General features: G+C 35.8%; 11 protein-coding genes and 1 pseudogene across 14 annotated transcripts; 8 read left to right on the plus strand and 4 right to left on the minus strand.

Moving 5' to 3' along the window:
• The first annotated feature begins 35,359 nt into the window (after positions 1 to 35,359).
• On the plus strand, positions 35,360 to 38,447 carry LOC141671411 (receptor-like protein 6). The gene has a single exon (XM_074477648.1). The coding sequence runs from the start codon at positions 35,423 to 35,425 to the stop codon at positions 38,309 to 38,311; it is 2,889 nt and encodes a 962-aa protein (XP_074333749.1). The 5' UTR covers positions 35,360 to 35,422; the 3' UTR covers positions 38,312 to 38,447.
• A 5,966-nt stretch (positions 38,448 to 44,413) lies between these two features.
• Positions 44,414 to 46,812, plus strand: LOC141671417 (aquaporin PIP1-3). The gene is made up of 4 exons (XM_074477659.1): positions 44,414 to 44,849; positions 45,556 to 45,854; positions 46,274 to 46,414; positions 46,528 to 46,812. The coding sequence occupies exons 1-4, from the start codon at positions 44,522 to 44,524 to the stop codon at positions 46,621 to 46,623; spliced, it is 864 nt and encodes a 287-aa protein (XP_074333760.1). The 5' UTR covers positions 44,414 to 44,521; the 3' UTR covers positions 46,624 to 46,812.
• Positions 46,813 to 49,823: 3,011 nt separating this feature from the next.
• On the plus strand, positions 49,824 to 54,552 carry LOC141671415 (short-chain dehydrogenase TIC 32, chloroplastic-like). Its single transcript, XM_074477657.1, has 8 exons — positions 49,824 to 50,141; positions 51,378 to 51,609; positions 51,756 to 51,835; positions 52,422 to 52,575; positions 52,696 to 52,774; positions 53,518 to 53,602; positions 53,999 to 54,045; positions 54,146 to 54,552. Exons 1-8 carry the CDS (start codon positions 50,036 to 50,038, stop codon positions 54,308 to 54,310), a joined length of 948 nt encoding a protein of 315 aa, XP_074333758.1. The 5' UTR covers positions 49,824 to 50,035; the 3' UTR covers positions 54,311 to 54,552.
• Positions 54,553 to 56,877: 2,325 nt separating this feature from the next.
• On the plus strand, positions 56,878 to 59,720 carry LOC141671416 (short-chain dehydrogenase TIC 32, chloroplastic-like). The gene is made up of 6 exons (XM_074477658.1): positions 56,878 to 57,069; positions 57,857 to 58,088; positions 58,369 to 58,602; positions 58,729 to 58,807; positions 59,084 to 59,168; positions 59,262 to 59,720. The coding sequence occupies exons 1-6, from the start codon at positions 56,964 to 56,966 to the stop codon at positions 59,468 to 59,470; spliced, it is 945 nt and encodes a 314-aa protein (XP_074333759.1). The 5' UTR covers positions 56,878 to 56,963; the 3' UTR covers positions 59,471 to 59,720.
• Positions 59,721 to 61,097: 1,377 nt separating this feature from the next.
• Positions 61,098 to 67,061, plus strand: LOC141671412 (uncharacterized). 4 transcript variants are annotated; one of them, XM_074477650.1, is made up of 4 exons: positions 61,098 to 63,975; positions 65,570 to 65,659; positions 65,793 to 65,888; positions 66,326 to 67,061. In XM_074477650.1, the coding sequence occupies exon 1, from the start codon at positions 61,303 to 61,305 to the stop codon at positions 63,871 to 63,873; it is 2,571 nt and encodes an 856-aa protein (XP_074333751.1). In that variant the 5' UTR covers positions 61,098 to 61,302; the 3' UTR covers positions 63,874 to 63,975; positions 65,570 to 65,659; positions 65,793 to 65,888; positions 66,326 to 67,061. The 4 variants fall into 4 exon arrangements, with proteins under 4 accessions (XP_074333751.1, XP_074333750.1, XP_074333752.1 ...); XM_074477649.1 differs by having other exon boundaries at positions 65,586 to 65,659; XM_074477651.1 differs by lacking the exon at positions 65,570 to 65,659.
• Positions 67,062 to 70,429: 3,368 nt separating this feature from the next.
• LOC141671320 (cytochrome P450 86A22-like) lies at positions 70,430 to 72,594 on the plus strand. The gene has a single exon (XM_074477508.1). It carries the CDS (start codon positions 70,669 to 70,671, stop codon positions 72,304 to 72,306), a length of 1,638 nt encoding a protein of 545 aa, XP_074333609.1. The 5' UTR covers positions 70,430 to 70,668; the 3' UTR covers positions 72,307 to 72,594.
• A 3,619-nt stretch (positions 72,595 to 76,213) lies between these two features.
• Positions 76,214 to 76,573, minus strand: LOC141673125 (secreted RxLR effector protein 161-like). Its single transcript, XM_074479859.1, has one exon. It carries the CDS (start codon positions 76,571 to 76,573, stop codon positions 76,214 to 76,216), a length of 360 nt encoding a protein of 119 aa, XP_074335960.1.
• Positions 76,574 to 82,210: 5,637 nt separating this feature from the next.
• On the plus strand, positions 82,211 to 83,185 carry LOC141673126 (secreted RxLR effector protein 161-like). Its single transcript, XM_074479860.1, has 2 exons — positions 82,211 to 82,274; positions 82,851 to 83,185. The coding sequence occupies exons 1-2, from the start codon at positions 82,211 to 82,213 to the stop codon at positions 83,183 to 83,185; spliced, it is 399 nt and encodes a 132-aa protein (XP_074335961.1).
• A 3,364-nt stretch (positions 83,186 to 86,549) lies between these two features.
• Positions 86,550 to 88,451, minus strand: LOC141673127 (BTB/POZ domain-containing protein At5g41330-like; annotated as a pseudogene).
• Positions 88,452 to 130,755: 42,304 nt separating this feature from the next.
• On the plus strand, positions 130,756 to 132,482 carry LOC141672812 (cytochrome P450 86A22-like). Its single transcript, XM_074479490.1, has one exon. The coding sequence runs from the start codon at positions 130,826 to 130,828 to the stop codon at positions 132,461 to 132,463; it is 1,638 nt and encodes a 545-aa protein (XP_074335591.1). The 5' UTR covers positions 130,756 to 130,825; the 3' UTR covers positions 132,464 to 132,482.
• Positions 132,483 to 136,491: 4,009 nt separating this feature from the next.
• Positions 136,492 to 138,233, minus strand: LOC141673048 (BTB/POZ domain-containing protein At5g41330-like). Its single transcript, XM_074479777.1, has one exon. It carries the CDS (start codon positions 138,054 to 138,056, stop codon positions 136,653 to 136,655), a length of 1,404 nt encoding a protein of 467 aa, XP_074335878.1. The 5' UTR covers positions 138,057 to 138,233; the 3' UTR covers positions 136,492 to 136,652.
• Positions 138,234 to 139,675: 1,442 nt separating this feature from the next.
• On the minus strand, positions 139,676 to 140,410 carry LOC141673128 (uncharacterized). The gene has a single exon (XM_074479861.1). The coding sequence runs from the start codon at positions 140,408 to 140,410 to the stop codon at positions 139,676 to 139,678; it is 735 nt and encodes a 244-aa protein (XP_074335962.1).
• Positions 140,411 to 144,179: the final 3,769 nt, after the last annotated feature.

Consider the following 144,179-nt stretch of genomic DNA (forward strand, 5'->3'; position numbering starts at 1 on the left):
CCGGTGGATATTGCTCATCCGTCGAGTAGATATATAGCTCATCCGTCGAGTAGATATTGCTCATCCATCGAGTAGATATTGCTCATCCATCGAGTAGATATTGCTTATCCGTCGGGTACTCTCTGGAGTTCTCGAATGACTTCTCTATAACATTAAATCTGTGACTTGTAGAGATCTTGACTTAGAATATTTTTCTCCAAACAGATTTATTCAACTCCAAGCTTCTTCAAAATTCTTCTGAGGCATGATCTTCTAGATCTTCTTCCAGATAGAATCCTTAGGCTTGATACTGTTTTAGGAAAAAGACTCAAGTCTGCTCCTTTGCATTTTTACAGACTTTAAGTGTTATAAGTACAAAATACAGATTAAGATAACAATACAACTTACTTAGGGTTGACAAATTGTCTTAGACTTGTTAAAGTACAGGCATGTCTTTTACAACAAAAATGCTATGTAGGCATGTTTACAAAACAACTTCCAGTATATATCTTATACAATCAGCTGGAAAAAAGTAATATATTAATTAATGCCAAGGGAAAATAAGTGAAGTTTCAGATATGGTAATGTACCTTTGATAACAGCAAGTCCAAAATGGTCTTTCCATACTGGGAAATGACAGACTTGCATTCCTGGATAATAACTCCTGAAGCTCCAATTACATGATTAATCTGAGTAATCATAGTCTGCAATGTGTACCAGATACACGGAATTTGTAAATTATTAGGTAGAAAATTAATATGGGATGCTATATCGTTTACAATAATTGACCATTGAAGGAGAAGACCAAACACACAAAATTTATAAATTTGGCTTTAAAGGCAGCAATCATATCCTGATACCTAGAAGTAATACACCTCACAATGATATGAAAACAAACAAATGAGCAAAAGGTCCAAGCAAACGGAGTGTTATATAGATATATGGAAATTTTGTACTGTAAAAGAAAAGATATAAGGGATGATGACATTCATATCAGATGACATAGAAGAACATATCAGCTTCTTCAGAGTCGTTTTTAGATGTCTGGTACATGATACTAATACCGGTTGAGATCCCACCAACATCAGACAATATAATAGCCTATTCTAAAGCTCGATTCTGACTAGCAGCAATGAGCTCAGCCACAACTCAAATAAATTATTTTCAGCAACAATATCGGAAAGCTTCTATAGATTCAAGCAACTAGAATACAACTAGAATACACTTTTTCTTATACTAATTGTTACCTATATTATAAATAATAGAACTACTATTGCTGATAATAGTAACAAAAAGTCTTAATAACTGAAGTTAGAAATGAATAAAAACTTCCATCTTTTAACCATCTTGTTCTTCCGTCTCTTCTCCACTTATAGAGTAATTCATTTACCAAGACACAACTTGTATTTTCTGAAGATACCGAAAAGTCCCCTCCGCTTCCCTTGGTCTTTCTGTTGTCCTCGCTGCTTCTTGTGGGTAGCTACCCACCATAGAATAACAAGCCCCCACCACATAATAACACGACTGCAACCACCTACAAATGAGCAAATAAAACATCCCGAGTTTAAAAAACCAAGAAATCACACACAACACACCAACAAAATCAACTTCAAGAATATTTCAAACTAAAACTGACATGAAAAGAAAGTGAATTACAATTTGCAGAACTTGTGGCATCTGAACATATACTGAACTAAGGTTATCGAGTTCGGTAGAAAAAGTGAGCCTATAACTCTAGTCCAACTTAAAATATCCTTTTTCTTGCAATAATAAATTATAACATGTCACAAGATATACATTTGTTTAATTCAATAAAACCAAACATAACAAAATTAAAAAAGTACCAAATTCGAAAATATCACCTCATTATGAAGAACATACACATAAAAATGAAGCCCGAAAATCCAAAGCACCTTCAACAAGCCTTAAAATACAAGCCCTAATTTGAAGAACACCTAAAGTTAGAGAGATTAAACCCAACCAAGCCACAAGACCAAGAAAAAATATACGAAATTCTTGAAGTTTGGGGGATTATATGTGAGTAATCGTACTCTAATAGAAGTTTATGAAAAACCCTAACTGAAGAATCGAAGCCTCGATCCCCAGTTCGATTGAGCCGTAATTGGAAATATGAATCTTTAATTACGTACTAGAGACTCAAAGTGGGGGTGACAGACGAAATAGATTAGCTTGAGAGAAGGTGGTGAGAGAAACTAAGAGTGACTGATTAACTTGAGAGAGGTAGTGAGAGAAATTGAGAGTGAGTACAAATGGAGAGAGAGAGAGAGAGTCAAGTGTATTTCAAACTTATACGGAAAATTTGGGCGGTTGTTTGCCCAAATTTTTACCCGCTTGAGCCCAATATTTGGGCGGTCCTAAGAGTTCAATAATATATATATATTAGTATTTAAAAAGTAAATTTTGTAAAATTATTTTAGATAAAATTATTTACCTATATATATATTATTACTTCTATAATTTGTTACTTTAAATTTTTTTAATATTTTTTACATTTTGAAACTTCGATATCAATGCTCAAAATAAATTGAGGGGAATTTATACTACTTTTAATTTTTATTATTTTTTAAAATTCCTAATTCAAAATTTCAAAATTTCAAAATTACTATTTTAAAATTTCAGAATTTAATTATGTATAAAATTCATGTATAATATTTATTCAATTTGTAAATAACCTTAAATTCTTGTAATATTAATTTAAATAAATATTTATTCTCAAAAATAATATTATATTTATATTTTAATACTCTAGGCTAACACATTTACAAAAATGTTACAAACTGTAACACTTTCAAACTAATGCAACACCGGATTTTTGGCTAATAACACAAAAAACTCAATGTCACACTAGGTCATTATTAGAATAGCTAAGGTAACATAATGGGGTAATATTTTCTTGGAGGGGGTTGCGATAGGTCATATTTGGTGTAGTGAATACACATTTCAAATATTCGAATATCAAGGTATCACTATGGATTGAGCCTCTACTATTCATAGTGAATACATGAAGATAATATACACATAAATTTACATTCTCAAATATCTTACTCAACACTACATTTTACTAGCCTAGTGTCCTAATTCTTCTTAAGCATATCAAAGCCAAGGCCAAATTTTTTGAAGTAGATAAACTTCATGCTCAAATAGGTAGTTCTTTTACTCTCGCACCTGCATACGCGATTTTTCAAAAAAACTAATAAGAAGATTGACTTCAACTTCCTCAACTTGCAGGTCTGAACACATAACTGGGAATGATGTTTTTGTTATTTATGAAGAACTAACAATGAGATTTACAGAAGGGGGGTTGAATGTAAATCTCAAAACTTTTTCAAGTTTTGAGCAATTTTAAGACTAAGTGAATACAATACAAATGTGTGTGAATTGCTTTAAGCTGATGCAGACATATGTAAATTCAATAACACAAATGTAAATAACACAAAGACCTTAAAAACTTTTCTGGTGGATTTGTTGTTCCACCAGAGATGGTAATTCGAAAAATCTGTGATTCAAAGAATTGATCACAGCTGCGTCCTAGTACAAACTAGATGATTTTCTCTCAAGATTTTTCTAAACAGCTCTGGAAAATTCACTTCTAATTACTAGATGCAACTTGGTTTATATACCACCAAGTTTTACAAGTGAAGACAAAGATAAAGTATAATAATAAAATAAGTTCTCCACTTGTTTCTACTCCATTTCTATCCAGTACATTATTGGAATATCCGTTGACTATTTCCCTTTTGTACCAGAGTAGAACGGCTGTTTTTCTGTTGTCCTCCAAAGAGGCTACCGCATTCCAGTTGTCTCTGTCAACCCATGTGCCTCTGTCTGCTTTGTTAACTGTCACTATCAACTGCTATAGAACTGAGCATCCGTTGAAGCTTTCATTCGTTGATGGCTTTATCCGTTGATGCTTTAGCAGTTAAAGCTCTATCCGTTGATGCACTCATTCGTTGAAGGATGTTATCCGTTCAAGCTTTAGAGACATCCGTTGAAGCTTTGTTTCTCATCCGTTGAAGGCCTTTAAATTATCAGTTGATACCACTTCACTTATACAAAATTACAAGGCATGAAATATTTACAATTGGCCTTCCTATTTGCATATCCTCTAGTAGTCAACATGACTTATAATTTCCCACAACTTCTAAGAATTATATCTCAAATATAGAGACTGAAATGTGCTACAAAACTAGACTTATTTCTAAGTAAAGCTACACCATCAACGGATAGCCAAAGTGGTCTTATCCGTTGAGACTACACACACTAGATTTCTACTTAAGTGTTTTATATAAACATATCATCAAACTAATGTACATATATTCCTAACAATCTCCCCCTATTTATGTCTATAAGAATTGTAGGCATAAATTCAGGGTTAACTTGATGATAACAAAACACTTAACAAATATATGAGTTGAAACTAAGTAGAAATTCAAAAGTGCTGCAAAAGTGTATGTACTAGGATGGAATTGAAGATTTACAGTATTTCCAAGGGTGCTCCTCTAGCCTGAGCAGATCATCTTCTTTTATGTTCCCTTGTTTTCTTTCCTTGCCCCCTGTCATTTTCCTCAACTTGAAGTTGGAGTTGTCTGTAGAATTCAGCTTCATCTTCATCACTGATATCCAACTTAGATTGCATGTCCTTGAGAGTTTCATTGCTGGCAATCTTAAGCTGGTCGTCAAGTCTGAAAAATCTTCTGACTCCTTTATCATCTCTGAACTCCATTAACCAATGAGGTGATTTATGAATTGTAATTCCATGCTCTGGGATGAATAATGTTCTAGGCAGTGCATTTGGCTCCCTCCAAGTTTTCATTATGTTGGCAATCTTGTTGAGAACCTCAGTCTTGGCAATTCTGGTAAAACCAGTGTCCCTTTTTATGGCTGAGTGAACTCTAATTAAGGTAGAATAGCCCTCATTTAGAATCCTATGAAGTGGCCAAGTTCTTTCATTTCTTGTGCCTTTATATTTGAACACTAGCCTTTCTGGTAGATGTCTGTAAGCATCTATCCCCCTTACTTCCTTCAGTTCATCCAGGTAGAGTTCAATATCTGTGCATTCTTTTATCTCACAGATGTGAACATAATCATCCTTAGAGGTTGGTGGCTTGGGCTTAGGTTTGTGTTTCTGAGTGAATTTCATAAAGGTTAGGGGAGGTGTAGATTTGGATTTCCTTTTCTGTTTCTTTGGTGATGGAGGAGTAGTTAGGAAGGTAGGCAATTTGATGGTGTCCCAATCAATAGGTTCCTCTTTAGGGATGACTGGTTTACCATGGATATTTATACTTGGATTAGCAATAAAAGGTTCAGGAATGGAAGGTAGTGGTTTAGATATTGATTTGGTTTCTTCAGTGTTATCTTCACTCCTTCTTTGTGCCTTGGCCTTTCTTCTGTTCCCCTTCTGCCATTCCTTTCTTTCCTCCATACTTTCACCAAATAGATCCCAAAGACCTCATCTAAGTTTGCAATCTTGTCTTCACTCCTGTCTTCAATCCCTTTCTTCTCTTCAATTTGACTTGACTTTAGCTATTTTTCAAGCTTTGTTTGTGCTCTTTTGTCAGCCTTTAGTTTTTCAGCTTCTTCCTTCATCCTCCTGGCTTCTTCCCTCTTGGCTATTGAGAATTTGGGATGTCCTTGTATCACACAGATACTCTTTCCCTCTCTAAAGATAATAGCCATGTTCATTCTTTCAACTACATCCATGGTCTCCTTGTGCTTTATGATATTACCACCCAAAACTTTGTCTTCATCAGGCTTTGGAAGAGGAAAGTTCACTTCTTTCAACTGAGCAAGGTTTAGAGGGTTCTTTGTAGAGTCCTTGTTGGATCTGGTGTTGGGCTTGAGTACCATAGATTTTAGATTCTTGGAAGAAGTTTCTCCAACCTTATTCCTCCTTTCTGGCTTGTGCTCCATAATGATTGGTTCAACATTTGTGCTATGTTTCACAGATAGTGATTTATCATTTGTAGAACCAAACACCTGTTGCACCCTTTCATCAATTCTCCTCCATTGCTCTTTCACTTGAATTTCAGCTGATGCTAGCTGGATTAGGTCAATTCCATCAAGCTTTCCTTTGATTTGAATTGTTGGAGAAGTAGTGATGGCAGGAACTAGCACTTTGGATATTTGAACTTTTGTTGATGGCTCTCCTTCCCCTTCCCTTTTATTCTCCCCCTTTTTGTTATCATCAAGGAGAGGGGTCAAGCCTCGTGCTTTTTCTAGTTGCAGTAGTAGACTTGTTTGAGACTGTTGATTGTGAAGTATGGTGACCACAGAGTTTTCAATGATTTGAACTCTGTCTTCCAACTTGGCCAGCTTCTTTTCAGCATCAGATTATCTTCTCAATCTCAGCAACAAGTCCTGCATTGTACCATAGGGCATGACTGAATCCAACTTCTCAGAATTGTAGGATTTCAAGTCAGCAATATCCTTTTTGAGTTCATCCACACTCAGATTGTGCCTTAATTACTGCAACTTCATGAGATGCAGTGAGTCTAGGTGAGCTTGAAGAATATCCTTGGTAACAGCATGTGAGATTTTCTGAATGGCCTGTTGGATAGAACTGATTTGTTTGACTAAGGTTATATTGAATTTTCCTAGTGTAGACTCCTTTGTCAAGGCCCATTCAGGTAAATTTGGAATTGAACTGAGGTCATCTCCCCCTAAGTTCATGCTTCCATCAAATGAAACAGAGTCATCATCATTGGAATTTACTCCAAAGTCCTCAGATGGCTCACCAGTTGTAGAAGGCATTCTATTAACAGCAGATTTATCCCTTTGAAGAGATGTTGTGGTATGTACTAGATTTAGTGTCTTTTCTGCCTCCTCATTGCCCTGAGCAGCCAACAACTGATAGGCTGACACAGGATGAGTAAAAGTGTCAGCATCCGAGGAAATGTTATCAATTACAGCTTTGTAATGTTGCTGAAATTGTCTTTCCTTTTCAGCATCATCCACAAGCATTGACTCACTAGCAATGGCTGGATCCACCCTTATATCTTCTGTACCTGCCTTTCTCTCAATTTCTCTCTTTTCTTGCATCAGGGGCTCCCCCTGGCTCACACTCCTCACACCCTTACCTTCACCCTCTTAGGTGGTACTCCTCTCACTTTCTTTTGCCATGCTGGAATAAATAGCATGCATGTTTGAGCTCTCAATCTCTCCTTTTGCCTGGGAGAAACCCAGCCTCTCACTCAAATTTTCACTCCCTTCCCTCAATCCTAGAAGTGTTTGTACAGTAACCATGTCTTCTACACTTGGTATTAAGTCAGTTGTTTGTGTAGAGACTATCAACGGATGAGTATATCTGTTGAAGTGGAAACTAATGGTATCAACAGATAACTGTTGTTAAGCTTATCCGTTGAAGAACAACCACTTGTCAACGGATGAGTGATATCCGTTGAAAAAGGAAAAGAAGTAGAAATTGAAAGTGACATAATTGTTGAATCTGTGTGGATTGATTTTAAATTTGCTGTCACAGATTTTTCAACCATGTCTGAAAGAATTTGCGGATGATCCAACAAATCATCTAAAAGATGATGATCACCTGTATTTGAGTGGGGCTCCTCCCTGAGTTGTAAAGAGGGATAATCAGGAATTGATGGGAATAACATGTCCACATCCAGAGATGGTGATGAAGTATTTGGTGATTGATGTGTGTCAATTGTGAGAGAATGGGGTTGTGACTCCACATTTGTTGGAGCCACATCAAGCTGAGTTTGAGAAGGCATGGATACATTTGGGTGTATTTGTGCAGTGTGTGCACCATGTGTCGAAATTTGGGTTTTGGCCCTCTTTCTTCTAGTAAAAGCTTTTATAGGTGAGTGTGTGGCTTCAGTATCCCTCCCTCTTTTGTTCTGTGTTCCTGGTTGGGAACTATTTTCAATAGTTACATCCTTTTGGGAGGATGCAACTAGGGATGAGCTTGAAACCTTTTCAACCACCACAGTTTTTTGAGAAACTGTGGCTTGGCTAATTTAGGTACCACTCACCTCCTACCTTATCCTGGGGGTTTTCTTGATGTTCACCCCTCCCCTCACCACTCACACCCTGTTCACTCCCCTCAGGGTTTATGGTAGTTGTTACAACTGTTATCTTTTGAGAAACAACAAAGGTGGTTTTCTTTGTCTTTGATTTTGAAACTTTAGGTTTGGTGACCTTGGTAGGAATCTGTTGGGGCATTGACACAGATTCTATGGCCACACTTGAAGGCAAAGAAATAGTGGGGTTGGAAGTAGTAGGAGTTGAAGAAGTATTTACCTCACTTACCTGAGGTGCATTCATGATTGGTAAATATACCAATGACACACTAATGTTAAGATCTATCCTCAATAGATCTGCAAGGACCCTCTTTTCTTGTGCCCAACACTTGAGTTTACTATTCTCATTAGTTATGACCAAACCTTCAGTAACATGGTTAGCCAATAACATAAAGAATCTAGCATAATAGATGTTGTTAGGTCTATTAGCCTTGTTACCTAATCTAGTACCTAATTCTAGCATCACATAATTGCTAAAATTAAAGTACCTATCAGAAACTAGCATATAGAGCATATTAACAAGAGATGAAGTTATGGCATCAAAATTACTAATTTTCCCAGAGAAAACCTTGATAAAGGCATCACCAAGAAAACTCCATTCTTTCCTAAGGCCTTTTCTTTTAATACTGCCTAGACAAGCAGAGTTAAGTGAATAGCCTATGAAATCTAACATGTTAGATACATCATTATCAGTGTATGGTGTCATGGCATTGTTCTCAGGTAATTTGAAACACGATTGTAAATCATCACAGTTAACAGAGTGATCCTTACCTTTGAGAGAGAAGGAGATGGTCATATCAGTTGAATTGAACTCAGCAGTAGTCCAAATCTCCTCAACTACTTCACAGTAAATCGTTGGGGCTTCCAGCATTGCATAGCTAAGTTTGCAGTTTTTTATGAAATCCATCATTTTGTGATAATCTGAGTGGGCTTCATTCTTTTCCACCAAAGCTATGAAATTTTTCTTCTCATAGATGAACCCAGATTGGGACATTATCTTTACCACTGGTGCCATTGTTGTGAGTAGAGGTTGCAGAGAATAGTTTGAGGGTTTTGCAGAGAGAAAATAGTAAAAGCTTTTGAAGATTCAAGAAAGCGTAAAGTAAAAATAAGAAATCAAAAGGGTTTTTATACTTTCTCAAATTAAAAAGCATAAAAAAATGATTAAACAATATATATAAGTAAATTACAGCCGTTTAAGAATAAACTGTAAGTATTCTAAAAATTGCCTTTAATACAAATACATACAACTGTATATATATAAGTATCAACGTTTAAGAAAATAGAATCAACGGCTGTGATTCACTTAAATTGACTGATGTGACATCTCAACGGATAAGGTAAACTGTCATCCGTTGAAAAGCAACATAGTTTTATCCGTTGACGGATAAAAATTCCAGAAATGAATTTGTCTTCCAACGGATAGTGGACATCCGTTGATAGAACAATTTTGACTTTCAACGGATAGGGAGTATCCGTTGATGGAATAATCTTTACTAAAAAGTCAACTTTGTTCTTGCAACAATTTCATTTCAGGCTTCAACTTAAATTGCAATAGTCAAGAATTTTAGGAGAAGTTAAGCATACCTAGCTCACTTACCAACCTTGTGAATGTTGATTCATCAAGTGGCTTGATAAAAATGTCTGCAATTTGTTGTTCACTTGGAACAAAATATAGTTCCACTGTACCATTCATGACATGCTCCCTTATGAAGTGGTACTTGATATCAATGTGCTTGGTCCTTGAGTGCTGTACTGGATTCTCTGTTATGGCTATGGCACTCGTGTTGTCACAAAAGATAGGAATTATATCAACATGAAGTCCATAATCAAGGAGTTGATTCCTCATCCATAACATTTGAGAGCAGCAACTTCCTGCAGCAATATATTCAGCCTCAGCTGTGGAAGTAGAGACTGAATTTTGTTTCTTGCTAAACCATGATACAAGCTTGTTTCCTAGGAATTGGCAGGTGCCTGTTGTACTTTTCCTGTCTATCTTACAACCTGCATAGTCTGTATCTGAATAACCAATTAGATCAAAGCCAGACTCTCTAGGGTACCAAATGCCTAAATCAGGTGTACCCTTGAGATATCTGAAAATTCTATTAATAGCAATTAAATGAGACTTCCTTGGATCAGCTTGAAATCTAGCACAAAGACATGTAGCAAACATTATATCTGGCCTACTAGCAGTTAAATATAAAAGTGAGTATACCATGCCTCTATAACTTGTAATATCAACAGACCTTTCAGTCTTATTTAATTCAAGCTTTGTGGCAGTGGCCATGAGAGTTTTTGCAGGTGAACATTCCATTAAGTCAAACTTCTTTAAAAGATCATAAATGTATTTAGTTTGACTAATAAAAATTCCACCACTAATTTGTTTAACTTGTAAACCAAGAAAATAGGTTAGTTCTCCCATCATGCTCATTTCATATCTACTTTGCATCAGTTTAGCAAACTTTTTACAAAGTTTATCATCTGTAGAACCAAATATTATATCATCTACATAAATTTGAACAAGTATACTAGAGCCATTAACATTCCTAAAGAAGAGAGTTTTATCAACAGTACCTCTAGTGAAGTGATTCTCCAAAAGGAATTTTGACAAAGTTTCATACCAGGCTCTAGGTGCTTGTTTCAGTCCATAGAGTGCTTTCAACAAATAGTACACATAGTCTGAAAATTTTGGATCTTCAAACCCTGGAGGTTGGCTTACATAAACTTCTTCCTCCAATTCTCCATTCAGAAATGCACTCTTGACATCCATTTGATAGACTTTGAAATTGGCATGGGCTGCATAGGCTAGAAATATTCTGATGGCTTCAAGTCTTGCAACAGGAGAAAATGTCTCATCAAAATCTATTCCCTCTTGTTGAGAGTAGCCCTTGGCAACCAATCTAGCTTTATTCCTTATGATAATGCCATTTTCATCCATCTTGTTTCTGAATACCCATTTTGTGTCAATAGAATTCTTGTTCTTTGGTTTGGGTACCAGCTTCCAAACTTTGTTTCTCTCAAATTGGTTTAGCTCTTTCTGCATGGCTAATACCCAATCTGGATCCAATAAGGCTTCTTCCACTCTCTAAGGCTCCTCCTGTGATAGAAAACTACTATATAGACATTTATCTTGAGTAGTTCTTCTAGTTTGCACTTTAGATGTTGCATCACCAATGATCAGTTCAAAGGGATGACTCTAGGTCCATTTCCTTTGAGTTGGAAGATTTGCTCTAGATGAGGTGGCCTCATTATTGTCATGATGTGAGATAGAGTGTTGATTGGTTGAAACTCCCCCTGAGTTATTGGTCCTTTGCAGGGAACTTGGAGTTCTATCAACTGATGATGTAATTCGATTGTCCGTTGATGAACTATGATCAACGGATGCTTCATTATGTACTTCAACGGATGATGCATTATGTCTTTCAACGGATACTGCATTGCCTCTATCAACGGATGCTGAATTCTGATTTTCAACGGATGCAGTATTTTGTGCATTATCCAATGGCAGGTTTTGAATCCTTTTTGAAGTGTCATCTCCACCATTCTCATCTTCACTATCATCACAATATATCTCAATGTTGTCAAATTTGAGTCCTTCATGGTGTCCCTCATCTGTTAGTCCGTCAATCTTTTTATCATCAAACACAACATGCACATATTCCATAACAATATTGGTTCTTAGATTGTAGACCCTATAAGATTTTCCAGCTGAATAACCAACAAATATCCCTTCATCAGCCTTTGCATCAAACTTCCCTTTGTGGCCAGGTTGATTCCTTAGTATAAAACATTTACATCCAAAGACATGAAGAAAGTTTAAAGTTGGTTTTCTTCTCTTGAACAACTGATAAGGAGTCATGCCTTTAGCTTGATTGATCAAAGAGATATTCTGAGTGTAGCAAGCACAATTAACAACTTCAGCCCATAAATATGTTGGTAGCTTTGATTCTTCAAGCATTGTTCTAGCAGCTTCAATCAAAGATCTGTTCTTTCTTTCAACTACCCCATTTTGCTGGGGTGTTCTTGGAGCTGAGAACTCATGCATGATTCCATTTTCTTCGCAGAACAACCTCATAATAGAATTCTTGAACTCAGTTCCATTGTCACTCCTAATATTCCTAACCTTCAAGTCAGGGTAATTGTTGACTTGCTTAAAGTGATTGATAATGATTTCACTTGCTTCATCCTTTGAGCCAAGAAAATAAGTCCATGAAAACTTGGAGAAATCATCTACAATCACTAAACAATATCTTTTCCTTGCAACTGACAATACATTGACTGGTCCAAACAAATCCATATGTAGTAGCTGTAGTGGTTCATCAATTGTTGTTTCAAGCTTCTTTTTGAATGATGTTTTCCTTTGTTTACCTTTCTGACAAGCATCACACAGACCATCCTTTGAAAATTCAACTAGAGGGATTCCTCTAACTGAGTCCTTCTTGACTAGATCATTCATTGTCTTGAAATTCAAATGGGATAGCTTCTTGTGCCATAGCCAACTTTCCTCTTGACTTGTTTTGCTGAAAAGACAAGTGATGGATTCTGCATCTGTAGAATTGAAGTCAGCCAAGTACACATTTCCTTTTCTAACTCCAGTTAGAACCACTTTGTTATCTTTCTTGCTGGTGACAACACAGGCTTCAGAATTGAAGGAAACAGTATTCCCTCTGTCACATAGTTTACTGATGCTCAATAAATTGTGTTTGAGACCATCAACTAATGTAACTTCATCAATGATGACATTTCCTGTTGAAATCAAGCCATATCCCATAGTAGACCCTTTGTTGTCATCTCCAAAGGTTATGCTAGGGCCAGCTCTCTCCTTAAACTCTGTGAGCAGGGTGAAATCTCCTGTCATGTGTCTTGAACAGCCACTGTCCAAGTACCATATATTCCTTCTATTTCCCTGCACACAACAAAATCAATCAAGTTGATTTTGGTACCCAAGTTTCCTTGGGTCCATTCTTGTTAGCCTTTTTCCTAGACTTTATTCCTCCTGCATCTTTTGACTTAGGTAACTTTGGGTCAACCTTGGTCTCAGATGTAGTTGGTTGAAGTGTAGGGTTAGTCATATAATCATTTAGCACATTTGGAATATGATAAGGCATGGATTGTGCAAACATGTTATTCCACATAGGCATATTGTATGGCATTTGAGGCATACTAAATGCAGAAAAATAGGGATTGTTAACATATGGCATGTTTGCAAAATGTGCATAAGGATTCTGTTGAGACATAACAGGCATAGCATGCAGAGGTGACATAGACATGTTAGGCATGGAAGGAGTTAAAGGCATGGGAGCATTCTTAACAGATTGGCAGTTATCAGATAGATGATTAACACTTTTACAATGCACACAACTTTTTCTAGGAGCATACTTATCAGGTGTGTAATTGTTATGTTTGTTAATTCCTACCTTCCCATTCCTATTAGATTTTCTTTTAGTTTCCTTTTTATCCTCAACCACCTTAAGCCTATTCTTCAACTGTTCTAAAGTCATGTGCCCTATGTTCACCTTACTGGCATCTTTGGATGTGCTAGCTTCTCCTTTGACAAAGTTCTTGGAAGTTGAACCAAACTTCTTGTTGAGATTCTTCAGATTTTCTCTTTTAGAAACATCTGCCTGTTTTAATTGATGAGCCTTCAACGGATGCTCTTTTTCTTCCTTCAACGGATAACTTTCATCATCCGTTGATTCCACATCCGTTGATAATCCATCAATTAAATCTATTTTCTTTTTGTTTTTCTCCCAGGCATTCTCACAGAAAGATTCAATTCCTTGAACTTTGGCAATTTGAGCGCTAACATCCCTAGATGTTTTCCAGGATTTAATCACCTTTTGCTCTCTCTCTAATTGTTTAGAAAGTATCTCTACTTTCTTAACAGATTCAGCTAGTTCATTTTCAACAGAAAAACAATGCAGCTTAGTTTTCTCTAGGTCAATCAACTTATTTTCTAGCACAGCATTTTTATCACTTAAAAACAGATTGTTCTCTTTAATCCTACTATTTTCCTTAGCAAGAGATTTAAGAGACACACACAAATGATACAATTCAGTAGACATGTCATTGAAAGCATCATTGCATTCATCTTTAGTAAGCTGTGAAACATCAGTAGTGATTACATGGTTGCTAGATGAACTAACTTCATTTTCTTCAGAATCAGCCATGAGAGCCAAGTTGACATATTCCACATCTTCATCCTCTTCAGCTCCATCAGTTGCCCAGTCTTTTTCCTGAGCGATGAAAGCCCTTTCCTTTTGCTTAAGCAGTTCAAAATATTTCTTCTTGTAATCCACTTGCTCAAATTTCTTCTTTTCAGAAGTTGGCTTTCTGCACTCACTTGCAAAGTGTCCACTTATGCCACAGTTATAACATTTGAATTTGAACTTGTCAACCATGTTCTTGTATGGTTTAGTGGCTCTGGTATTTTTCCTGAATTTCATCTTTGCAAATCTCCTGGACAGGAATGCAAGATGCTCATCAATTCCATCAGAGTCATCTTGACTGGAGTTGTCCTCAATGTCAATAGCTACTTCCTTTCCCTTGTTAGATTCTGGCTTGCTTACACCAACCTTGAAGCTTGATGTTAATCTCACTTTCTCTTGTCTGCATTCCTCTTTTTCATTTTTAGCTACCAAAGCAACTGAACCTCCTTTCTTTCTCCCCTTCTCCAACACCTCATCCTGTTCCAACTCAAGTTCATAGGTCTTCAAAATTCCATATAATCTTTCAAGAGTGAAGTCCTTATAATCTTGAGAATTTCTCAAGGAAACAGTCATGGGTTTCCATTCCTTTGGCAAGGATCTTAAAAATTTAAGATTTGAATCCTTCACCTAGTACACTCTACCATACTGCTTCAGTCCATTCAACAGCTTTTGGAATCTATTGAATGTGTCATTTAAGGATTCATTTTCTTCAAAATGAAAATACTCATACTGTTGAATGAGAAGCTGCATCTTGTTCTCTCTTACTTGTTCTGTACCTTCACACAGTAGTTGAACTGTGTCCCAAACCTCTTTGGCAGTTGTACAATTGATCGCATTATCAAACATGTCTTTGTCCAGGCCATTAAACAAAATTTTCATGGCCTTCTTGTCCTTGTGGACTTCTTCTGTGTCTTCCATTGTCCATTATGCTCTAGGTTTTGGAATGGATTGGCCAACAGCAACTGTGGCTGTAGCAATTGTGGCTACCTTGTGGGGAATGTGAGGACCATTCTCTATGCAGTTGACATAACCTTCATCTTGAGAGAGAAGATGAAGGTGCATTTTCACCTTCCAGTGGTGATAACTGTCTTTGTTAAGAATTGGGATCTTTACACCAATATCCTTCTTGCTCATCTTTGTTAGCTTCCAAGATCTTTAAACTCTTTGTTTGTCAAGAGCTTGCTCTGATACCAATTGTTATTTATGAAGAACTAACAATGAGATTTACAGAAGGGGGGTTGAATGTAAATCTCAAAACTTTTTCAAGTTTTGAGCAGTTTTAAGACTAAGTGAATACAATACAAATGTGTGTGAATTGCTTTAAGCTGATGCAGACATATGTAAATTCAATAACATAAATGTAAATAACACAAAGACCTTAAAAACTTTTCTGGTGGATTTGTTGTTCCACCATAGATGGTATTTCGAAAAATCTGTGATTCAAAGAATTGATCACAGCTGTGTCCTAGTACAAACTAGATGATTTTCTCTCAAGATTTTTCTAAACAGCTCTGGAAAATTCACTTCTAATTACTAGCTTGTTAGGAATATATATGCATTAGTTTGACGATATGTTAAACAAAACACTTAAGTAGAAGTCTAGTGTTTGTAGCCTCAACGGATAAGACCACTTTGGCTATCCGTTGATGGTGTAGCTTTACTTAGAAATAAGTCTAGTTTTGTAGCACATTTCAGTCTCTGTATTTGAGATATAATTCTTAGAAGTTGTGGGAAATTATAAGTCATGTTGACTACTAGAGGATATGCAAATAGGAAGGCCAATTGTAAATATTTCATGCCTTGTAATTTTGTATAAATGAAGTGGTATCAACTGATAACTTAAAGGCCTTCAACGGATGAGAAACAAAGCTTCAACGGATGTCTCTAAAGCTTCAACGGATAATATCCTTCAACGGATGAGTACATCAACGGATAGAGCTTCAACTGCTAAAACATCAACGGATAAAGCTATCAACGGATGAAAACTTCAACGGATGTTCTGTTCAATAGTAGTTGATAGTGACAGTTAACAAAGAAGACAGAGGCACATGGGTTGACAGAGACAACTGGAATGCGGTAGCCTATTTGAGGAACATCAGATAAAGCAGCCGTTCTACTCTGGTATAGAAGGGTAATAGTCAACAGATATTCCAATAATGTACTGGATTGAAATAGAGTAGAAACAAGTGGAGAACTTATTTTATTATTGTACTTTATCTTTGTCTACACTTGTAATACTTGGTGAAATATAAACCAAGTTGAAGTTAGTAACTAGAAGTGAATTTTTCCAGAGCTGTTTAGAAAAACCTTGAGAGAAAAATCATCTGGTTTGTACTAGGACGCAGCTGTGATCAATTCTTTGAATCACAGATTTTCTGAAATACCATCTCTGGTGGAACAACAAATCCACCAGAAAAGTTTTTAAGGTCTTTGTGTTATTTACATTTGTGTTTCTGAATTTACATATGTCTGCACCTGCTTAAAGCAATTCACACACATTTGTATTGCATTCACTTAAACCTTGAAACTGCTCAAAACTCCAAAAAGTTTTGAGATTTACATTCAACCCCCTTCTGTAAATCTCATTGTTAGTTCTTCACAAATAACAATTGGTATCAGAGCAAGCTCTTGACACACAAAGAGTTTAAAGATCTTGGAAGCTAACAAAGATGAGTAAGAAGGACATTGGTATAAAGATTCCAATCCTGGAAAGAGATAACTATCATCACTGGAAAGTGAAGATGCATCTACATCTTCTATCTCAAGATGAAAGCTACATCAACTGCATTGAAAATGGCCCTCACATCCCTCACAATGTGGCCACAGCTGCTACTGCAACGGTTGTTGTTGGACAGTCTATTCCTAAGCCAAAAGCAGAATGGACTGTTGAAGATATTGAAGAGGTTCACAAGGACAAGAAAGCCATGAACATTCTGTTTAATGGCCTAGATCAAGATATGTTTGACAATGTCATTAACAGCCAAACTGCTAAGGAAATCTGGGATACTGTGCAACTTATCTGTGAAGGTACTGAGCAAGTTAGAGAAAACAAAATGCAGCTTCTCATTCAACAGTATGAATATTTCCATTTTGAAGAAGGAGAATCATTAAATGATACCTTCAACAGATTTCAGAAACTTTTGAATGGATTGAAGTTGTATGGCAGAGTATACCAAGTCAAGGACTCCAATCTAAAATTTTTGAGGTCTCTACCAAAGGAATGGAAGCCCATGACTGTTTCTCTAAGAAATTCTCAAGATTATAAGGACTTCACACTTGAAAGATTATATGGAATTTTGAAGACCTATGAACTTGAGATGGAGCAAGATGAGCTGTTGGAAAAGGGAAAGAGAAAAGGAGGATCAGTTGCACTTGTAGCAGACAATGAGAAGACTGAAACCAGGAATGAAGAAAAGACAATGCCAAGTCTCAAAATTGGCACAAGCAAATCAGAATCAAGCAAGGGAAAGGAGCAAGTAGCTGAGGTTGAAGACAATTCCAGTCAAGAGGACTCTGATGATGTTGATGAACATCTGGATTTTCTGTCCAGGAGGTTTGCAAAGATGAAATTTAAGAAAAATGCAAAATTCACTAAGTCAAACAAGAACATGGTGGACAAATCTAAGTTCAAATGTTATAACTGTGGCATAAGTGGACACTTTGCAAGTGAGTGCAGAAAGCCAACTTCTGAAAAGAAGAAATTTGAGCAAGTAGATTACAAAAAGAAATATTTTGATTTGCTCAAACAAAAGGAAAGAGCTTTTCTGACTCAAGATTATTGGGCAGCAGATGGAGCCAATGAAGATGATGATATGGAATATGTCAACCTAGCCTTGATGGCTAATTCTGATGAAAATGAAACTAGTTCATCAAGCAACCAGGTAATTACTACTGACCTCTCTCAACTTTCTAATATTGAATGCAATGAAGCCATAAATGATATGTCCAATGAATTATATCATTTGCGTGTTTCCCTTAAATCACTAGCCAAAGAGAACACAAGAATCAAAGAGAATAATTTGTTGTTAAGTGATAGGAATGTTGTGTTAGATGGTAAGGTAATTGAGCTTGAAAAGATTAAAGTCAAATGCCTTATTGTTGAGAGTGAACTAGAGGAATCTGTTAAGAAAATAGAGATACTTTCTAAGCAATTAGAGAGAGAGCAAGAGGTGATTAAAGCCTGGAAAACATCTAGGGATGTTAGTGCTCAAATTGTCAAAGTTCAAGGAATTGAATCATTCTGTGAGAATGCCTGGGAGAAAAACAAGAAGAAAATAGAATTAATTGATGGATTATCAACGGATGTGGAATCAACGGATGATGAAAGTTATCCGTTGAAGGTAGAAAAGGAGCATCCGTTGAAGGCTCATCAATTAAAACAGGCAGATGTTTCTAAAAGAGAAAATCTGAAGAATCTCAACAAGAAGTTTGGTTCAACTTCCAAGAACTTTGTCAAAGGAGAAGCCAGCACATCCAAAGATGCCAGTAAGGTGAATATAGGGCACATGACCTTAGAACAGTTGAAGAATAGGCTTAAGTTGGTTGAGGATAAAAAGGATACTAAAAGGAAATCTAATAGAAATGGGAAGGTAGGGATTAACAAACATAACAATTACACACCTGATAAATATGCTCCTAGAAAAAGTTGTGTGCATTGTAATAGTGTTAATCATCTATCTGCTAATTGCAAATCTGTTAAGAATGCTCCCATGCATTTACCCCCTGCCATGCCTAACATGTCTGTGTCACCTCTGCACGCTATGCCTGTTATGTCTCAACAGAATCCTTATGCACATTTTGCAAACATGCCATATGTTAACAATCCCTATTTTTCTGCATTTAGTATGCCTCAAATGACATACAATATGCCTATGTGGAATAACATGTTTGCACAATCCATGCCTTATCATATTCCACAGAGTTTAAGGAGAGAGCTGGCCCTAGCATAACCTTTGGAGATGACAGCAAAGGGTTCCCTATGGGATATGGCTTGATTTCAACAGGGAATGCCATTATTGATGAAGTTGCATTAGTTGATGGTCTCAAACACAATTTACTGAGCATCAGTCAACTATGTGACAGAGGGAATACTGTTTCCTTTAGTTCTGAAGCCTGTGTTGTCACCAGCAAGAAAGACAATAAAGTGGTTCTAACTGGAGTTAGAAAAGGAAATGTGTACTTGGCTGACTTCAACTCTACAGATGCAAAATCCATCACTTGCCTTTTCAGCAAAGCATGTCAAGAGGAAAGTTGGCTATGGCACAAGAAGCTATCCCATTTGAATTTCAAGACAATGAATGATCTAGTAAAAAAGGACTTAGTTAGAGGAATCCCTCTAGTTGAATTTTCAAATGATGGTCTGTGTGATGCTTGTCAGAAAGGTAAACAAAGGAAAACATCATTCAAAAAGAAGCTTGAAACAACAATTGATGAACCACTACAGCTACTACATCATTCAATGTATAGTAGTCTTCTATCTCAGGAGGAGTCTAAGAGAGTGGAAAAAACTTTATTGGATCCAGATTGGGTATTAGCTATGCAGGAAGAGCTAAACCAATTTGAGAGAAACAAAGTTTGGAAGCTGGTACCCAAACCAAAGAACAAGAGTTCTATTGACACAAAATGGGTATTTAGAAATAAGATGGATGAAAATGGCATTGTCATAAGGAACAAAGCTAGATTGGTTGCCAAGGGCTAATCTCAACAAGAGGGAATAAATTTTGATGAGACATATGCTCCTGTTGCAAGACTTGAAGCCATCAGAATTTTTCTAGCCTATGCAGCCCATGCCAATTTCAAAGTCTATCAAATGGATGTCAAGAGTGCATTTCTGAATGGGGAATTGAAGGAAGAAGTTTATGTAAGCCAACCTCCAGGGTTTGATGATCCTAATTTTCCAGACTATGTGTACTATCTGTTGAAAGCACTCTATGGACTGAAGCAAGCACCTAGAGCCTGGTATGAAACCTTGTCAAAATTCCTTTTTGGAGAATCACTTCACTAGAGGTACTGTTGATAAAACTCTTTTCTTTAGGAATGTTAATGGCTCTAGTATACTTGTTCAAATTTATGTAGATGATATAATATTTGGCTCTACAGATGATAAACTTTGTAAAAAGGTTGCTAAGCTAATGCAAAGTAAATATGAAATGAGCATGATGGGAGAACTAACTTATTTTCTTGGTTTACAAGTTAAACAAGTTAATGATGGAATTTTCATTAGTCAAACTAAATACATTTATGATCTTTTAAAGAAGTTTGACTTAATGGAATGTTCATCTGCAAAAACTCCCATGGCCACTGCCACCAAACTTGAATTAAACAAGGCTGAAAAGTCTGTGGACATTACAAGTTATAGAGGCATGGTTGGTTCACTTTTATATTTAACTGCTAGTAGGCCAAATATAATGTTTGCTACATGTCTTTGTCCTAGATTTCAAGCTGATCCTAGGGAGTCTCACTTAATTGCTATCAAGAGAATTTTCAGATATCTCAAGGGTACACCAAATTTAGGTATTTGGTACCCTAGAGAATCTGGCTTTGATCTAATTGGTTATTCAGATGCAGACTATGCAGGTTACAAAATAGACAGGAAAAGTACAACAGGCACCTGCCAATTCCTGGGAAACAAGCTTGTATCATGGTTTAGCAAGAAACAAAATTCAGTCTTTACTTCCACAGTTGAGGCTGAATACATTGCTGCTGGAAGTTGCTGTTCTCAAGTGTTATGGATGAGGAATCAACTCCTTGATTATGGACTTCATGTTGATAGAATTCCTATCTTTTGTGACAACACAAGTGCCATAGCCATAACAGAGAATCCAGTGCAGCACTCAAGGACCAAGCACATTGATATCAAGTACCACTTCATTAGGGAGCATGTCATGAATGGTACAGTAGAACTACATTTTGTTCCAAGTTAACAAAAATTGCAGACATCTTTACCAAGCCACTTGATGAATCAACATTCACAAGGTTGGTAAGTGAGCTAAGTATGCTTAATTTCTCTTAAAATTCTTGTCTGTATTGTAATTTGTATTGGAGCCTGAAATGAAATTGTTGCAAGAACAAAGTTGACTTTTAGCACAGATTATTCCATCAACGGATGTTCCCTATCCGTTGAAAGTCAAAATTGTTCTATCAACGGATGTCCATTATCCGTTGAAAGACAAATACATTTCTGGATATTTTATCCGTCAACGGATAAATTGTGTTACTTTTCAACGGATGACAGTTTACTTTATCCGTTGAGATGTCACATCAGTCGATTCAAGTGGTTCTCAGCCGTTGATTCTATTCTCTTAACCGTTGATACTTATACATACAGCTGTATGTATTTGTATTAAAGGTAGTTTTTAGAATACTTACAGTTTATTCTTAAACGGATGTAATCTACTAATATATTTATTGTTTAATCTTTTTATTTATGCTTTTTAATTTGAGAAAGTATATAAGCCCTTTTGATTTTTCATTTTTACTTTACGCTTTCTTGAATTTTCAAAATCTTTTACCATTTTCTCTTTGCAAAACCCTCAATCTATTCTCTGCAACTTCTACTCACATCAATGGCACCAGTAGTAAAGATTATGTCCCAATCTGGGTTCATCTATGAGAAGAACAATTTCATAGCTTTGGTGGAAAAGAATGAAGCCCACTCAGATTACCACAAAATGATGGACTTCATCAAAAACTGCAAACTTAGCTATGCAATGCTGGAAGCCCCAACGATTTACTGTGAAGTAGTTGAGGAGATTTGGACAACTGCTGAGTTCAACTCCATAGATATGACCATCTCCTTCACTCTCAAAGGTAAAATCACTGTGTTAACTGTGATGATTTACAATCATGTTTTAAATTACCTGAGAACAATGCCATGACACCACACACTGATAATGATGTATCTAGTATGTTAGATTCCATAGGCTATTCACTCAGCTCTGCTAGTCTAGGCAGTATTAAAAGAAAAGGCCTTAGGAAAGAATGGAGTTTTCTTGGTGATGCCTTTATCAAGGTTTTCTCTGGGAAAATTAGTAATTTTGATGCCATAACTTCATCTCATGTTAATATGCTCTATATGCTTGTTTCTGATAGGTACTTTAATTTTAGCAATTATGTTATGCTAGAATTGGGTACTAGATTAGGTAACAAAGCTAATAGACCTAATAACATATATTATGCTAGATTCTTTATGTTGTTGGCTAACCATGTTGCTGAAGGTTTGGTCATAACCAATGAGAATAGTAAACTCAAGTGCTGGGCACAAGAGAAAAGAGTTCTTGCAGATCTATTGAGAATGGATCTTAACAGCAGTGTGCCATTGGTATATTTACCAATCATGAATGCACATCAGGTAAGTGAGGTAACTGCTTCTTCAACTCCTACTTCTTCCAACCCCACTATTTCTTTGCCTTCTAGTGTGGCCATGGAATCTGTGTCAATGCCCCAACAGATTCCTACCAAGGTCACCAAAACTAAAATCTCAAAATCAAGGACAAAGAAAACCACCTCTGTTATTTCTCAAAAGACAACAGTTGTAACAACTACCATTAACCCTGAGGGGAGTGAACAGGGTGTGAGTGGTGAGGGGAAGGGTGAACATCAAGAAAACCCCCAGGATAAGGAAGGAGAGGTGAGTGGTACCAAAGCTAGCCAAGCCACAGTTTCTCAAAAAACTGTGGTGGTTGAAAAGGTTTCAAGCACATCCCTAGTTGCATCCTCCCAAAAGGATGTAACTATTGAAAATAGTTCCCAACCAGGAACACAGAATAAAAGAGGGAGGGACATTGAAGCCACACACTCACCTACAAAAGCTTTTACTAGAAGAAAGAGGGCTAGAACCCAACTTTCTACACAGGGTGCACACACTGCACATATACACCCATCTGTATCTATGCCTTCTCAAACTCAGCTTGATGTGGCTCCAATAAATGTGGAGTCACAACCCCATTCTCTAATAATTGACACACATCAATCACCAAATTCTCCATCACCCTCTCTGGATGTGGACATGTTATTCACATCAATTCCTGATTCTCCCTCTTTACAACTCAGGGAGGAGCCCCACTCAAATACAGGTGATCATCATCTTTTAGATGATTTGTTGGATCACCCGCAAATTCTTCCAGATGTAGTTGAAGATTCTGTGTCACCTAAATTAAGATCAATCCACACAGATTCAACAATTATGTCACTTTCAATTTCTGCTTCTTTTCCTTCTTCAACTGATATCACTCATCCGTTGACAAGTGGTTGTTCTTCAACGGATAAGCTTAACAGCAGTTATCCGTTGATACCATCAGTTTCGCCTTCAACGGCTATTCCTCATCCGTTGATGGTCTCTACACACACAACTGAAACAATTCCAAGTGTAGAAGACATGATTACTGTACAATCACTTTTAGGATTGAGGGAAGGGAGTGAAAATTTGAGTGAGAGGTTGGGTTGCTCCCAGGCAAAAGGAGAGCTTGAGAGTACATATATGCATGCTAATTCTTCCAGCATGGCAAAAGTAAGTGAGAGGAGTACCACCTTAATAGGTGAAGGTGAGGGTGTGAGGAGTGTGAGCCAAGGGGAGCCCCTGATGCAAGAAAATAGAGAAAATGAGAGAAAGGCAGGTACAGAAGATATAAGGAAGGATCCAGCCATTGCTAGTGAGTCAATGATTGTGGATGATGCAGAAAAGGAAAGACAATTTCAGCAATATTACAAAGTTGTGATTGATAACATTTTCTTGGATGCTGACACTTTTACTCATCCTGTGTCAGCCTATCAGTTGTTGGCTGCTTAGGGCAATGAGGAGGCAGAAAAGACACTACATCTAGTACATACAACAGAATCTCTTCAAAGGGATAAAGCTGATGTCAACAAGATGCCTTCTACAGCTGGTGAGCCATCTGAGGAATTTGGAGTAAATTCTAATGATGATGACTCTGTTTCTTTTAATGAAAGCATGAACTTAGGGGGAGATGAAGGCCCTAGTTCTATTCCACACTTACCAGAATGGGCATTGACAAAGGAGTCCACACCAGGACAATTTAATGTCTCCTTAGTCAAACAAGTCATATTTATCCAAGAGGCCATTCAGAAAATCACACATGCTGGTACCAAGGTTATTCTTCAAGCCCACTTGGATTCTCTCCATCTCATGAAGCTCCAACAACTCAGACAGAATCTAAGTGTGGATGAACTAAAGCAGGACATAGCTGACATGAAGTCCTATAACTCTGAGAAGTTGGACTCAATCATGCCCTTTGGTACCATGCAGGAATTGGTGCTGAGACTGAGAAAAGAATCAGATGCTGATAGGAGGATGACCAAATTGGAAGAAAAAGTTCAAGTTATTGAGACCTCCTTGGCCACCATTCTTCAAAATCAACAGTCTCAGACTAATCTTCTCATGCAACTGGCTAAAGCACAAGGCTTAAACCCTTCCCTTGATGATAACAAAAAGGGGGAGAATAAAAGGGAAGGTGAGGGGGAGCCATCTACAAAATTTCAAATATCCAAAGTGCTAGTTCCTGCCATCACTACTTCTTCAACAATTCAAATCAAAGGAAAGCTTGATGGAATTGACCTAATCCAGCTAGCAACAGCTGAAATTCAAGTGAAAGAGCAATGGAGGAGAATTGATGAAAGGGTGCAACAGGTGTTTGGTTCTAAAAATGATCAATCACTATCTGTGAAACATAGCACAAAAGTTGAACCAATCATTATGGAGCACAAGCCAGAAAGGAGGAATAAGGTTGGAGAAACTTCTTCCAAGAATCTAAAACCTATGGTACTCAAGCCCAACACTAGATCCAACAAGGACTCTACAAAGAACCCTTTAAACTTTGCTCAGTTGAAAGAAGTGGACTTTCCTCTTCCAAAGCCTGATGAAGACAAAGTTTTGGGTGGTAATATCATAAAGCACAAGGAGACCAAGGATGTAGTTGAAAGAATGAACATGGCTATTATCTTTAGAGAGGGAAAGAGTATCTGTGTGATGCAAGGACATCCCAAATTCCCAATAGCCAAGAGGGAAGAAGCCAGGAGGATGAAGGAAGAAGCTGAAAAACTAAAGGCTGACAAAAGAGCACAAACAAAGCTTGAAAAATAGCTAAAGTCAAGTCAAATTGAAGAGAAGAAAGGGATTGAAGACATGAGTGAAGACAAGATTATAAACATAGATGAGGTCTTTGGGAGTCTATTTGGTGAAAGTATGGAGGAAAGAAAGGAATGGCAAAAAGGGAAAAGAAAGAAGACCAAGGCACAAAGGAAGGATGAAGGTAACACTGAGACAACTCAATCAATATCCAAACCACTACACCTTTTATTGCTGATCCCAGTATAAATATCCATGGTGAACCAATCATCCCTAAAGAGGAACCTATTGATTGGGACACCATCAAATTGCCTACCTTCTTAACCACTCCTCCACCACCAAAGAAACAGAAAAGAAAATCCAAATCTACATCTCCCCTAACCTCTATGAAATTCACTCAGAAACACAAACCTAAGCCCAAGCCACCAATCTCTAAGGATGATTATGTTCACATCTGTGACATAAAAGAATGCTCAGATATTGAACTCTACCTGGATGAGCTGGAGGATGTAAGGGGAATAGATGCTTACAAACACCTACCAGAAAGGCTAGTGTTCAGGTATAAAGGCAACAGAAATGAAAGGACTTGGCCACTTCATAGAATTCTGAATGAGGGCTACTCTACCTTGATTGGAGTTCACTCAGTCATAAAAAGGGACACTGGTTTTACCAGAATTGCCAAGACTGAGGTTCTCAACAAGATTGCCAGCATAATGAAAACTTGGAGGGAGCCAAATGCACTGCCTAGAACATTATTCATCCCAGAGCATGGAATTACAATTCATAAATCACCTCATTGGATGATGGAGTTCAGAGATGATAAATGAGTCAAAAGATTTTTCATACTTGAAGACCAACTCAAGATCGCCAGCGATGAAACTCTCAAGGACATGCAATCTAAGTTGGATATCAGTGATGAAGATGAAGCTGAATTTTACAGACAACTCCAACTCCAAGTTGAGGAAAATGACAGAGGGCTAGGAAAAAAAACAAGGGAACAAAGGAAAAGAAGATGATTTGCTCAGGCTAGAGGAGCACCCTTGGAAATACTGTAAATCTTCAATTCCATCCTAGTACATACACTTTTGCAGCACTTTTGAATTTCTACTTAGTTTCAACTCATATATTTGTTAAGTGTTTTGTTATCATCAAGTTAACCCTGAATTTATGCCTACAATTCTTATAGACATAAATAGGGGGAGATTGTTAGGAATATATGTGCATTAGTTTGATGATATGTTAAACAAAACACTTAAGTAGAAGTCTAGTGTTTGTAGCCTCAACGGATAAGACCACTTTGGCTATCAGTTGATGGTGTAGCTTTACTTAGAAATAAGTCTAGTTTTGTAGCACATTTCAGTCTCTGTATTTGAGATATAATTCTTAGAAGTTGTGGGAAATTATAAGTCATGTTGACTACTAGAGGATATGCAAATAGGAAGGCCAATTGTAAATATTTCATGCCTTGTAATTTTGTATAAATGAAGTGGTATCAACTGATAACTTAAAGGCCTTCAACGGATGAGAAACAAAGCTTCAACGGATGTCTCTAAAGCTTCAACGGATGAGTACATCAACGGATAGAGCTTCAACTGCTAAAACATCAACGGATAAAGCTATCAACGGATGAAAGCTTCAACGGATGTTCTGTTCAATAGCAGTTGATAGTGACAGTTAACAAAGCAGACAGAGGCACATGGGTTGACAGAGACAACTGAAATGCGGTAGCCTATTTGAGGAACATCAGAAAAAGCAGTCGTTCTACTCTGGTACAGAAGGGTAATAGTCAACAGATATTCCAATAATGTACTGGATAGAAATTGAGTAGAAACAAGTGGAGAACTTATTTAATTATTGTACTTTATCTTTGTCTACACTTGTAATACTTGGTGAAATATAAACCAAGTTGAAGCTAGTAACTAGAAGTGAATTTTTCCAGAGCTGTTTAGAAAAACCTTGAGAGAAAAATCATCTAGTTTGTACTAGGACGCAGCTGTGATCAATTCTTTGAATCACAGATTTTCTGAAATACCATCTCTGGTGGAACAACAAATCCACCAGAAAAGTTGTTAAGGTCTTTGTGTTATTTACATTTGTGTTTCTGAATTTACATATGTCTGCACCTGCTTAAAGCAATTCACACACATTTGTATTGCATTCACTTAAACCTTGAAACTGCTCAAAACTCCAAAAAGTTTTGAGATTTACATTCAACCCCCCTTCTGTAAATCTCATTGTTAGTTCTTCACAAATAACATAGCTACAACTTGGTTTATATACCACTAAGTTTTACAAGTGAAGACAAAGATAAAGTACAATAATAAAATAAGTTATCCACTTGTTTCTACTCCATTTCTATCGAGTAAATTATTGGAATATCCGTTGACTATTTCCCTTTTGTACCAGAGTAGAACGGCTGTTTTTTCTGTTGTCCTCCAAAGAGGCTACCGCATTTCAGTTGTCTCTGTCAACCCATGTGCCTCTGTCTGCTTTGTTAACTGTCACTATCAACTGCTATGGAACTGAGCATCCGTTGAAGCTTTCATCCGTTGATGGCTTTATCCGTTGATGCTTTAGCAGTTGAAGCTCTATCCGTTGATGCACTCATCCGTTGAAGGATGTTATCCGTTCAAGCTTTAGAGACATCCGTTGAAGCTTTGTTTCTCATCCGTTGAAGGCCTTTAAATTATCAGTTGATACCACTTCACTTATACAAAATTACAAGGCATGAAATATTTACAATTGGCCTTCCTATTTGCATATCCTCTAGTAGTCAACATGACTTATAATTTCCCACAACTTCTAAGAATTATATCTCAAATATAAAGACTGAAATGTGCTACAAAACTAGACTTATTTTTAAGTAAAGCTACACCATCAATGGATAGCCAAAGTGGTCTTATCCGTTGAGGCTACACACACTAGATTTTTACTTAAGTGTTTTGTATAAACATATCATCAAACTAATGTACATATATTCCTAACAGTTTTAAAGTGTTCCAATCTCTAGATGTTAAGTTTTTCACATTGAATTCAGCACCTAATGTAATATTCTTAGGTGAGAATTGGGTTTCTCAACATGAAAGACTTTTAAATGGACTTAAACCCCATCCCTATAGCCGACTAGTGCACAAAATTTCTACTCAATCCTTTGGTTAGATGATCGGCTAAATTATGTTAAGTTCTTATAAACTCCACTGATATAACACCGTGCATGATAAGCTCACGAATTATACTATGTCTAAGACCTATGTGTCTAGATGTGCCTTAAAACACGTGTCTATAAGCATTAGACAAGGCAGATATACTATCACACCTGATTGATATGGGTGATCTAGGTTTTGGCCACAATGGAATTTCATAAATCAGATTTCTTAGCCATCCAGCTTCTTTACCAGCAGCTGATAATGCCACAAATTCGGATTTCATTGTTGAGTTTCTAATACAACTCTATTTCTTTGATGACCAAGAGATAGCAAATCCGCCAAGGAGGAATATCCATCCACTTGCGGAAGAATGATCTTCCTAATTGAAAATTCAACTTGAATCTAAATGACCTTCAATAATCGAAGGAAATCCAATATACGTCAAACCATAATCCATGGTTCCTTTCAAGTACTTGAACACTCGGCTTAAGGCTTGCCAATGATGTGAACTTGGTTTGCTAGTGTACCTACTAAGCTTTCCAACAACATAGGCAATATCTGATCTAGTGATTATCATGACATACATACGACTACCAATAACCCTTGAGTATTCAAGTTCAAATACTGAAACACCTGTATTTGGTATGAGTTTAATATTAGGATCAAGAGGAGTGCTTACTGGAGAACAAGTCTTAAAATTAAATATTTTCAGAATCTTCTCAATATAATGCGATTAGAAATTGAAATACCATTATTCTCACGCTTGATCCTTATACCAAGAATCACTTCAGCCTCCCCCATGTCTTTCATATCAAAATTAGATGACAAGAACTTTTTGGTTTTATCCACTTGATTTTGGTCAGTACCAAAAATCAACATGTCATTCACATATAAACAAATTATAACTCCTTTACCAAAAGAGTCAAATTTGCTATATACACACTTGTCTCCTTGATTAGTAACATAACCATTAGACAATACCACATTATCAAATTTATCATGTCAATCCTTCGGTGCTTGCTTTAGACCATAAATTGATTTCTTCAATTTACACATCTTGTTCTCACAACCGGGCACAACAAACCCTTCCAGTTGTTTCATTTAAATCTCTTCATCTAATTCACCATTCAATAATGCAATTTTTACATCCATTTGATGAATGACAAGATTGTGTATAACAGCAAGTGCTATTAACAACCTAATAGTCGAAGTGCTGGCAATAGGAGCATAAGTATCAAAATAATCAATCCCTTCCTTTTGTTTAAAGCCTTGGATTACCAATCTGATTATAAACTTATCTATTGTACCATCCACCTTTATTTTCCTTTTGAAGATCCATCTGTATCCCAATGCTTTACATTCAGGGGCAGATCACTCAATTCTCATGTATTATTTTTTTTGCTAAGCAATTCCCATGTATTATTACATCCCTCCAAAATACAACATCCATCGATGTCATAGCTTCGATAAAAGTTTTAGGATCCTCCTCAATAATAAAACAATATTGGGATTGATATTTAATTTTATCTCTAGAACCCTCAACTAGATAAAGATGAAAAAAAATCATCTCCAAAAGACTTTACTTTTTTAGCTCTAGTGTTTCTCCTTGGTTCAGACGGTCGATGAACATCTTCAGTAGAAACTGAGTTCCTACTAGAAGAATATTGAAGCATGTCCCTCGGTCTAGGTATGGATGTAAATCTATTTTCATCAAAGATAGCATCTCTTGACTCGATAATCGAGTTTACAGACACATAGTCATTATATTCTAACACATGGAATCTATATGCGATGGAATATTCAGCATAGCCAACAAAGATATAATTTATACCTCGTTCTCCCAAGTTTCTTCTTTTGGGTTCAATGAGTCTTACAACTGCTCTACATGCCCAAACTCTCAGAAAACTCAATTTTTGTGACTTTTTATACCAAATTTCATAAGGGGTAATTTTATTCCTCTGACTAGAAATTCGATTCAATAAATAACAGGCTGTCAAAATAGCCTCACCCTAAAAAACCCTCACTCAAACCCGAGTAGGATAACAAGGAATTAATCATTTCTTTCAAAGTCCTATTCTTTCTTTCTGCCACACCATTTTGTTGTGGTGTATAAGGAGTCGTGATTTGATGTATTACATCAGTAGATTGAAAGTATACCGGATCATAATACTCACCTCCTCTATCATTACGTAGATTTTTAATCAAAGTACCATGGTGTAACTCTACTTCTTCTTTATATATTTTAAAGAAGTCAAGAGCTTCATTTTTCGCATGCAACAAATATACATAACAATATCTAGAAGCATCATCAATAAAAGTAACAACATATTTTTTATTTCCTAATGACAGTGTAGAATGAAAATCACATAAATCACTGTGTATCAGTTCTAATACATCAAACACCCTATCAGCAACTTTAAAGGGCATTCTAGTTATCTTTGTTAACATGCATGTTTTACATTTTTCATTGTTTAAATCAATAACAGGTATGAGGCTCATTTTGGACATATCCTTTATTCTTTTATAATGTACATATCCTAGTCCAGCATGCCAAAATTATGGGTTATTCAAATTTACGCTAGTACTAGTAGAAGTCATGCAAGCAGATTCATCATTAGATGGAGTATTTACATTCAACATAAACATACCATTACATAAGTAACCAAAGCCAACAAAAGTGCCAAGTTTTGGCAAGATATACTTGTCACTTTCATAAACTTGCATATATCTATAATTATTTAATACAACACCAGACAAGAGATTCTTTCGAATCCCAGGAACATACAACACATTATTTAATAATATACATTTTCCAGAAGTAAAACCTAGCTTAACATTTCCTAGTCCTTTGATCGGTTCAGTTGCAATATTCCCATCTTTAAGATAGATCCATCTTCGATTGGTTCAAAGTCTATGTACCAACGAAGATCTTTACATACATGACTCGTTGCTCCAGAATCAATCCACCAAGCAACTTTATCATCCTGCACATAAAATACCTCAGATATTAATGTTACATAATTCTGAACAGAATTACTATTTTTTATTAAAATATGACCTTGTTGTTTTTCTGGATCCTTGGATCTAGTCGGACCAGCATTTTGTCTTTACTTCTTACTTTTACTAACCCGACAATTCTTCTTGAAATGTTCAGGTGTGCCACACTTCCAACATGCAATCTTAGGCCTTTTGTTAGAAGAGTTGCTATTGTTTCCTTTAAATTTCCGTTTATCACCCTTGTTATTTTTAGAATTCTTATAAGATCCACCATCTTCAACCATATTCACAGAAGAGTTACCGACTTGGTTCTTGCCCTTAGGATTATTTTCATTTTCTTGAGTCCTCAAAGCCTCTTCAATTCTAAAGTGACTTCCAAATTCAACCAGCGTCATATCATCTTTATTATGTTTCAATGTGTATTTAAAATCCTGCTATGATGGCGGAAATTTGTCTATAACACCATAAACAGAAATAGATTCATCCATCTTCAGATTATGTTGAACAAACTGTCCCAGAATCCTTAACAATTCATTGTATTGTTCCATCATCGGTCTAGAATCGACCATTTTATAGTTCATAAAATTACTGACCAGAAACTTCTTACTAGAAGCATCTTCTTCCATGTACTTGGATTCTAGAGAATCCCACAATTTTTTTGCTGACTCAATATTTTGATATACATCGAAAAGGGAACCATACATACCATTTAAGATGTGACTGCGACAGATGTAGTCATCGTTTTCCCATTTGCAGCGTTTCCTTGTCTGTTAAACAGTTTCATTCTCAATCACTTCTGGCATGGGGGTACTTAGAACGTATACAACCTTTAGCATGGTCAACAAAAAATACATCTCCTTCTGTCATCTTCTAAAGTCCTGACCCTCAAACTTGTCCAGTTTTGCAAACTTGCTTGTCATATCTTTTGCAGATTCTCCGTTCGTCATTTTCAGAATATAATAACTTCATTATTTGTTGTAGAAATGGTATTAACTTGGATTTTTCTGAAGTCGTGTGAACACTTTCAGATTGAAGTTATTTGTGGTTCACCAAATAAATCAATCGCATAAAGTCAGAAATTCTGCAAGAAGAAAGAATGTGTTTTTGTTGTGAATTTCAAAATGAACCATTCATGAAATGATCAATGCAACAGCTCTTAATCAAATATAGATGTCAACAGATGTGTCTTTTGTCAATAGACACATCTTAATCAAACAGGTTTGTCTAATACCAACAAACACATCTTTTCCTAACAAATGTGACTGATGCCAATGAACATGCCTTATAAGCAATAATACCAAAATGATAATAAACTCGAACATAGCTTACACTCCGTACTCTCCCGACTTGTTCGATGTATCATTATGATTACATTGATCAACTAATCAATTCAATTACACTAAAATATCCAACATAAGTGACAGGACCAGCACAATTTTTATATAATTTATCTTCTTTATTAAAAAGAGAAATCGTAATATTAATACAGAGAAATCATAATATTAATACATGAAGTTATTATAATAACTACACAAATTATATATATTTACAAAAATATCTTTACTATTTTATGAAATATAATTGCACCTCGAGAAAGTTTTCAAAGGTAATCTCAAAATATTTTTCCCTAAATATTATTTTGAATCAATAATATAATATAATAATGGCAATGAGAAATTAATAATATAAATATTAACTGAAAACCGATAAAATTAATAGTTTTTACGGGTTCTCCATTATTAGCAAATTTTAATACATTCTAATACCAAATTATCAAATTTTAGTTATAACTGTGTAATTTTTTTTATAAGGATACTATATAATTAAATTAATTGATTTCACTACACCTTTAAGGGTCGTTTGTTCAGAAAGGTGTATCGGGTTGAAATCAGAATCGAGTTAAAGTGATATGTGATTGAGTTATTATTTTTAATATCATGTGTTTGGTTGAGTATTGGAATGAATATGTTTGATTTAAATTTTTTTAGTTAAATAATTAAAATATTAATTCAATTTATGGCATCTCCGAATCAAATGACAAAATTTCTTTATTATTGTTAATTTCTCAAGTTTGAACGATTGATATGACTAGCGAAAAACTTTATATTTTGATCATATAAAATTAAGGAAATTGAGAAATAAACTCCATAAATAACTATTTAAACTTCAAGTATCTCTTGTAAATGACATAACTATACATGCCAAACACAAATTTCAAGAATTTCCCAAATAAAAATCATGGATAAATGTGTAATGAAAATGTCTAAAATTTAAAGCTGAAGTTTAAATCGTAAAAAGGGGAGTTTATTTAACAATTCTCAAAATTAATTTAATTAAGGATCCGATCGAATAATTGATATTTTTAATTAATGATCCGATCGAATAATTGATATTTTAACAAGTTATCCACTAATCATATCAATTAGTTAGAGGATAGTTAACGTCAATTTTCCTTTCACCACCTTAAAATAAAATTTCTCACATTATTCACATAAAATTATTAGGTTGTTCATAAAATACTTTTGGAAAAATAAATTGATAAGTCCCTGAACTATTCCGGTATGAAGTGTTTCCCCAATTTATGTTATGAACCCTAATTCAACATATAGAGATAGTTGTGTGTGTATATATATATATATATATGTATTTAAACTTTGTTAACGACTCTTTTTTGATTTATTTTCTTTTTATTTTCGTTTTTTAACTCTCTTTGTTCGTGTGTACAAATAAGCTGATGACATGTCAAAAGGCGAATGCCACATCAGCTCGATTCTGACGATGTCACAATCTTTTTAACCCTGATCCAAAAAAGTTTGAAAGTTAAAGGACTTGGTTTGCAGAATTTTTTGTTCAGAGACCTATCAAATAAAACCGGAATAGTTCGGGGACTTATCATTTTATTTTCCCAATACTTTTCAATAGGTTTTTTAAAGTTTGATATATAACACACTTTGGAGGTCAATAAGTAAACGCATCCAATTCTACCCATTTTATACGGCAGTATTGGAATTTGTTTCCCCGGATGAAAACAAGGTTTAAGAAAATATTGTTTCCTTCTCCTGAAATTTCATCGGTGCTTAGAAATAGCTCTCCCAGACCAGCGTTCAGTCTTTATACCGGTCTTCTGCTCCTCGAGAAGAGATTACTACAATACATGGTATTTTTTTTGATTAATTTGACTTATATATCTTTATTTATTTGAGGGGTTGAGCTAGAATTTAACCCAGAATCGGAGGAAAAAAATAAACCCTTAATCAATTCAGTTATCTCGTGCGTACATAATACATTTTTGGCACATTTGGAAAATGCGAGTACTTACGACTAAGTGTATAAACGAGCCAAATTGTTCGTGAGCTATTTAAGCTCGGCTTCGAGCCGAGAGTTTTTCGATTTTTTTAACCGAGCCGAGCCCGAACTTCAAATTACTCGACTCGTATCGTAAGGTTCGCAAGCCTTATCGAACCTCTATTATTTTTATTCTTTTTGTTATGAATATATTTTTACAATTTTTTTGATATTTTTGATATATTATTTATTTATATTTATTCTTGAGTCAAACTCGAGCTGAAGTTGAGCCAAACTGATCATATTTTCAGTATTTGTTAATATTTAGGGAAATTAATTCGAGTTTTCGAGCCGAACTCGAGTTTACCGAACTTTTTACAAGCGGAGTTTCGAACTTGAATTAAAGAGTCGGTCAAGCTCGAATACGAATTCAGCCGAGCCTGACGGTGTTCGGCTCGGCTCGATAACACCCCTTCTGACTCCAAATAAAAGTCTTTAAATTGTACATTACAGCAGTCACTTGCACAGTATTTGCGAAGAAGGTAGTGCAGCTGAGTACTGACAAGCAACATCTATGAATGAAAATAGTTAAGTCTGCCTATAAATAGAGACATGATTCCTTGGTAACACAAGTACAACCTATATATCATTCTAACGAGAAATATAATGTCGAAATTCAGGAGGTTTTTTACATTCATGGTGATGCTTATATCTGTGCAATACCATTCAGTTGCTTCATCAGCAGCTATACATTTGAGTCCTGCCATGCAAAAACATGCATTGTTTCAGTTTAAGCAAAGCTTGCAAATAACTAGTCCTACAATTTGCTCTTATCATTCCCTATTTGATGATTATTCTGGAATTTCTTCGCATGAAAAGACGATGAATTGGAACATGAGTTCTGATCACTGCACATGGGAGGGGGTTTACTGCAAACAGAAGACAAGAGATGTAATCGGACTGGATCTAAGTTGCGGTCAGCTGGTAGGAGCCATACGCCCAAACAGCACCCTCTTTCAACTCTCTTATCTCCGGTTCCTAAACCTTTCTTGGAACAACTTTTCGCTCTCCGATCAGTTCCCTCAGGAATTTGGTTCCTTTGCAAAAGGTTTGACACATCTTAACCTCTCTAATACTAAATTTTCAGGGATAGTTCCCTCAGGAATATCTCTTCTGTACAAACTGGTTTCACTTGATCTTTCAGAACTTCCTGTCAAACTCGAAAATAAAGTGTTCCAGTTAGTGCTGCAGAATTTAACTCAACTGAGGGTACTGAAACTAAGAAGGGTTGACATCTCCTCTATTTTACCTACGAATTTGTCTAATTCCCTAAGAGTTCTTGACCTTGGTGGTACTCATTTATATGGAGCATTACCCCAAGAAATTCTCTTCCTTCCACAATTGGAAGAAGTAAATTTATCCGATAATAGCATAAACCTCACTTCTTCATTACCCAACATTAAGCGGGGAAGTAGTGACAGTCTTCTCAGTTTATCCACTTCCCTAAAATATCTTAAACTTGGGGGTTCTAATTCTGGTGTTTTACCGCAACAGGTTTTCCACCTTTTCAATTTAGAGGTACTAGATATACATGAAGGTAACGCGAACCTCACTGTTATGTTACCGAAAGTTAAGTGGGGATGCAGTGCTAGTCTCCGAAAACTTGATCTTAGAAACATAAACTTGAAGGGTGGAGTGCCTGATTCAATAGCACTCCTAGAGTCATTAGCCACTTTGGTTCTTTCCAACTGTAATTTGTCCGGACCTATACCAAGATCCATAGGCAATCTCAGCCGACTTGCTCATTTGGACCTCAGTTACAATTATCTCAATAGCAAAATTCCAGAAGTTCTAGCTAACCATACAAACCTTAGAGTTCTTGACCTCCTTTCTAACAATCTCACTGGTCGATTACCCTCTTGGTTGTTTGAGCTAACATCACTGGAAGTCTTAGATATTGGTCATAATAGATTCACAGGTCAACTAGGCGAATTCTTTTCATCTAATTCACAGTTGCAACAGTTTTCTTGTAGAAATAATTCACTGTATGGACCTATTCGACAATCATTTTCTGAACTTGTCAACCTTAACAAACTAGACTTTTCTTTAAACAATTTCAGTGGTATTTTGGATATAAAAATGTTTTCACGCCTTGAATACCTGGATACACTTTCTCTTTCTGATAACAGTCTATCCCTCATAAGTACAAGTATGGCTACACTCCCTCATAAGCTCAAGTACCTGTACTTGTCATCTTGCAAGATGAAAGAGTTCCCGCGTGTATCAGGAAATGCAGAGATCATCAAACATATAGACCTATCAAACAATCAAATTGAAGGGGTAATTCCTCAGTGGATTGGGTCAGTGGGCAGCGACTATATAAATCTTGCTCACAACAGCATAACAGGTGGTCTTGAGTTACTACCTTGGGATAATATTAAGATTCTCGATCTCCAGGACAATTTGCTCAATGGATCATTGCCGAGATTGATCTGTAATGCAAGCTATCTTGAGATTCTAATTTTGTCTCATAACAATTTAGGCGGTGTACTACCGACTTGTTCAACAGTTCTGAGTCGCCTTTCAGTGTTTGATCTGCGGATGAATAATATTCAGGGGAGCCTTCCATCCAGCTTAGCGAATTTTCAGTATCTTTTAAGTATGAATTTGTATGGAAATAAGCTAGAAGGAAAAATCCCTTCTTCTTTTGCTAAATTTTATTACTTGGAAGTTTTTGATATTGGAAGCAACCAAATAAATGATACATTCCCGCAGTGTTTGGAAGCTCTTCCAAATCTCCAAGTTCTTGTCCTGAAATCAAATAAGTTTCATGGTCTTATAAACAGGAATTCTAAGGTAGAACACCCATTTCCTAGCTTGAGAATATTTGATCTGTCGTACAATGAGTTTTCAGGTCCACTGCCAGAAATATATTTCAGGAACTTCAAGGCTATGATGGATGGTGAGGTGACTCAAACAAACGGGAATTTCATTTATAGTGACTCCACGACTCTAGTGATTGAAGGAGAAAAGGTTGACGTGTTTAGAATGTTACCCATGTTCACAACCGTTGATGTATCAAGAAACAATTTTGGAGGAAAGATTCCTGAAATCATCGGAAATTTGTCAGTGTTGGAGTCACTAGACCTTTCATCCAACCAACTTGAAGGAGAAATTCCGCAACAACTCACTAGTATACTTCCACTTGCACTTCTAAATATGTCTTACAACCAACTCAGAGGTCATATTCCAAAAGGGCTACAATTTAATACGTTTTCTAATGATAGCTACGTTGGTAACTTGGGGCTGTGTGGAGTTCCCTTGTCCAAAGAGTGTGAAATTGATGCTGGAACCCAAGAAGATGAAGAGGACGACGATTATTTTTATAGTGGATTTACGTGGGAAGCTGTGGTGATTGGATACGGGTGTGGAGCAGTGCCTGCGTTTATTGCTGGATACTTGATGTTTTTAGCTGGAAAACCAAAATGGTTTGCTGGTATTATTTCCAGGGAATTGGAGCTCAAGATCAGGAAGATGGGGATTAAATGGAGATGATTAAAGATTTGCTTTAATTTGCAAATGATGTTTACTGTTATTCCATGTAGTCAATATTTGAGAAATTTTATTTCCATGAGTTTCTTCTCTGTTTGTCTTGATTCCCTACACACATTTGCATGCAATATATTTACAATTCAGCAAAGACTGATCATACATTGTGTTAGAGTACTAAGATAGGTTTAAAAACAGGTATGTTTAACATTACTTTTTAAGGATCTTAACCGTTTGTTTTATTTTTCTGAAAAGTGCTTGCTGAAAAATCGCAGTTTGTGTGAATAGCTCTTTCATATAAAAATGATCCCAGAATTGCATTAATTCTATCCTTTTCTTGAAATTGCGTTTAAGCTTCGAAAATACCTTTAGGAGACTCATTCTCATCAATTCTCAAAGTCTTGGTCTTCGTCTAAATAATACACTTTCAGGGCGGGTGTTGATATTTGTCAGTTCTCACTGGTTTTCTGAAATGTGCTTGTACTAATAAATTGAATTCGATAACATAGGCATTCTGTGTAGGTGTTGCATATTATCCGAATGCAATTGTACTAATTTGGACTATAATTTTCTAATTAAATAAGTTGAACATACTAGAAAATCTAAAAAGGTAAATAAAGATCTGACACTTTGTCTGGTTTAGATTGTTATCTACAGAATCCATTTCTTTTAAAACATGAATATCATATGAGATTCTTCATTTTCTTTTTGGTAAACAAATGATATAGAGGTTTAAAAAGACAAGTTCAGATAGATTGCTAAAAAGAGATCACATTGAAATGGGGAAGCAAATAAAAATTGATAACAGATAATGAGAGAGATTTATGGCAATGCAGTATTTGCAGACTAATTGCAGTATATGATTGTTTATTTCCATAAAATAAAACACCAAACTCAGTAATTTTCTTGAAATTAACAACAATACTGATCTTGATATGGTCAACACAAATGGTAAGAAGATACAGATGACTCTTAGTATCTGTCAACTTACACCTTTCAGTAAAGAAATCAATGCATTAATAGAAATTAAAAGATTCTGAAAAATCCTATCTTTTTCTTCCTTTTGTAGATTAAAGTGTACAAGAAGATCTGCATAAAGATGGGGAGAAATGTAGAACAAAGGAAGCAAGAAGTGGGAGATCAGCAGAGGCTTAAGGTGTTCAATTCAGTGGATCATCTTGTACATCGGTAAGAAACACTTCAAAAATTTGGCTTTATCTTTATTTTAATCTAATTTTCAGTTTGGTTTTCATATGAATGCATGTTCTAGTAGTAATTATGTTCCAGGGTTCTGTCCCCTTAAAAAAATATTGTTCAGGGTATTGTTGATGGTTTTGAGATTTTTTTGTGAAGTCCCCAATCAAGGATCGCAACTTAACGTGAGTGTTACTTATCTATATTGAACGATTTCATCAGGATGAAAGGCGGACAAGGGGTTTCTATGATAATTGATAAAAAACACCAGCTGCTACATTATGCCAGTCTAGTATTTTAGTGCATTTTATGTCTTGCTTGTTTGCTTTGCACAACTCATTCAGAATTGAAGGGTGCATGAATTGGATGATTTAGGTTACTTTGCATGCTTAAAAGTATGTAATTTTATTGATAATTCAATACTGTTGTTTAACAGGGTGCTACTTTTATCTGTGATATGAGTTGCTAGGTATTTCCATGTTCAGATTTGTGAATCAGGTCATTTCTGTTGTCGTAAAGTGCTATTTGTTCCGATTCATTTGATAAGAAGACCGCATTTTACATTTCTAATATTAGCAATCTGAACCTTCAGTTTGAGTTTTCTGTCATCTGGGCTTTTAGTTTTGCTCTATTTCTAAAATAAAAATAGGTAAGTGAGGTCAGTAGATTTTTTTAAAAAAATCTGTATTGTTTATCGCAAGCTTTCGTTGCCCTTTGTTTACTATACTGAAAGGACAAGAAGAATGAATCTGTATTCTCAGCAAATTATATATACTTCACAGGGGTGACTTTGCAAAACTCACCATGAGTACAGAATCTAGCTAGTTATGACATTCTTGTGCATTATATATCTTGATGCAAGCCCCTGTAAGCCTATTGGCTATATGATGATATAGTTATCTTTAGTATTAAGGTTTTATTTTGGTTGAGTATATTTTGTTTTTTTGCAGTTCATATCTTAGGATCGCGAAGTAGCTTGATAGTGAAGCTCTTTAATTGTTGGTTCCTGTGGCTCTGAAATGAGTGTAGACAGGAATTTCCAGCAGATATGGGGTTTTAGAGGAAGAGATGATGATGTTGATTCTTCAAGTGATGATTCAAAATCAGGTGAGGCAAATCATAAACTGGCTTCTGCGGTGTTGCCTGTTAACGATGAAACTAGTGATGATCTAGATCATCAAAAGATTGATAAAGTTGAACCAGAAGGTGTGCAACCAAAAAAACCGAGGACTAAGGAAGGGGTGACTCCGAAGGCTAAAGGTAAGAAGAGGAAGACAGAGGATGCTCCACAGAAAGAAGTCGGTAAAAAGCCTAGAGCCAGGAAGAGGAAGACAGAGAATGCTTTAAAGAAAGAAGTCAGTAAGAAGAAGAGGAAATCCAGTGCTCTAAATTCCGCGGTACTTGATGGCTTGAAGATTTTTACAGAATCAATAATACAAGAACTTAAAGTTGAAAGAGAACAGATGTTTGCCCGAATGAAAGAAGACATGCAACAGTTGGTGTCAAGTAAGTCTAGTAGGCCAACAACAAAAACAAAAGTCAGACAGAGAGCTGGTGAAACTGGGAATAAGAAGATCACTAAATCAGAAATGAGACCTCGAAATTGTAGTGGTGAGACCATGGAAAGGTCTATAGTAAGCAGTAGGATGCCTGAACCAAAAAATTGTTTCAACCCTTTACAGGAGCATGTTAAATGTGATCAACCTGTACAAACCATCAGCTTAAACACAAAGGAGAAAGGAGGACATGCTAGATTGTTGGCGGATCAACCAATGTATTCATATAATCAATCTGATCATTTAGCTTCTTCTGCGTATTTGGCACTACCCTCTGCCCCATCAGGCAAACAATTAGAACAGCAGAACACTGAATCTCCTTACAGGAATTGCCTAAAACCAGGAGTACCTGGAAATGGTAATGGTACAGGATTGGATTTTGCTAGTGGCCATGGAATTGTTGCAATGAACGCGATGAATCCTGGTGGTTACATTTCTGGATCCCAAGTAGAAGTACCACTTCCAAATTTTGCTCAAATGGGATCCAAAAACACGAGTTTCAGTGATCAACACCGCACTCAAACTTCCAATATGGGTAATGTATTCCACCTTCCACTTCATCAGAGATTCGAGAATTCCTATAATATCCCAAGCCAGGTAACCGATCTATCCCGAGACAATAACATATTAGGCTGGAGGATGAATGGGGGAAACATAATATTTTCTGGAAATGGTAATGCTCTACCTGACAACATTGCTAGCAACATGGTTCTCAACCGCATTCATTACAGAGCTGATGGAAGAATCGCAGAATGTGGTATACAAGATATCAGAGATGGCAACTTCAACTAAACCTGTAATTAAGACAGGTTGATCACTGATCAGTGATGCATGAACTCTTTAGGGAAGAACTGTTGGTTCCATTTCTTTTGTTGTATCGAATGGCAATGACTCGTTTACTGTCTCTCATCTTGCATTTCATGATCAGGTCTTTGAATTCAGCAAGGCTTCATAACAACATGTTATATATACTTTTGTTTAAAAGAAAAGGTCTTAGTTTTTTTTTGACGAGTATCTGTTCTAAGAAATTTTCGGGATGAGCAAGGATCGAATCCAGGACATGGCACGACAGATTATAAACTCCTAACCACTTAAGCTATCCAACCATGCTCAAAAAAGATCTTAGTTCATTAGAACAAAAAAAAATCTAAATTTTGAAAGTGTATAAAGAATGTGTTTAGAAGTTGTTATTCTGCTTGCATGGTGCTGATATTGTAAAGGGTGTGTTTTGTGGGCTAGCTAATAAGGTTGTGGATTACATGGATCATGATGAGTTTTTTGGAGTGGGCTAGAGTGAGTGGCCTCAGACTAACAATGAAGTACTCAGCCTGAAATGATTTCCTGTTTTATTTTCTTCAAAAATTTTATGAGTAAAGATTAAATCATTTGTCACAGTCAGTTTTTTTGGGTAAGGAATGCTTTGGAAATCTGGATGCATGGGATATTGATAGGGTGGAATTTTTCGCGAACAGATGATTACATCCAACGATTGTCAGGGACCGAAATCCTAAACAGTATAGAATACTCACTGATGACATACATATGAGAATACTCTGCTTGCAAGATTAATATATGATGATTGCATCAAAGCTGAAATGAGTTTTTGTTGTCACATTTTGTGTCTCAGAGCCTGCAATGCTTAATCTAGTTTCATTTAATAAACACTTCAAAATGGCCTTTGGGGTTTACATTATTGCTCATCTTACATTTAATTATACTAATTGATTACATGTTCATCTCATTGAAATCCCAAGCCTGGTTTAATACAAAGTCATAATATACAAGAACATGACATGTCATAATATTCCATGTGTTTTGACAACTCTCTTATCCCTAAACCATTATACAAATCTTATAGTAATAAGCAATAATTAAAAAAAAACTCGTAATGATCATGTAGATAATGCCTTATCCTTTTTAATCGCCTCATTCTAATTGGAGTTGTCTGACTGCTTATATTCTAGCAAACTGCTCCTCCAACAAACGATGTGGAACAACTTCTAAGAATATAATGATTCACCGGCAAACCCCAAGTTGACAAACCGTTGTCAAAGACTCTCCTTTGATATTAACGGGCTGGCTAACCCCAAGTTGACAAAGGACCATATCCATATCGGAAAAAACATAAAAGCCATGTGTAATAAGCAGTGTTCTGAAAAGCGCATTAAGCGGCCGCCTAAGCGGCTGTTTAAGCGGAATCAGACCATTAAGCGCTTCGATTTTATACTAATTGGATAATTAAGCGTTTTTAAAGATTAAGCGGCCTTGTAAACGGATTAAGCGCTTATTAAGCGGATTAAACGGTCTTTAAGCGGTCAAACCGATTTTGACTTGTTAAATTTTTAATTTTTAATATTAATATTTATTTTAATAAAACAATGATCTTGATTAAAAATAAAAATATATAAATTTTTAAGAAAAAATTATGTTTATATTCTTGATACTTTATTTATTTTCATTGTTTTAGTGTTACACATATTATTATTATTATATATAAAATTTTAAATAAATATTATTTATCCGCTTATAGACCCGCTTAAAATTTCACTTAAGCGTCCGCTTAACCGCTTAAGCGCCAGAAGGTCATCTCGCCGCTTATGACCGATTTGCGCTTTTTAGAACACAGGTAATAAGACCCCAGCTCAGCAGCTCTCCGTGAGTCTGAGTTGTCTTTCATGATTATCACTAATGATTTTTGGCATAAAATTCATTTATTTCAAACTGAGCTCTCTCAAAAATCATATTCAAACAGTCTTATTTACTTTTTGTTGGTAATATGACTGTACAAACACCATACAAATAAATGTAGCCGTTGGGTTCTGAACGTTGTTCAAGCTGGTCCTCACTACTTTGTCATAAAGCATGTAAGTCCAACGGTTATGCACACACAACTTCAAACCAAACAAAACAGTCACACTTATTATCCGCAATTTAAATCGATTAATTTTAATTTTCGAAATCTGGAACCACGATAATTAGTGAAAAAAATTGATTGTAACATGGTTATAGAAATCGTCCGATTTTTCAAAAATCACCGATAAATTGGTCAAAAATATTTATTCGTTTCATTCAATTTTTAAAAAAATTGTCCAATAAATTATAAATTAGTACCTCCACTAAACATTTCCGATTCCCGAAATTTGTAACGACAGTCTAGTACGACTAAGAAAATAAATAATAGTGACATGACAATCTGTAAAGGATAGACACAACAAATAACAACAATGCATGATACAACCTGCAAAATCATGTCACAGTCCACTCCTTACTTTCCAGACCAGCATTGTCCCCACACTCAACAAAACCAATGATTTACTTCCATTTTAAACTTCTTCTCAGTCTAACTTTAACTCCACTTTTCACCTATAAAACACCCTACCATTCTCACATACAACACACACATTCTTGATTTTCAGCTCATTTTTTCAAGATTTTCAATATTTTCAAGATTTTGTGTTAAGTAACAATGGAGGGTAAAGAAGAAGATGTGAAAGTAGGAGCAAACAAGTACTCAGAAAGACAGCCATTAGGCACATCTGCACAGACTGATAAGGACTATAAGGAGGCACCACCAGCACCTTTGTTTGAGCCTGGTGAACTCACTTCATGGTCTTTTTATAGAGCTGGCATTGCTGAGTTTATTGCCACTTTCTTGTTCTTGTATGTCACTGTTTTGACTGTTATGGGTGTTTCTAGAGCACCTAATAAGTGTGCTTCTGTGGGTATTCAAGGGATTGCTTGGGCTTTTGGTGGTATGATCTTTGCTCTTGTTTACTGCACTGCTGGTATTTCAGGTAATTTTTAACCTAATTTTTACCCTTTTTTTACCATTTACTGTGTTTCTTGATGTGGGTATTTTAGGTAATTTTTGGCCTAAATTTTGCATTTTCTTGATTTACTGAACAAATTTACTGTGTTTCTTGATGTGGGTTATTCTTGTTTTTCCCCATTTTTACTGCACTGCTGGTGTTTGTCTTTTTAGCTTAAATTTTACACCTTTTTGATTTACTCAGCAAATTTACTATGTTTCTTGATTTTTTTACATTTCAATAAAAATTTACTATGTTTTATTTACTGCTTTTGGTGATGTTTATTAACTGCTAATAGCCCAATTTTTGTTTAGAAAATAGTGGTATTGTCTTCACCAGATCTAGTTTGTTGACATTCTAATATCAGAAAATTACAGTCTTTAAAAGTTACCATGGTCTAATTTCAGAAATTTACAGTCTTTAAAATTACTGAATTTCTTGATGTGTGTATTTGTTGTTTCATCCAATTCTTTGCATTTCATATTGCTAATGACCCTGATTTAGTTTTAGAATTTATGTTATATTATCTTTTGGTGTGTATTATATACTTGGCTCTTGGCCAACTAATTTAAAGTAACAGTCTTTAAAAGTAATTGTGACCTTGTGTAAATTATGCTAATTTGCACATTTTTAGTTTTATAAAATGATAACAAGTTAATTGTGGGCTTATGTTGGTTGATGTAATAAACAGGAGGACATATCAACCCAGCTGTAACCTTTGGTTTGTTTCTGGCAAGGAAGCTTTCCTTAACAAGGGCTGTGTTCTACATGGTGATGCAGTGTCTTGGTGCTATCTGCGGTGCTGGTGTTATCAAGGGGTTTGAAGGATCCTCGAGGTTTGAGCTCAGTGGCGGTGGTGCTAATGCTGTGAACCATGGCTACACTAAGGGTTCAGGCCTTGGTGCTGAGATTATTGGCACCTTTGTTCTTGTCTACACCGTGTTCTCTGCCACTGATGCCAAGAGAAGTGCCCGGGACTCTCATGTTCCTGTATGTACTCTAATACAGCTCAATTTACTGCTTTAATTAGTATGATGCTTGTCTATCTGCACTTTAGATGAATCAATGCCTCACTTTGATTTAACTTTAAATTTATAGACAATTAATAATGGGATTAATAAAAAGTTATCAATTGTAGTGGAAGGAGCACTAAAACTATTACCCTTATGTCTTTTTGTAAAGAAGATTCCTTTATGTCTATGGTCCTCGGAAAACTAGGACTGTAATGTAATGCTTGTGTGTGTGCCTTCTAGTCCAGAAAAGAAAACGATGTTTTGCTTTTGATCTTTAGCATTAAGTCGTTAATGTTGGTTCACTCATAGACATGTGTGACTCAATTGTAGAATCACATTATTTCAATGAATCCTTTAGCTTATATTGCATTGGTTGTGTCATGAAATGTATGGCAGATTTTGGCCCCTCTTCCTATTGGATTCGCCGTGTTCTTGGTTCACTTGGCCACCATCCCCATCACAGGGACTGGCATCAACCCAGCTAGAAGTCTCGGAGCTGCCATCATTTACAACAAAGACCATGCTTGGGATGATCACGTGAGTAATCGTTATCAAGAATATAAATTTTTCACTACAGAGTTTTATTTTCGTAGTCTGTTCTTAAAATTATAGATTGCAATACTAACACACTTGTCTTGTTTATCTACCAGTGGGTATTCTGGGTTGGTCCATTCATTGGCGCCGCTCTTGCTGCAATGTACCACCAGATCGTCATCAGAGCCATTCCCTTCAAGAGCAGATCTTAAGTTTCAGTCTCCAAGTATCGATTATTAATCGTTCCTTTTGTCGTTCTTCGTGAAGTATTGTAATTTGTGGATGTTATGTGGATTGAATATTGATTAGCAGCTGTTGATTATGCATGTAAATTATCAGATTATGCTCTATTTAAGCTTGACTTTTCCATCTTATGAATGAGAGATTCTTTTGTGGTTTCAGCATGTTTCTGCATGATTGTCTTTTATGCTTATCATTTTTCTTCCCCCTATATTAATCAGAACTTTCACACTTCAATATTTGTTTGCAAAACTCCATTATAAAAGCATTTATTTATGCATTATAAAAGCACCCTTTGCAATAAATCTATATAATTTGTATATTGAGGGGAAACAAATAATTTTCTAAAACTCAAAATTAATTTAAGTATTTCGGGTTTGTGTCCAGATTCGACTCGTAATAATGGATGTAATCTGAATACGGATAAGAAATAAGAAAATTTGAATCCTACTTCATAATTCAAGCAAATGTCAAAATATCGAGTCAAATTTCACCGTCAGCCAATGTTGTAAAAATCGGGAATCAGGGAAGATCGGCGGAGCTATCGGAAGGATTAATCGGAGTAAAAATCTGATATATGTATTATGATATTAAATTATATTTCTTATATTATTATGATTATATTAGTTATTTATTAACAAATATAAATTTATTATATCATAATTTTTATAACTATTCATATTTAAATTAATATGATGTTTTAATTTGAATAAATAATTATCTCAAATAAAGAAAATTTCGTAATGATACTTTGATGGGGATTTAATCGATCGAGGATTTTTAGAACACGACCGTAAAAATGGAAAAAGAGCGACCACAAGAGTGTAAGCCCCGTTCAGTTAATCCGTTAATGGACCACGTGAATGACTGTGTAATCGGCCAATTTGACTTGTGAGAAATCTAAAGGCTCCACCTCGTCTCAGCCCAAACATAAAGGTTTAGGATTTCATCATCAAGTTGAACTTGTTTCCAAGCCCGCATCTCTGCGGATAAGGGCCCGGGGACTTTCCTGGGCCGGACAAATAAATTTGCCGAAAGCCCAATCACGTCATCTTGTGGTCATTGTGTAATGAAGTTACATGTCAGCTATTATATACGTAGATTTTCTTTTGTAAGTTCTCGATGTGGGAACTTGGAACATGGAAGCACAAACTCAATGTGTAAAAACAACTTCACTTCTCAACAACAAAAGCATTGGTCGGTTACATTTAATATTTTTGTTTTATTTTATTTTTTATCGAACAATATATCAAAATTACAAAAACTCGATAATTAGCCCACTCCAATACAATTACTTTAAAATGAATGAAGTTAGCTGCAAGGTTTGACTCATTTAAAATGATAATTATGTTCTTAGTCATAAGTTCAAATTTTATGGAAGGAATATTTATAATCATGTCTCCTGAACCAAAGTCTGACCAGAGTGATTTATCTTGATTCATGTATTTTGTATGTTATTGCGTGAGCCCGTCAAATTTATTCAATACACTCCCAAAAAGTAGCGGTTGCGAATTCTCTAAGATAAGAAAAAAAATGAAGTTAAGAAAATGATTGCACTAAAAAATTGGTTCACAATTTTTTTAGTACCACATATTCGAACACACAAACCCATTTTAAATAGTTATTGATCATTTTTAATTAAAGTGCTATGTATAATTAGGGAACAATTTAAATATCCTTTCGTATTTTAAAAATTCCCGATTTAAGCGATTATTTTTTACAAAGTACCGGATCGATTCGATTTTTTTAATTCAGTTAATTCTTACGAATATTTTTATTGGAGTATATGTAATTATTTATTAAAATCAAAATATTATATTAATTTAAATATGAATAATTATTGAAATTATGATATAATAAATATATATATTTTTATCATAGGTAGCCCGCAACCCCTACCCTTCGGGTGCACACCGGATAAACCATACATGCTCACACTCACACCGGATAAACTCTACATGTTCACACAATAGTCCGTAAACCATGTGAACCACGGTAAACCGCATTTAAGCGACATGTTCTAAATCAGGAGGTATAATCATAAATTTTCCTCCATTGAGATTCGAACCTCTGATCAAGATGATAATTATCTCTCTTTAAAGAATTGAGTCAACCCTTAAATAATTAATATAATCATAAAGATATATTAAATATAATTTAATATTGTAATACATCGAATTTCTTTCAATTAATTTTTAATTAATCCCAAATCACTAACTCAAACAGATTTTTCCACATTACCGATTTTTACGACACTCGCATCCTTAACATTAGTTATTCGGATTTGGTGCAACAAGTTAATAGGAATGAACACCTACTTTCATACCATCAAGATCAATAAAAATATATTTTATAATGTCACATCCGTGAATTCATCAGCACTTCATAAAAAGTATTTAGTAGATCATTAAATAAAGAAATATTATCTCAAATTGGAAAAAATATAATTATTTTAATGAAAAATCTCTCTAAATATGTACTTAGGAGAGTTACATTATGAATACGTAATGTATTTTATTGAGAGAATTTATTTTTTAAATCAAATAATTACGGATATACCATTCTTGCATTAACATTAAAAAATATTTGTACAAACTCAATATTTTATTATATCAAATTTTCTAGTGTCTGCTAATAATCCAATGAGTTGTCAAAATTTTATTGATAGATAATTTATTAATAATGATGAAGCCTAAATGCATAAAAATCTCTACCAATCAAATTTTACAAATAAAACTTCGGTTTGTCTACTGTGTGCTTATGGGCACATGCTAAGAAATTGTGATTGATGAGTTATAAAAATTTTATTAGGAGAAATTCGTGTGCATGCAGAGGGTCTATCATTATTAGTGAGTTTTCCATCAATATTTTAGGATCTCTAACTCTTAACATGTGCCCATTGGCACACACCGGAAAAATCCATAAAATTTTACTCCCGTCCAATTGAATTCTATACATTACTTTTTGACACTCTTTTCAATACTCGTTTAAAATATATTTTCATAAAATTTTTTTCTAATTTTTTTTTTTTCGAGATTCAAAAAAAAATTTAAAAAAACATTATGAAATTATACTTTATAAAAGGCTCGAAATACGTGTAAATAGTTAACGTATAGAACCGAGGGGACGGAGGCAGTAACACTTATCAATCACGAATGCGTTACATTGGTCATATGAAATGCAGATATTCTTTTATCGAGATTCACGGCCCACACGTCGCATACTGGTTTGTAACATCTCCATAACCGGCCCCCAAAAACCTCAAAACAAAACACAAACTACCTTGAACTAATCCTTAAAAACAGAGTCATGCATAGTTAAACCAGGAACACTTCGGCCCCTGTCAAGAACAAAAATTTGAAATTTGGGTAAAAAAAAGAGAAGATGTGGATATTTGGAATAAAAGGTGAATCTGGATTCTCAGCTCGATCCACAGCTGAACAAGTCACTCTTGGACTTGATGGAACTGGCCTTACTGCCATTGTTACTGGTATATTATCGGAGACCTCGGAGACCACTTATATATATTTCTTATATATCTTGTATTTATGTATGTTATGAATTGTTAAAGATTTTGACCCTTTTGTTTGTTTTATTGTTTTGATCATTCTTGTGGGTTTTTGTTTGATTTTTAGTTGGATATTGTTTTGTTTGTGTAATTATTTATAAGTGAACATGTTCAATGAGTGTTTGATTAGTTTTAAGTTGTGTGTCACGTTTTAAGTGCTTTTTAACTGCTAATATGTTTGATATGAAATGTTTATGTATGTGTCTTAATTGTTATTATGTTGGAAATTCATTAGTTGGGCGTGTCGTGAATTGATTACTTCGTTAGGGATGGTCTTGTAAGATGGTGATAGATATCAGTTTGAGCTCTAGACTAAGCTTTACATTTTGGTTAATTTGAATCCTTAATCCTAAGACACCTCTTATGTTTCTGGAAATTGTTCGGAATTATACATATATTGAAAAGATTATAGTAGCACAAACTTCAAGCCGTTCTTATGGTAAATTATAAAAGATGGGCACAGATACCGGCATATACATGAATCCCTAATCGTTATTGATGAATTTTAATGGGCCAATTGGATGTAGTTTATCTAGAAATTTATCTTCATAAATGAATATATGGAGCTTCTAATAAGTTAATTGGGATAGAACTCTTTAAGTCTTAAGCGTGCACCATCTTTTTTTATGCATTTTTTACCATGAGTGGTATCTTGGTTGTCAATCAATGAACTTACTGGGAATTCAAACTTGATGTTTTAGAACATTTGTATTAGAGCTGCTTCATTAGTGATTTCAAACTGTAGTAATTCATAATCTTAAAAGCTCAGAGAGAGAAAACTGAGCCTTGTAGGTGGTAATACTTGTGTGGCGATTCACCTTAGCATTCCTTAAAATACATTTTCTAGATATGGTTCAGAAACATGGTGTTACTTCAGGAAATGTTTAGCTTATCTATGTCTATATTCATTCAAATTATTCAGGATTGAGGCTTCGGATTTACTTGATATCACTTGTGTATGTGTAATTGCAAATTTTTCATTATGAAGGCTTATTAACTTTGTTCACAATTTCATCAAGTAATGACTTGGTCGTTATGCTTCTGTTTTTTAGATTCAGAATTTATTATGATGTTCTTCACATGATGGAGAATGAATGATGTTCTTAAACTATTTTCTTTCCACACAGCTAATTGGCTAACAATGTTGAACAATCTCAGGAGCGTCAAGTGGAATTGGAATAGAGACTGCACGAGTCCTTGCTTTGCGTGGTGTACATGTAGTTATGGCAGTGAGAAATACAAATACTGGTAAAAAAGTTAAGGATGAAATACTCAAGGAAATCCCCAATGCTAAAATTGATGTCATGGAGTTAGATCTCAGTTCACTGGAATCTGTAAAAAAATTTGCCTCAGACTATACTTCATCAGCTCTTCCCCTCAACCTCCTAATGTAAGAAACTGTACGAGTTTTCGAATTTACTAAATTATTGATTGTCTTTAGATGCCATATATGCTTTATTCCACTCTATTATTGCTATCATTCTTATATCACCCCAATTATGTGGGAGCATAACTGCGTAAGTTTGGTGTCTAAAGTAACAATGCAGGGGTTATGGCTACTCCATTCTTGCTTTCCAAAGACCAAATAGAGCTACAATTTGCAACTAACCATTTAGGTATGTTGTATACAAAAATTAATTTAATTCACACACGCGCACACACACACACAAACTTTTATGATTTGGATACAATTAGCTGGACTAAATGCTAATTTGTATATACCAAGTGTGTCAAAGGTATAAGATTAGCATATAAGCAGGTTTGATCAGCTTAAAAGCTAAGCCAAAGATGCTCTTATATGCTTTCTTCTCCAGAGAACTGCAAACTCATGTCATATTTGCACAACATTCCATTTTACCCATAATGCTCTGGTTGTAAGCATCTGCAACATGTAGGATGTAGCTTTCAGTTCACTTCCTCAGTAGCTCTCCTTTTTGTTTTCTACTTACTCTGTTATCCAATTATGGAGTATTTTATTGTACGAGAGGCTTTAAAGACTAAAAAGTACTTGTTCCTATTTTAATGTTCTTGTCCTCATTTTCTAGTTCTCACTGTTCAGCATAAATTTTCTGAAATTTTAAGGAAGATTGCTACAAAGTCAGATATGCAACATCTACAGCATGTTCACAGTAGCTTTTAGAAACAACTTCTACATTAAGTAGTTTTGTGTGATACCTGAGCAAATTTCTGACTTTTTGGCAGGCCATTTTTTGTTAACAAATATTCTGTTGGATACTATGAAAAGAACTGCACGTGAAAGTCATAAAGAAGGGAGAATTGTTAATGTATCATCAGAGGCCCACCGGTTTGCTTACAGTGAAGGAATCCGCTTTGATAAAATTAATGATGAATCAAGGTGAAAAATGATGTCACTTGTATCATTTTTCTAATGCCTCATATTCATTTGGCGAAAATAAATATGATTCTTACTTGGTCTGTGCACCTTACTTATTTTGTGATTTATCCCGATACTCAGTTATGGACAGCTTTCTGCTTATGGACAGTCAAAGCTTTCTAACATCTTGCATGCTAACGAGCTTGCAACGCGGTTGAAGGTACTTCCATTTTATAATATATTGACATTAAGATTTTTATCTGTAATCTAGATTCTTCAGTCATATTTGACCCCAAGAAAGAGTGTTCAATTAAAAGATTAAAAGAATCGCAAGTCTGCTAAGCCATAAGATTTCTCAAGGTGGAGTATGATTATTATTATTAGAATGGAGAAACAAAGAAGATATTAATTATTCTATCAGTAAGGAACAGATAAGCAAGTGCAATTTTAACATCTCAAACTTGACCAACTTTAATCAGTGCTACTCCAAAACTGGGAAGGAAAATAAAAAGTTAAAATCTAACTTGATTAAGTTTTATTTGAACCCAGCAATCCAATCTTATACATACACGTTTTCTAGTTTTGAGTTTTATTTCAGATTTTTTTTAAAGAATGTTTGTAAAAAGATTTAGTAATAGGGTGTCACGGTATAGTTTTTAAGAGAGAATTAAATATTCCTGGACAACAAGAACTGGAGTGGAGTGATCGTGACTGCAGTGATTATTGTCTCCTCAAGTGGTCATTATTCTAGTTAAAATGTCTCGAGTTGAATATGTTAAGCCTCTATAGGGGCATATATGATATGGAGGCATCGTTGGTTTGATATCGCAACAATGTTGTGCCAGACAAAAAAATGTACGGGAAAGATATATCTAGATTCAGGGAGTCAAATGCAGCTGCAGCACTTGCATTTTTTAGGTTGGAACTAAGCAAGTTTTTGTTTCCTTTTTTTAAATTGATCAGGAGGAAGGAGTAGAGATAACTGCAAATTCACTTCATCCTGGGTCCATTGCTACCAACCTTACACGTTATCACGGATTTATAGATGGTATTGCACCTTTCTCTTGTCCTTCAGATTAATGTTAAGGAGCACAGTACTTATACAGTACTTTACAATGTAGCCCAGTACTTTTTATTTTTTCGGATCAAGGTAAGTTTAGATATGACTTGTAAAAGAAGTCTACAAGAAAGATGAAAAGCAATCCTGCGGTATTAATGCCAGGGCACAAATTTTTAAAGTTGTCAGGTGTCGCCCCCTTGTTGCATTCAACTCGAAGTCACTAATTTTTTCTAGGAAAAATAGATGTCCATTATTTCAAGTCTCATGTTTTTATTGTCTTTATCCCAGGGAAAACAATCATAAAATTGGCAAAAGTTAGCAGATATTCACGTACAATGTATTATTGTGTTGGATTGTAACCGTAATTTTCATTGATCTATGCAGGCTTGGTCAGTTGGGTTGGTAAATATGTTCTTAAAACCATTCCGCAGGTTTATCCTTGTTTTCTCTCAGTGTCAAATGAATGATTATTATTTCATTGTTGTAATCTTGTGCACTTTTGGTAATTACCTAGCATCATGTTTATTTCAGGGAGCAGCTACAACGTGTTATGTTGCACTACATCCACAGGTTAAAGGAGTCAGCGGTGAATATTTTTGCGACAGCAATATTGGAAGCCGAAGCACACTGGCTACTGATGCCGGATTGGCCAAGAAACTGTGGGACTTCAGTTTGGAGTTGACAGAATCCAAGTAACTTGGTTGTGTACTTGTGTTTCAGTGACTTGTTATAATTTTTTGAATTTCGCAAACTGGGTTAAATCCAACACATGTTACAACTTACAAGTTTGAATCCGGGAACCTCAGTGTATAATTAAAACTGTGTAAAACACAAGTGTTCTTTCCATAACATTTTTTCAGAGCACTCATTTACATTTTTACCTTCCGAAAGACTGAACTCCTCTAAACCTCAGATATTACAGGGGACTTGTTAATTTACATTTTATCTATTTAAATTTGTAGGTTCAGCTTTTGGAATTGGAGCTAATCTAATCGAGTTACTGTAATCATGATTATAGATTTCGAAAATTGGAACTAATCATTTGTGATACCGATTTTTAATTTTATCAAATGATTAATTTGCTTAAACAATGTCTTTTTAAAAGGTGATTGTTGCTCCGAATACAAGTTTTAGCTTATCCGGTGATAATGATAAATGAGAAGATTTTCATTTATCTTATCAAAAAATGATTTGCTTAAGCGGATTTTCAAACAGTTCATTTATTTTTTAGCCAAAATGTGGGACGTTTTAGACAACTACTTAATTTTAAACGATAATAATGATATGTGAACAGATTTTTAGATAGTTCATCCAAAATTGGTAACGTTTGAAAATTATCAAAATACGAGATAAATAATTTCTCACATTTTTGTAGGATAAAAATTTTATTTTATTTAACGATGATGACACTTGAGCGGATTTTCCGGGCCGATTTATCAAGATGACAACTACCTTCATAAATGGATTTCACAAAATAACAAATTATTTTCATGAGCGAAAACGAAAATACTATTTTTTATGGATGATCACCAACTTTATTAATAGATTTCACGAAATAACAAAGTATTACCTTGAGCGAGAATCAAATTCCAACAACCGAGACAAAAGAATAAGCACTTAATCAGTTGTTATATTATTATTATATCGATTATCGCATCTTATTAAATAAGCACTTAATCAGTTGTTATATCAATTACTCCCTCCGTCCCAATATACATGTCTCTTTTGAAAAAAAATGACCCAAATTACTAGTCATTTTCTTCTTTCAATGTAAATTTAAGCATAATTTTTCAAAATTATTCTTAGATTTGTTATTCCCAAGATTTGACTTTCTAAAATTAGTATCAATTCTCTTTTTTCAATGTATTTAATGAGGTATTTGGTTCAAAATATTATCCAACTAACCATTTTCTTAATATGCGTTTTTTTTCCAAAAGGAACCTGTAAAATGGGACGGATGGAGTAACTTGGTTGTGTACCTGTGTTTCAGTGACTTGTTATAATTTTTTGAATTTTGCAAACTGGGTTAAATCCAACACATGTTACAACTTACAAGTTTGACTCCGGGAACCTCAGTTTGTAATTAAAATTGTGACACAACACAAGTGTTCTTTCCATAACATTTTTTTTACTTTTCTATTTGAGAGCACTCATCTATGTTTTTACCATCCGAAAGATCGAACTCCTCTTAACCTCTGTTATTACAGGGACCTGTTAATTTACATTTTATCTATTTAAATTTGTAGGTTCAGCTTTTGGAATCGGAGCTAATCTATTCGAGTTATTGTAATCATGATTATATATTTCAGAAATTGGAACTAACCAGTTGTTGTACTAATTTTTAATTTTATCGAATGATTAATTTGGTTAAACAATGTCTTTTCAAAAGGTGATTGTTGCTCCGAATACAAGTTTTAGCTTATCGGACGATAATGATAAATGAGAAGATTTTCAATTATCTTATCAGAAAATGATTGTCTGATAATGATGTTGCCTGAGCAGGTTTTAAGACAGTTCATTTTTGTTACCTGAGGACAAATGTGTGATTTTTTAGACAATTAATTTATTTTATACAATAATAATGATATATTAGCGGACTTTTACATAGTATATCCAAAATCGATAACGTTTGAATATTATCGAAATACGAGATAAATAATTTCTCACATTTTTTGTAGGATAAAAATTTTATTTTATTTAACGATGATGACACTTGAGCGGATTTCCCGGGCCGATTTTTCAGATGATAACTACCTTCATAAATTGATTTCACAAAATAACAAATTATTTTCTCAGAGGGAGAATGAAAACATTATTTTAATTGACGATCACCAACTTTATTAACAGATTTCACGAAATAACAAATTATGAGCGAGAATCAAATTCCAAAAACCGAGACAAAAAAATAATATTATATCATTTTATATCGATTATCCCATCATATTAAACTTCTCTAATTCATCGTCATAACTAAAATATTTTCTTTAATAATATTTTTTCTTGACCAAATAAATAATGTGAATGCATATTATTCCTTAGCATTACTTAAGGTCGTCTCCCAAGTTTGACCAATCCATAAACAAGTTGATTAAATTAAATGTCACACTAGACCCCAAAATGTCGAAAAGTCAACGAAAAAGTCGTACCAAAACAAGTGTTTCTCGAGCCTTCTACACGTTTAGCGACGTCATACATGACTTATATTAATGCACACCAACTACAAGTATAAATATGACATTCAAACGAGTAGATTTTATATATTTTCTAGCTTCATCAAGAATATTTTGCACTAAACTAGCTATTTTTCTTTGCACTTTTATTTGGTTTTAGATTTTTATTTATATAAAGGATGTGGATATTTGGATTAAACGGTAAATCTGGGTTCTCAGCTCGTTCTACTGCAGAGCAAGTTACTAAAGGTGTTGATGGAACTGGCCTTGTTGCTATTGTTACAGGTATTTTCAAGATTCTTGTTGATTTAAAAGCTGATCTGATGTGTGTTTTGTTTGTATGTTTATATATGTTGTTTTCAGCTTTCTAATGTAGAAAACCAGGTTAAATAGTAGTGTGTTTGTATCGAAGCAGGGTCTGGGAAGGGTAAGATGGAATATATACGATAAGATAGGACAAAAATGGATAGGGTAGTTTTGTATCGAAGCAGGATTTAGGGAGGGTAAGACGGAATATATATTTACAGGAAAAAGAATTGTTAAATATATGATCGAGTGAGGGGTGTTAAATATATGATCCTATTGGGGCCTTGCTCTAACACATTAAGTGTTAAATATATGATCTTGTTCAGTAACGAGCTCATCTAAAACCTGAAGGTGTTAGAGGAAGACCCCAATAGGATCATATATTTAACAAAAATTGATAGGGTTGTTGGCTGACTACAATGTCACTATCGAAGCAGGGTCTGAGAAGGGTAAGATGGAACATCGATAAGATGGGAAAAGAACAGGTAGAGTAGTTTTGTATCGAAGCAGGATTTAGGAAGGGTAAGACGGAACAAATAGTAGACAGGAAAAGAATGGATAGGGTGGTTGGGTGACTACTATGTCACTATTACATGCTAAGAGTAGTAATTTTGGACTTCTAGTAATACACTACTTGCTATGAATTTCTGAGTTTTTGAACTTTCTGAATAAAAATGATATGAGTTTAGCTTGAAGGTTTCAAGTAGTAATTAACTCTGCAATTTGAGTGAATAGTGTTTAATTAGATTCTTATATACAATTGCAGGAGCATCAAATGGTATTGGGAAAGAGACCACGCGTGTTCTTGCCTTGCGTGGTGTTCATGTCATCATGGGAGTGAGAAATGTTAAAGCTGGTGAGAGAGTGAAGGAAGAAATACTCCAGAAACATCCTGGTTCTAAAATTGATGTCATGGAGATAGATCTCAATTCTCAAGCATCCATAAGAAAATTTGCTGCTGAATACATAGCCACCGGACGCCCTCTGAACATCCTCGTGTAAGATTTCTGTCTTCTGATTCATGTTCATTCGTAGTGTCTGGTTTCATTTTGTACAGGCTGGGAGATTACGATAACCAAAAGGAAAATGCTTGGTGTACTGAATTGTGTACAAAATTTTGTACAGAATGACATGTGACGGATTTTAATTGGAATGAACCCCCTGTATTCACATTAACAAGTCCAATTAAAACATCTCACGTCAAATGCCATGTCTTTCTGTACAAATTTTGTACACCTAGGACTACTCTGACTGAAATTGCTGTTTTTCTGTTGACAGAAACAATGCAGGGATAATGGCACCTCCATTCACACTCTCCAAGGACAACATTGAACAACAATTTGCAGTTAACCATTTGGGTCCATTTCTTTTGACAAATATTCTGTTGGACACTATGAAAAAAACAGCCAACGAGTGTGGTAAAGAAGGAAGGATTGTTAACGTAGCATCAGAGCTTCATCGGTATGGGTACAAAGAAGGGATTCGTTTTGACAAAATCAACGACAAAGACAGGCACGTATTGATCATATATGTTTCCATGTAATTGTGACTAAGATAAGACTGCCATTAGTTACAATTTATGAAGATTGTAGTAGTTCATGCTTCTAATATTTTCTCTGATCTTGACTATATTTTCAGTTACAATCCCAATGGTGCATATGGACAGTCCAAGCTATGCAACATATTACACTGTGTTGAGCTCACCAAGCGCCTTAAGGTAGTAATTGATGTGTATTAATATAGCTTGGCCAAAATTCTACTTGACAATTTCTCTTAAGTATTTAGTTCATTTCCCATAAGTGTCTCATCGAGACTCAAACAAATACGTGTAATGTGTTGGCTTAGCGATTTTGCATATGACAAAAGTAATCTTTTACCGCCAACTAAAGCAACAATCTGTTGATCCTTTTTGATTAAGTTACAATGTCGTGGTCGTTTAAATTTAATACATTATGTCATTCCATTTTGCTAAAATTTCAATCATCGCGTTTAGGAGGAAGGAGCAAATGTTACTGCAAATTCACTTCATCCAGGAGTTATCGCAACTAATATCACACAAAACAGCAGTCTAGTTGGTTGTAAGTACTCGAGCCTATAAACTTAAGTGAATAATCTTCACCTGATGCTACTGCAAACTAATGTACTTATGATACTGCTGATAAAATCTGCAGGCATATTTGGCTGTGCACAAGTTTTTCTGAAAAACGTCCCTCAGGGAGCAGCAACTACCTGCTATTTAGCATTGAATCCGAAAGTTAACGGTGTAAGCGGAGAATATTTCATGGACAGCAACAAAGCTAAAGCTAGCTCAATGGCTAGAGATCCAGAATTGGCAAAGAAACTCTGGGACTTCAGCTTGACCTTCACTGAGAACAAATAATTTTCGAGTATATTGTGTGCTAAGATGTCATATACCTAGTAGTAGAACTTTCAAGAGTTTCTCTGTTTTTGGTGTGCATAGATGTAATATACCTAGTATTCTACTGTAGTAGAACTTTCAATATTTTTTGTGTTCTTGGTGTGTATATATTAAGCTATCAAATATGGTTGCCCTGTTTTTGAGAGTACTTCTTGAACAAGTTCTTATGGTGTGCCTGGAAATTTAAATGAATATATCTTTATTTTATGTATAGCTTGGCTTTGTCAAATTGTTGCATTGAATCCTTCATCTCGAAACATCAATGAATTTAAATTTTTGATTCCTATCACAATACATATCCGAAAAATTTTATAATATCGAGAATAAGTTCACATCTCGGATTTTCAATCCATTGACAAAATGAATAAATTGTCTCGGGACATTTCACATTTTTACTTCAATAAATCTCATATCATATATCGAGAATAAATTCATATCACGAGTTATTATACTAATTTTAGGTCACTAATTCTATATACTCATAATTAGGTATGAACTTCTATCTTGTTAAGAAGATATATTACAAATTTTATATTATCATCTTCTCGAGATAATTTGAGAGCCGATTTTCCTTATCTAAAAATTTATGCATGCAATTTTGCTGAGATTATTTGAGAACAAAATTCCGCATTTCAAGATATTTTGTTTTTCAAATTTATGTGTTCATGTAATACATAAATACTCTCTCCAAATTCGAGATTCGAAAAGATTTAAGATTGTTCAAATTATAAATTTCTTACTTTACCATAAATAAAACCATTACATAAAGGGTCTAGTTTCCCGGCAATAGAGTGTCGGTTAAACTTTATTTAACACACTATTTTATATACGCCGGATTCTATATTTTAAGTACTCACATTCCAGGAATTTTATTTTTACCCTTCCGCGAAAAATATTCGTGAATAGTATTCTTTCTTTTTCACAAAAAATATCCGAGAAAAAGAGAAAAGCCCATCGACGAAAAATATCCGTAAAAAGATAAAAAAATTCTTAAATCTAGACTTTTGAAATAATGATCTAAGAATTAAATAACAACATGTGTTTGACATGACTTATATAAAATCCGATTATTAGGGATTAACGCCCTAACATAAAAAGTCCTGCTAGTAAAATTCCGTAATATTTTTTAAATTGCCACATAATTTTATGCACACTCGAATCATGCCATTTTTCAATTTACTCTAGCAAAATCAACAAAAAAAGTCTCACCGGTAAAACCGTAAAGAAGTCGGTTAAATCAATCTTTTTAACTTGATTGCTTAATTTAATTTCAGGTTCATCATTCGTTTCATTCAAATATATCAAGTATGTTATTATTTTCCGATTTGACTCAATTTGAATACTAATTTGAAAATTTGTATCAAATAAATGATCCGCCAATGACTAAATCGATACAAAATTTTAACTTTTTAATAACTAAATTGATACGAATTTTCAAATTAGTAATCAGATTGAGTCAAACTAAAATATAATGACTTATTTGACACATTTGAATGAAATAAATGATAATTTGATATTTTCCGGATAATTTAATCATTTTTTTTTATTTTTGCCAAAGTTAAGAAAAAAAAACACACTGATACACACTTACAGTTATACACAGCTAAAAATATATTGGAGTCTCTTGGCGGCACTAATTTTCTGACCTTCTCTTCATCTCAAGAATCAAATCCAACCCAATTGAAGTCCACCCGTTTCAGTTTTGACCCGACCCGGAAAAACCATTTCTTGAAAAATTTGCTAAAGGTATGATTTTCATGAACAAAATTGGGTTTAATTAATGTGAAGTTGAAATGTTTTATATTTACAATTCATTGTGTAGAACAAGAAATAATCTTGTAAAATGTTGTAAAGTTAGTAGTTTGATTAGGCCATTTAGTTGTGAAGGTGTTTGTGCTCATTTTTCAACAAGGTCATGGCAAAATTTTGGTGGGAATTCTTGTTTTGATGCTAATGTGTGTACCCAATTGGTTGATAAGGATGGTGGGGGAGATGGGTGTGTTGGAGATGGGAAAATGGGTGGTGAGGAATGTAAAGATTTGATTTTTAGTAAAACCGGAAGTTTCGGTTTTGAGGGTGGTGGTGGTGGTGATGATAAGGATGATTTTGATGGTGGTGGAGATTGTAGAAAGGGGAAAATGGGTGGTGGGGAGTTTAAAGATTCGATTTTTAGTGGTAGTGGAAGCTTCGGTTTTGATGGTGGTGATGATGGTTTTGAGGATTCTGAAGAAGAAGAGGGAGAGGATGGTGATGGTGATGATAATGATGATGAGTTTAGGGTGTTGGAGACGTATGATAGGAATAGGAAAGAAAGGGGGGATATTAGTAGAGTTGAAGTGAGGGAAGATGAATCGAGAAACCCTTTGGTGAAAGAAATTTGTAGATTGATAGATCGTAGGTCGGCTTGGACTCCGAAACTTGAAGGTGAGTTAAGGCATTTGTTAAGGAGTCTGAAGCCTCAGCAAGTTTGTGCTGTACTACGTGCTCAGGCGGATAAACGGGTGGCATTGAAGTTCTTTCATTGGGCTGATAGACAGTGGCGGTATAGGCATGACCCTATTGTGTATTATGAGATGCTTGAGGTTCTCAGTAAAACTAAGCTTTGCCAGGATGCAAAACGGGTTCTTAGGCTTATGACACGTAGAAGGATCATGCGTAGACCGGAAGCTTTTGGTTATGTGATGGTTTCTTACAGCCGGGCTGATAATACGAGGAAAGCACTGCAGGTGTTAACGTTTATGCAAAAAGCTGGTATTGAACCTGATTTAGGTATATGTAACACTGCGATATATGTTCTGGTGAAGGCGAAAAAGATGGAGAAGGCACTGAGATTCTTGGAGCGCATGCAGTTGGTAGGGATTACACCTAGTGTTGTTACATACAATTGCTTGATTAAGGGTTATTGTGACGTGCAACGTATTGAAGATGCAATAGAGCTAATTTCTGAAATGGCTATAAAGGGTTGCTCCCCTGATAAAGTTAGTTACTATACTGTGATGGGATTTCTCTGCAAGGATAAAAGAATCGAAGAAGTGAAGGAATTGTTGGAGAAAATGACGAAGGAACATAATCTGTTGCGTGACCAGGTGACATACAACACACTCATACATGCGCTAACTAGGCATGGCTATGGAGATGAAGCTATAAGTTTCTTAAGAGAAGCAGAAGCTCAAGGGTTTTGCATTGATAAGGTTGGGTATAGTGCAATTGTTCACTCGTTATGCCAGGCAGGAAATATGGACAAAGCAAAAGAAGTTGTTAATGAAATGTTCTCAAAAAGTTGCATCCCTGATGTAGTCACTTACACTGCTGTAGTAAACGGGTTTTGTCGTATAGGAAAGGTGGATCAGGCTAAACAGTTAATTCAACAGATGCACAAGCATGGTTGCAAGCCCAACACTGTATCATATACTGCTCTGCTAAATGGGCTCTGTCGGAATGGAAATACATCTGAGGCAAGAGAGATGATGAACATGAGCGAGGAGGAGTGGTGGACCCCCAATGCCATTACATATAGTGTTGTGTTGCATGGATTTCGGAGGGAAGGAAAGTTGTCTGAGGCATGTGATGTAGTCAGCGAAATGATTGGAAAGGGATTTTATCCAACTCCAGTTGAAATTAATTTGTTAATTCAGTCTCTTTGTAAGGAGGGAAGAGCTGATCTGGCAAAGTTGTTTATGGATGAGTGTTTGAAGAAAGGATGTGCTGTCAATGTGGTGAATTTCACAACTGTTATTCATGGTTTCTGTCAAAATGATGACCTAGATGCTGCTCTGTCAGCATTTGATGATATTTATTTAAGTAACAAGCACCCTGACGCAATCACATATACAACCATTATTGATGCATTAGGAAAGAAAGGTAGAATAGAAGAGGCAACTGAAATGGCATATAAAATGCTCCATCGAGGTTTGCTTCCTACACCGGTGACATACAGGACTGTGATCCACCGGTTTTGCCAGCATGGCAGGGTGGATGATCTATTGAAACTGATCGAGAAGATGCTATCGAGGCAAGCATGCAAAACAGCATATAGCCAGATTGTTGATAAACTTTGTACCTTTGGAAACCTTGATGAGGCTTATAGGCTATTGGGAAAAATTTTGAGGACAGCTTCAGTGGTTGATGCAAAGTCATGTCATTTACTTATTGAAAGTTATCTGAAAAATGGAAATGCATTAGCATCCTATAAAGTGGCTTGTCGAATGTTTGGTCGCAATCTGGTTCCTGATTTGAAGTTGTGTGAGAAGGTGTGCAAAAGATTGATGTTAGATGGAAACATGAAAGAGGCTGATAATCTTATGCTATGTTTTGTTGAGCGTGGAAGAATGTCACCAGAGCGTATGCAGGATTTTCAAGCCTAGGGAGAGGTATTTAAGTGTGAGTTTATCAATACGAGCTACTAGGGAGCATTACATTAGAAATTTCTTCGAAGGAAAACTGTCAAGGATCAAAGCGGGGTGCAGGTACACTTGGCTAAATATATTTTTTTTTCTGCTACTTTACAATAAATTTCAACCTTATAAGGAAAATTGTGTGTCTAACTTCATCACAAAATTCTGCAATTCATCCATTTGTCAGTTCAAAGTTTAAAACTATGCATAAGTTGCAATTACTGTAGTCAGAGGTTCTTATTTTTCTCACTTGATATCTGTCGATAACTTTGATTTATTATTCTTATCTATTACTGACTATGTAGATAAAATTCATCAATCTGATCAGATGTACATGCCTTGCCAATATTTGTGGAGCCAAGAAATTCTGATAGTTTACCTGTTACTTGAGAAATATATGTGCTGCAATTGGCCATGGTGTCGTATGCTTTATTTTTTTAAAGTGCATATATGGATTACATACATTACCCTGAGTGCTCCACATAATTCGAAATCAGAAGACGAACAATTTGCTGTTATTGTTAAAATCAGATGTGTTGTAATTACTAGTATTATCATAATGGATTGTTCCCTGGGGAAGAAAATCATTATGCATTGTCGCTGCTGCTTTTGTTTTATTCATGTACCAGCTGAAAATCTATAGCTGCAGCAATGGACAAACTAAAAGCTTTACCAAGATGCCACGAACAGTTAGAAAGACTACTAATCCTTTAAAATTCTTTTTGCAAACTTATAATTAGTAAAAAATTGAAAACACGACCTTATAATATTGGCAATATACACTAGCTCATCACATAAAGTCCTTGTAGTAACTATCGTTAATGATAAATAAAGTTAATTAAAAGGGTTAATTCTACAATATATCTCTTATAAATTTAAGTACCGAACTGTTTATAATTGTTTTCAGGGTTTTATATGACTAGAATATGTTTTAGGATGAACCGATTATTTTTTTTCATCTGAACATAGAATGACAACTATTGTCCAACCAGGCCCTGATTAGCCTGATCACTATTGCAATATATTTCCCTTTTGAAGAATGCTATTGTTGGATGTAAACTAAAAGATCTATGTACATATTTTCTACTTAATGAGATTCTGTAGAATTTTTTGTTTGCATTTTTAATTATACGTCTTTTGACAGGTATGTCAACAGAGACTTAGAAATTGACCCACCATGTGATAGATATTGGCTACATATAGGATGCCAAATAGTCACTGTAAACAATTTGCGGTTTCATAAAAAAAATCTACTTGTGTGTGAGTTATTCTTGGATTTGCAAAGTTCTTTTTAACAAACTGAGTGTTAAAATGTTGCAGAACCATATCTTGACAACTGGCGAAGATTGTCAAGTTCTTGAGATGTTTTAGTATAAACAGTTTTATAAGTAAAAAACTTTTTATAGCACAATCTTAGTAGCAAAGTTCACTATGTGAATCTAAGAAAAATGATATCCAATACATTCATGATGGGGAAGATACATCTCCAGAAGTGTCTTTTTATTATTTGCAAATTTAGTGTTTATTTTATTATATCAAGAAAAACATTTTTTAAGATCACTTTTTTCGTCCAAGTAGAAAATAGCTCTGTACTGAATAAAATTACTCAATGGCTATGTGTGCACTAAGAAGTAACTTGGACATTAAATATTTATTTGACTGGTAGAGCTGATATTTTCCAGAAAGATTAATGGCCAATCAAATCTATGGAAAATGCTCCACTGCAATATGCTTGCAAGTTGCTTAAAAGTTAAAGGTAAAGATTTCTAACCTTGTATAAGATGGGTTTATTGTATGTCGAGAGTAAAAACTATATATACCTAGTGGACATTTGTATGCTTTACATCATGTCTTGTTACATACATAAATTGTCATTCTTTTGTGTTCAGTTGCTAAATCAGGAAGGTGGAAATGTGGGTGCATATCGGCTTCGTATGGGGTTGTCAGTTGTCACTAATATCGTGCAAAAAGTGGTCTTTTTGTTTGTAAGTATACAAATCTCTAAACTTGATGTTTAAATTGCCACATTATATGCTCCAGACTAACACCAAGTGTCCTATTATGTATAATCAACTTATAATGTTATCGTCAGATTTTCATTGATAAAAGGCAAGGAAAAATTGTTCATGGACAATTTTTAACCTAATAGATAAAAACTAGAACTTGCTTCAGGGCATGGAATCCGAAAGTTAATGGAGTAACTTGCAAATACATTTTTAATGGCAACAAAGCTAATGCTAGAACTAGTTCGATAGACAAAGTTGGCCCAGAACAACAAATAATTTTTATATCTTAATAAATAAATTACAATAGATGGATTTGGATCTTTTAGTGTCTTTTGTTATATGTAACTAAAGCGCCGGACATGTTCTTCTGTTTATGTTTGAAATATTCGCGGCCCAATATGTTAGAAATGTAACAGGTTCTGTAATTAATAAGAGTTGAAAGAGTACGTGTTGGTTGATTAAGTGCACCTGTGACCCGTAAAGATTCGACACCTACAAAACTACACTTACAATGGATTGAACATCAAGGGCCCGGCGTTTATACCAGGAGTATTCTACTTTTCAAAATTGTCACGGTCAGAAGAACGAACATGTTAAGGTACCTTCAAAATCAACACACTTTTATGTCGTTTGTGTTTTCATCTGAGTTGAAGCAGTCATTCACAAACTACGTCTACTGTTTTGAGTACAAGTCATGCATGAACTACCAGTACAGCTTGTCCCGGTAAAATTGTAATCATTTAAGGAAGCTGGTCCCTAGCAAGCGGGCGAACCATCTGTCCGCTATATTTTGCAGCAGAAAATATAGCGGACAGATGGTTAACAACAATCGCATGTCACAGACCCGTCCCCATCATTTAATATGGGTAGAAAAGATTGTGATGTGCATGGTTGGATGCAAACCTCGTAATGTCTGGTGTGATTTTTCAAAGTTGGTTAGTTTGTGAGGCAGAAGAAGTCTTTGCAAGTAACTGCAGAAAATAAATGGTAACTGAAACCTATTACTTGTTCTTAGACAATACAGTTGGGGGAATTGTCAGCCAAATGTTATCAATGACCCCATCATGTGAGGGTTCCAACACAGAACATGAGCCCTCAATTTACGCCTGTTATAGAACTCAGAAGTCATAACAAGATATACAAGATTATATATCGAAATTAAAGCCGGTGATAAAAGAGATTAAATTAAAATTAGATGTAGAATACAGTATACATGCATCTGAAACTATATACCAGTGTTCAAGATTTCAAAATAAATTTGAAAATTAACTGTATTTGTTGTGATGTGATTTAATTCGTTGAGACAAAATATGTCTAATTTTAAAATTTGCAATAAAAACTAGGATTCAGTCTCAGTACTAGTATAAAGCAAGGTTGTAAAACTCGGAAATCGGATCTACTCGGTTACGTCTTCAAAATCCGAGTACTCGTTTTTAGCATCCGAGGTACTCGGTGGAATACTCACTTAATCTGAATCGGTTCATCTCCGATTTCCGATTTCCGAGTACTCACCCGAGTATTCGTCTGAATTGACCAATTTTTAGAACACGGTTATAAAGTACTATTAAAATTATGAAAATGTTATTTTCAGAGTTTCTCATAAACTCGCATTGATTTTTTCCCAAGTGTTGTTTATGTGCATTCCGCGGTAGTTTTATCTTTTCGTCATTTTCGTTCGGGAAATTAAAAAATAGCTCTAAAAAAACATTTTTCTATAATACACGTGTATAACAGATTTTTTTTAAAAGAACGGGGACCATCAGTACGAAACACAAAAATCAAATACAACGAACACGATTTTGTGTGGTTTAATATGCACGAAAAATTGTATAAAAGAGCCACCTGCGGTTATGAAAAAAGTAGAGCAGAACAGCACACCTAATTAGAGTCACGCCCTTCCTGCATAAACAAAGCTGCACTCGTGCATATATTGATTTACTTAATTTGCAGGACTTTTTACAAGCAAAATAACAAATTACTTATTTAGCAAAAAAGGAGAAGAAGGTATACATAACATCCCGGTGATCTTTACGAAAATCGAATCAGAGTTCATCTATGATCAGATGATCAGGAGCAAACGATTGTTACAGTATATTATGTATATCACGAAAATTTTTCAGTATACATAAAAATGAGCCGCATGCACGCCCGGATCTGGTAAGGGGCACCGACTAAAAATCAAATTTTACATTTTTTTATAATTAATTTTTTTGAAAATATATGAAAGTGTTTCCATAAAATTCAAAATCATAAGATGTCTTCCCAAAATTTGCTCGGTGTCCCCCTAAAAATATAATTTTGGATCCGTCCCTGGCCACATGTATGCATGCACATGGAAAACTCTATTGTGCATATTTCGCAAAAAAATTGCGATATGATAAACTGCTACAACCGATTGTTCTGGACCTCATATTAAATGTGTTCCTGGCTATTGAAAATATAAACTAGATTTGGACCTAAATTTTGAATTGGTCTCCACAAGCAACAAAGGCAGTAGTTGATACAGACAATTTCCAAGTCCACATATTCAATATCTGAATGCTATCCTTTCATTAGGCTTAAGATAGGAACTACAAAACAAAGAAACCATTTTGATTTCATTATATTTTTCTATCAGAAATGAACTAGAAAGACCGTACAAGTTACAAAGGCGTGGGGAAATCGAACATGTGCACTATTGTACATCGGTTATACATCGGTTATCGGTTCTAAGTGTGAGATAGGACCTCTTATATTATCCTCAGAGAAAGATCAGATGATCTGTTAGACATCAAGAACAATTCAGAAATAAATTATGGTACATCACATTTCTTCAAAAGGTAAAAAAAAAATCTGATTTTTCAAAGACACATTAAAAGTACTAAATCAACTAAAATGGAATGGAACAATTGCACAAGCATCAAACTAACTAACAATTGTAATCACCATCTTAATTAACCAGCCTTTAAATGTACTTAACAGCTAAAAGAAAATGAGAAGCAAGAAAAAAGGTAAGGAATGGGTAAACAACATTAAAGATTTAAGAAGAGGTTAGCTGATAATAAGTCAACAAACCTTAACCAGTCACATGTAAACTAATTAAAAACACTTAAGTAATCTGTTGTCTCTTTCCCAGTTTTAGCTAAGCTAATACATAGAGCAAAAATGGAGAATTAAATATATTCTGGGGTTTCTGTTTTCTTGTAAAACCAGCTAAGGAGTTGTACTAGTTGTGCACTTCAATCATCTTCTAACCATATACATATCTATAAATATACCTACATCCTAACATGTATGTGTGTTTTCTTTCTTTTTCCAACTAATCCCATTTACTTCTTCCCCCCCCCCCCTTCTTCAATGCTAGCTACAACTTTAGCACTCAACCCTTCTTTCCTGCCAAATTAGGTGGGAATCAATATCTTTTGTATTTCTTAGATAGTAGTACTATTATAATGTAGGTACAATTTGAAGTGAAAGTTAGTAAATACGTACATTGGACCTGTTAATACAACATACTGAGAGTTTTGTCCACTGGCTACGACTGTATGTATATAGTTTGACATGTAAGTAAGAGTAAGACCGTGAACGTACATTTACAATTTTGGTATTAATAATTCTGAAAGCGGGTTCGGGAATCTTGTACACTCGTAAGACCGTGTACATTTACGAGTAATCTTAGTATTAAAAATTCCGGAAGTGGTTAGTGAGTATGTAGATTGGACTTTGTTAATACCGGAGTCCGTTGACTACGACTATACGTATTACGTATATAATTTGAGAAGTAAAATAAGGGTAAGACCGTATACATGCATTTGTAATTTTGGTATTAATAATTCTGAAAGTGGGTTCGGGAATCTTGTACACTAGTAAGACCGTGTACATACACGTGTAATTTTAGTCATAAAAATTCTGGAAGTGGTTAGTGAATACGTAGATTGGACTTTGTTAATACGGGAGTTTTGTTCGTTGACTACGACTATACATATATAATTTGAGAAGTAAAATATGGGTAAGACCGTGTATGTACATGTGTAATTTTGGTATTAATAATTGTGAAAGTGGTTACGGGCTTGTACACTAGCGAGACCGTGTACATACACATGTAATTTTAGTATTAAAAATTCTGGAAGTGGTTAGTGAATACGTAGATTGGATACGTAGATTGGACTATGTTATTACGGGAGTTTTGTCCGTTGACTACAACTATACATATATAATTTGAAAAGTAAAATAAGGGTAAGACCGTGTGCGTACATGTGTAATTTTGGTATTAATAATTCTGGAAGTAGTTGCGGGAATCTTGTATACTGGTGCGACTACGAGCGAGGAAATTACGGGAAGGAGGTGTAAGAAAGCTAATGTTCATACATGCAATGTAGAATAATTCTAGTAATAATAATTATGGAAGTGGTTGTTTACAGTAATTAGTTAGATAGCAAGCTAGCTCTCTTTCAACAACCTGTGTTGGCATTAAATATAGTCTCTCTTAAAGCTCTTCATTAGGAAACACTGATCAGAAAAATATATACCAAGCTTCGTTGCTTGTTTTTCAACATATAGTCGGCCCACCCCCTTATTAATTAATAGCCTCCATTTCTACTACTCCCCTCTTTATATACTCACTCTTTCATCCTCTCTTTCACTCATTGCATCTCACATTGCTATACATTGTTCTGTTCTTGGAAAAACAGAACACTGGTAACATTGTTTTGTTGCAGGGCTGCTTTTTTTTGAATTTTTTTTGAGTTTTTTTTTGAGTTTTACGGGGATTGTTGGATCGATGGATGCATCAACGGTTATGATGGTGTTGGCGATGATCGCGGCCTATTTGATGTGGTTTAGGACAATGGTGAGGCCTTTGAAGGGTCCACGAGTCTGGCCATTAGTGGGGAGTCTGCCAGGTTTGATCGAGAATTCGAATAAGATGCATGATTGGATAGCTGAGAATTTACGCGCGTGTGGTGGCACGTACCAGACCTGCATAGCAGCAGTGCCATTTTTGGCGCAGAAGCAGGGGCTGGTGACTGTCACGTGTGATCCGAAGAATCTTGAGCATATATTGAAGCTGAGGTTCGATAATTACCCGAAGGGTCCGACTTGGCAAGGTGTTTTTCATGATTTGCTTGGAGAGGGGATCTTTAATTCTGACGGTGACACGTGGAAATTCCAGCGTAAGACTGCTGCCCTGGAATTTACCACCAGGACATTGCGCCAAGCTATGGCTCGGTGGGTTAGTCGCGCTATTAAGCTCAGGTTTTGTCCGATTCTTAAGACAGCTCAGCTCGAGGGTAAGCCTGTTGATCTCCAGGACCTCTTGCTTCGGCTTACTTTTGATAATATATGTGGTTTAGCATTTGGTAAGGATCCAGAAACTCTTTCTCCTGGCTTACCTGAGAATCATTTTGCATCGTCTTTTGATCGGGCCACGGAAGCCACGTTGCAGCGCTTTATATTGCCTGAGATGATCTGGAAGCTGAGAAGATGGTTCCGCCTTGGAATGGAAGTTAGTTTGAGCGAGAGCATAGGACACGTGGACAAGTACTTGACAAATGTCATCAATACACGTAAGCTCGAACTGATTAGTCAGCAAAATGGAGGTGGCGGAGTTCCACATGATGATCTGCTATCTCGTTTCATGAAGAAAAAGGAGTCCTATACTGACCAATTCCTTCAACACGTGGCGCTCAACTTCATCTTAGCTGGACGTGACACATCATCCGTGGCGCTGAGTTGGTTTTTCTGGCTGGTGACAAAAAATCCAAGGGTGGAAGAAAAGATTTTGATGGAAATATGTTCAGTTCTAATGGATTCACGTGGCAGAGATATATCTAAGTGGCTTGACGAGCCGCTGATTTTTGAAGAAGTTGACAGATTGATATACCTTAAGGCAGCATTGTCCGAGACTCTTAGGCTATATCCATCTGTCCCGGAGGACTCAAAGCATGTTATCGCAGATGACATATTGCCTGATGGCACCGTTGTTTTGGCAGGATCATCGATCACATACTCAATCTACTCGTCTGGTCGGATGAAGTTCATATGGGGCGAGGATTGTCTGGAATTTCGACCAGAAAGATGGTTAACTGATGATGGAACCAAATTTGAAACCAAAGATCAGTTTAAATTTGTCTCTTTTAATGCAGGTCCGAGGATATGTCTGGGTAAGGATTTGGCATATCTACAAATGAAGTCTATAGCTGCAGCACTTCTGTTGCGCCACCGTCTGACAGTGGCAGCTGGCCACCGAGTCGAGCAGAAGATGTCATTGACATTGTTCATGAAATATGGGCTCAAGGTTGATGTGCACCCTAGGGACTTAACTCCTGTAGTGGCGAAAATCGGAGAAAATTATGCATGCATGGGCAACACACATGATGAGGAGCTGGAATATGTCAAACTTGTTGCTGAGGTTGCTTAGGATGTCTGCTTGAAACTGTCCTGTTTTATAAATATTTACAAATTACAATACTTCTCTATATTATGTAATTGCATAAATGTGTATCATATGTACAGTGACTCTGGCTTTGTTGATGATCTTTCTTGTCAGACCAATGCATGAGTTCCATTTAATCATGGACAAGGAACAATGGCTGTCAGAAATAATCATCACTGGCTACTGTCATGTTTGAATATTTCTACAACATACAACTTCAATGTAATCTTTTACATGCTTATTTGTCATTTACAAAGATTGTTTTTCAGCCCACTGGGTAGATTTTTCTGTAAAAAGGAAGGGCCTACAAGAGTGATTTAGCAATTGAATTTTATGCCTTTTTCGATAATGTGAAAAAAGATATATGTAATGCTCTTTAATCGATGAAATTGTGTTTGTCTCTAATAGTTGAAACTTCCCCGTGTAACATAATAATTTTACGTAATTAGAAGATAATAAGGGTAAAACTGCATACATCGTATTTTTCACATACCTGCTAATTCCGGACTGCGAGAATTAGGCATGACTATTTCTACAAAGAGAAAATGCCTTCAGAGCAAGAGTGCCTGCGTGTAAGCGAAGTGTTATACTGTAAAACTGATCAACTTTTAGCAAATATTGTTACAGGTTTACAGCTACAAATTGCACTGATATACAGTTATTAGCATTATATTTCGAAACTGATATTACATTGAACTAGTAAAGCAAAGCTTCTATATTGATATCATTGTCATAATCTGGACACCTGTTCTAATCTTCTGGCATCCCCAGCACCATTAGAACAACAGACTCGTGTGTGTGCGCGCGCGCGTGTGTGATTAGAGAGATTACAGTCTGTATACATAACTGCATAATGAATGAAGTAACAAGAACCAAATTGTACACACTATTTATGGTCTCTTCACCAAACATTCGGCTACTTAATGTTTATCATTATGTCAGATTTGTAATCTACTACCCGATCAACACTTTGGACTACTTGTGCCCTTTGATCTCTGTAGTCACAATCCTGGTTTTCGGTTACATTACTATTCTCTCTGCGAAGTTTATAAATGTATATTCTAACAACGACGAAGAATTTGTCATCGCATAAGAGGTCGAGGTTCAAGTCTCCGTTGATTGGATTATTCAGCATTACTCTAAAGTACCACAGGCAGTTGTGAGACTAAGATTATAAGTATTGCTGTTGCCGACAGCTACAACAGCTTTTTGCTGAAAAGTTGTCAGACACGTGTTTGGTAAATTTTAAAAGCAGCTGGCTGAAAAATAGCTTTTGGTCTAAAAACTGCTCTTAACAAAAGCATGTCCCCTATACTTTTTGAAAAAACTATTTTCAGTTTTTGCATAAAGTAGCTATCATTTTCAATATCAACCTTCTCAAAAACATTATTTTTATATATTATATCTCAAAATATGTATAAATTAAAAAAAATACCACACGGTTATCTAATTTTCCTAACAACACCTTTTTCACCAGCATTTTTTCTCACAATAGAGCAGTTTTCAACAGCACTCTCAAAACGGAGTTTAAGAGCCTTGACTTTGAAAGCTAACCCCAGACTGAATCTGTTTGTGGTTATCTGTCTATTTTAAGGTCCAGGCATTCGTCTACAACTTCCAAAAGATGAAGAAAAAAAGACAAATGATATTTCAAACATGCATCTGTCAACTGTTACTGACTACTAGCAATTTTAATCTTTTCAATGGCCTCCATGCCTATACAATGCTACATTTACACCAATATGGAAGGCAATACATCAATGCAATATTAGGACTTGCCTTGCTTTTCGAGAGAAAAGAATGAAATCAACCTACAGGCCCCTGACATTCTCTGTAAAGCTCAATCTTCTGGACATTAATCTTCAACCCAACAGAGCATATATAGCTTATGTTACCCGGACTCGGGTATGGGTGTCGGACACAGGTTCGTATCCAAGTGTCGGACTCGGCAATATTCTGAAAAATTTACATGTTTTTTGCTAGTGTCCCAGTGTCTATACCCATGTCCATGTCGAGTGTCGAGTATCCGACACAGGTACTCGAAGCAAAATGAAGAGTCTGGCTAACTAAGTACATAGCTGCTTTATTTTGCAGAACAGAAATGTGTGTATCATCTGCAGACAAGAAATAAAATGAATTCAAGCTTCTCAATCTCCAAGACTCCGTTTCATAAGGTAATCACCACTAAAAATAATTTAAAAGAAATAAAAAAACTTATCAAAAGCCATCAACATGCTAGGATAAGGGGTATGGAGGATAGGATCTAGTAAGGGGTATGGAGGATACCTAAAACAAAATTTTACCATTTTTTATCATCAAAATTTTTAAAAATATATGAAAGTGCTTCCGAAAATTCAAAAATATAAAAGTGTATTCATAAAATATGGTCGGTTTTCCTCCGAAATATAATTCCTAGATCCGCCCCTGTTTCTACAGACCTCTCAGCACCACCCTGTTTCTCAAAAAATATCGTCGTAGTACCAAAATATCATGAAAGAGACTTGCAGCGATTAGTTTTTTTTCCGGGGAGCAAAAACAAGTAAAAATGTATAACTTATTGCAACTACATATCAAGTTCTCCCGGGTGTCTTATTTGACAAGACTCGTCACCCAAAATTAGCATCTGACTTAAAAGAGCAGATTTAGGAAGTGTTGGAATCTAACAATTATATAAACACATAATTCTCTAAAATAGAATCCATAACCATAGTAATCATATCTAATTATCGAAATTAAATCAAAGTCGGTAGCGTACCAGAATCCATGACACGATAATTGTGATGATATCATATATGTATAATGCTTTAATTATTGTCTTCCTCGATAAGTACTCTTTGGGGTTTCCGAATAGCTCTCCCAGATGAGCAGAAGATAAGACCTTATGTACTTATATATTGGGACTATAAACCTTTTTATATACCACCTAATTAAACTTATTGTTTATCCACTAATAGGTTCATACAACAAATTAAAATCTAACTCTGTTTCATATTTGATCAATTAATTTAACCCAATAAAATAAATAGCTAATATAATTGATATATATATATATGTGTGTAGCCCATAAATTAATTATTGTTATTAAATAATAATAACAATCTCCCACTTGGGTTTCATATGAATCATGAATCAATTATACAAATTTTTAGTGCACAACTTTATGCTATTTATCGTCCTTAGATTTTACCAAAATATTTCGGTCCGTCAACTATATATGCATGAGATTCTGGTGGCATTCAGTGACTAAACTTCCGTGGTCACCACACAAATATATTCAACGACATGAATTAGTGCATGGATAAATGACATGTAAATTACATACAATGTGATCTATATAATATTTATTCCAAATAGTCCTTAGTCAATCTCCAGTGAGATTGATTTTAACTTTATCAACTCGATTTTAACCACAATAAGAAAATTGAACAAAAGTAGGTGACATTTAATAAAATTCCATCAACTGTATTCTGTAGAACATAAACAACTCAATGTTTATTACATAAAACACCAAAAAAATACAAACTCCCACTAAACCAAAGTATCACATAAGGTAACACCCATATGAGCAGTATGCTCGTGAAAAACCTTAGGTGTTAGCGCCTTACTGAGCGAATCCGCAATCATGGATTTAGTCTCAATGTGTTCCTTTGAAATCTTCTTCCTTGCCCTTCAGGATCCCTAAGGTCCACTCTGAATCTTTTCCTTTAACAACTAGAAACTTAATATGTATATGTTTTGCATTTGTAGTGCTCCTATTGTTGTTTGAATATTCCACTGCTGATTTATTATCACAAAATATCTTTAATGGTCTTTCAACGCCATCAAGGATACGCAAATCAGTGACAAAGTTTCGCAGCCATAAAGCTTGATTGGATGCCACAAAACATGCTATCTATTCTGCAGCCATTGTGGATGAAGCTATGATCGTCTGTTTGGCAGACCTCCATGAAATCTCTCCACTAGCCTGTAGATAAACATAGCCCAAAGTAGATTTTCTTTCATCTTTGTATCCTCCAAAGTCAGAATCTGAATATTCGATGATTTCTAGATGATCTGATTTCCTGTATGTGAGTATATAATCTTTTGTTTTCTTCAAATACCGTAAGACTCGTTTCACTGCTTTTCGTTGCTCCATTTTCGGATTACTCAAATATCTTCCCAACATTCCAACAATGAATGATATGCCAGGACGAGTACATACTTGAGCATACATTAGGCTTCCCACTGTCAATGCATATGGTATCCTTTGCATTTCCCTTATCTCAGGTTCATTCTTGGGACACTGTTTGAGACTAAATTTGTCTCCCTTGGACACGGGTCCATTGGTGCACAATCTTTCATGCCATATATTTCCATGATCTTTTCGATATAGCTCTTTTGTGACAATCCATTAATACCTCGAGAGAGATCTCGATGTATCTGAATTCTTAATACAAAAGAGGCGTTACGAAGGTCCTTCATCTCAAATTGACTAGTGAGAAATTTCTTGGTATATCGTGAAAATAGCCTATATCATTAGTAGCAAGTAAGATGTCATCAACGTATAAAAGAAGAAAGATAAATTTGCTCTAACTGAACTTGTGATATACACAATGTTCCACCAAGTTCACTTCGAAACCATATGATGTAATAACATGATGAAATTTGTGATACCATTCACGAGAAGCCTGTCTGAGACCATAGATGTACTTCTTTAATTTTCAAACCATAGTTTGGATTTCCAATTACAAAGTTTTCTGGTTGCACCATATGAATTATCTCGCCAATGTTTCCCATTGAGAAACGCCGTCTTTACGTCCATCTGATGTAGCTCTAGATCATAATGAGCCACAAGTTCCATAAAAATTCTAAATGAGTCTTTCATGGAAACCGAAGAGAAAGTCTCATTGTAGTCGATACCTTTCTTTTGAGTGAATCCTTTAGTGACTAGACGAGCCTTATATCTTTCGATGTTACCACTCGAATCCCTTTTGGTTTTAAATACCCATTGTCTTTCATAGATTGTATCTCTTCATTCATGGAATCAATCCACTTTTGAGAGTTAGGGCTCTACATGGCGTATTGAATATTTACAGGATCATCTTCCTCAATGCCAATTCCATCTTCATATTCTTGTAGCAAAATAACATAATCATCTGGAATTGCACTCTTTCGCTCTCTAGTGGATCTCCTTAGTGGCACTTCTTGTAATTCACGAAGTTGTTGAGTTTGCTCAATTGGTTTCTCATGGAAAATTTCAGTGTTGTCTTGAACCAGAGGACCTTGAATAATAATAGGTACCATAATATGATCATTGCTCTCGAAAGAGTCATAAATAAGATCATGATTATCTTCTTCAAAGACAATACTTTTACCTATATCTTCTCTCCCAAAATCAACATCCTCAAAAAATCTTGCGTTATCAGTCTCAAAGAAGGATCTAGTAGCGGGATCATAAAACTTAAATCCGCGAGTATGTTCCGGATACCCAACAAAATAGCAAATGACCGTCCTAATGTCCAGTTTCTTTTCATTTGGCCTATATGGTCTTGCCTCAGCTGGACAACCCCAAACATGTAGATGCTTAATACTAAGTATTTTCTTAGTCCAAAGTTTGTAAGGGGTTTCAGCCACTATTTTAGTTGGAACCCATTTAAGAATATAAATTACAGTCTTTAGTGCATCTCCCCAAAGTGACTCAGGAAAGAAAGAATGACTTATCATACATCTCACCATATCTTTAAGAGTACGATTTCTCCTCTCAACAACACCATTCATATTTGGTTTTCCTAGCATAGTGTACTGAGGGACAATTTCACACTCCTTTAGGACGTTGGCAAAGGGTCATGGACGTTGCTCACCTGATCCATCATATCTACCGTAGAATTCACCACCATGATCAAATATGACATCTTTAATACTACTGTTTAGCTGAAGTTCAACTTCAGCTTTATATTCTTTAAATACATCCAGAGCTTGTGACTTCTCATGTATCAAGTATAGGTAACCATACATAGAGTAATCATCTATGAACGTGATAAAATACCATTGACCATTCTAAAAGGCCGTAGGGAATGGTCAACATATATCGGTATGAATCAGTTCCAAGATACTTGTAGCTCATTTAACACCTTATTTTCTTGAGTTTGTTTGTTTCCCCTTTATGCATTCAACACCGACTTGAAAGTCACCAATATTTAAGGGATCAAGAATTCTATCATTCACAAGCCTCTGAATTCTACTTAATCGCTTGTGCCACAACATTGCAGAATTCTCAGTTAACTTACGCTTTGTACCTCTTGCACTTGAGTGCAAAATTTCATTATTAAAAGCATATAAAGATTATCAATCAAAGAATCGGTGGAAACCACATTTGAATTTGAAGAGAAACACGCTTTATTATTTCCAAAAGAACAAGTGTAGCCATATTTGTCCAAACAGGAAATAAAAATAAAGTTTCCGTCTAAAAGACGGTGCAACAAATGTCTCAAATAAATCCAAATAAACACCAGTTTTAATAAAAATCTAAATGTTCCAACAACTTCAATTAAAACTTATTACCGTCGCCTACATAGATGAATCTTCGACATCAATTGGCGGTTGGCTCCACAGGCAACCCTGCATAGATACACTTATGTGAGTAGTAGCACCATAATCTACCCACCAAGTATCCTTAGGTACAGAAGCCAAATTAACTTCAAAATAAACAAAGACAGAATTCTTACCCTTCTTCACACGCCAAGCAGCATACTTGGAACACTCCTTCTTCATGTGTCCAACCTTCTTACAAAAGTAGCAGGTTGTTCCCTTATCCTGTTTCGCTTGCAACTGATGCTTGGGTTTTCCACTTGCAATATCCTTACCTCTCTTTCTTTTCTCATGAGAGCTTGATGCAAGTATCAATGATCAGAATATTCATCCACTCGGTCCAAACCTCATGAAAATCAGATAAAATATAAAAATACACTCGTATAAACTTCCATCTCTTGTAACTGCACCTAAAAAGCATTTATGTAACATAAAACCTACCTTTCTTTTAATATATAATTCCAACTCTTAAAAAACCTGAAGCAACCAGTCACAACTTTATTTTGTAGCCTAAATTTAATGTCTTGAACATATCTAGATTCAGAGAAGTGAGACAGCTAATGCAGGTTGTAATATTTATCATAAGCGATCCATTTGCAAGGCCATTCACAAGTCTCTCCTGTTGTGGCAACAAATGCTATAGGGAGCACATGCTATACAAAAATTACATTATCAAATTCACCTGCATATAAGCAAAACTAATTTTCAGAGTACAATAGCTAATTATCTTAGGATTTCTCTAGCTTCTCTCTTCTTAATCGCCACCGGAGAAACATAAACTGATAGATATTTATGAGAATTTGCCATGACTTATTGAATTAGTCTAAGCTGTATATGCCATGACTTATTGAATTAGTTCAAGGTGTATATGTTCCTAAATAATAGCAGATTAGTTATGTTTCCAAATTCTTTTTAGATAGAATTAGTTCGATAAGGTCGTTCCTGTTTTATGGGAGAGTCACATTAATTACGAAGGCAGTCTCAGATTAGTCTCATGTATGCATCTCCTTCTTCATTTTTAAATTAAAAAAAATTTTGCTATATGCTAATAGTGGTATCAGAGCGCACTTCCTACGGGTTATGACAATGAGATTGTTCTGAAAATATCTATTTCTGACAACACTTCATCTTTAATTTCAATATTTAATAGCGAACATTATCACATATGAGCTGTCAGATGAAATTTTATTTGAAGTCACAAGGTTTATGGAATGTAGTGCTTTTCTGAAGATGATCCACCCTCATTGAGAGAAAATCCAATGATTGCTTCAATTAGAATATATGAAGAGAAAAACTCAAGAAAGAAAAAGCGATTACTTGCTTTCATTCAGCACTTGCAGATCAATTTTTCACTAAAATCATGGACTTGGAAATACCTAAACATGTATGGAAAAAGCTACAAAGTGAGTACGAGGGCAATAACAGGGTTAAAGTAGTCAAACTTCTCACCTTAAAGAGAGATTTTGAACTAATGAAGATGAAAGATGTTTAATCTGTCAAATATTATTATGGCAGGTTAATGGATGTTGTAAATCAAGCGAGGCTACTGGGAGAGGTATTCACAAATCAAAAGGTAGTTGAAAAAAATCATGGTTTCTGTGCCTCAAAAGTTTGAAGCCTAGATTTCTGCAATTGAGGAGTCCCGTGACATGCAAAAACCTCATAATTGCGAAGATAACCGACAAGCTTCATGCACAAGAGCAACATGTTTTTTTATAAGAGGCGATGAAGCTACTGAAGGAGCATATCAGTCAAATTATAAAGGGAGATACAAAAGGTATTCTAGGAAGGGAAAAGTGTTGGTGTGTTCTCATTGCAGATTAACAAATCATGTAGATAAAGATTGTTGGTACAAAGACAAACCATCTTTCCGTTGTAATTTTTTCAACAACTTGGGTCATGGTGAGAAGTATTGCAGAGCTAAAAAACAAACTCAGCAACCAACACAGGAGAATGCAAACATAATTGCAGAAGAAAAGGATGATGATGAGAATTTATTCATGGCTTCACAAGCACTCAATCCCAATGAACACAATATGTGATTGTTTGACAGTGGATGTACTAGTCATATAACAAAATATATGTCAATATTCACCTTCATCAGCAAATCAGTTCATCCTAAAGTAAAGTTGGGAAATGGTGAAGTTGTGCAGGTGAAAGGAAAAGGAACAATTATTGTTAACACAAAATGAGGTACAAAGGTTATTACTAATGTTCTTTACATTCCAAATTTAGATCAAAATCTTCTTAGTGTTGCTCATATGGTGATAAATTGGTATGAGGTATCCTTTAAAGATAATTTTTATTTTAACTAGGGTGTAACTGGAATAGAAGTAGAAAAATTAAAGGTGAATGGTAATAGCTTTTATCTTAAGTTTGATGTAGTTGAAGGTCATGTTTTAGTGCTAAAATTGATGAGAGTATTGTTTAACACAAAATATATGGTCAATTTAACTACAAGTCCTTAAAATTTATGCAAAAAACTAATATAGTTGAAGATATATCCGAAATTATAGAAAATGATGAAATATGTGAAAGTTATGAGCTAGGAAAGTATCATCGAAAATCTTTTACTCAGAATATATCAAAGAGAGCTACTGGGAAGTTAGATTAATTCACTCGGACATTTGCGGACCTATGAGCACGACATCACTGAGCAATACTATTTATTGATGATTTCAGCCGAATGACATGGGTTTATTTTTTAAAATCCAAATCACAAGTGTTTCATGTGTTTAAAATCTTCAAAAATATGGTTGAAACTCAAAGCAGGGAGAAGGTTAAAGTGCTCATAACTGATAATGGTGGTGAGTATATATCAAGAGAGTTCAAGGTTTTTTATGAAGGAGCTGGAATTGTAAATCAGCTCACAGTCCCGTATTCACCGCAACACAATGGAGTTTCCGAAAGAAAAAATAAAACAATAATGGAGATGGCAAAGTGCATGTTATTTGAAAAGAAGTTGCCAAAAATTTTATGGGCTAAAGTAGTCAATACCTCTATTTATTTACTTAATCGATTACCAACAAAATCAGTTGAGGGAAAAACATCGATAAAGGCATGATTTGCTGACAAACCTTCTGCTAAACACCTCAGAATATTGGGATCTTTATGCTACTTTCATGTGCCATCTTTCAGAAGAGGGAAGCTTGATGAGAAGGCTGAAAAAGGGAAATTTATCGGTTATTCAACGGAAGCCAAAGGATACAAAATTTATAGCTTGAGTGAAATTATTATCTGATGGTATGAGAGATGTAACCTTGTACATGCTAAGCATACATCTTACAAAGAAGCTGCAGAAAAATCAGAATGGGTTGAGGCGATGAAAGTTGACATTGATATTATTGAGAAGGATAAAACATGGAAGTTAGTAGAGCTATCAAAAGGTAAGAAGACAAAAGGTGTAAAATGGGGTTTTTGAACAAAGTAGGTGTACAAACTCCTTAAAGCATTGTATGGATTGAAGTGAACACCGGAGATATGGTATAACCGAATTGACTCACATCTAATCGAGCTTGAATATTGGAGGAGCGAAAATGAAGCTACGTTGTATTTGAAGAAAAATAATGATGGTTTGCAGCTGGTGGTATCTCTTTATGTCAATGATATGTTGGTGACTGAAAGAAATTTAGAAATGTTAACTACTTTCAAAAGGGAAATGCATGATATTTTTTGAGATATCCGGTCTTGGTACTATGAAATATTTTCTTGGAATGGAAATAAAGCAATGCAACTCAGGTATTTTCATTTCTCAACGAAAATATGCTATTGATATTCTCAAAAAAATTAATTTAGAATCATGCAAAGAAGAAGCAACTCATTTGACTCGAAACAAGAAGATCTCAAAGCATGATGGTGAGAAGCTTGAGGATCCCTATGCATATAGAAGCTTGGTATGCATCCTGTTATATACTTAATAGCAATAAGACCCGATCTGATATTTCCAACTAATTTACTTTCAGGGTTCATAAGTTCGCAAAGTAACGTTCATTTGGAAATTGCAAAGAGGGTGTTGAGGTACATAAATGGTACAATTAATCTTGGCACATGGTACTTAAATTCAGGACGAGTTAAGTTGGATGGCTACCACGTTGACATGAAAGAAGTTAAGCTAGATTGCTACGCTGATAGTGACTGGGCTGGAAGTATTGATGACATGAATAGTACTTCAGGTTATGTATTTACAATTGCATTTGGTGTTATTTTCTGGAACGCGAAAGAACAAGAGGTGGTAACACAATCTACCGTAGATATTGAATATATATCTCGAGCAGCTGCTACAAATGAAGTAATATGATTGAAGAAATTGCTTGCTGATTTAGGCCAAGAACAAAGCTCTCCGACTGATCTTTATGATGACAATAAGTCGGCTATTGCAGTTACTCAGATGCATGTACAACATGGCAGGACCAAATACATTGATGTAAAGTATCATTTTATCAGGGAAGCCGAAAAAACGCTCTTATAAAGATACATCATTGCTCAATAATGGTGACACAAGTTAATTAACTTACATTTTTTCTAGTTTCTGCCTCCTTAATTACCACCGGAGAAACATAAATTTCATGTCAGCGATAATGGTAACACAAACACATTTGTAATAAATGCATATTCATTAAAAGAGAGCATCTTGAATAGTTGCAGATCAATTGCTTCAAGAGGGTGAAATAAATAATTATGTTACATAATCCAGTGAACAAGTTAGGAACCATATTACATCCATAATTGACACTTATATGATTATAGGCTGCATATTGTTATCCAGGTATTTTAAGAAACAAAGATGGAAAGAATATGAGGTCTTGTATTAAACAACAAATAGTTGAAGATATAATATTACAGTCATGCATAAATGAAATAGATGAAACATCTGTATAATAAAAAAATGGTTTTACAATGAATGTAGTCTATCTATCGAATTCTAAAAATATGAACATAAGAATATTAAAATCCCCTTACTGAGCTCACCCATACTTCAACGAATTGCTGATTATTCCTTGTCACAAACTATTGTCGGAGGAATTTCGTAACAACATGAAATCAGAGGGTTGTTGGAATAATGAGCGATTTGTGTATGAATGTGGGCTATTTTTAGAAATTAGGGTTTATTAAAAATAGAGGGGATATACTTGGAAGGATACTCGATTTGTCTCGTGTATCGGATCCCTTTGACAAGATGCATGTGTACCAATTTATATTGGAACAAGGCTACACAATTCTGTGAAATTTGGGTTTATCCCTGAAAGACTTTAGAGACAAACTTTTTTAATGTGCTAATTATCGATTTTATCTGATTTAATCTTTGCATTGTGATATCTTCGCGATTTGAAGGATATCTTTGAGAGATATTTTTCGTTATTGATTTATTGAGATTGATTCTTTCCTTATTTCTACGAGATGATAACTTGAGCTTTAAGCAATTAATTATTAATCATATTTAATAATTAATAAATTACAGGATTATTAGAATGTATTTGCTATGACAAAACGTGGCATAACAACTACCCTTAATTCTTCAGTATAGCTTGCTGCATCGGAGAACTAAGCATTCTTCGATCGCTGAAATAACTGAAAATCAGAACTTAGTACATAACATGAAGCAGCTCCGTGCTTGAAATAATTATGCCAATTCACGTGTGAGACCATGCAAGATCCCAAAAAGATACATATTTTCCTTGTTTGTGGCTGCGCGAGTACAAATTTATAAACCCATTGCGAACATCATTGTTAAGTTGGACCTTGGCGTACACACTCTTTAAGATATAGCAGCTGAATGTAAAATCGGTTTTTCTGCCGTGTGCCCATGGGCACACACTAAACACAAACTTCTATCATTTTAGCTTGTTTTGATTGGCCAATACTTCTTAATAATGATGGACACCCTGCATTTACAACAAATACACCAGTCAAAACTCTCCAAACTTTATAAGTTTTAGTGTTTAGCATGTGCCCATGGGCACACACTAGACAAACCCATGCAAAATAGAATTGTTGAGGTGAACTGCTAGTATTATCCGAGTGTAACAATATGAACAAACATGCCTTCAGCATAAGATAAGGTAAAACTCCCGACCTTCAATTTTTTTCCATACTTGAGATAAGGTGGAACTATCGACCTTCAATCTCTTTTCATAATTGAGATAAAGTGAGATCGCACCTTTGATCTTTTCATGTGCAATCTTTCTGCCTATCTAGGCATAAAATATAAGCCAATTTATACCCATATGAGTGTCAAATAAGCTAGTATTTACCCATCTGTGTGTCAACAATAAACAAGCTCACAATTAGTAGTGTATATCCTTCCAAGTGGTTGTCTCAGCTAACAAATTTAACAATTCTAATTCAAAAGTTTAAAAATATTTTTCGACATATATGTATTACGGCGACAGTATATGCAAAATATTTTAAACGCAATTCAAACATAATAAATATACCAATTCAGAATTGTCGCGATATTGATTTTTTTCCAAAAATAATGCTCTTTCTTAAACATTTTTCTCAAAATTATGCATCTCGCATATATAATTTATTTTTAAAAATATGCAACTCGTACGATTTCTAAACCTATTAATAACTTTCCAAAATAAATATCTCGTACGATATTTTCCAAAATATATGCGTCTTTCACGAATTGGGTCTCACAAGTAATTTTACAATCTTAAAAATATGTGATTCGCATGAATTTTCAAATAATAAATAATTTTCTAAAATATTATTTAAAAATATAGTTTTTATGCATGCATCACTTAAAATTAATTTGCAGAAAATAAATCAACACAAAAATAAATGCTTCTTTTTTCTTTTGTATCGCATGTGGCCTCCACCGTTTGCTGCCTTGATCTTCTGTCTGGGCCCACGTCACATGTCTTGTTCTTCTTTCTAGTTTTGTTCTTCGACTTCTCCTTTTAATACATCACCATCGAAGTAAAATTTTCAGGTTTGATAAAATTACTCTAACGGAGACTCCGTCTTTACGTTATCTTGTTGAAATATTTTTTTAATGTCGCGTGTTCGTTGAATGCGTGTATGAGAGCCGCTGGGAAAAACTAAAATGTCTCGTCTCTGTAGAGTTCCCTCCCCGCTTAATATTTAATCCAAGGTTTGTTAAGAATCATCCACCCTCCATCGGATAATTAACCCCCTCATTCTAGCGCCAAATGTTGTTGGAGGAATTAGGTAACATTATGAAATCAAGGATTTACTGTAATAATTGAGTGATTTGTGTATGAATGTGGCTATTTTTAGGAACTAGGGTTTATAAAAAATAAAGGGGCTGGACTTGGGAGATGTCTCGATTTGTCTCGTGTATCGGGTCCCTTAACCAAGATGTGCGTACCAATTTATATTGGATCAAGCCTACGTAGTTCAGTGAAACTTGGGTTTATCCCCGAAAGACTTTAGGGATAAACTTTATTAATATGCTAATTACCGATTTAATCTCGGTATTGTGATATCTTCATGATATGAAGGATATCGTTGAGAGATATTTTCCGTTATTGATATATTGAGATTGATTCTTTCCTCGTTTCGGAGAAAGGATAACTTGGGTTTTATACAATTAATTACTAATAGTAATTAATAATTAACAAATTACAGGATCATTAAAAAAGATTTGCTATGCCAAAACGTGACATAACACAAACATTTTGTTTCCTCCAAACTAAAGGTTGGATATTCGGCTACCTCCCATGTCCTATTCTCTCCCCATTAGGTTCTTTCTAAAAACCATCCCGTCCGCATAATTACCAGTCTTCCTCAAAGACCCTACCATGACCTCCGACCAAAACTCTAAATATCCTCCTTTGCTGCAAAACACCTGATTATTGTGACTTTGAATCTTATACCCAACACCTTCTTTATTTCCAGTCATCGGCTTTCTTTCATTGCCTAAACACTCTCATGAGTATTCAGCACCCATATTGTTCATATCAGAGAAAAAACCTCTCATGGATTCACACCAACCTTAAATATCGCAGAAAAGATTATCCATACCGGTAACATCCACTGATCATCACCATAAACCTCACAATGACCAATCTCAGCAGCATGACGTAAACTACCTTGCAAATCATAAACCATAATTGCACTCGAATTTCTTAACCCGACTCAAAACTACCAAATAAAAAATTAGGTGATGACCCAATTTCCTGCATCGTTGAACTAGACCTAGTCACATTCTCCCATCTCAATGCTTCCATAACAAATTCATTTTTGAGATCAAGAATTTGAAATCCTGAAAAATCAGTAGCACCAGCAGCAACAATAACACGACTAATAGACAACAAAGAATCAACAACACTAAATTCAGTCAAAATGGTTGATTTTTTCCTCAATGACAAATCAAAAGAGTAATCTTGCTACCATGTGCAACATGAACAAATCCATAAGGAGTTGTAGACATACAATTAGGCTCATCTATATCATTTAAAGACAAAACTAAAGATTTTTCAAGACTAAAAGCTTCAAATTGAAAAGGGTTAGATAAAGAACCAACAAGAACATCTTTAATCCCATAAAACTGAGCTTCAAAAATCAAATCTTGAAGATCAATACCTTTAGCTTTAGATGAAAGATTACTCGTTCTTAACAAAAATAACAAAATAGCAAACAATTCAGGTTCTCTATCAATAAAGATGACATTTTTATCATCACAAGCTTGAGAAAGAATTGAATTAGGAAAAGATGGCCACCAACTTCAATGTTAAGAACATTAGACTTGAAATCTTGAAATTTTGATTGAAACCTGTTAATTCAAGTGTTTATGATGATAAGAGTTCTTAGCAATAGAATGAAGACATCAGATTGGAATCATCCAAGATCTCAGCAATGTTTATCAGAATGCAGTTTGTTCAATCTTCCTGGAAGTCTATCCCCCAGGTTTAGTATTAGGTTGTTAGGGTTTGTGTAAATCTTGTTTATCTGGATAAACCTTATCTCAAACAAACCCACCACCTTATCTTATAAATCAAGTTTAAATCTCTCAAGCCTTATCTTTACTTGATTTATCTTTTTCAAACAACTAACAGACTAGTTTCTCAAGTATTCATTCAAATATTTTCAAACAAACTTATCTTATTTATCTTATCCTTTGTTTGAAAATAAGTCTGTTAGAACATTGCCTATAAATACAACTCTTCATTTCAGATTTGTAGTTACCACTTTCACGAGAATCTTTCATCATCTGAAATCATTTTCTTGTTCCATACCCGAGATATTCATATCCAGAAAAACAAGAAACTTAGTTTGGGTTGTAAAATTTCACATTACATTCTTGTAACTGAATCGTGTATTATATCACTTGTCCCGGGTTGTGGGAGGTTGATTACAACAGGAAGGCCAAGTAGCTTTGTGCTAGGTAGCTGTGTGCTAGGGAAAGGGTTCTTTCAAGTGGGCCAAGTTTGTAATCAAGGAAAGTTTGTAAGTACTTTATTTTAAGTGGATATAATACATTCTCTATGCTAGTTGGCATGGGGACTTGGATGTAGGCCATAGACTAGGTGTAGGGGCCGAACCAAGTGAAAACTCTTGGTGTTCTGCATTGTTTGATTTCTTTATTACTGCATTTATATTTCAGTATTTTACTTTCAGCAGTTAAAAGAGACTGTCCCATACCCTGTCTTATTTATAAAGGGACTGTCCCATTTGCATAAGAGACTGTCCCATTTGCCTTGACAGTTAGAATATAATTTTATCTATCGAGCCATCAAATTTCATTTGGTATCAGAGCAGGTGCATTTAATTCTCTTTTTAGTGTTTATTTTGCTAGCGATCCATGGCTCAACCAGATAGGTATTCAAACAATTATCCACCACTGCTTCATGGTGCTGAAAACTACAATGACTGGAAGTTTTGGATGAAAATCTTTCTCCAGCGTGATGCATTTGAATGGGATGTTGTAGAAAATGGTTTCACAATTCCTATGAAAGAAGGGAAGCCAAAATCTCTCAAGGATCTCTCTCCCGAAGAAGTGAACGCAATGAATTCCAATGCTAAAGCTATGAACTCACTTCTCAATGGCATGGTAGCTACAGAATTAAGAAAAGTTTCAGCATGTACTACTGCCAAGCAGATTTGGGATACGATCAACGTCAGCCACGAAGGCACGTCTAAGGTACGTGAAGTAAAATTAAGTATGCTAATGAGTGACTATGAAGGTTTCAGGTTGGAAAGAGATGAAAGCGTGCGAGATGCTCAAGGGAGGTTTCTGACATTGATGAACTCCATCTCACTTCTGGAAAGGATCATTCCTCAATCTGAGATCAATAGGAAAATCCTCAGAGCAATGCCAAAGAAGTTTGCTCCAAAGGTTACCATTCTGCAGGATTCAACACTGCTTTCGACTATGGATACTCTAACACTGTTCAGTGAATTGGAAGAATTCGAAAATCAGCTACGTAGATATGATGAAGAAGATGAAGCTCCTCGTAAGAAAACTCTTGCACTTAATGCAGATGCAGATGAGTCTCCTGATGATTCTGATGAAGAGATTGCTCTTCTAACAAAGAAGTTTCATAAATTTCTTGCCAAACGGAATGCTTCCAAACGACCTATGAAGTCACAGTTTCCGAAGAAGGACTTCAAATCTAATCCGAGCAAGGAGGTCAAAGTGAATCAAAGCAAGGATACTTGTTTTGAGTGTGGAAAGAAAGGGCACTTCAAAAAGGACTGCTACAAGCTGAAGAACAAAAAGAAGGCATTAATTACCTGGAGTGATGATGAATTTGATGTGGAGATCGATTCAGACGATGAAGTTGCTCAACTTTGCTTTGCTGGACTAGAGGACAACTCCAGTGATAATGATGAGGTACAGAATATTAAGTATAATTCAAATATATCTTCGTCTATTTTAAATTTGTAGGTCCAGGTTAAGAAGTTGAAAGAAAAGAATGCTTATTTAAAGCAAGCTTTAAGTGAAGTTCTTAGTGAAATGGATGACCCCATGAAGGAAGAAGCCCTAGTTGTTGAGAACAAATCATTGCTTGAAAGGGTTTCAAAACTTACTGAAGAAAATCAATATCTCAAAAATGAGATTGAGATGAAGGATGTATGCCTTGAAGCCTTAAAGAAAGAGTCAATATCTGTTGATCCAGAAACCGTTAAAGAAGACAGTGCTCCTGATCCCTTAGTTCCTGAATTAAAGCAGAAAGTCGAATAGCTTGAAAAGGATTTAGCTAAATGTTTTCATGGAGAAGGAACTTTGAATGCTCTTCTTGGTGAACAAAAATCTTCTCTTGATAAAGGAGGTTTAGGATGTGAGTCAATCAAGAAACGTGCATTTCAAGGCGGTTATAAGCGAGCTCCTATGAAATATAAGATGCCTTATGAGAAATGTCGAGATTGTGGCAAAGCTGGCCACCCTACAGCTGAATCTAGATTATGTGGTATCAAGGACCACTTCTCTAACTCATCTTATAAATCGTCTACTAGATATAAATCTGCTAATACTTCTGTTAATATTGTTTAGATGTAGATTAAGAAATCAGATAGACATTTATATAAGATTTGTGATACTAACCAACCAGGACCCAAGGTTAAGTGGGTACCTAAGGGATAAAGCAATTCTTGCAGGTTTGTTTGAAGGTCCATGTTCCGCGAAATAAATGGATCATCGACAGTGTTTGTTCACGTCACATGACAGGTGATAAATCCAAGTTTCTATCTCTAGTTGCCAAGGAAGGTGGCTTAGTTACTCTTGGAGATTCAAACACCGTCAGAATTATTGGAAAAGGTACCATTGGTAATGACAGGTTTGCTATTTCTAATGTTTGTTTAGTTGATGGTTTGAAATATAATCTTATTAGTGTAAGTCAACTCACTGATGCTGGTCATAAGGTTAAGTTTGATAAAGATGTATGTTACATTGGTACTAAGTCTAACGAGTTTGCCTTAGTTGCCAAAAGGAAAGGAAATATTTTTGTGTTAGATTTTGATGAACAGCAGGAGGAAATTTGTCTTTGGCATCGACGTCTAGGCCATGTTCACATGGATCTTCTTCAGAAGATATCTTCTCATGATCTGGTTCGAGGTCTACCAAAGATGAAGTACAAGAAAATAGAACCTTGCACAGCTTGCCAGCTTGGAAAACAGGTGAAAACTTCCTTTACTGCCAAGAATAAAGTATCAACTTCTGTTCCTTTGCAGCTCCTTCATCTAGATCTTTTTGGTCCAGAAAGGTATGTAAGCTTAGGAGGTAAGAATTATGCTTTTGTTATAGTTGATGATTATTCTCGTTTCACTTGGGTATTATTTTTACGATCTAAGGATGAAGCTTTTGCTGAGTTTAAGGATCTTATTACTAACCTTGAGACTAAGTATTCATTTAAGCTCAAGACTATTCGTAGTGATCATGGAGGTGAATTCGAGAAGGATTTCATAACCTTCTGTAAATCAAGAGGAATCACTCATGAATTCTCAGCTCCTCGAACTCCTCAGCAGAACGGAGTAGTAGAACGCAAGAACAGGACTCTACAGGAAACTGCCAGAACTCTACTACATGAGAGTAAGCTTCCAAGAAAATTTTGGGCTGAAGCGGTACACACTTCCTGTTATGTTTAAAATAGAGTACTTATTCGTCCTATTTTGCTTAAAACTCCGTATGAATTGCTTAAGGACTCCTAACATTAGTTATTTTCGAGTTTTTGGTTCCAAGTGTTTTATTTTAGATACTCAAAATAATCGAGGCAAGTTCGATGCGAAATCTACGGAAGGAATCTTCTTGGGATATTCTACAACAAGCAAAGCTTATCGTGTTTATAATTCTGTCAAGAACAAAGTAGAAGAATCCATCAATATTACGTTCAATGAATCCTCAAGGAATATATCTCAAATTGATGAAGACACTGCGGATCTATCGTCTCATTCCCAAATGAGACAGTCTCATTCTGAAAAGAGTCAGTCTCATTCTGACAAATCAAACAGTCAAGACTCTCCAGGTCCATCTCAGTCTTCTGATAATTCTTCAGGATCTACTCAAGCTTCAGATGAATCTTCTGGCTCTCCAAAGACTCCCCATAGTGTTTCAAATGTGAATTCTGTTACTCCTCTGGATAAATCATCACAAGCGGAAATGAGGCAGCCTCTTTTGAATGAGACAACTCCCATTCATTTCCAGGCAGACAATTCTAATGAGGAAGAGATGAGTAATATTCAACTTCCTAAGTCTTCTAGAACTGTGAAGAATCATCCACCAGATAATCTTCTCACTGATTTAGATCAAGGGATTTCTACTCGAAGCAGACTTCATAATCTATGTGCATTCTGTGCTTTTGTTGCTGAATTCGAACCAAAGAATGCTCAAGAAGCAGTTGCAGACGAACATTGGTCTGTTGCAATGCAGGAGGAATTGAACCAGTTCGAGCGTTGTGATGTTTGGGAACTAGTCCCACCTCCTCAGGATGCCAAGATCATTGGTACTCGTTGGGTTTTCAAGAATAAGAAAGATGAAGATGGAAATATCATTCGAAATAAAGCTCGTTTGGTTGCTCAGGGATACAATCAGCAGGAAGGAATCGCTTACGACGAGACATATGCTCCAGTAGCTCGTTTAGAAGCTATTCGAAGCTTAATGGCTTTTGCAGCTCACAAGAAGTTCAAGCTCTATCAGATGGACGTCAAAAGCGCATTTCTAAATGGCTATCTCAAGGAAGAAGTCTACGTGAAGCAGCCTCCAGGTTTTATTCATGAGAAGTACCCTAACTATGTTTACAAGCTCAAGAAATCTGTCTATGGATTGAGACAATCCCCTCGCTGTTGGTATGAACGTCTCAGTCAATTTCTTGTGAACAATGGTTTCATTCATGGTACACTCGATCCAACTCTCTTTATTTTTCATAAACGTGATAACTTTCTTTTAGTACAAGTTTATGTTGATGATATAGTATTTGGATCTTCTAACGAATCTGTTAGGAATATATGTGCATTAGTTTGATGATATGTTTAACAAAACACTTAAGTAGAAATTTAGTGTCTGTAGCCTCAACGGATAAGACCACTTTGGCTATCCGTTGATGGTGTAGCTTTACTTAGAAATAAGTCTAGTATTGTAGCATATTTCAGTCTCTGTATTTAAAATTGTAATTCTTAGAAGTTGAGAGAAACTATGAGTCATGTTGACTACTAGATGATATGCAGATAGGAAGGCCAATTGTAAATATTTCATGCCTTGTAATTTTGTATAAATGAAGTGGTATCAACGGATGACTTAAAAGACCTTCAACGGATGAGAAGCTAAGCTTCAACGGATGTCTCTAAAGCTTCAACGGATAACATCCTTCAACGGATGAGAGCATCAACGGATGAAAGCTTCAACGGATAACATCCTTCAACGGATGAAGTCATCAACGGATGAAAGCTTCAACGGATGTTCTGCTAATCAGCCGTTGATAAGTGGTAGTTGTACCTACAAGCAGAGGCACGTGGGTTGACAGAGAAAACTGAGATGTGGTAGCCGAATTTCAGGATCAACAGAAAAAGCAGCCGTTCTTCTTTTGTACAAAGTTGCAATAGTCAACAAAGTACTTGAGTGAACAGGAAAAGAAGCAAGTGAAGAACTTATTTTACTATTGTAATTTTATATTGTTTTTCACTTGTACACTTGGTAATATATATGAACCAAGAAGAAGCTAGTAATTAGACAGATTTTTCCAGAGCTGTTAAGAAATATCTTGAGAGAAAATTCATCTAGTTTGTACTAGGATGCAGCTGTGATCAACATTGTTGAACACAGATTTTCTAATATACCATCTCTGGTGGAACAACAAATCCACCAGAAAAGTTTTTAAGGTCTGTTGTGTTCTTTACATTTGTGCTTGAATATATATCTGTCTGTATTAGCTTAAAGCAATTCACACACTTGTTCTTCTTGAACACACAACTTTATAAACTGCTCAAAACTTGAAAAAGTTTTGAGATTTACATTCAACCCCCCTTCTGTAAATCTCATTGTTAGTCTTCTAGGAATAACAATTGGTATCAGAGCAGGCTCTTGACACACAAAGAGTTTAAAGATCTTGGAATCTAACAAAGATGAGTAAGAAGGATATTGGAGTAAAGATCCCAGTTCTTGACAAAGACAGTTATCACCACTGGAAGGTGAAAATGCACCTTCATCTACTCTCCCAAGATGAAGGTTATGTAAACTGCATTGAGAATGGTCCTCACATTCCCCACAAAGTAGCCACAGTTGCTACGGCCACAATTGCTGTTGGTCAATCCATTCCAAAACCCAGAGCAGAATGGACAATGGAAGACACAGAAGAAGTCCACAAGGATAAGAAGGCTATGAACATTTTGTTTAATGGTCTTGACAAGGATATGTTTGATAATGTGATAAATTGTTCAACTGCCAAAGAGGTTTGGGACACAGTTCAGCTGCTGTGTGAAGGTACAGAACAAGTAAGAGAGAACAAAATGCAGCTTCTCATTCAACAGTATGAGCACTTTCATTTTGAAGAAAATGAATCTTTAAATGACACATTCAATAGATTCCAAAAACTGTTGAATGGACTGAAGCTGTATGGTAGAGTGTACCAGGTGAAGGATTCAAATCTTAAATTTTTGAGATCCTTACCAAAGGAATGGAAACCCATGACTGTTTCCTTAAGAAACTCTCAAGATTATAAGGACTTTACTCTTGAAAGATTATATGGAATCTTGAAGACTTATGAACTAGAGTTGGAACAGGATGAGGTATTGGAGAGGGGGAGAAAGAAAGGAGGTTCAGTTGCATTGGTAGCTGAAAATGAGAATGAATGCAGAAAAGAAACTGTGAGATCTACATCAAGCTCCAAAGATGGTGTAAGAAATCCAGAATCAGACAAGGGTAAAGGGCAAGTTGCTGAAAATGAAGACAACTCCAGTCAAGATGACTCTGATGGTATTGATGAGCATCTTGCATTTCTGTCCAGGAGATTTGCAAAGATGAAGTTCAGGAAAAACACTAGAGCCACTAAACCCCATAAGAACATGGTGGACAAATCCAAGTTCAAGTGTTTTAATTGTGGTATGAGTGGACACTTTGCAAGTGAGTGCAGAAGGCCAACCTCTGAAAAGAAGAAATTTGAACAAGTAGATTACAAAAAGAAATATTTTGATCTGCTCAAACAGAAGGAAAGGGCTTTCATTACTCAAGAAAGAGACTGGGCAGCTGATGGAGAAGAAGAGGATGAAGACATGGAATATGTTAACTTGGCTCTCATGGCTGATTCTGAGGAGAATGAAGTTAGTTCATCAAGCAACCAGGTAATTACTACTGATATAACACAGCTTACTAAAGAAGAGTGCAATGATGCTTTTAATGACATGTCTACTGAACTGTATCATTTGCGTGTATCTCTTAAATCTCTTGCTAAAGAAAATAGTAGGATTAAAGAGAACAATCTGTTTTTAAGTAATAGAAATGCTGTGTTAGAAGATAAGTTAATTGACCTAGAAAAGACTAAGCTGCATTGTGTATCTGTTGAAAATGAACTAGCTGAATCTATTAAGAAAGTAGAAATACTTTCCAATCAATTAGAGAAAGAGCAAGAGGTGATTAAAGCCTGGAAAACATCTAGGGATGTAAGTGCTCAAATTGCCAAAGTCCAAGGAATTGAATCATTCTGTGAAACTGCCTGGGATAAAAATAAAAAGAAACTGGAATTAATTGATGGACTGTCAACGGATGTGGAATCAACGGATGATGAAAGTTATCCGTTGAAGGAAGAAAAGGAACATCCGTTGAAGGTTCCTCAATTAAAACAGGCAGATGTTTCTAAAAGAGAAAATCTAAAGAAACTCAACAAAAAGTTTGGTTCAACTTCAAAGAACTTTGTCAAAGAAGGAGCAAGCACATCCAAAGATGTCAGAAAGGTGAATGTAGGGCACATGACCTTAGAACAGTTAAACAATAGGCTCAAGATGGTTGAGGATAAAAAGGAATCCAAAAGGAAATCCAACAGAAATGGGAAGGTAGGAGTTAACAAACATAACAATTACACACCTGACAAGTATGCTCCTAGAAAAAGCTGTGTGCATTGTAGTAGTGTTAATCATCTATCTGCTAACTGTAAATCTATTAAGAAATCTCCCATAACTGTACCCTCTTCCATGCCTAACATGTCTGTATCACCTCTACATGCTCTGCCTGTTATGTCTCAACAAAATCCTTATGCACATTTTGCAAACATGCCATATTTTAACAATTCTTATCTTGCTGCATTCAGTATGCCTCAATTGCCATACAATATGCCAATGTGGAATAACATGTATGCACAATCCATGCCTAATAATACTATAAATGTGCTGGATAATGTTGTGACTAACCCTACACCTCAACCAACCACATCTAAGACCAAGGTTGACTCAAACTCACCTAAGTCTAAAGATGCAGGAGGAATGAAGTCTAGGAGAAAGGCTAACAAGAATGGACCCAAGGAAACTTGGGTACCAAAATCAAATTGATTGATTTTGTGGTGTGCAGGAAAATAGAAGAAATCTATGGTACTTGGACAGTGGCTGTTCAAGACACATGACTGGAGATTTCTCCCTGCTCACAGAGTTTAAAGAGAGAGCTGGCCCCAGCATAACCTTTGGAGATGACAGCAAAGGGTTTACTATGGGATATGGCTTGATTTCAACAAGGAATGTCATCATTGAAGAAGTTGCATTAGTTGATGGTCTCAAGCACAACTTACTGAGTATCAGTCAACTATGTGATAGAGGGAATACAGTTTCCTTCAATTCTGAAGCCTGTGTTGTCACTAGTAAGAAAGACAACAAAGTGGTTCTAACTGGAGTTAGAAAAGGAAATGTGTACTTAGCTGACTTCAACTCTACAGATGCAGAATCTATTACTTGTCTTTTCAGCAAAGCAAGTTCAGTTGAGAGTTGGCTATGGCACAAGAAGCTATCCCATTTGAATTTCAAGACAATGAATGATCTAGTCAAAAAGGACTTAGTAAGAGGAATTCCTCTTGTTGAATTCTCAAGGGATGGTCTGTGTGATGCTTGTCAGAAAGGCAAACAAAGGAAAGCATCATTTCAGAAGAAGCTTGAAACAACAATTGATGAACCATTACAGCTGTTACATATGGATTTGTTTGGACCAGTCAATGTATTGTCAATAGCAAGAAAAAGATATTGTTTAGTGATTGTAGATGATTTCTCAAAGTTCACATGGGTCTATTTTCTTGGATCAAAGGATGAAGCAAGTGAAATCATTATCAATCACATCAGGCAAGTCAATAATCATCCTGACTTAAAAGTAAGAAACATCAGGAGTGACAATGGAACTGAATTCAAGAATTTGACATTAAGGCTGTTCTGTGAAGAAAATGGAATCATGCATGAGTTCTCAGCTCCAAGAACACCTCAGCAAAATGGGGTAGTTGAAAGAAAGAACAGATCTTTAATTGAGGCTGCCAGAACAATGCTTGAAGAATCAAAGTTACCAACATATTTTTGGGCTGAAGCTGTTAATTGTGCCTGTTTCACTCAAAATATTTCTCTGATCAATCAAGCTAAAGGCATGACTCCTTATCAGTTGTTCAAGAAAAGAAAACCAACTCTAAACTTTCTTCATGTCTTTGGATGTAAATGTTTTATACTAAGGAATCAATCTGACCATAAAGGGAAGTTTGATGCAAAGGCTGATGAAGGAATATTTGTTGGTTATTCAGCTGGAAAATCTTATAGGGTCTACAATCTAAGAACCAACATTGTTATGGAATCTGTGCATGTTGTGTTTGATGATAAAAAGATTGATGGACTAACAGATGAGGAACATTATGAGAGACTCAAATTTGACAATATTGAAATATATTGTGATAATAGTGAAGAAGAGATTGATGGAGACGACACTTCAAAAGGAATACAAAATTTGCTCCTGGATAATGCACAAAATTCAGCATCCGTTGAAAGACATTGTGCATCATCCGTTGAAGTACTTAATGAAACATCCGTTGATCATAGCTCATCAACTGATAATCAATTTACATCATTAATTGATGGAACTCCAAGTTCCCTGCAAAGGACCAACAACTCAGGGGGAGTTTCAACTAATCAAAACTCTATCTCACATCATGACAATACTGAGATCACCTCATCTAGAGCTCATCTTCCACCTCAAAGGAAATGGACCAAGAATCATCCCTTTGAACTGATCATTGGTGATGCATCATCTAAAGTGCAAACAAGAAGAGCTACTCAAGATGAATGTCTGTATAGTAGTTTTCTATCTCAGGAGGAACCTAAGAAAGTGGAAGAAGCCTTATTGGATCCAGATTGGATATTAGCTATGCAGGAAGAGCTAAACCAATTTGAGAGAAACCAAGTTTGGAAGCTGGTACCCAAACCAAAGAACAAGAGTCCTATTGATACAAAATGGGTATTCAGAAATAAGATGGATGAAAATGGCATTATCATAAGGAATAAAGCCAGATTGGTTGCTAAAGGCTATTCTCAGCAAGAGGGAATAGATTTTGATGAGACATATGCTCCTGTTGCAAGACTTGAAGCTATCAGAATCTTTCTAGCCTATGCAGCCCATGCCAATTTCAAAGTCTATCAAATGGATGTCAAGAGTGCATTTCTAAATGGGAAATTAGAGGAAGAAGTCTATGTAAGTCAACCTCCAGGATTTGAAGATCCAAATTTTCCAGACTATGTGTATTATCTGTTGAAAGCACTCTATGGACTGAAGCAAGCACCTAGAGCCTGGTATGAAACATTATCAAAATTTCTTTTGGAGAATCACTTCACTAGAGGTACTGTTGATAAAACTCTCTTCTTTAGAAATGTTAATGGCTCTAGTATACTTGTTCAAATTTATGTAGATGACATAATATTTGGTTCTAAAGATAATAATCTTTGTAAGAAGTTTGCTAAGCTAATGCAAAGTAATTATGAAATGAGCCTAATGGGAGAACTAACCTATTTTCTTGGTTTACAAATTAAACAAGTTAGTAATGGAATTTTCATTAGTCAAACTAAATATATTCATGATCTTTTAAAGAAGTTTGACTTAATGGAATGTTCATCTGCAAAAACTCCCATGGCCACTGCCACCAAACTTGAATTAAATAAGACTGAAAGGTCTGTGGACATTACAAGTTATAGAGGCATGGTTGGTTCACTTTTATATTTAACTGCTAGCAGACCAGATATAATGTTTGCTACATGTCTGTGTGCGAGATTTCAAGCTGATCCTAGGGAGTCTCACTTAATTGCTATCAAGAGAATTTTCAGATATCTCAAGGGTACACCAAATTTAGGAATTTGGTATCCTAGAGAATCTGGCTTTGATCTAATTGGTTATTCAGATGCAGACTATGCAGGTTGCAAAATAGACAGGAAAAGTACAACAGGCTCCTGTCAATTCCTGGGAAACAAGCTTGTATCATGGTTTAGCAAAAAGCAAAATTCAGTCTCTACTTCTACAGCTGAGGCTGAATACATTGCTGCTGGAAGTTGCTGTTCTCAAATGTTATGGATGAGGAATCAACTCCTTGATTATGGACTTCATGTTGATAGAATACCTATCTTTTGTGACAACACAAGTGCCATAGCCATAACAGAGAATCCTGTGCAGCACTCAAGGACCAAGCACATTGATATTAAGTACCACTTCATCAGGGAGCATGTCATGAATGGTACAGTAGAACTACATTTTGTTCCAAGTGAACAACAAATTGCTGACATATTTACCAAGCCACTTGATGAATCAACATTCACAAGATTGGTAAGTGAGCTAGGTATGCTTAATTACTCTTAAAATTCATGTCTTCTTTGCAATTTGATGTGGAGCCTGAAATATATTAGTTGCTAGAACAAATTTGACTTTTAACAAAGTTTATTCCATCAACGGATGTTCCCTATCCGTTGAAAGTCAAAATTGCTCTATCAACGGATATTCATTATCCGTTGAAAGACAAGTATATCTCTGGAACTTTTATCCGTCAACGGATAAAGCTGAAGTACCTTTCAACGGATGACAATTTACATTATCCGTTGAAATGTCACATCAGACGTTTGAGGTGTTTCACAGCCGTTGATTCTATTTTCTTAACCGTTGATACCATACATACATCTGTATGTATTGGTTTTAAAGGTAGTTATTAGAATACTTACAGTTTATTCTTAAACGGCTGAAATTCACTAACACCTATTTATTGATTAATCCTTTATTTATTTTTTTTTGAAAGCATATAAGCCCTTCTGATTGTTCATTATTACTTTACGCTTTCTTAGAATTTCAAGCATTTACCATTTTCTCTCTGCAAAACCCTCAAGTTATTCTCTGCAATTTCTACTCACAACAATGGCACCAGTCGTGAAGATTATGTCTCAATCTGGGTTCATCTACGAGAAGAATAATTTCATAGCTCTGGTAGAGAAGAATGAAGCCCACTCAGATTATCACAAAATGATGGACTTCATCAAAAACTGTAAACTTAGCTATGCAATGCTGGAAGCCCCAACGATTTTCTGTGAAGTAGTTGAGGAGATTTGGACAACTGCTGAGTTCAACTCCATGGATATGACTATCTCCTTCACTCTCAAAGGTAAAAATCACTGTATAAACTGTGATGACTTACAAGCATGTTTTAAATTACCTGAGAACAATGCCATGACACCACACACTGATAGTGATGTATCCAGCATGTTAGATTCCATAGGTTACTCTCTTAACTCTGCTAATTTAGGGGGTATTAGACGAAAAGGCCTTAGGAAAGAATGGAGTTTTCTTGGGGATGCCTTCATAAAGGTTTTCTCTGGGAAAATTAGTAATTTTGATGCCATAACTTCATCTCTTGTTAACATGTTCTATATGCTTGTTTCTGATAGGTACTTTAACTTTAGCAACTATGTGATGCTAGAATTAGGTACTAGATTAGGTAACAAAGCTAATAGACCTAATAACATCTATTATGCTAGATTCTTTATGTTATTGGCTAACCATGTTGCTGAAGGTTTAGTCATAATCAATGAGAATAATAAACTCAAGTGCTGGGCACAAGAGAAAAGAGTTCTTGCAGACTTGAAGAGAATGGATCTTAACAGCAGTGTGCAATTGGTATATTTACCAATCATGAATGCACCCCAGGTAGGTGAGGTAATTGCTTCTACAACTCCTACTTCTTCCAACCCCTCTATTTCTTTATCTTCTAGTGTGGCCATGAAATCTGTGTCAATGCCCCAACAGATTTCTACCAAGGTCACCAAATCCAAACTTTCAAAATCCAAGACAAAGAAAACCACCTCTGTTGTTTCTCAAAAGACAACAGTTGTAACAACAACCATTAACCCTGAGGGAAGTGATCAGGGTGTGAGTGGTGAGGGGAGGGGTGAACATCAAAGAAACCCCCAGGATAAGGAAGGAGAGTTGAGTGCTTCCCAAGCTAGCCAAGCCCCAGTTTCTCAAAAAGCTGTGGTGGTTGAAAAGGTCTCTAGCACATCCCTAGTAGCATCCTCCCAAAAGGATGTTACTATTGAAAAGAGTTCCCATCCAGGAACACAGAACAAAAGAGGGAGGGACACTAAAGCCAAACACTCACCTACAAAAGCCTTTATTAGAAGAAAGAAGGCTAGAACCCAATCTTCTACACAGGGTGCACACACTGCACAGATACATCCATCTGTCTCTGTGCCTTCTCAAACTCAGTTTGATGTGACTCCAATAAATGTGGAGTCACAGCCCCATTCTCTCACAATAACTACACATCAATCACCAAATACTTCTTCACCATCTCTGGATGTGGATATGCTATTCCCATCAATTCCTGATTCTCCCTCTTTACAACTCAGGGAGAAGCCCCACTCAAATACAGGTGATCATCATCTTTTAGATGATTTGTTGGATCACCCGCAAATTCTTTCAGATATAATTGAAGGATCTGTATCAACACATATCAAATCAATCTATACAGATTCAACAGTTATATCACTTTCAATTTCATCTTCTTTTCCTTCTTCAATGGATATCACTCATCCGTTGACAAGTGGTTGCTCTTCAACGGATAAGCTTAACAGCAGTTATCCGTTGATAACAACAGTTTCAACTTCAACGGATATTCCACATCCGTTGATAGTCTCTACACAAATAACTGAAATGATTCCAAGTGTAGAAGACATGAATACTGTGCAATCACTTTTAGGATTGAGGGCAGGGAGTGAAAATTTGAGTGAGAGGCTGGGTTGCTCCCAGGCAAAAGGAGAGATTGAGAGCACAAAAATGCATGCTATTTCTTCCAGCATGGCAAAAGTCAGTGAGTGGAGTACCACCTTAGAAGGTGAAGGTGAGGGAGTGAGATGTGTGAGCCAGGGGGAGCCCCTGATGCAAGAACATAGAGAAAAAGAGAGAAAAGCAGGTACAGTTGATACAAGGGTGGAACCAGCCATTGCTCATGAGTCAATGATTGTGGATGATGCTGAAAAGGAAAGACAATTTCAGCAACATTACAAAGCTGTAATTGATAACATTTCCTTGGATGCTGACACTTTTACTCATCCTGTGACAGCCTATCAACTGTTGGCTGCTCAGGGCAATGAGGAGGCAGAGAGGACACTACATCTAGTGCACTCAACAGAATCTCTTCAAAGGGATAAAGCTGCTATTAACAGGATGCCTTCTACAGCTGGTGAGCCATCTGAGGAATTTGGAGTAAATTCTGATGATGATGACTCTATTTCTTCTGATGGAAGCATGAACATAGGGGGAGATGAAGACCCTAGTTCCATTCCTAATCTACCTGAATGGGCCCTGACTAAGGAGCATAGAACAGGTGAATTCAATGTCCACCTGGTCAAACAAATCATCACTATTCAACAGGCCATTCAGAACACTTCAAATGCAAATATCAAGGCTATCCTCCAAGCTCACCTGGACTCACTGCATCTCATGAAGTTGCAGAAAGTAAAGCAAGATATGAGTCTAAATGATCTAAGGAAAGATATTGCTGACTTGAAATCCTTCACTTCAGAAAAATTGGATTCAGTCATGCCCTATGGTACTTTGCAGGACTTGGTTTCGAGATTGAAAAAGGAATCAGTTACTGAACAAAGGCTGGCCAAGTTGGAAGACAGAGTTCAAGGAATTGAAGATTCTGTGGCCACCCTGCTTCTCAACCAACAATCTCAAACCAATCTCCTAATGCAGCTGGCAAAAGCACAAGGCTTGACCCCTCTCCTTGATGATAACAAAAAGGGGGAGAATAAAAGGGAAGGGGAAGGAGAGCCCTCTACAAAGATTCAGATATCTAAAGTGCTAGTTCCTGCCATCACTACCTCTCCAATCATTCAAATCAAGGGAAAATCTGATGGAATTGATTTGATTCAGCTAGCAGCAGCTGAAATACAAATGAAAGAACAATGGAGGAGAATTGATGAAAGGTTGCAATTGGTGTTTGGTTCTACACAAAATAAATCAACATCTGTGAAATTTAGCACAAAGACTGAACCAATCAACATGGAGCTCATGCCAGTAGGGAGTCTTAAGGATGGAGAAGCTTCTTCCAAAGAGCTACAAGCTATAATCCTCAAGCCCAATGAAAGATCCAATAAGGACTCAACAAAGAATCCTTTAAAAGAAGTGGACTTTCCTCCTTCAAAAGATGATGAGAACAAGATCTTAGGCAGGAGTATTGCCTATCTCAAAAAGTCCATGGATGAGGCTGTAAGGAGAAATAGAGCTATTATCATTAGAGAGGGAAAGAGCATATGTGTGATGCAAGGACATCCCAAATTCTCAATAGCTAAGAAAGAAGAAGCCAAGCAATTAAAGGCTGACAAAAGAGCACAAGCAAAGCTTGAAAAACAGCTAAAGTCAAGCCAAGTTGAAGAAATGAAAGGAATTGAAGTCAGGGGTGAAGAAAAGATTGCTAACTTAGATGAGGTTCTTGGGAGCATATTTGGTGAAAATATGGAGGAAAGAGAGGAATGGCAGAAGGGAAACAGAAGAAAGGCCAAGGCACACAGAAGGAGTGAAGATAACCCTGAAGATACCAAATCTACATCTAAACCACTACCTTCCATACCTGAACCTTTTGTTACTGATCCCTCTATAAATATCCATGGTGAACCAATCATTCCAAAAGAGGAACCTATTGATTGGGACAACATCACATTGCCTACCTTTCTAACCACTCTTCCACCACCAAAGAAACAGAAAAGAAAACCAAAATCTACACCTCCCACAACCTCTAAGAAATTCACTCAAAAACAAAAACCTAAACCTAAGTCACCCATTTCTAAAGATGATTATGTTCACATCTGTGACATAAAAGAAATTTCAGACATTGAACTCTATCTGGATGAGCTGGAGGATGTAAGGGGAATAGCTGCCTACAGACAGTTACCAGAAAGATTAGTGTTCAGATATAAAGGAGCTGGGGAAAGAACATGGCCTCTCCACAGGATTCTAAATGAAGGCTACTCTACCTTGATCAGAGTCTTTTCAGCCATCAAAAAGGATTCTGGCTTTACCAGAACAGCCAAGACTGAAATTCTCAACAAGATTGCCAACATAAGGAAGACTTGGAGGGAACCAAATGCTTTGCCCAGAACCTTACTCATACAAGAAAGGGGAACTAAAATTCACAAATCACCTCATTGGTTGATGGAATTTAGAGATGACAAAGGAGTCAGAAGATTTTTCAGACTTGAAGACCAACTCAAGATTGCCAGCAATGAAACTCTCAAGGAAATGCAATCTAAGTTGGATATCAGTGATGAAGATGAAGCTGAATTCTTCAGAAAACTCCAACTCCAAATTGAGGGAAATGACAAAGGGCTAGGAAAGAAAACCAGGGAACAAAGAAGAAAATGATGTTTTGCTCAGGCTAGAGGAGCACCCTTGGAAATACTGTAAATCTTCAATTACCTCCTAGTACATACACTTTTGCAGCACTTTTTATATTTCTACTTAGTTTCAATTCAAATATTTGTTAAGTGTTTTGTTATCATCAAGTTAACTCTGAATTTATGCCTACAGTTCTTATAGACATAAATAGGGGGAGATTGTTAGGAATATATGTGCATTAGTTTGATGATATGTTTAACAAAACACTTAAGTAGAAATTTAGTGTCTGTAGCCTCAACGGATAAGACCACTTTGGCTATCCGTTGATGGTGTAGCTTTACTTAGAAATAAGTCTAGTATTGTAGCATATTTCAGTCTCTGTATTTAAAATTGTAATTCTTAGAAGTTGAGAGAAACTATGAGTCATGTTGACTACTAGATGATATGCAGATAGGAAGGCCAATTGTAAATATTTCATGCCTTGTAATTTTGTATAAATGAAGTGGTATCAACGGATGACTTAAAAGACCTTCAACGGATGAGAAGCTAAGCTTCAACGGATGTCTCTAAAGCTTCAACGGATAACATCCTTCAACGGATGAGAGCATCAACGGATGAAAGCTTCAACGGATAACATCCTTCAACGGATGAAGTCATCAACGGATGAAAGCTTCAACGGATGTTCTGCTAATCAGCCGTTGATAAGTGGTAGTTGTACCTACAAGCAGAGGCACGTGGGTTGACAGAGAAAACTGAGATGTGGTAGCCGAATTTCAGGATCAACAGAAAAAGCAGCCGTTCTTCTTTTGTACAAAGTTGCAATAGTCAACAAAGTACTTGAGTGAACAGGAAAAGAAGCAAGTGAAGAACTTATTTTACTATTGTAATTTTATATTGTTTTTCACTTGTACACTTGGTAATATATATGAACCAAGAAGAAGCTAGTAATTAGACAGATTTTTCCAGAGCTGTTAAGAAATATCTTGAGAGAAAATTCATCTAGTTTGTACTAGGATGCAGCTGTGATCAACATTGTTGAACACAGATTTTCTAATATACCATCTCTGGTGGAACAACAAATCCACCAGAAAAGTTTTTAAGGTCTGTTGTGTTCTTTACATTTGTGCTTGAATATATATCTGTCTGTATTAGCTTAAAGCAATTCACACACTTGTTCTTCTTGAACACACAACTTTATAAACTGCTCAAAACTTGAAAAAGTTTTGAGATTTACATTCAACCCCCCTTCTGTAAATCTCATTGTTAGTCTTCTAGGAATAACAGAATCTTTGTGTAAATGGTTTTCTGATTGCATGCATAAGGAATTCGATATGAGTTTGATGGGTGAATTACAGTACTTTCTAGGTTTGCAAATTTAATCAGTCTAATGCAGGAATATTTATTCACCAAGGCAAGTACATAAAGGATCTACTCAAAAGATTTGCACTTGATCATGTCACACCTAAATCAACTCCGATGAGTACTTCAGTTAAACTTACAAAGGATGAACAAGGTACACCTGTAGATGTCACTAAATTTCGAGGTATGATTAATTTATTGTTATATTTAACTGCCTCATGACCTGACATAATGTATAGTGTATGCTTGTGTGCTCGTTTTCAATCTCAACCTAAAGAATCTCATTTGAATGTCGTTAAACGTATTTTTAAATATTTGAAAGGTACGAGTGACTTGGGATTATTTTATCCAAGCTCCTCTTCCTTTGACTTAATCGGTTTTTCAGATGCTGACTATGCAGGGTCACAGGTTGATAGAAAAAGCACAAGTGATCCTTGTGAATTTTTAGGAGATTGTTTAGTTGCATGGCATAGTAAAAAGCAAACTTCAGTAGCTCTTTCTACCGCTGAAGGAGAGTACATTGCAGCTGAAAGTTGTTGTGCTCAAATTTTGTGGATGCAACAAACATTGCAGGATTTTGGTATTTCTTACTCCAATATTTCTATATATTGTGATAATACCTCTGCAATTAATATCTCTAAAAATCCTGTTATGCATTCTCGTACTAAGCATATTGATGTTCGTCACCATTTTCTACGAGATAATGTTTCTAAAGGTAATATTGAGCTTATTTACATTTCTACTGAGAAACAGCGTGCAGATATCTTCACTAAGCCATTAGCTGAAGATAGATTTTGTAAAATGCGTCGTGAATTGGGTATGTGTTCTCTATAATTATTAAGTGATTTTATGTAATTTATGTGATTAAATGTGAATTATGTCATAATACTTAAATATTTGTTGAGCATTTATTGTTCGTTTTTGAAATTAGGTTTTGTGTTAATTATACCTTATACTCATGTTTATGAATTTATGTTTCATTTTTTTTATTTGTCCGTGTGATTATGCGTGTAAATAGCATTAGATTTTGTAAATCTTTTGATTAGACTTTTCATATCCTTGAAACTCGTGCATGTATCATTCATTCAATACATCACTTCTGTTTTTGCACCTCTTTATCTCCTCTTCCATCTCTAACTCTTCAGTTTCTACTTCTTTTTAAACTCTCTTTCTTAATCTTTTCATTTTCTTTTCTCATTCTACTCTCTCATTCTCTCAAAATCCCATTCTTTCTCTCTTAACCCTAAAATTTTCTTTCTTCTACGGCTCGCCGTTCAAGATCCACCGCTAACCAAACCCCGACCCCTGGTCCGTCTGGTTCGAAGCGTCGTCGTATGGCCGCAGTTATTTCCGAAGCATCTAGTGAAGCATCTCCTAATTCTTCCGAACGTCATGCAAAGGAAAGCACTACTAAGGCGTGACACAAGTCCATTCTGAAAGAAAGGTTGTGTGATACTGATCTTCTCTCCAGGATTGGCGTATCATCATTGTTTGAAGCTGTTGGGTGTGTTGGGTTGTTGTCGCCGTCCGATGTGATCTATCCAGATTTGGTGAAGGAGTTATATGCAAATTTTTCGATTTTGGCCGACAATATTGTGTTCTCTTCGGTGAAAGGAAGTCCAGTTTGCTTTAAGGCGGATTTGCTGGCCAGGCTCACAGGAGTATCCGATCAAGGCCCCTGCCCGTTTACCACTCATCAGGCGTTTGACAAAATTCCTGGATTGCAATATGAGGAACAACTCAAAGCTATTCTCGGTGACAACTTTGTTTCTGTGTCTGTCAAACCGTTGGTAACTGATTTAACTCCTATGTGCTTATTATTGTTTAAATTGTTTCACTCGAATGTTTTGCCTCGTAAATCTGGTCGTGATAGAGTCATATTTCAGGATTCTATTCTTCTGTCTGTGTTTGTTAAGAAAACCCCTTGTAATTTGGCTTCATTGATTATTTCCAACATGAATCATTGTGCTAAACATGAATCCATGCATCTTCCATACCCTGCTTTGTTAACAAAGATTTTTCAGTATTTTCGTGTTCCTTTTGAGTCTTCTAAATCAGAAAGATTGAATGTTGTTTTTGACTTGTCTGTTTTAACTGCGAATGGTCTCGTAGTTTCTGAATCAAATGATTTGTTCTTTGATGATGCCCACCATTCTGTTGGTGGTTTGCCCAAATCCCCCCATTATGCGTCAGACCCAAATGATCAAAACACCAATACTGTCCTAAATTCGTTGTTTGCTAAGTTAGAAGAGAATTCTGCTGCTTTAGTTTCAATTAATCAGCATTTTGCTTCTGTCAAAACTCTCGGATCACTAACTTCTGAAGTTAGTATTTTAAATGCTTCTTTTGAGATGTTTAGAAAGTATGTTTGTTCGTCTTTGGATGATATCAATGCCAAACTCTCTGTATTGCATACTTCTGATGTCAAGTTGTCTAAGACCATAGATTTTGAGTTTGGGACTCTGCAAGAAGGGATGGTTTCCTCTGCTAAGGCATGGGAAAAGGAGTTTGTTAAGTTGTTTTTTAAACTTGGGTCAGAGACTAAGTTTTTATCTCAGCAGTTGTCAGCCATGCAAGACAAGAGCAAGATGTATTGGCACAAGAAACGAGACTGGATTGGAGATTGTACTTTAGAAGAAATCACTGCTCCTCTGCCACTTCCTGCTATTCCTCCACCTTCAGTTTTTGGTATGTCTAGAGAAGAATACAAGGCAAAGATTTTTGACTGGCTTCGTGAAAGGGACGGAAAGGCACCAGCTCAGGAAGCTTTTGACAAGCTATTTTCAGAGTACGGCCCAGCTCCAGTGTTTCCTTCATCCCAGAACAAGGCTTCTGGTTCAGGCAAAGGCAAAGCTCCAGTTCATGTTGATGATGATTCTGATTAGAGACCCCTTTTATGATGAAGGGGGAGAAATTTTTATGATGTTATGTGTTTTAAGACGATGCGATGTTTCTTTTGGGTGTTTAAGACTATGTTTTTTTTTGGCTGGTGTGTTGGTGTTTGAACTTTGTTTTTTTATGGATGTTTTTGGATGATTTTATGTGTTTAACTGATATTCTGGATTCGTTTATGTGATTAGATAACAATTGCAACTGGACATCCTGGTTTATGGATGGGTTGTCTTCTGTTTTAAGTGTTTAATGTTTGAGACTGTCTCTTTTATGCATATTGATCTAGTGTCTCATTCATTCTTTAGTTGTCTCATTCTCATATTGATTGCATGTATTATAAACTGCAATATATTCTGTTGGTTCTAATTCTGTTTTACAGGCCTTTAGTGTTTTTAATAGGGGGATCATTTATGCTTTCTTTGTCATCATCATAAAAGGGGGAGAATGTTAATTCAAGTGTTTATGATGATAAGAGTTCTTAGCAACAGAATGAAGACATCAGATTGGAATCATCCGAGATCTCAGCAATGTTTATCAGAATGCAGTTTGTTCAATCTTCCTGGAAGTCTATCCCGCAGGTTTAGTATTAGGTTGTTAGGGTTTGTGTAAATCTTATTTATCTGGATAAACCTTATCTCAAACAAACCCACATTATCTTATAAATCAAGTTTAAATCTCTCAAGCCTTATCTTTACTTGATTTATCTTTTTCAAACAACTAACAGACTAGTTTCTCAAGTATTCATTCAAATATTTTCAAACAAACGTATCTTATCTATCTTATCCTTTGTTTGAAAATAAGTCTGTTAGAACATTGCCTATAAATACAACTCTTCATTTCAGATTTGTAGTTACCACTTTCACGAGAATCTTTCATCATCTGAAATCATTTTCTTGTTCCATACCCGAGATATTCATATCCAGAAAAACAAGAAACTTAGTTTGGGTTGTAAAATTTCACATTACATTCTTGTAACTGAATCGTGTATTATATCACTTGTCCCGGGTTGTGGGAGGTTGATTACAACAGGAAGGCCAAGTAGCTTTGTGCTAGGTAGCTGTGTGCTAGGGAAAGGGTTCTTTCAAGTTGGCCAAGTTTGTAATCAAGGAAAGTTTGTAAGTACTTTGTTTTAAGTGGATATAATACATTCTTTATGCTAGTTGGCATGGGGACTTGGATGTAGGCCATAGACTAGGTGTAGGGGCCGAACCAAGTGAAAACTCTTGGTGTTCTGCATTGTTTGATTTCTTTATCACTGCATTTATATTTCAGTATTTTACTTTCAGCAGTTAAAAGAGACTGTCCCATACCCTGTCTCATTTGTAAAGGGACTGTCCCATTTGCATAAGAGACTGTCCCATTTGCCTTGACAGTTAGAATATTATTTTATCTATCGAGCCATCGAATTTCAAAACCTATACGAAGAAAGTGGTGAAAAAGCTAAAGATGACATCTTTTTGGATTCTTGAAGGAACCCATAAGGATATCCATACCCATTTATTTTTTTGGATACAGATTCAGATTAGATCGGCCGCGGATTTTTTATAGGTCGGTCCATATCTGGATCAGTTCGGATAAGAAATTTCGTATGGAATATCCGCTCCAGTTATGTATATTTATTTTTTAACAAAACTTGTTACAAAAGCTTTTATAAATTGGAAATATACCAAAAATTAAATTTTTTTTTGAATTATAGAGTATTAGAGTCTAATAATGAAAAAAAATTGATGTATCAAAGTGGAACTGTTATGTGAATTGATATTGGGGGTGATATTCGATTCTGAAAAGTTAAAATAATCAGGGTATAATATAAAAATGGACTACACTCTAGAAACTGGACCAAATGAGGTATATAAAATGTGTCTTTACAGGGGATAAGACTTCTAAATTAGAAATAGTAAAAATATTTGTATTATTTAATATATATATATGTATATGTATTATTATATATATACGTATAAACAATATCGATTTATTAACGGATTATATCGGCCTAAATTCATATACGCTCCATTTATAGGATTTTATTATCTGATCGAATCCCGGATCGTATTTTTAACTGGTCAATCCATATCCGTTAAAATGATCTCGCATCGGGTCAGATCAAATTTTTACTCAATTGATAGGCCTACCGTGGAATGTACCTGCGGTTTTTGTGTTTTAGGCATGTGACATAAATATGTTCCATTTGTATGAACTTGTACAAATCCAATGGATGGATCTAAATGGAATTTTTTTGACATATATGTTTAAAAATATTTTGAAATTACAAGTATGTTGTGTTTTGTCGAATATATGATGCGGTTACGTGGACAAAGGGTTCTAGATCATTACTCCTCCTATTTTTCTTTGTTTTTATATTTGTCGTTTGATTTTTTTACACGTATTTGAAAGTTATTTGACCGGATAGTAAAAATAATTATTCAAAAAAGTTTTTGAAATTTAGTACACGTTATATACTTTTAATCAGAAAAAATTTAATAAGATTATTTTTATTATACGGTCTAAGCACTTTGAAATATGTGCAGAAATGTCATACGTCAAGTATAAAAAACAGAGAGTATAATATATTTGTTAAAACTTTTACCACTCAATATTTCGATATATATATGAGGTTGTCCAGCTAAGGCAAGGCCTTACAAACCGCATGAAAATAAACTGGAGTAAAGAACACTTAGTTGCTATTTTGTTAGATATTCAGAGAAAATAAAGGGTTTCAAGTTTTATGATCCTTTGATAAAATTCGTTTTTCGAAACATAAAATGATAGATTACTTGAGAATGTTTAGTTTGAGGGGAAGATAAAGTTAGGGATGTTGTTTTTGAGAAAGGATTATTTCTTTACCTCGTGTAGTTTAGGAAAATAAATGTTGACATGCCTATATAATTTCCTGCTCAAAATCAGGAAGATGTTCAAGAAGAGCAAACTCAACAACCTCAAGAAGAAGTGCCACTGAGGCCCCAATTTTTTGGCCATGAATACATTTCAATGAGCGTATCTGACCGATTCTACAATGTTCAGATTGTTTGGGATAGTTGCTTCTCTGGTGAGCGAATCTTGCAAACAACTGATTCGTCCATGCTTATAATCCTCACTGAACCCATTCATATATACAAATATTTAGTGTTAACATGAACCATCACCAAATTATGTTCATTGTAGATACTAAAAATTCAAATTTAAATTCCCTATTATATTTTTAGTTAACTATTTGTTTTTGTTTTAGGTTTTAAACTATATGTGCCATATTCATAGAACAACAATTTTGGAAATGATAACTTCATGATAGGATTTTAACTTATTAACTCTATATTTTCATTCATAAGAATTTATAAAACTTGGATACCGTACGTGTATACTAATATTTTCAATATTTTATTAAACTATATGTAAAAAATTTGAGATAAAAATGACATTCAGATAATATAAAATTTTCTTAACCAAATAATATTATTCATTCATAATTCAAATTTTTGCTTCATTCAGATCGTTCAGAAATATTAACTATTCAGATATAAATTATTCAGATTTTCCAAATGACCCCTTAGACGATCCACTAGAGATAGGAGGAGTTCAATTTCAGATAATTATATTAAAAATTTTCAAGAGCATTAGTTTGACATAGGGGCAATGGAAAATGACCCGATCAATTTCAACAAGTCAAACAAAATGCTAATAGTCAAAAGTGGATTGAAGCCATGAATGAGGAAATGAAATTCATGAAAGACTGTGACGTTTGAGAACTTGTCAAGTTTCCTGTAGGTGCAAAACCGATTGGTTGTAAATGGATATTTAAAACCAAAAGGGATTCCATGTACAAATTTTGAATGATAAAGCGTGTATAGTCGCAAAGGATTTTAGTGAAAAAGAAGGCATTTAACATAAAGAGAAGGAGATGCAAGCTTTTCGTACGTGAAATTGCAAATTTCATCAAATGATTGTCTCATGCGATTTTGAGTTTAATATTGTTAAAAATACATATTTAACAAGTTCACCATGAGTAGAATTATATATATATATATATATATATATATATATATATTGCTTTAAATCGATGATTTAGCTTCCAGCACGAAACCAAGAGATTTATCACAAATATTTTTTGAGATGAAGGATCTTGGTGACACCTCTTTTGTATACATCAAGACCATTCTCGGGGTATCTGTGGGTTATCACAAAAGAGCTATAAGGTGCTTTCTAAATTCGGCACAAAAGATTGTGCACAAATAAATACTCATGTTTCTAAAGAAGACAAGTTTAGTCTCAAACAGCGCCCTAAGAATGATCTTGAAGGAAAGAAGATGCAAAACATTCCTCTGTTTCAGCGAGTGGGTAACTTATGTATGTTCAAGCTAGTACCCTGTCGAATTTGGCATTCATTATGGGTATGTTAAGCAGACATTCGAGTAAATCCCGAAGGGATCATTAAATTACATTTAAACGGGTTATGAGGTACTTGTAAGGAACTAAAATATTATTTGCTCGTTTATGGGAAATCTGAAAATTTAGGAGATCGTTAGGTATTTCAATTTTTATTTTGCTGATTGCGTAGATATAAAAAATCTACTTATTGTTATATTTTTTTATGTCTAAATATGTAGACATTAAATATTTAATTATTATAGAGAGACTGCAAAATAGAGTAGTGTCTATTGAGTATATAAGAACAAATTTTATGCTAGCAGACCCATTAACTAAAGCTCTGACGCCTAAGGTCTTTCATGGGCATACTGCTCATGTGGGTGTTGTCTCTTTGGTGGATTATCAGTTTTAGGGGGAGTTTTGTTTTGTTCTTATATTCGGCACTCAAATGTATATTGTACCTATTGTGATGCATTATGTGTTCTGAGAATTTGTAGAATGTGAAGTTAAGTTTTTTCTCTCTCTATTACTCTAAATGAGTTATTTGTTTTCAATTGTGGTTTTGATATGAAGTTGAAAGTATATTTATGTGGTTTTGGTTTCATGTATAATGAGTTGGACCTATGGTGGTTTTGGATTATCGAGTTATGACATTGTGACGAAGGTCGTTTTGATTTCATGTATATAAATGAGTTGGACCAGATGGACTAAGGAAGATGTTTTTAAAGAATAAGCACTTTCGTGCGAACCTAAGGTTATTGAATATAATTGTTATTTGGAATAATTTGTAGCCCAAGTGGGAGATTGATATAATATTTTATTATTTTCACGATATACGGACTTACAAATTAACGACAATTATGTTTAAGATTTACCTATATTTGGACTAATTAAGTGGTCTAAAATTAAGGGTCCAATTACATCTTATTCGGTATGGTTTTTGTAATGTGTAATACCCAATAGCTCCTCTTCCTTGAGTGGTGTAGGTCGAGTGTGGAGGGATCTCAACGATGGATGAGATAGTGCATGATGAAATCGGACCGTTAGTTCTATCGTTCCTTCTACTCCGTGTGTTCATCGTGGTTGATGTTGTCTTCCCGTTAGGGTTCATTTTTATTTATTGTTAGGGTTGTTGAGTTTCGAGTTTTAACGGCCGCACCTGTGTTCGACACTAAATGATCCTCACAAGATGCCTACGTATCTCTGTGTTCTAGAGAATAAATCCAAAAACGTAGTTATAGGTAGAGAGGTAGGGCCCTTTTATATAAATGTTGAGTTAAGGTTAGACTTAAGTTGAGAAATTTGGTGGACAAGTTTTTAACTTAGATGGTAAATAGGATTCTTTAAGACAATGAATTCTGAATCTTTTCTTGTATAAGTCCTTCAAGTTGGACATTGTTTTTGTGTCATTGTAGACCTCATTTTCATGTCACCTCGACGAGCCTATCATGGGCCGTGGATGTCACGATCCACTCTGGGTCGTGGCCGTCACAACCTACTTGGGTCGCTAGGGTCATTACAACCCACTCTAATCATGATGTTCACGGGTTTTGAGTCTGTACTTTCGATTTAACTTTGGACATAATTAATTCAGCATTGATTACCTCTTTACGCATTACTTTTTATCCATATCACCTTATATGAAAAAAAATACCAATAACAAAAAATCATCTCATAAAAATAGGATAAATGGTTGATGTGTGCTCGTCGGCAGAAATTAGATAAACCTTTTAGCTTATGTCTTCTTTCGTTCCATAATAGTAGTTTTTTTAATGTTTTTACGCTTATTAATAAAACATTAATATAATATTTTATTTTCACCTATACCAATTATAAATGCATGAAATTGATATACAATTTTTAAGAAGGTTAATTCTGAAAAATGTCCATAAATTTTTACATTGAAATTTAAAATATATATATTACATACATGCTCGACCTTCATAGTAACAACAAATTCACAATTAATTTTTTTTACTAAAATGCCAACTAAAATTCACAAGTCTAAAATATATGCCTACTAAAATGCGAACTAAACTATATGTGATGTAGGGTGATAGAGATTTACCAAAGTATTGTTGAAAAAACTTAGAGAAAAAAGACACCTACATTTTTTTTGCAGAGAACTTGTACTGCTATATTTCTTGTTATTTCTTTTTTTCTTCTAAAACTCAAGGTAAACTAGCCATTATATAGGCTTTACAAACATATTAAAACTAACTATTACTAAAACTAACCACTACTAATTAATGGGTAAATTACATGTCCATAATTTACTCCATAACTCCACTACCCCACTACTAAACAATTCTAAAATAATATTTTTCTCTAATAATTAATCTATTGCTAAATATCTAATAATTAAATAAACAAATAATTAATAACTAAATTTAAGATTATTCCAACATTCACCCCCATAATCTTAAATTTATGAAGCACTTTTTCTTCGCCTGTGATGCACTTCTCACCGCCATCAATTTTGATGCACTATCTCATCAAAAACACTTTGGAGCACTTTCTCTTCAAAAACACTTTGGAGCACTTTCTCTCCAAAAACACTTTGGAACACTTTCTCTCCACAACTCTAAAGGAGTGGTTCTCCCTCGATCAATTGTGCCAACCTTGTTATTCCTAGAGAACTAACAATGAGATTTACAGAAGGGGGGTTGAATGTAAATCTCAAAACTTTTTCAAGTTTTGAGCAGTTTATAAAGACTGTGTGTTCAAGATGAACAAGTGTGTGAATTGCTTTAAGCTGATACAGACAGATATATATTCAAACACAAATGTAAAGAACACAATAAACCTTTAAAAACTTTTCTGGTGGATTTGTTGTTCCACCAGAGATGGTATTTCAGAAATTCTGTGATCTAAGAATTTGATCACAGCTGCATCCTAGTACAAACTAGATAATTTTTCTCTCAAGATTTTTCTAAACAGCTCTGAAAAATTCTTATCTAATTACTAGCTACTACTTGGTTTATATATTACCAAGTTTACAAGTGAAGACAAGGATATATAAAATAATAAAGTAAGATCTCCACTTGTTTCTTCTCCAGTTCACTCCAGTACTTTGTTGACTTAATGTCTCTTTATACTAGAGTAGAACGGCTGCTTTTTCTGATGTTCCTGAAATTAGGCTGCCACATTTCAGTTATCTCTGTTCACCCACGTGCCTCTGTTTGTAGGTACAACTACCACTTATCAACGGTTAATCAACAGAACATCCGTTGAAGCTTTCATCCGTTGATGCACTCATCCGTTGAAGGATGTTATCCGTTGAAGCTTTAGAGACATCCGTTGAAGCTTAGCTTCTCATCCGTTGAAGGTCTTTAAGTCATCCGTTGATACCACTTCATTTATACAAAATTACAAGGCATGAAATATTTACAATTGGCCTTCCTATCTGCATATCTTCTAGTAGTCAACATGACTCATAGTTTCTCTCAACTTCTAAGAATTACATCTTAAATACAGAGACTGAAATATGCTACAACACTAGACTTATTTCTAAGTAAAGCTACACCATCAACGGATAGCCAAAGTGGTCTTATCCGTTGAGGCTACAGACACTGAATTTCTACTTAAGTGTTTTGTTAAACATATCATCAAACTAATGCACATATATTCCTAACAATCTCCCCCTATTTATGTCTATAAAAATTGTAGGCATAAATTCAGGGTTAACTTGATGATAACAAAACACTTAACAGATATATGAATTGAAACTAAGTAGAAATTTGAAAATGCTGCAAAAATGTATGTACTAGGAGGAAATTGAAGATTTACAGTATTTCCAAGGATACTCCTTTAGCCTGAGCAAATCATCTTTTTCTTCTTTGTTCCCTGGTTTTCTTTCCTAGCCCTTTGTCATTTTCCTCAATTTGGAGTTGGAGTTGTCTGAAGAATTCAGCTTCATCTTCAACACTGATATCCAACTTAGATTGCATTTCCTTGAGAGTTTCATTGCTGGCAATCTTGAGTTGGTCTTCAAGTTTGAAAAATCTTCTGACTCCTTTATCATCTCTAAATTCCATCAACCAATGAGGTGATTTGTGAATTGTAATTCCCCTTTCTTGAATGAGTAAAGTCCTGGGTAAAACATTGGGCTCCCTCCAAGTTTTCCTTATATTGGCAATCTTGTTGAGAATTTCAGTCTTGGCAGTTCTGGTAAAGCCAGAATCCTTTTTTATAGCTGAAAAGACTCTAATCAAGGTAGAGTAGCCTTCATTCAGAATCCTGTGGAGAGGCCATGTTCTTTCCCCAGCTCCTTTGTATCTGAACACTAATCTCTCTGGTAGCTGTCTGTAAGCAGCTATTCCTCTTACATCCTCCAGCTCATCCAGATAGAGTTCAATGTCTGAAATTTCTTTTATGTCACAGATGTGAACATAATCATCTTTAGAAATGGATGGCTTAGGCTTAGGCTTTTGTTTTTGAGTGAATTTCTTAGAGGTTATGGGAGGTGTAGATTTGGGTTTTCTTTTCTGTTTCTTTGGTAGTGGAAGAGTGGTTAGAAAGGTAGGTAATTTGATGGTGTCCCAATCAATAGGTTCCTCTTTTGGAATGATTGGTTCACCATGGATGTTTATAGTGGGATTAGCAACAAGAGGTTCAGGTATGGAAGGTAGTGGTTTAGATATAGATTTGGTTACTTCAGTATTATCTTCACTCCTTCTATGTGCCTTGGCCTTTCTTCTGTTTCCCTTCTGCCATTCCTCTCTTTCTTCCATACTCTCACCAAATATACTCCCAAAAACCTCATCTAGGTTTGCAATCTTGTCTTCACCCCTGACTTCAATTCCTTTCTCTTCTTCAACTTGACTTGACTTTAGCTGTTGTTCAAGCTTTGCTTGTGCTCTTTTGTCAGCCTTTAGTTGCTTGACTTCTTCCTTCTTGGCTATTGAGAATTTGGGATGTCCTTGCATCACACATATGCTCTTTCCCTCTCTAGAGATAATAGCCCTATTTCTCCTTACAGCCTCATCCATGGTCTCTTTGAGATAAGCAATACTCCTACCTAAAAGCTTGTTCTTATCAGCTTTTGGAGGAGGAAAGTCCACTTCTTTTAAAGGATTCTTTGTAGAGTCCTTATTGGATCTTTTATTGGGCTTGAGAATTATAGCTTGTAGTTCTTTGGAAGAAGCTTCTCCATCCTTATGTCTCCCTACTGGCTTGAGCTCCATGTTGATTGGTTCAATCTTTGTGCTATATTTCACAGATGTTGATTTATCTTGTGTAGAGCCAAACAACAGTTGCAACCTTTCATCAATTCTCCTCCTTTGCTCTTTCACTTGAATTTCAGCTGCTGCTAGCTGAATCAAATCAATTCCATCAGGCTTTCCTTTGATTTGAATGATTGGAGAAGTAGTGATGGCAGGAACTAGCACTTTAGATATTTTGATTTTTGTAGATGGCTCTCCTTCCCCTTCCCTTTTACTCTCCCCCTTTTTGTTATCATCAAGGAGAGGGGTCAAGCCTTGTGCTTTTGCCAGCTGCATTAGGAGACTGGTTTGAGATTGTTGGTTGTGAAGAATGGTGGCCACATAATCTTCAATAACTTGAACTCTGTCTTCCAACTTGGCCAGCCTTTTCTCAGTAACTGATTCCTTTTTCAATCTCAAAACCAAGTCCTGCAATGTACCATAGGGCATGACTGAATCCAATTTTTCAGAACTGTAGGATTTCAAGTCAGCAATATCCTTCCTGAGATCATCCATACTCAGATTCTGCTTTACTTGCTGCAACTTTATGAGATGCAGTGAGTCCAGGTGAGCTTGAAGGATAGCCTTGATACTTGCATGTGAAGTGTTCTGAATGGCCTGTTGAATAGTGTTGATTTGTTTGACTAAGGAGACATTGAATTCCCCTGATCTATACTCCTTTGTCAAAGCCCATTCAGGTAGATTTGGAATTGAACTAGGGCCTTCATCTCCCCCTAAGTTCATGCTTCCATCAAAAGAAACAGAGTCATCATCATCAGAATTTACTCCAAATTCCTCAGATGGCTCACCAGCTATAGAAGGCATCTTGTTAATAGTAGCTTTATCCCTTTGAAGAGATTCTGTTGTGTGTACTAGATGTAGTGTCTTTTCTACCTCCTCATTGCCCTGAGCAGCCAACATTTGATAGGCTGACACAGGATGAGTAAAAGTGTCAGCATCCAAGGAAATGTTATCAATTACAGCTTTGTAATGTTGCTGAAATTGTCTTTCCTTTTCAGCATCATCCACAATCATTGACTCAATAGCAATGGCTGGTTCCACCCTTATATCTACTGTACCTGCCTTTCTCTCTTTTTCTCTATTTTCTTGCATCAGGGGCTCCCCCTGGCTCACACAACTCACTCCCTCACCTTCACCTACTAAGGTGGTACTCCTCTCACTTACTTTTGCCATGCTGGAAGAAATAGCATGCATTTTTGAGCTCTCAATCTCTCCTTTTGCCTGGGAGCAACCCAGCCTCTCACTCAAATTTTCACTCCCTTCCCTCAATCCTAAGAGTGATTGCACAGTATTCATGTCTTCTACACTTGGAATTGATTCAGTTATGTGTGGAGAGACTATCAACGAATGTGGAATATCCGTTGAAGGTGAAACTGATGTTATCAACGGATAACTGCTGTTAAGCTTATCCGTTGAAGAGCAACCACTTGTCAACGGATGAGTGATATCCGTTGAAGAAGGAAAAGAAGTTGAAATTGAAAGTGATATAACTGTTGAATCTGTGTAGATTGATTTGAGATGTGGTGACACAGATCCTTCAATTATATCTGAAAGAATTTGCGGGTGATCCAACAAATCATCTAAGAGATGATGATCACCTGTATTTGAGTGGGGCTCCTCCCTGAGTTGTAAAGAGGGAGAATCAGGAATTGATGGGAATAACATATCCACATCCAGAGATGGTGATGAAGTGTTTGGTGATTGATGTGTGATTATTGTGAGAGAATGGGGCTGTGACTCCACATTTATTGGAGCCACATCAAACTGAGTTTGAGAAGGCATAGATACAGATGGATGTATCTGTGCAGTGTGTGCACCCTGTGTAGAAGATTGGGTTCTAGCCTTCTTTCTTCTAATAAAAGCTTTTGTTGGTGAGTGTTTGGCTTCAGTGTCCCTCCCTCGTTTGTTCTGTGTTCCTGGTTGGGAACTATTTTCAATAGTAACATCCTTTTGGGAGGATGTAACTAGGGATGTGCTAGATACCTTTTCAACCACCACAGCTTTTTGAGAAACTGTGGCTTGGCTAGCTTGGGAAGCACTTAACTCTCCTTCCTTATCCTGGGGGTTTCTTTGATGTTCACCCCTCCCCTCACCACTCACACCCTGTTCACTCCCCTCAGGGTTAATGGTTGGTGTTACAACTGTTGTCTTTTGAGAAACAACAGAGGTGGTTTTCTTTGTCTTTGATTTTGAAAGTTTAGTTTTGGTGACCTTGGTAGAAATCTGTTAGGGCATTGTCACAGATTTCATGGCCACACTAGAAGATAAAGAAATAGAGGGGTTGGAAGAAGTAGGAGTTGTAGAAGCAATTACCTCACCTACCTGAGGTGCATTCATGATTGGTAAATATACCAATGGCACACTGCTGTTGAGATCCATTCTCAATAAATCTGCAAGAACTCTTTTCTCTTGTGCCCAGCACTTGAGTTTATTATTCTCATTGATTATGACCAAACCTTCAGCAACATGGTTAGCCAATAACATAAAGAATCTAGCATAATAGATGTTATTAGGTCTATTAGCTTTGTTACCTAATCTAGTACCCAATTCTAGCATCACATAGTTGCTAAGGTTAAAATACCTATCAGAAACAAGCATATAGAGCATATTAACAAGAGATGAAGTTATGGCATCAAAATTACTAATTTTCCCAGAGAAAACCTTTATAAAGGCATCCCCAAGAAAACTCCATTCTTTCCTAAGGCCTTTTCTTCTAATACTCCCTAAACTAGCAGAGTTAAGAGAATAACCTATGGAATCTAACATGCTGGATACATCATTATCAGTGTGTGGTGTCATGGCATTGTTCTCAGGTAATTTAAAACATGCTTGTAAATCATCACAGTTAATACAGTGATTTTTACCTTTGAGAGTGAAGGAGATAGTCATATCTATGGAGTTGAACTCAGCAGTTGTCCAAATCTCCTCAACTACTTCACAGTAAATCGTTGGGCCTTCCAGCATTGCATAGCTAAGTTTACAGTTTTTGATGAAGTCCATCATTTTGTGATAGTCTGAATGGGCTTCATTCTTTTCTACCAAAGCTATGAAATTGTTCTTCTCATAGATGAACCCAGATTGAGACATAATTTTCACGACTGGTGCCATTGTTGTGAGTAGAAATTGCAGAGAATAACTTGAAGGTTTTGCAGAGAGAAAATGGTAAATGCTTGAAATTTTAAGAAAGCGTAAAGTAAAAATGAAAAATCAGAAGGGCTTATATGCTTTAAAAAAAAAAAAAAATTAGTAAAAGATTAATCAATAAGTATATGTTAGTGAATTTCAGCCGTTTAAGAATAAACTGTAAGTATTCTAACAACTACCTTTAAAACCAATACATACAGATGTATGTATGAGTATCAGCGGTTAAGAAAATAGAATCAACGGCTGTGAAACACCTGAATCGACTGATGTGACATTTCAACGGATAAGGCAAATTGTCATCCGTTGAAAGGTACTTCAGTTTTATCCGTTGACGGATAAAAATTCCAGAAATGTATTTGTCTTTCAACGGATAATGAATATCCGTTGATAGAGCAATTTTGACTTTCAACGGATAGGAAACATCCGTTGATGGTATAAACTTTGTTAAAAGTCAAATTTGTTCTAGCAACTAATATATTTCAGGCTTCAATTCAAATTGCAATAAGGACATGAATTTTAAGAGTAATTAAGCATACCTAGCTCACTTACTAATCTTGTGAATGTTGATTCATCAAGTGGCTTGGTAAATATGTCTGCAATTTGTTATTCACTTGGAACAAAATGTAGTTCCACTGTACCATTCATGACATGCTCCCTAATGAAGTGGTACTTGATATCAATGTGCTTGGTTCTTGAGTGCTGTACAGGATTCTCTGTTATGGCTATGGCACTTGTGTTGTCATAAAAGATAGGAATTCTATCAACATGAAGTCCATAGTCAAGGAGTTGATTTCTCATCCATAACACTTGAGAGCAGCAACTTCCAGCAGCAATGTATTCAGCCTCAGCTGTAGAAGTAGAGACTGAATTTTGCTTTTTGCTAAACCATGATACAAGCTTGTTTCCCAGGAATTGGCAGGAGCCTGTTGTACTTTTCCTGTCTATTTTGCAACCTGCATAGTCTGCATCTGAATAACCAATTAGATCAAAGCCAGATTCTCTAGGATACCAAATACCTAAATTTGGTGTACCCTTGAGATATCTGAAAATCCTTTTGATAGCTATTAAGTGAGACTCCCTAGGATCAGCTTGAAATCTAGCACACAGACACGTAGCAAACATTATATCTGGTCTGCTAGCAGTTAAATATAAAAGTGAACCAACCATGCCTCTATAACTTGTAATGTCCACAGACCTTTCAGTCTTATTTAATTCAAGTTTGGTGGCAGTGGCCATGGGAGTTTTTGCAGATGAACATTCCATTAAGTCAAACTTCTTTAAAAGATCATGAATATATTTAGTTTGACTAATGAAAATTCCATTACTAACTTGTTTAATTTGTAAACCAAGAAAATAGGTTAGTTCTCCCATAAGGCTCATTTCATAATTACTTTGCATTAGCTTAGCAAACTTTTTACAAAGTTTATCATCTTTAGAACCAAATATTATGTCGTCTACATAAATTTGAACAAGTATACTAGAGCCATTAACATTCCTAAAGAAGAGAGTTTTATCAACAGTACCTCTAGTGAAGTGATTCTCCAAAAGAAATTTTGATAAGGTTTCATACCAGGCTCTAGGTGCTTGCTTCAGTCCATAGAGTGCTTTCAACAGATAATATACATAGTCTGGAAAATTTGGATCTTCAAATCCTGGAGGTTGACTTACATAGACTTCTTCCTCTAATTTCCCATTTAGAAATGCACTCTTGACATCCATTTGATAGACTTTGAAATTGGCATGAGCTGCATAGGCTAGAAAAATTCTGATGGCTTCAAGTCTTGCAACAGGAGCATATGTCTCATCAAAATCTATTCCCTCTTGCTGAGAATAGCCTTTAGCAACCAATCTGGCTTTATTCCTTATGATAATGCCATTTTCATCCATCTTGTTTCTGAATACCCATTTTGTGTCAATAGGACTCTTGTTCTTTGGTTTGGGTACCAGCTTCCAAACTTGGTTTCTCTCAAATTGGTTTAGCTCTTCCTGCATAGCTAATATCCAATCTGGATCCAATAAGGCTTCTTCCACTTTCTTAGGTTCCTCCTGAGATAGAAAACTACTATACAGACATTCATCTTGAGTAGCTCTTCTTGTTTGCACTTTAGATGATGCATCACCAATGATCAGTTCAAAGGGATGATTCTTGGTCCATTTCCTTTGAAGTGGAAGATGTGCTCTAGATGAGGTGGCCTCAGTATTGTCATGATGTGAGACAGAGTGTTGACTAGTTGAAACTCCCCCTGAGTTGTTGGTCCTTTGCAGGGAACTTGGAGTTCTATCAACTGATGATGTAAATCGATATCCGTTGATAAACTATGATCAACGGATGCTTCATTTAGTACTTCAACGGATGATACACCATGTCTTTCAACGGATACTGCATTGCCTCTATCAACGGATGCAGAATTCTAACTTTCAACGGATGCAGTATTTTGTGCATTATCCAAGGGCATGTTTTGAATCCCTTTTGAAATGTTATCTCCATCAGTCTCCTCTTCACTATCATCACAATATATCTCAATGTTGTCAAATTTGAGTCTCTCATATTGTCCCTCATCTGTTAGTCCATCAATCTTTTTATCATCAAACACAACATGCACAGATTCCATAACAATGTTGGTTCTTAGATTGTAGACCCTATAAGATTTTCCAGCTGAATAACCAACAAATATCCCTTCATCAGCCTTTGCATCAAACTTCCCTTTATGGTCAGATTGATTCCTTAGTATAAAGCATTTACATCCAAAGACATGAAGAAAGTTTAGAGTTGGTTTTCTTCTCTTGAACAACTGATAAGGAGTCATGCCTTTAGCTTGATTGATCAAAGAGATATTTTGAGTGAAACAGGCACAATTAACAGCTTCAGCCCAGAAATATGTTGGTAACTTTGATTCTTCAAGCATTGTTCTGGCAGCCTCAATTAAAGATCTGTTCTTTCTTTCAATTACCCCATTTTGCTGAGGTGTTCTTGGAGCTGAGAACTCATGCATGATTCCATTTTCTTCACAGAACAGCCTCATTGATAAATTCTTGAACTCAGTTCCATTGTCACTCCTGATATTCCTAACCTTCAGGTCAGGATGATTATTGACTTGCCTGATGTGATTGATAATGATTTCACTTGCTTCATTCTTTGATCCAAGAAAATAGACCCATGAAAACTTTGAGAAATCATCTACAATCACTAAGCAATATCTTTTTCTTGCAATTGACAATACATTGACTGGTCCAAACAAATCCATATGTAGCAGCTGTAATGGTTCATCAGTTGTTGTTTCAAGCTTCTTTTTGAATGATGCTTTCCTTTGTTTGCCTTTCTGACAAGCATCACACAAACCATCCCTTGAGAATTCAACAAGAGGAATTCCTCTTACTAGGTCCTTTTTTACTAGATCATTCATTGTCTTGAAATTCAAATGGGATAGCTTCTTGTGCCATAGCCAACTCTCAACTGAACTTGCTTTGCTGAAGAGACAAGTAATAGATTCTGCATTTGCAGAGTTGAAGTCAGCTAAGTACACATTTCCTTTTCTAACTCCAGTTAGAACCACTTTGTTGTCTTTCTTACTAGTGACAACACAGGCTTCAGAATTGAAGGAAACTGTATTCCCTTTATCACATAGTTGACTGATGCTCAGTAAGTTATGTTTGAGACCATCAACTAATGCAACTTCATCAATGATGACATTCCTTGTTGAAATCAAGCCATATCCCATAGTAAACCCTTTGCTGTCATCTCCAAAGGTTATGCTAGGGCCAGCTCTTTCCTTAAACTCTGTGAGCAGGGAGAAATCTCCTGTCATGTGTCTTGAACAGCCACTGTCCAAGTACCATAGATTTCTTCTATTTCCCTGCACACCATAAAATCAATCAATTTGATTTTGGTACCCAAGTTTCCTTGGGTCCATTCTTGTTAGCCTTTCTCCTAGACTTCATTCCTCCTGCATCTCTAGACTTAGGTAACTTTGAGTCAACCTTGGTCTTGGATGTAGTTGGTTGAGGTGTAGGGTTAGTCACAGAATCATTTAGCACATTTGGAATATGATAAGGCATGGATTGTGCATACATGTTATTCCACATAGGCATATTGTATGGCATTTGAGGCATACTAAATGCAGCAAGATAAGGATTGTTAAAATATGACATGTTTGCAAAATGTGCATAAGGATTCTGTTGAGACATAGTAGGCATAGCATGTAGAGATGATGCAGACATGTTAGGCATGGAAGAGGGTACAGTTATGGGGGTTTTCTTAATAGATTTGCAATTAGCAGATAGATGATTAACACTACTACAATGCACACAGCTTTTTCTAGGAGCATACCTATCAGGTGTGTAATTGTTATGTTTGTTAACACCTACCTTCCCATTTCTGTTAGATTTTCTTTTAGTTTCCTTTTTATCCTCAACCATCTTGAGCCTACTATTTAACTGTTCTAAGGTCATGTGCCCTATATTCACCTTACTGACATCTTTGGATGTGCTTGCTTCTTCTTTAACAAAGTTCTTGGAAGTTGAACCAAACTTTTTGTTGAGTTTCTTTAGATTTTCACTATTAGAAACATCTGCCTGTTTTAATTGAGGAACCTTCAATGGATGCTCATTTTCTTCCTTCAACGGATAACCTTCATCATCCGTTGATTCCACATCCGTTGACAGCCCATCAATTAATTCCAGTTTCTTTTTGTTTTTATCCCAGGCAGTTTCACAGAATGATTCAATTCCTTGGACCTTGGCAATTTGAGCACTAACATCCCTAGATGTTTTCCAGGCTTTAATCACCTCTTGCTCTCTCTTTAATTGATTAGAAAGTATTTCTACTTTCTTAATAGATTCAGCTAGTTCATTCTCAACAGATATACAATGCAGCTTGGTTTTCTCTAGGTCAATCAACTTATCTTCTAACATAGCATTTCTATTACTTAAAAACAGATTGTTCTCTTTAATCCTACTATTTTCTTTAGCAAGAGATTTAAGAGACACACGCAAATGATACAATTCAGTAGACATGTCATTAAAAGCATCATTGCACTCTTCTTTAGTAAGCTGTGTTACATCAGTAGTGATTACCTGAGTTGTTACCTGATTGCTTGATGAACTAACTTCATTTTCCTCAGAATCAGCCATGAGAGCTAAGTTGACATACTCCATATCTTCATTCTCTCCCTCTCCATCAGCTGCCCAATCTTTTTCTTGAGTAATGAAAGCCCTTTCCTTTTGCTTGAGCAGATCAAAATATTTCTTCTTGTAATCTACTTGGTCAAATTTCTTCTTTTCAGAAGTTGGCTTTCTGCACTCACTTGCAAAGTGTCCACTTATACCACAATTGAAACACTTGAACTTTGATTTGTCCACCATGTTCTTATGAGGTTTAGTGGCTCTAGTGTTTTTCTTAAACTTCATCTTTGCAAATCTCCTGGACAGAAATGCAAGATGCTCATCAACACTATCAGAGTCATCTTGACTGGAGTTGTCTTCATTCTCAGCAACTTGCTCTTTTCCTTTGCTTGATTCCTGATATCTTGTACCATCTTTGGAGTTTGATGTAGATCTCACAGTTTCTTGTCTGCATTCCCTCTCATTTTCAGCTACCAATGCAACTGAACTTCCTTTCTTTCTCCCCTTCTCCAATACCTCATCCTGTTCCAACTCTAGTTCATAAGTCTTCAAGATTCCATATAATCTTTCAAGAGTGAAGTCCTTATAATCCTGAGAGTTTCTTAAGGAGACAGTCATGGGTTTCCATTCCTTTGGCAAGGATCTTAAGAATTTAAGATTTGAATCATTCACCTGGTACACTCTACCATACAGCTTCAATCCATTCAACAGCTTTTGGAATCTGTTAAATGTGTCATTTAAAGATTCATTTTCTTCAAAATGAAAATACTCATACTGTTGAATGAGAAGCTGCATCTTGTTCTCTTTTACTTGTTCTGTACCTTCACACAGCAGCTGAACTGTGTCCCAAACCTCTTTGGCAGTTGAGCAATTTATCACATTATCAAACATATCCTTGTCAAGACCATTAAACAAAATGTTCATAGCCTTCTTATCCTTGTGGACTTCTTCTGTGTCTTCCATTGTCCATTCTGCTCTAGGTTTTGGAATGGATTGACCAGCAGCAATTGTGGCCGTAGCAACTGTGGCTACTTTGTGGGGAATGTGAGGACCATTCTCAATACAGTTTACATAACCTTCATATTGGGAGAGTAGATGAAGGTGCATTTTCACCTTCCAGTGGTGATAACTGTCTCTGTCAAGAACTGGGATTTTTACTCCAATATCCTTCTTACTCATCTTTGTTAGATTCCAAGATCTTTAAACTCTTTGTTTGTCAAGAGCCTGCTCTGATACCAATTGTTATTCCTAGAGAACTAACAATGAGATTTACAGAAGGGGGGTTGAATGTAAATCTCAAAACTTTTTCAAGTTTTGAGCAGTTTATAAAGACTGTGTGTTCAAGATGAACAAGTGTGTGAATTGCTTTAAGCTGATACAGACAGATATATATTCAAACACAAATGTAAAGAACACAATAAACCTTTAAAAACTTTTCTGGTGGATTTGTTGTTCCACCAGAGATGGTATTTCAGAAATTCTGTGATCTAAGAATTTGATCACAGCTGCATCCTAGTACAAACTAGATAATTTTTCTCTCAAGATTTTTCTAAACAGCTCTGAAAAATTCTTATCTAATTACTAGCTACTACTTGGTTTATATATTACCAAGTTTACAAGTGAAGACAAGGATATATAAAATAATAAAGTAAGATCTCCACTTGTTTCTTCTCCAGTTCACTCCAGTACTTTGTTGACTTAATGTCTCTTTATACTAGAGTAGAACGGCTGCTTTTTCTGATGTTCCTGAAATTAGGCTGCCACATTTCAGTTATCTCTGTTCACCCACGTGCCTCTGTTTGTAGGTACAACTACCACTTATCAACGGTTAATCAACAGAACATCCGTTGAAGCTTTCATCCGTTGATGCACTCATCCGTTGAAGGATGTTATCCGTTGAAGCTTTAGAGACATCCGTTGAAGCTTAGCTTCTCATCCGTTGAAGGTCTTTAAGTCATCCGTTGATACCACTTCATTTATACAAAATTACAAGGCATGAAATATTTACAATTGGCCTTCCTATCTGCATATCTTCTAGTAGTCAACATGACTCATAGTTTCTCTCAACTTCTAAGAATTACATCTTAAATACAGAGACTGAAATATGCTACAACACTAGACTTATTTCTAAGTAAAGCTACACCATCAACGGATAGCCAAAGTGGTCTTATCCGTTGAGGCTACAGATACTGAATTTCTACTTAAGTGTTTTGTTAAACATATCATCAAACTAATGCACATATATTCCTAACAAACCTTTCTTCATCATTCTGAAATCTACAATTCTTTGACAGATGCCCATATTTTTTGCATTTGTAGATGCCATGAAAAATATTAAGGATAATATATATATGTATATGTGTATTTTTATAAGAGTTTTATAAGTCCTGGATCATATGGCTCTGATACCATATTGAAAAAACTTAGAGAAAAAAGACACCTACATTTTTTTTGCAGAGAACTTATACTGCTATATTTCTTGTTATTTCTTTTCTTCTTCTAAAACTCAAGGTAAACTAGCCATTATATAGGCTTTACAAACATATTAAAACTAACGATTACTAAAACTAACCAATACTAATTAATGGGTAAATTACATGTCCATAATTTACTCCATAACTCCACTACCCCACTACTAAACAATTCTAAAATAATATTTTTCTCTAATAATTAATCTATTGTTAAATATCTAATAATTAAATAAACAAATAATTAATAACTAAATTTAAGATTATTCCAACAAGTATATTCCAGCATTTGGTTCTTTAATTGCACAGGAACAACATGCCAGTTGATTAAGTGAGAGATACATTATCATTGGCTAGTATTCCAAGAAAATTACTCAACTTTATCACAGTTTTCTGCTTATCAGAAATTGGCTGACCCTCTTCATTCACATTAATGACTACTTTTTCATTAGGATCTCTGACATGAACTCTACTAATTTTTTACCGCCCTATGGAAAAAATGTTTTCAAAATAGAGTAAGAGACTATTGAGAGTATAAATAAGAATTGACGAGCACAAATCTTTATTCCTCCTCTTTTCTCAGTACAAGTGCAGGGGAAAAATCAACTACCTAACCCTTGTGGTGTCCCAGAAAACACTCTTTGGGATATACCAAACCAATAAAGACTGTATTGTGGATGAGATCGAGGTCGGGAATCTAAAGGCTTGCATTTTGGGAAAAGTATACAAACTACAAAGTCAAAATGGAAAAACAAATAAAAGAAATTTGCAAATGTTTCTTTATTTCAAACCTATCTTATTTCAGATCCTACACATCATAAGAAGATTTCTGATGGAGCCCAAAATTAGTGCTCAATCCCATGCAATTATTGTAATGTGTTAAGTTACTCATGAAGTTGTTCTAAAACTGATGATGGTTAATGAAGTCTAATTGGATTATTATATAAAGAACAAAATAGGGTCGTCCGAAACTATTCGCAACATTTACTACTCTATTCTCGTCTGTTGTGAGATACAGATAGACACATAATTAAATTTACGGAACATAAATAACACAATTCGTATTCATATCTACCGTCACGAGGTATGCTTCCGTGTTATAGCTTATTGCGTAACCTTAAAAATATTGCACAAGATTATCTTAATTGTATTTAGATCTAAAGTATTCGAGCCTATCTTTTGTTGAATTATTAGGATTATTATTAATATGATTGTTATGTCTGGGGGATCAAAAACTAGAGTTGTTTTGTTTTATGTGTTCATGAGCGTATATACTATGTTATTTTTAACTGCTAACGATGAAACGTATGCGTGTCTTGTGGCCATGTATTTGTTTTGTTTACGAAGGTTGTGCGATTTGTGTTCAGACCATCATGCAGAAGTACATGTCATGTACTTCTGCCCCTTTATATACTCACTCTTTCATTCTCTTCTTTCACTCATTGCATCCTACATTGCTCTAAATTGTTCTGTTCTTTGGGGAAAAAGATACTTGAACAGAGCATTGTAACATTGTTTGGTTGTAGGCCTACTGTTTTTGGTTTTTGGGAATTTTTTTAGAGAAAGGTGGCTTTACGGAGAGTGTTGGATCGATGGATGCATCAATGGTTATGATGGTGTTGGCTATGATCGCGGCTTATTTGATGTGGTTTAGGACAATGGTGAGGCCTTTGAAGGGTCCGCGTGTCTGGCCATTAGTGGGAAGTCAGCCAGGTTTGATCAAGAATTCGAATAAGATGCATGATTGGATAGCTGAGAATTTACGCGTGTGTGGTGGCACGTACCAGACCTGCATAGCAGCAGTGCCATTTTTGGCGCAGAAGCAGGGGCTGGTGACTGTTACGTGTGATCCTAAGAATCTTGAGCATATATTGAAGCTGAGGTTTAATAATTACCCGAAAGGTCCGACTTGGCAAGGTGCTTTTCATGATTTGCTTGGAGAAGGGATCTTTAATTCTGACGGTGACGCGTGGAGGTTCCAGCGTAAGACTGCTGCCCTGGAATTTACTACCAGGACATTGCGCCAAGCAATGGCTCGGTGGGTTAGTCGAGCCATTAAGCTTAGGTTCTGTCCTATTCTTAAGACGGCTCAGCTCGAGGGCAAGCCAGTTGATCTCCAAGACCTCTTGCTTCGGCTTACTTTCGATAATATATGTGGTTTGGCATTTGGTAAGGATCCGGAAACTCTTTCTCCCGGATTACCAGAGAATCATTTCGCCTTGTCTTTTGATCGAGCCACAGAAGCCATTTTGCAACGCTTTATATTGCCCGAGATGATCTGGAAGCTGAGAAGATGGCTGCGTCTTGGAATGGAAGTTATTTTGAGCGAGAGCATAACACACGTGGACGAGTACTTGACAAATGTCATCAGTACGCGTAAGCTTGAACTGATTAGTCAGCAAAATAATGGTGGCGGAGTTCCACATGATGACCTGCTATCTCGTTTCATGAAGAAAAAGGAGTCCTACACTGACCAATTTCTCCAACACGTGGCGCTCAACTTCATCCTAGCTGGACGTGACACATCATCCGTGGCGCTGAGTTGGTTTTTCTGGCTGGTCACAAAAAATCCAAGGGTAGAAGAAAAGATCTTGACGGAAATATGTTCTGTTCTGATGGATTCACGTGGCAAAGATATTTTTAAGTGGCTTAACGAGCCGCTAATTTTTGAAGAAGCTGACAGATTGATATACCTTAAGGCAGCGTTGTCCGAGACTCTTAGGCTATATCCATCTGTCCCTGAGGACTCAAAACATGTTATCGCTGATGACATATTGCCCGATGGCACCGCAGTTTTGGCAGGATCATCAATCACATACTCAATCTACTCGTCTGGTCGGATGAAGTTCATATGGGGCGAGGATTGTCTGGAATTTAAACCAGAAAGATGGTTAACTGAAGATGGAACCAAATTTGTAACTATAGACCAGTTTAAGTTTGTTTCGTTTAATGCAGGTCCCCGAACATGTCTGGGTAAAGATTTGGCATATCTACAAATGAAGTCCATAGCTGCAGCACTACTGTTGCGCCACCGTCTGACAGTGGCAGCTGGCCACCGTGTCGAACAGAAGATGTCATTGACATTGTTTATGAAATATGGGCTCAAGGTTGATGTGCATCCCAGGGACTTAACCCCTATAGTGGCGAATATCAGAGAAAATTATGCATGCATGGGCAACACACATGATGAGGAGCTGGAATACGTCAAACTTGTTGCTGAGGTTGCTTAGAATGTCTGCTTGAAAATGTCCTGTTTTCTAAATATTTACAAATTACAATACTTCTCTATATAATGTAATTGCATAAATGTGTATCATATGGACCAGGAGAAATGGCTGTCAGAAATAATTATCATGAGCTACTGTCATGTTTGAATATTTCTACAACATACAACTTCAATGTAATCTTACATGCTTATTTATCATCTACAAAGATTGTTTTTCAGCCCACTAGATAGATTTTTACTTTAGGGGTTTTTTTATCGGATTTTCGAGAAAATGGGTCAGATCATCGTCAAGGAAGAAGAAGGACGAGTTCTGGAGCCCCGGGCGCGCTTTGTAGCCCAGGGCGCGTCCTAGTCCTGTATAGCACAGTCATTTGCGACGATTATCAACGATGAGGTTTACCTGAAGGTTTACGACACAATGAAATCTTAGAACAATCATTGTAAAGGAGGCGTGCGGTGGTCGCTACGAAGACAATGTTACGACGGCCGCTACGACAAGGATGTTACGGCGGCCGCTATAGTAGAAGGTGACGCCGAAGAATAAGTATTGATGAAGGAGTCCACAAAAGGGGTTTTAAGCGAGAGGAGAAAGAATAAAGTCATCAAGAAGTAATGATCCGGACTCCAGGGAAATGTCCCTGGACTCTTTCGGGCGCGTTCGCGATACAAGTTGAATAATTATAAGGATTAGCAAGTAGTTTGTTAGCACAACTAAACTGGGAATTGAATGAACATAAGAATTACTCAAGTGAAGAAGAAGAGCCTGCGGAGGAGCATCCCATGCCTATGGCGCGCCTTAAGCATCCGGAGGACTCCAACCCCTTTCAAGGCACACCCTGTGAAGGAAAGAGGGCCTCCGGGAGCCCGTAGTCCTGGAAAATATATTGAAGTCGTTGTTCTATATTTTTGCGGGTTATCCTCGTTGGGGAACGATCGTTAACACTTAGTGCGTGTTTTGGAGCCCTCTCTTTTCATGCGCCGGATTGTCCTCGTCGAGAGACTTTGGGGTTATCTTGCACTCTGCACTTGTACGCTTGGGATCACTGGTCCTGTATTCTGATGTGTTATCCTCATCAGGGGTAAGGATGCGCTTGAGTATTTATGATATGTCATGGTACTACGCTCGAAGAATATAGCGGTAATGGATGGGATATCCACCGGCCGGGGAGTTCACTTATCCGTGAAGTTTCGAAGTCGTAACCGAGGCTTGAGCCTTTGTCACTAGGCCGCATCGTTGGGCACTCAAAGCAAATCAATGTTCGAGTTGTAATAGGAAGTTGGTTCGAAAAATTCTATTAGGCCGCGAAAGGAGAAGCCAAGTCCATCTAGGTTTCTTATTCTCCAAGAACTATGTAGGGTTTGATCCTCTATAAAAGGAGTTACGTATGCACATTGTAAAGAATTGGAAGCGAGAGCTCTAGACGCCACCATCAAACACTCTTACGATCTCGGTCCCTAATTCATAAGAATCACCATACTCCGACGACTTTTAATTGCAGTGAAGGACCACCACTGCAAATCTTAATTCCAGCCGCAAATCTCAATTTTTTGTTAACCAAATTCCTCCGTTAACCCCTACAAAAGTGATTTAGCATTTAAATTTTTATATGTTCCTTTTTTCTCTAGTAATATAAAAAGTGAAATAATTATGCTATTTAATCGAGATAATCGATAAAATTGTGTTCGACTCTAATAGTTGAAACTTTCCCATATAACATAATAATTTTGTGTAATTAGCAAAGGTAAAACTGTATATATCGTATTTTCACTTGTTAATGTCGAACTGCGAGAATTAGGCATGACTTTTTCTACAAATAGAAAATCTCTTCCGAGCAAGTGCTAGAATTAGGCATGACCTTTTCTATAAATAAAAAATGCCTTCAGAGCAGGTGCAAGAATTAAACATTATTTTTTCTACAAGTAGAAAATGAATTCAGAGCAAGAGTGTCTGCGTATAAGCAAAGTGTTATACAGTAAAATTGATTACCTTTTAGCAAATATTGTTAAAGATTTACAGCTACAAATTGCATAGCTATACAGTTACTAGCATTATATTTCTAAACTAATAGGACATTGAACTAGTAAAACTTCTACACATATCATTGTCATAATCTGGACACCTCTTCTAATCTTCTGGCATCCCCAGCTATATTTGATGTCTATTAACTAATTTATGTAGTGTCTCTTTAACATAAGTAATTTTGGCTGTCAATCTATACGTTTCCAAGTAACATGCACCATTAAGGTACCATCACACAAAGAGCAACAGATTCGTGTGTGTGGGCGCGCGCGTGTGAGATTTAAGAGATTACAGTCTGTATAGACAGGACGATTTGTCCTATGACAAATTGAAATGTATTATTATTCTCTACGCGAAGTTTATAAATGTATTTGATACGTATCATCCTCTTGATAACAGTCGATGAAGTATACATTTGTCATCGCATAAGAGGTCGAGGTTCAAGGCTTCGTTGATTGGATTATTCAGCACTACTTTACAGAACCACAGACAGTTGTGAGACCAAGATTAAGAGCCTTGACTTTAAAAGTTAACCCCAGACTGAATCTCTTTGTGGTTATCTGTCTATTATAAGGTCCAGGCATTTCTCTACAACTTTCAAAAGATGAAGAAAAAAAGACCAGAAAATATTATTTTAAACATGCATCTGTCAACAGTTACTGACTACTAACAATTTTAATCTTTTCAATGGCCTCAATGCAATATTAGGACTTACCTTGTGCTTTCCGAGAGAAAAGAATGAAATCAATCCTACAGGCCCTTAACATTCTCCGTACATCCAATCTTCTGGACATTAATCTTCAACGCAACAGAGCTAATATAGCTGCGTAATTTTGCAGAACAGAAGAGTATGTATCATCTGCAGATAAGAAATAATAATGTAGTCATGCTTCTCAATCTCCAAGATACCGCTTCATAGGGTAATCATCACTACAAAAATTCGAAAGTATAAAACCAAACTTATCAAAAGCCATCAACATGCTGCTAGGATAATTTTGTTAGATCAACTATAAAAGATGACTAGATGAGTGATCAAAATTAATTTTAACTTTTGCTTAGAGACCTCTCAGCACCACCCTGTTTCTCAAAAAATATGGTCTACTTCCAAAATATCATGAAAGAAAATTAAGAGACTTGCAGTAAAATTAAACAATATATCATGGATGGAAGGTATAAATTATTGTGACTACTTACTTATCAAGTTCTCTCGGGTGTCTTATTTGCGAAGGATTCATCACCAAAAGTTGGCATCTGAAGTGAAAGAACAAATTTAGGTCTTAAATAACACAATCCGGAAATCAGCATAGCAATCTTCTTCACTCGATGCAGACATCATGAGGATCAGATAAAACATAAAACTGCAGCCCTAGTAACTTCCATCTCTTCACCGTATACTTCAAGGAGCAGAATTTATCTCCCAAGAATGATGGTCACCTTCTCGCCAATAACATATAACCGCCTCTTTAATATATAATTCAAACTCATAAAAAACCTGAAGCAACCGGTCACAACTTTATTGTGCAGCCTAAATTTAAGGTCTTGAATATATCCAGAATCAGGCAACTAACGAAGTCCATTACATATACCTTCAAGCTTTAATAAAAAATTTCTGGTTGTAATATGTATCATAGAAGAGCCATTTACAACGCCATTCACAAGTAGCGCCTGCTGTGGTAGCAAATGCTTTACAAAAAATACATTTCCAAATTCACTTGCAGATAAGCAAAACTACTCTTCAGAGAGCACTAGCTAATCAGGATTTGTCTAGCTTCTGTTTCCTTCATCACCACTGGAGAGACATAAACTTCATGTCAGCGAAAATCCATGGTGACACAGGGGCACATATATAATACGGGCCTATTCATAATAAGAGAGCATCATGAATAGTTGCAGATCTATTGCTTTAAGAGGGTGAAATTAACAATGATGTAACATAATCCAGTGAACAAGTTAGGAACTACATTACGTTTATATACTACATATTATTATGCAGGTATTCTAAGAAACACAAGTGAAAGAATATGAGGTCTTGTATAAAACATCAAATACTTGAAATTTTAATATTACAGTCATACACAAATAAAATAAATGGAACATCTGCATAACAAAACAAATTGGTTTTACAATGAATGTAGTTTATCTATCTGATCCTACAAATATGAACGTAAGAAGATTAAAATCCCCTTACTGAGCTCTGCCATACTTCAACGAATTGCTGATCCTTCCTTGTCACAAACATTTTGTTTCCTCCAAACTGCAGATTGGTTATTCGACTTCCTCCCATGTCCTTCTCTCTCCCCATTAGGTTCTTTCTAAAGACTCTCCCGTCCGCATAATTATCAGTCTTCCTCAAAGACCCTACCATGACCTCCGACCACAACTCCAAATTTCCTCCTTTGCTGCAAAACACCTGATTATTGTGACTTTGAATCTTACACCCAACACCTTCTTTCTTTCCAGTCATCGCCTTTCTTTTGTTGCCTAAACACTCCCACGAGTTTTCAGCACCCATATTCCTCATATCAGAGAAGAAAACCTCTCCTGAATTCACACCAACCTTAAATATCGCAGAAAGATTATCCATAACAGTAACATCCGCAAAACAATCAACATTCTCCTTCAATTCCCAAACAACATTACCCGACCTAATATCCCAAAACTTAATATTACCCATTACTCCATGAGGTCCACTATGCGAACCAGAAGCCATTAACAAATTATAACTAGGAACCCAATTCAATTTCGTTGCTGGAATGGCAGAACCAAGATCAGCACCATAAACCTCACAATGACCAATCTCAGCAACCGGACGAAAACTACCCTGCAAATCATAAACCATGATTGCACTCGAATTTCGTCTACCGGACTCAAAACTAGTAAACAAGAAATCAGGTGATGACCCAATTCCCTGCACAGTTGAACTAGACCTAGTCACATTTTCCCAACTCAATGTCTCCCTAACAAACCCTTTTTCGAGATCAAGAATTTGCAACCCTGAAAAATCAGTAGCACCAGCAGCAGCAATGACAGGACTAATAGACAACAAAGAATCAACAGCACTAAATTCAGTCAAAATGGTTGATTTTTTCCTTAATGACCAATCAAAAGATGTAATCTTGCTACCATGTGCAACATGAACAGAACCATAAGGAGTTGTAGACATACAATTAGGCTCATCTCTACCATTCAAAGACAAAACTAAAGACTTTTCAAGATTAAAAGCTTCAAATTGAGAAGGGTTAGATAAAGAACCAACAAGAACATCTTCAATCCCATAAAACTTGGCCTCAAAAATCAAATCTTGAAGATCAATACCTTTAGCTTTAGATGAAAGATTCCCAGTTCTCAACAAAGACAACAAAATAGCAAACAATTCAGGGTCTCTATCAATAAAAATCACATTTTTATCATCACAAGCCTGAGAAAGAATTGAATTAGGCCCAGCTAAAGCTAAAGTTTGTTTAGTAGTTTGAAAAAGATGGCCACCAACATCAATGGTAAGAACATTAGACTTAAAATCTTGAGATTTTGATTGAAACCCATGTGAACAAGGTGGTGAAGAAGCTAAAGATGGCATCTTTTTGGATTCTTGATGAGAAATGGTGAAATTTGGTATGAATGTGTGTGTATGTATAGGCTTATATTGAAGGGGAAGAGTCAAATAAAGAAGAGGGAAAATAGGGAGTTAAGTTGGCGGCTTGAAAGAGCAGTCCAAGTTGGACCAGAAGAAGAGAGAAAAACACTCTGTGGAATGTACTTGTGGGATTTGTGTTCTAGGCACATGACATAAATGAGGTCCATTTGTATGGACTTTTACAAAGATTTGCATGTACAATCCAGGGGATGAGTCTAGATGAAATTATTTGACATTTTTGTTTGAATATATTTATGGAATTACAAGTATATTGTCATTTGTCAAACATATAAATATAATGCGGATAAGGGTTCTTTTTATCTGTGTTTTTTTTAATTTGTTGTATTATATTTGTGCACGTAATTAAAAGTTATTTAATCGGATGGTAAAAGTAATTATTTTTTAATTTTAGTACAATTTATATACTTTTAGTCATATTTTTTTAAATAAAATCATTATACTTTTAGTCATATTTTTTAAATAAAAACATTTTTGCTATACGGTTCAAGCACTTTGAAATTTATGCAAAAAAATAAAATATCATATAAGAAAATAGAGAGACAGTAAAAGTTCTATGAGTGTTCTTAAGTAAGACTAGGCTGAAGATATCAAAAGTGTTTTTATGTGGTATAAAAGTGATTACAAACGGTCACTATTCGGTATTGTTTATTACATCTTTTTATATTTATATTTTATATTTACACATGTTCATACATAAGTCGGGGTCTTTTGAAAAACAGCCTCTTCGTTATTTTGAATGAATGGAAGACTGCCGTACATCATACCGTCCCCAGACCTGCTTTTGGAGGATATTATGGGATACGTTTGTTTTGGTTTGGGTTAGAGAGACGATAGGCTTTTGTTAAAAGTTTTAATATTCACTCTTTTTTTACTTCAAATTTTAAAAGGTTGGACTACATAGTTTAAATTTTTTTTGTGAATAAAGATATTATGTTAATATTTTTATTTTACAATTCTTTTAAATAATATTTTAATTATATGATCTGACCGTACCTACGGAAAATTCATAAAACTGTTGTTTCCGGATGAAGGGAGTAATTTATAAATTTCCGAATTATACTTTTTTTCATGACCAAACTGTCGATTTTATTCGCACTTATTCTGTTTTTAGAACTTGACAAAAAAAATATTATATTTTAAGAATTACACCGGTCTATGGTTGAGGCTCTTTTGAATAATAGCCCAATCATATTTAATGGGCCAAACGGACTCAATTCTACAGGCTCCCAAATAATCATTAAAGCCCAAGAAAGACCGTATATTCATTGCAAAATTTAGTTCATAAATTTAATATTGAAAATTAATGTGATACGAGGATAATGAGTACAAAAACTACGTCAAATTATCGCACTTGATATTATGTTTTTACTCTCGTGATCAGTGTTGTAAAAATCGAGAATCGGACCTAATAAATTCAGCTCTCGATTTAGGATTAATTGAAAATTGGGGATTAATCGGAGGGATTCTTGACAAAAAAATATTATGTTCTACTCTAAAAAAATTAAAATATTCTGTTTTTTTTTTAAACTGGAAGATTTTTATTAATCCATCAAATTGTCACTTACAAGATACTCCAACACTGAATGTGGAGGAGTCGAAAAATCAACAAAGCAATTAACATCACAAGGAACTCTAGCAACTGAATGAGCTACCTTGTTGGCTTGCTTTTTAATAAATGAAAGCACAATATCACTACGAGTTCTCAGGACATCACGACACTCTTGGAACACTACACCTGCTTCCAAATAAATCTCAGAAGTCTTATTAATAGCTTGGACTGAAATCAGAGAATCACTCTCTACATCCACATGCTGCAGATCCAATAAACTTGCCCATCTGGTAGCTTCTAGAATTGCAGTAGCCTCTGCTTCCACAACTGGCACTACACCTGCAAACCTGCGTGCTCTAGCTGCAATGAAATTGCCTCCATGATCCCTCAAAACAAGACCACAAGAAAACCATGGGTTACCTAGCACAATGTGAGCATCAACATTGATCTTCAACCTGCCTTCATCTGGCGGACGCCACTTAACCACAACATCTTTATTGGCATGTATAGTCATATTACTCCGGGCCAACTTCAACTTCTGACTGTCACGCCACTGTTTAACCTGAAGTACACTCGACGACATTGCCATCTGGGTCGTCAACATCTTATTCTGCCACACCTTCAAATTCCGTGCTGACCAGATCCCCCATAAGATAGTTGCAATCTGAGCTAACTTTTCAAAAGGTTCCACTGCCAGAGTATTGAGCAGCCATTCTGAACATGACATAATCTGGATGTATCAAAATCTAACCCTAACTCGTTCCAACAACCTTCTGCATAACGACATTCAAGACAGATGTGTCTCAGGTGCTCTACATCCGCATCACATAAAGGACACAGAATAGGGGTATTCACTCCTCTACCTTTCAACAACACACGAACTGGAACATAGTTTCTGCAGACCTCCATAAAAACATTTTAATCTTTTGCGGAACTTGAATTTGCCAAAGTCTTCCCCACCCCCTACTAACCTCAAGCTGTTTGCAGTTACTGAAATGTTGCAGCCAGAATTTATATCCTGATTTGGCACTATATTTCCCATCCAATGAATAACTCCAAGCTATACGATCATGAACCTGACTATTAGGGACATGTATTGCTAAAATATAATTAGCATCACTGCTTGAAAACAAGCTGTGCACCTTGCTAACATCCCACTCACGTCTGCCAGGAGCAAATAAATCACACACTTTTAAGTCACTCACTAAATGGCGATATTGCTCATCTACTCGATAACCTTCCTTACCCCTCAACCAAGCATCTGTACTCACCCTTATGGACCTCCCATCACCCACAACCCACCTGAATCCTTGCATTAGAGTTTCTTTTGCTTGCCACAGTCCTGACCAAACAAAACTAACACCACCACCTCTTCCTGCCTCAAATAAGCTAGACTCCGGAAAATACTTAGCTTTGAATACCCTAGCCACTAGGGAGCTTGGATTATTCAATAAATTCCAGCACTGTTTTCCCAGTAGTGCCAGATTGAACCCTTGAAGATCACGAAAAGCTAATCCACCTGCTTCTTTTGCCATACTCATATTCGTCCAAGAAGCCCAACGTATACCCTTCCTATTATTATTCTGTGAACCCCACCAATAGCTATTCATCATCTTCTCAAGATCACTACACAAGGATTTCGGAAGCAAAAAACATGACATAGCATATGAGGGGATTGCTTGAGCTACCGTTCGAAGTAGAATTGCCTTACCAGCTTTAGACAAACATTTACCACTCCAACTCTGAATCCTACTCCACATACGATCATTTAGAAAACTAAAAACCATTTTCTTTGACCTCCCTATCAACGACGGAAGACCAAGATAATTCCCTGTGCTAATATCACTATGTATACCCAATAAATTCTTCAACTCAACCTGCTTATCCAACCTCACATTCGTACTAAAATATATCCCAGATTTCTGCAAATTAATTGCCTGGCCTGAATGTAATTCATATCTCTGAAGAATCGACTGAACCTCCACAACCTCTTCAACTGTAGCTTTACAAAAGAAAAAGCTATCATCTGCAAAAAGCAGATGCGTTATTGCCGGAGCCTGCGGATAGATTTTACACCCTTTAATCCTACCTTCATCAGATGCATTCTTTAACATACGAGAAAGCCCCTCTATACAAAATAGGAACAAATAAGGCGACAAGGGGTCACCTTGACGAAGGCCCCTAATAGGATTTATAGGGCCTAACTGTGAACCATTGAAGCTAATAGAATACGACACCGTTGTGACACATAACTGAATCCACGCAATCCATCTACTGTGAAACCCTAATTGCCTCATCTGATGAAACAAAAAGCTCCAATCTACTCTGTCATATGCTTTACTTACATCCAACTTCAAAACAACCTCACCTTCTAACCCTTTCTTTTTCTGCTTCATGAAATGCAACAGTTCAAAAGCTAATAAAACATTATCCATGATGTTTCTTCCCGGGACAAAAGCTGATTGATTATCAGAAATGATACCCGGCAAAATAACTTTCAATCGATTAGCTAAAACTTTTGCTAGTACCTTGTAAAGAACATTACATAGTGCTATGGGACGTAAGTCTTTTAATTCCTCTGCATTATCTTTTTTAGGAATTAACACTATATTCGTATCATTCAAACCAAGAGGAAATGCCAGATCTGTAAACCACTTCGTGCACGTCTGAAAAATATCATCACCAAACAAATTCCAGAAATGTTGATAAAATGCTGGATTTAAGCCATCTGGACCAGCACTTTTATCCGGATGCATTTGTTTGATTGCAACTGAGAACTCCTCTTTTGTAAACTCAGATATAAGAGTACGATTTTGGTCTTCTATAATAACAGCTTCATGCACCTCCATGTTACCCCTCTGAATGCTATCAGATCCACCAAAAACTTGAGTAAAATAATTCTTGACAATTGCACACATATCCTCATGCTTACTGACTATATCTCCATTTGCATCTTTAAGATAACTAACTTGATTCTTCTTCTTCCTACTAGACGCATACGCATGGAAGTACTTCGAGTTCGAATCACCATCATGTAACCAAAAAGATTTAGCCCTTTGCTGCCAATAAGTTTCCTCACCTAACAACAAATCTTCGAGAATCTTTTTTTCTGCAAAGTACTTGCCTGTTGTTACCTCATCTGCACAGTCCTCAAATGCTAAAACCAACTCCTTTTGTTTTCTTATTTTCTCCCGAAATTTGTTAAAAAACCTTTTACTCCATTTCTCCATAAAACTCGACTGTTATTCCCAGTGGACTAACAATGAGATTTACAGAAGGGGGGTTGAATGTAAATCTCAAAACTTTTTCAAGTTTTGAGCAGTTTCTAAGGCTAAGTGTTTGAGTGATCAAATGTGTGTGAATTGCTTGAAGCTAATGCAGACAGATATATATTCAAACACAAATGCAATGAACACAAAGAACTTAAAAACTTTTCTGGTGGATTTGTTGTTCCACCAGAGATGTGTTATTTCAGAAAATCTGTGATTCAAAAATTAAATCACAGCTGCTTCCTAGTACAAACTAGATGATTTTCTCTTTTGATATTTCTAAACAACTCAGGAAAATTCACATCTAATTACTAGCTGCTACTTGGTTTATATATCACCAAGTTTACAAGTGAAGACAAAACTGTAAAATATAATTAAAAAGCTTCTTCACTTGTTTCTTCTTCATTTCTCTGTCTAATGCAATTTAGGATAATCTGTAGATCTTTGAATACTTCCTTGTTTGCATCAGAATGGAAATGCTGCATTTTCTTGATTCCTCCAAGAGGCTTCCACATTCCAGTATGTCTCTGTCAACCCATGTGCCTCTGTCAGCTTGTGAATTGTCACTATCAACTGCTAATGAACTAAGCATCCGTTGAAGGCTTCATCCGTTGAGCCTTTATCCGTTGATGCATTATCAGTTGAAGTCTTTATCCGTTGAAGCACTTATCCGTTGATGGATATTATCCGTTGAAGCATTTAGAGACATCCATTAAAGCTTTGTTTCTTATCCGTTGAAGGTCTTCAATATCCGTTGACACTCCTTCACTTATACAAAATTACAAGGCGTGAAATATTTACCATTAGCCCTCCTATTTGTACATCCATTAGTAGTCAACATGACTGATTGTTTCCTAACAACATCTAAGAATTACAGCTTGAAACTAGAGAGTGAAATGTGCTACAATACCAAACTTATTGCTAAGTAAGGCTACTCCTTCAACGGATAGCCAGGATGGTCTTATCCGTTGAGGCTACAAACACTAAATTTCTACTTAAGTGTTTTGCTTAACTTATCATCAAACTAATACACATAATCCTAACAATCTCCCCCTATTTATGTCTACTAGAACTGTAGGCATAAATTTGGGTTCAGCTTGATGATAACAAAACACTTAACAAATATATAAACTGTAACAAAGCAGAAATTCAAAAGTGCTACAAAAGTGTATATGCTGAGATGAAATTGAAGAATTACATTGTTTCCAAGGGTGCTCCTTTAGCCTG

This window comes from Apium graveolens, chromosome 7, assembly GCF_009905375.1.
Source record: "Apium graveolens cultivar Ventura chromosome 7, ASM990537v1, whole genome shotgun sequence".
Classification (NCBI taxonomy): Eukaryota; Viridiplantae; Streptophyta; class Magnoliopsida; order Apiales; family Apiaceae; genus Apium; species Apium graveolens.

Bases quoted from the DNA above. Each gene is read 5' to 3' on its own strand.
- LOC141671411 (XM_074477648.1), top strand. From the start codon at position 35,423: ATGTCGAAATTCAGGAGGTTTTTTACATTCATGGTGATGCTTATATCT.
- LOC141671417 (XM_074477659.1), top strand. From the start codon at position 44,522: ATGGAGGGTAAAGAAGAAGATGTGAAAGTAGGAGCAAACAAGTACTCA. The intron at 44,850-45,555 runs GTAATTTTTAAC...TGTAATAAACAG, and splicing joins CTGCACTGCTGGTATTTCAG to GAGGACATATCAACCCAGCT. The intron at 46,415-46,527 runs GTGAGTAATCGT...TTTATCTACCAG, and splicing joins ACCATGCTTGGGATGATCAC to TGGGTATTCTGGGTTGGTCC.
- LOC141671415 (XM_074477657.1), top strand. From the start codon at position 50,036: ATGTGGATATTTGGAATAAAAGGTGAATCTGGATTCTCAGCTCGATCC. The intron at 50,142-51,377 runs GTATATTATCGG...GAACAATCTCAG, and splicing joins CCTTACTGCCATTGTTACTG to GAGCGTCAAGTGGAATTGGA. The intron at 52,775-53,517 runs GTACTTCCATTT...TAAATTGATCAG, and splicing joins AGCTTGCAACGCGGTTGAAG to GAGGAAGGAGTAGAGATAAC.
- LOC141671416 (XM_074477658.1), top strand. From the start codon at position 56,964: ATGTGGATATTTGGATTAAACGGTAAATCTGGGTTCTCAGCTCGTTCT. The intron at 57,070-57,856 runs GTATTTTCAAGA...ATACAATTGCAG, and splicing joins CCTTGTTGCTATTGTTACAG to GAGCATCAAATGGTATTGGG. The intron at 59,169-59,261 runs GTAAGTACTCGA...TAAAATCTGCAG, and splicing joins AAACAGCAGTCTAGTTGGTT to GCATATTTGGCTGTGCACAA.
- LOC141671412 (XM_074477650.1), top strand. From the start codon at position 61,303: ATGTTTTATATTTACAATTCATTGTGTAGAACAAGAAATAATCTTGTA.
- LOC141671320 (XM_074477508.1), top strand. From the start codon at position 70,669: ATGGATGCATCAACGGTTATGATGGTGTTGGCGATGATCGCGGCCTAT.
- LOC141673125 (XM_074479859.1), bottom strand. From the start codon at position 76,573: ATGCAAAGGATACCATATGCATTGACAGTGGGAAGCCTAATGTATGCT.
- LOC141673126 (XM_074479860.1), top strand. From the start codon at position 82,211: ATGAAAGTTGACATTGATATTATTGAGAAGGATAAAACATGGAAGTTA. The intron at 82,275-82,850 runs GTAAGAAGACAA...ATTTACTTTCAG, and splicing joins GTTAGTAGAGCTATCAAAAG to GGTTCATAAGTTCGCAAAGT.
- LOC141672812 (XM_074479490.1), top strand. From the start codon at position 130,826: ATGGATGCATCAATGGTTATGATGGTGTTGGCTATGATCGCGGCTTAT.
- LOC141673048 (XM_074479777.1), bottom strand. From the start codon at position 138,056: ATGCCATCTTTAGCTTCTTCACCACCTTGTTCACATGGGTTTCAATCA.
- LOC141673128 (XM_074479861.1), bottom strand. From the start codon at position 140,410: ATGTCATGTTCAGAATGGCTGCTCAATACTCTGGCAGTGGAACCTTTT.